Here is a 144,179-nt window from a genome sequence, read left to right as displayed (position 1 = left end):
GAGGATCAAGTCAAGAACTCATCCAAGTAAGTGTCGCAAACTCATCTCTTGCATTTACTTTGTTTGCCAGTTGCCTCTCGTTTTCCTCTCCCCCACTTCACAATTTGCCTTTTTCGTTTGCCTTTTCATTCGCCCTTTTTCTCGCTTGCTCTTTGTTCGCTTGTGTGCTTGCTTGCTTGCTGAAGTCACCGTGAATGAAAACACCAAACTTTGTGACTTCTCGAATACTAATAATAATGATTTTATTAGTACTCCGATTGCTCCCGTCACTAGTGCGGAGTCATACGAAATCAATGCCGCTTTGCTGAATCTTGTTATGAAAGAGCAATTCTCCGGCCTTCCTAGTGAAGATGCCGCATCCCATCTTAATACCTTCATTGAGCTTTGTGATATGCAAAAGAAGAAGGATGTGGATAATGATGTGGTTAAATTGAAGCTTTTTCCTTTCTAGTTGCGAGATCGCGCAAAAAACTTGGTTATTATCTTCTTTGCCCAAATATAGTATCGATTCTTCGGATAAGTGCAAAGATGCTTATATATCCAAGTATTTTCCGCCGGCTAAGATTATGTCTCTCCGTAATTATATCATGAATTTCAAGCAACTTGATCATGAACATGTTGCACAATCTTGGGGGAGAATGAAATTGATGATTAGAAATTATCGCGCTCATGGCTTGAGTCTTTGGATGATTATACAAATCTTTTACGCTGGCTTGAATTTCGCTTCTAGAAATATCTTGGACTCCGCCTCAGGTGGAACATTCATGGAAATTACGTTAGGAGAAGCTACAAAACTCTTAGACAATATCATGACGAACTACTCTCAGTGGCACACTGAAAGGTCACCTACTAGTAAGAAGGTACACGCTATAGAAGAAATTAACTCGTTGAGTGCTAAGATGGATGAGTTCATGAATTTGGTTGCTAGTAGAAGTGCTCCTTTAGATCCTAATGATATGCCCTTGTCTTCCTTGATTGAGAGTAGCAACGCTAGCTTGGACGTTAATTTTGTTGGTAGGAATAATTTTGGCAACAACAATGCTTTTAGAGGAAACTACGTTCCTAGGCCTTTTCTGTCACGCCCAAGATGCGACCATATCCTCAATTTGGCACGAAGGCCTCGTCAGGGATTGAAGTGCATCTCGTCGTGTCGCAAGAATGGATATAGTTACAAATACATGTACTGAAAAGAAGAGAGATATATATGGAATTGGCTTACACTGCCACAAGCTACATCAGAGTCACATCAGTACATTACATGATCATCAAGAGTAAGAGCAGGGTCCGACTACGGACGAAAAACAAACGAGTAAAATAAGAACGACGTCCATCCTTGCTATCCCAGGCTGCCGGCCTGGAACCCATCCTAGATCGATGAAGAAGAAGAAGAAGAAGCAACACCAAATGAACAATCAACGCGCTCGCGTCAAGTAACCTTTACCTATACCTGCAACTTGTGTTGTAGTAATCTGTGAGCCACAGGGGACTCAGCAATCTCAGTTCCAAAGGTATCAAGACTATCAAAGCTTAATGGGTGAGGCATGGTTAAGTGGTGAGGTTGCAGCAGCGGCTAAGCATATATTTGGTGGCTAAACTTACGAGTACCAGAAATAAGAGGGGGGTGAACTACGCATACCGGTCGTGAACTACTGATGACCAAATGAATGATCTTGAACACCTACCTACGTCAGACATAACCCCACCGTGTCCTCGATCGGAGAAGGAACTCACGAAAGAGACAGTCACGGTTACGCACACAGTTGGCAAGTTTTAATTAAGTTAACTTCAAGTTGTCTAGAACCAGTGTTAAAAAAAGTTTCCACGTTGCCACATAACCGCGGGCACGACTTTCCGGAAAGATTTAACCCTGCAGGGGTGCTCCAACTAGTCCATCACAAATTACCACAAGCCGCATAGAAATCCTCGATCACAACACTCGCAATCTCGTCGGCTTCCTTAGTGGAAAACCTCAACTCTGAGATTACCCAAAGCATCCCCGGAATCCCGATGCACAAGATATCTCGTCAAAGGTAAAACTAATCCAGCAAGGCTGCCCGGCGTGTCGACGATCCCGATAGGAGCCGCGTATCTCGTTCTCAGGACACGACGGATAAGCAAAGCGTACGAGTGCCAAACCTCGAGTTTCCTTGCGGTGGCCCCGCACGGTGCTCTATTTTGGACCAGCACCATCAGCACTGGCCCTCCCTGTATTATGTAGAATTACTCCTCGGGTAGCGCTAACTCCCTATGCATTTCAATTTAACAGAATTATTATGTTGGGCAAATGTAGTACCAATGTTGGGCCTTGCCAGATCAGCTTTAATCTAAAACGAATTATCAAGGGGGTCCCCATAACAACCCCAATCGTGTTAGGAGCGCTCAATTATGGAACATAACACCGGTAGCCGAAACTAAGGGGGCAAAGGTGGAACAAAATACCAGGCTAGAAAGGCCGAGCCTTCCACCTTTTACCAAGTATATAGGTGCATTAAATTAAATAGCATTAATATGGTGATATAACAAGGAACCCATGTTTTCACATGGAAGCAATGCACCTGCAACTAGCAACGCTAACAACAGGGTTAAGCAAGCGGTAACATAGCCAATCAGTGGTTTGCTAGGTTGAACAGGTTGAAGGTTTCATGGCATTGTTGAGAGGCTGATATTTAACATGTGGTAGGCAACGAGACATAATCGATAGAAACGGTAATCCAGCTTGGCAATGATAGTAATGGTATCTGGGGAAATGGTCATCTTGCCTGAGATCCCGCTTGGAAGAAGAATGCCTCGATGAAGCAGACGAACCGACGTAGTCGAACGGGTCCTCACTTTCCGACACGCTTGCGGAACTCTATCGAGACGGAGGAAACCAGAAACACAAATCAACACACGAAATTCACCACACGATGCAACAACACAAATTATGCACGAGCAGCTGAATACATGCAAGTCAGGGCATGGCAAATCACACAAACAAACACTACATATTAAGTGAAGTTCAATATGCAACGAGTTGCATATTGACGAAACTCCACATATGAATTATTTTGTTCACTCCTGGTTATTTACACGACAATATTAATGTTTTCAAACATGCAAGAGGTGAAGCGGAAATAAAACTACCTATCTAGACATTTTAAATGAGGTCGGAAAAGACATATAGCATCTCCGAGACGACCTCACATGTTAATTCACTCTTCTGTCCAGATCTGAACTAACATATTTAATTAGTTGTGAAACAGCAAAACAACTAGGTTCACGTGATTCTACGCGTCATTACAAGCAATTTACACATAGAGAACATCTCCAACGGAGCTATGGTTCAAAAGATACAAGCATCGCAAGATATGATGGCATGAATGCAATATGTGTGCAACGACGGTCATGAGCACTTCAAAACATACACCCAGAAAGAGAAAATGAAACTACACGACATTCTAAGAAAGTTTCATATAGGACACGATCAAATCGGAGCTACGGTTCAACAACTACGAGCAAAACAAGAAATCACTACAATCTGCCAAAATCAGGCACATAGCATATTCTACGCCCCACAACTTCGGCTACACAACTCCGATAAACTCAAGCAAGGCATGGCACGAAAGAGGGCAAGAAGCACTACTACAAACAACTAACAACAACTAGCATGGCATCATTGATCACTAGGGAAAGAAGACACAAAATGGCATCTCACACACTATTTCAGACTTAGTGAAAATAGCAGTTTTTGAAGCTGCAGTTTTCGATCTGAAGCCATATTGACAGCAGCAAAACCTATATCTACGGGACTCCAAATGGCATGAAAATTTACAGCATGCTAGAGAAATACAATGGCTACAACTAACTCCATTGGATCAACCTCAAAAGAGCTACTAATCACAAGATACAAGCAAGACAATACATCAACAAAATATAACAGATTCTTGACTTAGAAATATTTCAGCTCCTCCAAATCAGCACTATTTCTAGCAACTTTGGAGCAAGCAAACCACACCTAAACATGCATTTCTATTGCAACCAAAAATACCAGGGGCTAGACAAAACATCCAAGATCAACTCTCTAGTTGACAACTCCTCCAAACGAAGCACGGAATAAATCCTATGAATTAAAGAAAAGGGCAACTTGGTCAAATATCACGCGATCTAATTTACTCAAAATCTAAAACTAATTGCACAGAAAAATCCCATGGAGTTTTCTACCCCAATAACATATAAAATATGTGGGGTTGCACACCAAAAATAAAGCCACACATAAATGCAAGATAATAACCTATACACGGAAAAATAAACTAGCGCAACTCCCTACACGTAAAAATACCAATGACCGCTCTAAAATACATGGAAAATAGGTTCCTAAAACATGAACATTTTATCTAAGGCATTCGAGCAATCCGGACACGCACGAGAAAATAATTACGGGTCGAAACCAATAAAGACAGCACACGTTTCTAGGCATTAGGCACGCTAAACGACGTCAAACATTTCTGCATGTTTTATAATCGGATTCTACGCGAGAAACTACATGAAAAAGATATCTAATACGGGGATATTAAACTACGGGGATTTTACTAAATGTCTAATTCCTGGAATTTATCTAATTCGAATAAAAACCTTAAATGAGGAAACTACCGGGCCGGATCAGCTTCTGGGCCTAACACAATTTAACACAACAACAACGAAAAATGCTCAGCCGGAGGGGTGTGCTCACCCTGGCCACTTGGGCCGGCCAGGGTGGAGATGGGACTCGGCTCGGCTGGTTGCTGGGACTGGCCTGGCCTGGGCCGAGGTGGAGCTGGGCCAAGGAAGGCCGATGGGCCTTGGGGCGCTGCTCGCGCTGGCCGGCCCAGGCGCTGGCGATGCGGGACAAGCGACGCGGCTGACGGGTCGTCATCCTCCTCTGCCCCAATGCAGGGAGGCGATTCCCCATCCGCCGCCGCCGGTGGGAACTCCGACGACAAGGCGCGACAGGGACCACAGAGGTCGGGAATGGAGGGCTCTCGTCGGTGTGATCCGGATCCGGTGGTCTCGAGGGATGGGGAAGGTCAAGGGTGCCCCGGCGGAACTCCAACAAGGCTAGGCATCCATGGCGGTGTACACAGCGGGAGAGACACGAGAGGTTAGCGGGAGAGAAAAGGTAAGGGAGAAGGAGGAGTAGCGGCGCGGTACTCATCTCCAGCGAGGGGCGGCGAGGCTCTCCAGCGGGCGTTGTGGCAGGAGGCACGGGCGCGGGGCTGCGGCAAGCTCGGGCGAGCGAGAGAAGGGAGGCGCGTGCGGATCTCGGGCCTAGATGGGCTCGGCGGGCCTGACCCGGGCTCGGGCGGGCCCGGCGGCTAGAGGAGGGAGACAGGGAGATGGAGGCTAGGGTTTGGGGGTAGGCAGGGATTTCGAGGCAGGGGAGAGGGGGCTATCTAAAATAAGCACGGGGTCTATATATAGACAAACGGGGGGGGGGGGCTAGGTTAGCCGGAGTTTCGTTCTGGATCCAACTGTGCGGTCGGATTCGGACGATTCCGCATGCGGGAATGGGTACGTGGCCGTGTAGAGGGGATATCCGGAGATGAGAGGGGAAACGGGCGGCGCGGCAACAATTTTTAAAACACCGACGAACGTACTACGGTAGAACGAATACGGTGGCGCTACGGTCGACCGTTCGGGTACCAGACGGTCTCCGATCGCGACGAAATTCGACAGGCGGCCTGGCTATAACTAATTATGACCGCATGCCAAGTTTCACCCCAATCAGAGAAAGTTTTAAACGCACTTTTAAAACAGGGTTTGACGATGCCGCGGGCGCGTGCGTGTGCGGTCGGGCTCAGAACGGACAACGACGAGAACCGGTAACTAACAACGGATGCAAGTTTTGAAAACTGGCGGCATGAAGATGCCGATGCAATGTTGATGATGCGCATGATGCGATGATGATGGGACAAAAGAAAATAGACACATGACGAAAACGGAAAGAAGGGGGAGCCTTCTGGAATGTCGGCATTCGGCTGTCACAACTCTCCTACACTACAAGAGGATCTCGCCCCGAGATCCAAGAATGAAAGGGGGAGAGGATGAGAAAGAACAAGAGGTAAAACTTAGTCGCTTCTTTGACAAATGAGTGAAACCAACGATCCTTGAAGGTTGCAAAGAGATGAGGAATGATATGACAAAAAACTCGATAAGATGGAAGAAATAGACAATATTCACAACAAACAACTAATTAGAGTAAGGGAACACCATGATCTTGGTAGAACAACATAATAGACCCAAAAGAGCAACATCACAATGCCTACGGAACAATAGAACAGGGACTAGCTCATACGGAAGAAGAGAATGAAGAGAGAATGACAACTACTAACTCCAATGAACTTGGCAAGCATCCTTGCAAGAAGAATTGAACGGAGTTGTTGGAAAAACAACAACGAAAAGAACAAGGCAGTAGTGGGCTTATGGAAACCTTTCAAACTAATGAAGTGAAAACCAGCCACTAACAGAACAAGAATTGATTGGGAGAAACAAGATATGAACAATTTCTTACACCAAGAAGATCCATTGAGAACTTAGATTAAAGACAAGCACCATGATAGCAACAATCCATAGGAAAAGCTTTAGGTGAAGTCCAAACCAAGATAGCGCAATGAAGAAACCATGAGTTAAGAATAATCTCATGATCAAAGGATTGGTGGTTTTAATTATCTCATACTTGAAAGGAAAACTCTTCGAGGCTCCTACACTAACAAGAATGCTATAATACCACCTCAAAGGAAAAGGAAGACAATTGCACATAGAAATGCAAGAGAAAGGATACTTGAGGTTCTCCAATAAGAATCTTGAAGAACACTTGAGAATGGATTGAAACCTTGATGAAGCACCATGAAGGACCTCCGTATACAAAAGAATGATGCAAAGATATCAAGGAAGAAAAGAATAAGATTATGAGCTGACCAAGATTTAGATGAGGCCTCACCAAGTGATACTTAAAAGAACTTGACACTCCGGAAAAGAAAGATAAGCGCTTGAGAAAAGAATTGATATCATAAGGCACTCCGTAAGAAGAATTCAGATTAGTATGAACAAGAATAAGAATTATGTTATGCTCATCCTTCACCAAATTTAATTGATGACAAGCAACGGATTTAGCATACGACTTAATCTTCTTGAAAGAATCTTGAAGAGACAAAGAGATAAGCACCACTTGAAGCAAAATTGAAGGAAGCACCGGTAAGAATTCACAATTGAATGGGAATACCAAGAATTAATGGAGATGCAAGATAACGAAGAGATCATGAGCCACCTAAGAGAAAACTAGAATAGGCACTAGAATAATTGAGAGATGAACGAAGAGGCAACAATTGAGAAGAATTGAGGATGAAGCTGAACGCTGAGAACGAAGAATCTTCTGAAATGATGGCCTTCGGAGGAACAAGAATGAAAACAACTCAGAAAACCACCGGATAGCGAGAAATGGATTCTCATGATTGGAACAAATTCAAGATGATAACATGAAGCTGAAATGACGAATATCCAAGAGAATAGACCAAGATTGAGAGAAACACTCCTTCGAATTTGCAAGCTGAGAATGATGACGAGGAACAACACCAACAAAAATTAATGAGACACTCCGGGATAAAGAAGAATGAAAGGTTAAACCAATATGAGAATTAATTCAAATTGATCTTGACGAAGGCATACGACTGATGGAAATCATACTAATGTCATAGTTGAATAGATTTAGAGGTCTCTGGAAAAATAGAAGAGACATATAAGATCCTGGGAAAAACCTGTGGGTTATGGGCCCACTCGAAGAAACCACTATTGAAAAGATTGCTAGAAAGAGAGATATTGCACTAGTATAAAGAAAACTAGATGAGGATAGCACCTCAAAATAATTAAAAGGATTGGAAACAAAAACTCGTGGGATATCTTCAACGCTCCGGAAAGAATAGAGATAAATGCCAACAGAAGACTAGATGAGAATTTCCAACACAGGAAAGAATTACAAGGACGAAAGGAATATGATGAACACGGACAACTGAATTAAATCACCGGTAAGGATGACAAGAATGAACAAATATGACATGAACCTTCTGAGAATCTTCACAATGAATCACCGGAAACAAAATGAAAGACAAGAGAGCGGAGGCATTGATGAAAGGAAAAGCACTTGGATGAAATCCAAACACTCAAGAAAAGGGCGGGAGGGCGGGGAAAAACAAAGACAACTTGAGCTAGATGAGATGAACTCCGGAATAAGATGAGAGAATAATCTTGCAAAAGAATTGGAGAGGATTGAATCCACTTGGAGAGAAACACACCGGTTGAAAAGAATTGATACCACAACTCTGGTTGACAAGAATTGATAAGACAATCCGAATGAACAATAGAATTGCATTCTCACATGAAAATATGAGAACACCTCTTAGGAAAAATCTGAAATCACCATTTGACATCGAAGCAACACGAATTACCATATGCAACAAAACAAAGGGTGTGGCTTGCAATTAGCCAGAACAAACTCATGAGAAAGATTTCGTCCGATATTTTCGTGGACAGGAATCCACTAGATGTCGAACCCCAACCTAACATCATGCGTTTATTGGAAGATAGTCCTATAAGCAACTAGTTGAATTCCCACCTAAGAATTCCCAAAATATCTGGTCATGCAATCTGGTACATGGATACAAGGAGTAATATTCACACAACTCCTATACTGACCCGTCACTTGTATCACATCCGTCAACACATGACCAGAATCTTGGACCTTCATCTACAATAGACCCTCGTGATCACAACGATACAAAGTATGGCAGTACTCCCGAACAATCTGCTCCAGTACTAGGGACATCGGGGTTATCTCGCCACTACTAGTATTGAAGCAATTACGAACATCCTTCGTTCTGAGATACTAACAAATCTGAATGATAACGATGTGCTCAAGAATCCCCTGGAGCTCCACTCCCCTAAAACTCAAAGCAGATAGGAGGCACCAAGACATAACTCCGTCACATCGGCATCATATAGATTCCAAAAATATCCGCGTGATCCTAATTTTTTTTGAGTGAGAAGAGGAGTAGATTTAAAATATTATGTCAAGATTCCTCAAAGAGCATAGAAGAGGAGAAAAAAAGAATCCTACTCTCCGATATATAACTAGACTCAAAGCAGTTTTTCACTAGAATCGACTCGGCCAAGTTCGATCAATCAAGGGGGCTCCTAGGTCGGTACTGCTCTGATACCAACTTGTCACAACCAAGATTCGACCCTATCCTCAATTTAGCACGAAGGCCTCGTCAGGGATAGAAGCGCATCTCGTCGTGTCGCAAAAATGGATATCGTTACAAGTACATGTACTGAAAAGAAGAGAGATATATATTGAAAGTGCGTTATATCGAGTAGAGGGGGGGGGGGGTGAATAGGAGATTTTTAGAATTTCATCACTGAGGAAATTCCTTTTGAGGAAATTCCTCACTGATGACTAACTTACAGCGGAAACAGTAAAGGATCAGACGTGCAAACGTTCACACCAGCAGTATTTCAGAGTGAAGAATGTGAAACAGAATGCACAGTAAGCAGGCACGCAGAATACAGATGATGATTAACTATTGTGAAGAATTTGGGGTTGAGGAAATTCAGAGAAAGTCTTCAGCAAATTCTTCAAACAGTCACAGTGAAAGTCATCAACACATAATACAGAGAAAGTAAAGAGTTGAGGAAATAGAACCCGATTCTCAGAGAATACAGTCGTTGATGACCCAGTTCCAACTGCTGTGACAGTTGTACATCTGGTTTGGAGCGGCTTGGTATTGAAACCAAAAGACACCCAGTCCCGGGACACAGAGTCCCTACCGTATTCTCCTTGAGCTAAGGACACATAGTCCTCGCCCAACACTCGTGGTAAGTCTTCAGGGCAGACTTCCAAACCCTCACAAACTTGGTCACCCGGTGATCCACAATTGACTGCTGGATTGCTCTAGACCATGACGCCTAACCGTCTGGAGGATGCACAGTCCTCAAAGGTAAAATGCTTCAGTCCCACACAGGAACAACTTCTTCAGTGATGCTCAATCACTAGGTTTGGTTTGTGGTTTCGGTGGGTGGTGTATTTCCTCACTGATGAATTACTCTCGAAGACTCTAAGGAATTTGGGTTGCTCTTATGACAAGTGTCAGTTTCTAATGGAGCAGCCAACCAGCTAGTGGTTGTGGGGGGTGGCTATTTATAGCCTGGGAGCATCCCGACATGATTTGACACTAATGCCCTTAAATAATATGACCGTTGGAGTGGATAAGACCAGTGACTTGGCGTGGTTATCGAAATGGTTGAAACTCTCAACTGTGAGAGTCCTCATGTCACTCATATTCCTCACTTGAGGCTTTTGGTAGGATTAGGCTTGGGTTGAGCATCATGAGGAAATTCATTTCATAGTGTAACTTCGACCCCCTTTAACAGTACGGTGTACCTATTACTCAAATGCGAATAAAGTAAAACAGAAAGTGTAAATCTTCATGCTTCAAATTCTTCAGAATGATTTTCTTCAGGAACCACCGGACTTCTCAATATCAATATCTTCATGAGGAATATCAATCTCATCGCAGATTCCTCGTGATTCATTTCTTCAGCTTCAGACCAATTTCTTCAACTGAAGACATATATTTTTCGGGGTCGATATTCTTCAAATATCTCAAACTCCTCAATGACTTATAGATCCTGTGTACACTCACAAACACATTAGATACTTAACCTATAAGTCTTCAAACCACCAAAATCACTAAGGGGCACTAGATGCACTTACAATCTCCCCCTTTTGGTGGTTGATGATAATTAGGTTAAGTCTTCAACAGGGATTAAAATATGAAGTGTAAATACTCATTTGAGGAATTTTAAAACAAGATTCAGAGAGACTCTCCCTGAAGATGTGCATATCTTGAGGATTTTGCTTTTCACAGCAAATGCACATTGATGATTTATATCATGGAGATCTCCCCCTGAGTCTTGTAAATCATGCATACATATAGCATATCATATGAAGAAAATGAAGATGCATGATGGCAAATGGTATCTGACGAATTTCATCATGCGTGCATTAAAACTTGAGGAATAAGCATGCGAAGAAAAAACGTTCAAAAGCGTCAGAGTACAATCGGGCTTAAGCTACAACTCATTACATAAAAACTTCAGAAGAGACAAGAGTTTGTAACTTGAATATAGTTTATAAGCCCCAAAAATATCCCGCTTGAAGACTAACTCTCGAGTTTCTCCCCCTTTGTCATCAAGTGACAAAAAGGGACAAATTGAGGACTAACGCCCGTGAAGACTTCATTTCTTGGCGGTTGAGGAAGAGCCGCGATGCTTCTTGGGAGTAGTCTTCTTCCTTGGGCCGGTTGCTGTGTCGAGTTGTTCCTCATCGGATTCACCAGTGCGGAATGAAGAAAAGGAGCTGTCTTCAAGGTCTGGAACTGGAATGGGCCGGAACTTCCTCTTGGGAGGACACGACCAGTCAAAGTCCCGCTCAAAGTCCATTTCTTCAAGCTCAGTCTGAGTCTTCAGATATGCAAGTGTAGCCCAGGTGCGATCGAAAACCTCATGTAGATAGTGATGGTTAATCTTCACAGAATTCTGTGTTTCAGTGATGGTTTTCACAATGGCACCAAACTGGCGTTTGACCCATTTGTGGTTGCGATCCACCTTCTGGTGAAGACTGAGGAGGAGCTCTCTGGTGTTCAGTACGCGAGGAGGAAATGGGCTTGCTGGACGAGTCTCAGTATCGTCCCATGAAGAATATGCTTCTCGCTCTCTAAACTGGCCATCAAGGGGCCTCCTGCCTTCTTCAATCATAGATTTTCCTTTTCCTTCAATGGGCTCAAAAGTCTTCTTGTTGACCCGGATAGGAGGCATATAACCCACATGGTTTTGACAATCAGCGTGAAAGTTGATGCCTGTCCTTGTCCTGATGAATCTCATGATCCACGGGGCATAAATCTTGTGATCATAGGGGCACATGGCATTGTCGGCCAAAGTCCTCAAGAAGAAATCATGGATATTAATAGGAATACCGTGAATGATGTTGAAGATGATATTCTTCATGAGGCCTACAACATCTTCTTCATCGTCATGGCCTTTGATTGGCGCGAGCACACTGTAGAGGATTCTGTAGACAGACCGGGGTGTGTACTTGAGCTCGTGGACGAGGAATGTGGTTCTTGAGGGTTTGCCTGCAGCCAAAGGCTTCATGAGGACTTCCATCATAACATTTGGCAGCTCACGCTCACCATAAAGCTTCACTGCCCCATCTGAGGGAATTGGTACGGGCAGTTCTCTGAGGAGTTTAGAAGCAGGAGCCTTGTAGTGAGTGTTTTGGGTCATCCAATCAAACACCCAAGTGTTGATGTCTTCAGGGTTGCCAGATATATGAAGAGTGGCATAGAACTGAAGAATAAGCTCGCTGTTCCAGTCTGATATGTCTGAGCACATTGGGAGCAAACCTGCATCGTGGAGTGCACTGAGGACTGGTTCCATGCAAGGTATTGCTTCAAGCTCACCATGAGGAATGTGCCTGTGCTGGAATATCTTGTTGCGTCCACAGAGCACAGAGGAATAGTAGTTCATCTGAGTCCTTGTCCAAATCTTCAGATGCCTCATTTGAGGCTTGTCATAAGGGTTCTCTCCGATGAAGTACATGCGTTCTTCAAAGAAATTTTCTTTCTGAAACTTTGGATGTTTGGAGAAGGGCTGACGCTGAACTGGCTGAAGATTTTGCTGAGGAATAGGGGAGGAGACAACAATAGCAGTCTCTGGGTTGAGTACAATGAAGTCATTGTCTTGGGCGGGTACATTTTCTTCAGCATTTTCCTCAAGGTGAGGAATTTCATCAGCTGGTACTTCATGCTGAGGAGAGGATGCTTGCTCTGGCTGAGCTCCAGGCTGAGGAATTTCTGCTTCCTTCTCATTTGGAGGAGTTGCGTCAGCCTGTTCCTCATCTTGAGGAGTCTGCTCAGAATGTACATTTTCCCCAGCTTGTTTTTCCTCAGCTGGCTTTGTGGCAGAAGCAGTTTCATCAGCTGGTGCAGCTGATGCTTGAGCAGTCTCTTTCTGAGGAATAAGAGGTTGAGGACTGTTGTCAATCTGAATTTCCTCATCAGTGTGTTCCTCAGAGGCGACATCCTTCATTTCCTCATCTGCCCTTGTATCTAGGTCATCAATGACGACCATCTCATAGGAAGATGCGACATTGAGAGGCACTGGGTCCAGAGGAGCAGTTTCTTCAGTTTCTTTGAGGCGCTTTGTCTCTGTCTCTTCTACTGTTGAGGAGGCTTTTCTCTTCTTGTCTTCCTTTTCAGCAGCCCTTGTTTTCTTCACGTCTGATGCAGACGGAATTATCTTCTTCACCTTTGAAGCTTTTGGTGAAGGTGTTCGTTCTTCAGATTCTTCACCTGGTAGTGAGGAACCAGCTGGAACAGAGTCATCAGCCTGCTTTGATGAAGCAGCTGGATCAGGAGCATTCTCATTCGTGGCAGCAATTTCATCAGTTGCAGTTTCCGTGATGATTTCTTCAATGACCGGTTCATCAACACGGCGCTCTTGGTGTTTTTCCTCAGCTTGAGGAGTTTCCACCTCATAAGGAGATGCATCTGCTGGCTGCTCAACCAAGGGCTGAGGAGTTGGTGCTGGGGGTGCGGTTCTCTTGTTGTAGTCATCAACAGCACTAGTGGCTAGCTTGATGAAATTGCTCTTGATGCTTTTGCGATCTGACAGCTTGTCGTACTTGTCAGTCAATACTTGCAGCTCTGCCTGGGTTGACACGAGTGCATCAGGAGTCAGTTTGAGGAGATTCTGCCTGAGGAATTTATCCTTTTTGGCCTTTGCAACCTTTGCCTGCCTGGCCTGCTGTTCTTTCCACTTGGCTTCATTTATGAAGGTGGCCACCATGTGGCTGATGCCAGGAGGAAGTTTCAAATCATCAATGGGAGTGTCTGGGTCCTCATACCAGATATTGATGTAGTCAAGGAGGACCTTGGGGTCCATGGCCAGAGGAATAGCACTGCCTGATGCTTGAGCTACCCTTTCTTGCTTGTTTCTGATGATGGCTTGCAGGGTTTCATCATCATATTCATCACTTCCCTCTGATGCAGAAGGGACTGCAATGATTTTGCTGGGGCTGGGCAGAGGTGCATGTTCAGCAGTTGCCAAAGTCTTCGCAGGAGGTGTTGAAGACTTTGCCTCCGAGCTAGTTGCAGCTGGGAGTGAGGAGCTGGAGCTAGCGATCGTAGGCTTCACGACTTGCTTCTGTACTGCTCTCTCTTGAGGCTTTGGAGGTGGAGCTGAGGATTTTTGTGCTGAGGAGATTGGCGCTGAGGGTTTTGGCGCTGATGGTTTTGGTGTGGAAGGTTTTAGTAATGAGGGTTTTGGTGCTGAGGGTGTTGTGACAGAAGCTTGAGCAGATTTCTCATGAGGCTTTGGAGCCCTTTGCTTTGATGGCACAGACTGCGTGTGAGGAATTTCTGAGCCTGAGGTTTCTGCCGCTGAGGAATTAGCAGCACCGGAGGCAGCAGCCGAGGATTCATTAAATTTCCTCACTGCAGCTTCTGCTTGCTTCTTGAGCTTGGCCAGATGTTTTTCTTTCTCATCTGGGTAGTCATCAATTGTCATGAGACTTGAGGGCTGTGCTACTTGATTATACTCAAGTGGGGCCCTTTCTGCCAGGAGGCTTCAAAGCGAATTTCTTCGCATATTTGGGAGTCACAAACCTCTACTCCTTTCATTCCTTCGCCCATCGGCGTTCAATCTTCTGCAGCCTTATCTTTCTCTTGGCCATTCTCTCATGTTCATCAGGCGTACAATAGTCCAAGTATATGTCCTCAGGGATATCAACAGCTATGTTTTGCTCAAGTTTCTTTCCTCCCTTCTATTTTCTTTCTTCCTCCATTTTCTTCAGTTGAGGACTTTGCTGATGATTTTGAACTCTTGAGGATTCTGATGAGCCTTGAAGAGTTTCTTCCAGAAACGCTGCAAATGAGTTAATGTGATGAGAACCGAGAGATTCATCAGCTGACATGTGTGTACCTGTGAACAGAGTATAGTTTCGAGGAATTTGGAGAGGTCATATGCGTTCTCAGATTTGAAGAAAATGAAAAAGTTTGACAGTTTGAGGAATATAACCAGTGGTTGAGGAATTTGCCTAAGCATACTGTTCTTGGGTTCCAGAGTTGTACAGATCCAAAAATTCGCACAATTGAGGAATCTCATGAAAATCTTAGATGCTTAGCATAGTTCATCAATGATTGTGGTGATAGGTTGTGTTTGAGGAATCATGTGCGCATCGTATCTTGTGGAAAAACAGATTTCACATAGAAGATGTAAAATTTCAGATCTAATCTACAGTAAAAATGGGATATCTTTACCCTCGAAGGTGCGTACGAAGAACACAGAAAGTAGTGTTGGAGAGGCTCTTCGTTCGAGTGTCCAATGCACCCTAACTCCGCGACAGAGGACGTCTACGGCGGCGGCGGACGAAGATGGTCCGACTCCGGCGTGGTTCTGGCGACGGAGAAGTCGAGGCAGTGAAGCTCTTCCTCACCAGCGACAAGACTACCAGCGATGGCGCTAGGGTTCGGTGGAGTGTGCTGTGGCAGGAGAGCGATGAGGCGAGGAAGAGGATACCGAGGGGGATAAGGACATATTTATAGCCAAAAGTGACTGTTGGCGCAAAAATGTCGGACCAAATAGCCCCTGCCTCTACGTCTCCGCAGGACACGTGTAGCTCCCGTACGATGCGGTGGAGATAGTGGAGATCGTGGTTATCCGATCGTGGGAAGTGGTGGTTCAGTTACTGTGCCTTTAAAGAAAACAATTTTTGAACATTTGAGGATTTTCGTTACAAAATCATGAGCTGACAAGGATGCAGTGAGGATTTTGAACAAAGTTTCAAGTAGAACGCATATGAAGAATTGAATAGACTGGATAAGTATAGCAAAGAGGGAAAGTAGGGTCCGATCACATTCACTTAGCAGAAACATCAACTTGAAGAAATAGCAATAAGTGAATGCTGTTGAGGACTAGAATTCACAGTCTATCTAGGCAAATGAAAGTCATCAAGTGTTTTTGAAGATTTGTAATAGATCATCACAATGAAGAACAACTGTTTTGAAGAAAAATGCATTGTGAGGAAATTGATCATTTGAAGAAAATCAACTTGAGGAATTTCACATTGGGCGGTGGCGTTACCCACCATATAAGAATGTTGATTACAGACACCATGTACAATTGTCGTAGGGCCCTGAGAATCAATTTCTTCGTTAATTTCTTCACATTCAGAGTGACTTTCTTCATGAGTTGAAGAAAATCGTTTCATCATGTGTTGCACATCTAAGTCATCAACTTTGCATAAGTGTTAGGATGTGTGCATGTTTTTACAAAACATTTGAAGACTCTAAGATATTTAACTCACACCGCAACTTGCAAAACCTTTTCTCATCGAAGGGCTTAGTGAAGATATCTGCCAGTTGATCATCACTCGTCACATGGTCGATGAGGATATTGCCCTTGAGGACATGGTCCCGAAGAAAATGATGACGAATCTGGATGTGCTTGGCCTTCGAGTGCTGTACTGGGTTGTATGCAATCTTGATAGCACTCTCATTGTCACAGTAGGGAGGCACATTCTTCATGTTGATGCTATAGTCCTTGAGGGTTTGCTTCATCCACAACAATTGAGCACAGCAAGAACCAGCAGCAATGTACTCAGCTTCGGCAGTGGAGAGTGATACGCAGTTCTGCTTCTTTGAGGACCAGCAAACTAGTGATCTTCCGAGGAAATGGCATGTGCCAGAAGTTGACTTGCGATCCACACGATCATCGGCATAGTCTGAATCAGAATACCCTACCAGATGAAGACTCGAGCCCTTGGGATACCATAATCCTAGTGTTGGTGTGTGAGCTAAGTATCGAAGAATATGTTTCACAACCTTATGGTGTGATTCCTTCGGTTTTTCTTGAAAACGTGCACACATGCAAACACTAAGCATTATATCTGGCCTAGATGCACATAGATACAATAAGGAGCCAATCATAGAACGGTATACCTGCTGATCAAAATCTTTACCATTTTCATTAGTGCCGAGGTGGCCGTTGGTAGGCATTGGAGTCTTGGCACCTTTGCATTCGTGCATGTCGAATTTCCTCAGAACATCCTTGAGGTATTTCTCCTGTGATATGAAGATTCCATTGCTTTGTTGACGAATTTGAAGCCCTAGGATGAATTTCAGCTCCCCCATCATGGACATATGATATTCTTCACTCATCATGTAGGCAAATTCATCACTGTATCTTTTGTCAGTACAGCCAAATATGATATCATCAACATATATTTGACATACAAACAACTCATTATCATAGGATTTTGTGAAAAGAGTTGGATCGAGTGAACCAGGTTTGAAGCCTTTCTTCTTGAGGAATTCCTTCAATGTATCATACCATGCCCGAGGGGCTTGCTTGAGGCCATACAGAGCCTTTTTGAGTCTGAAGACTTTGTCTGGATTCTTTGGATCCTCAAAACCTGGGGGCTGAGCAACATATACTTCTTCCTCAAGCTTACCATTGAGGAATGCACTTTTCACATCCATTTGATATAAGGTGATGTTATGATGATTAGCATAAGCAAGTAGTATTCGAATAGCTTCAAGTCTGGCAACAGGTGCAAAAGTTTCATCGAAATCTATTCCTTCAACCTGGGTGTAGCTTTGGGCTACAAGTCGTGCCTTGTTCCTCACCACTTGACCGTCCTCATCTTGCTTGTTTCGGAAAATCCACTTGGTGCCGATGATGTTGTGCTTGCGAGGATCTGGTCGTTTGACGAGCTCCCATACGTCATTCAGCTTGAATTGAAGAAGTTTGTCTTGCATAGCTTGGATCCACTCCGGTTCCAGAACAGCCTCAGCAACTTTTGAGGGTTCTGTGATGGATACAAAGGAAAAGTGCCCACAAAAGTTAACTAAATGTGAAGCTTTTGAGCGAGTGAGAGGACCTGGCGCGTTGATGTCGTTGAGGATTTTGTCAAGTTCTACATCGTTTGCAATCCTCGGATGAGCTGGTTGAGGATTTTGTCTGGGCTGAGGAAGTGGTGCTGTTGCAATTTCCTCAGGAGCATCTTCTTGGTTTTTATCAGCGATGGGGATCGTTTCTTCACCAATTTCCTCAGTGGGGACAATGTCTTCAGTAGGCTTAAGCTTTATTGCTTCCTCCAGAGACAGCTTATCTCGATCAGAAGGCAATTGCTCTCTTTGCGAGCCATTAGTTTCATCGAACCGCACATCTACAGTCTCAACAACTTTGTTGTGATAGTTGTTGAAGACTCTGTAAGTGTGCGAGTCCTTTCCATAACCGAGCATAAAACCTTCATGTGCCTTAGGTGCAAATTTTGAGCTATGGTGAGGATCTCTAATCCAGCATGTTGCACCGAAGACTTTGAAATAAGTTACATTGGGTTTCTTGTCAGTGAGGAGTTCATATGAGGTTTTCTTGAGGAATTTGTGAAGATATACCCTGTTGATGATATGGCATGCAGTGTTGATTGCTTCAGGCCAAAAACGACGAGGAGTCTGATATTCTTCAAGCATAGTTCTTGCCATTTCAAACAGAGTCCTGTTCTTCCTTTCGACGACACCATTCTGCTGAGGAGTATAAGGAGCAGATAATTCGTGAGTAATACCAAGTTCATCAAGATAATCATCAAGACCAGTGTTTTTGAACTTGGTTCCATTATCACTCCTGATGTGTTTGATCTTGATGCCAAAGTTCGTCGAGGCCCTTGAAGAAAATCGTTTGAGATTTCCTGCACTTCAGTTTTATACACTATGATATGCACCCAAGTATATCTGGAATAATCATCAACTATGACGAAGCCATATAAAGATGCTGCATTGGTTAGTGTGGCATAGTGAGTAGGTCCAAATAGATCCATGTGAAGCAATTCGAATGGATGTGTAGTGGTCATGATGGTTTTAGAGGGATGCTTGGATCTGGTCATTTTCCCAGATTCACAAGCACCGCAGAGATGATCCTTGAGGAATTTGACTGATTCGATGCCGATGACATGCTTCTTCTTTGCAAGCGTGTGCAAGTTCCTCATGCCTGCATGACCTAGTCTTCGGTGCCACAACCATCCTTCTGAGGTTTTTGCTAGTAAGCAAGTGGCTGGTTGAGGACCTGTAGAGAAATCAACAATGTACAAATCCCCTCTTCTTACACCTTCAAAGACTTTGGACCTGTCAGATTCCATGATGACTACACATCTATATCTACCAAAGATAACAATCATATCAAGATCACAAAGCATCGAGACTGACATGAGGTTAAAACCAAGGGATTCAACATGCATCACTTTGTCCATATGCCTATCCTTGGAAATAGCCACTTTGCCAAGACCCAATACCTTGCTTTTACCTTTGTCAGCATATGTGATTTGCTTCAGAGGTGATGGAGTTAGTGGCATATTCATCAGTAAGCTTTTATCACCAGTCAGGTGATGTGTGCAGCCACTATCGAGAACCCACTCAGTATTTTTGGGTTTGTCATCCTGCAGATGAATTAGTACAACTTACCATCTCATATGCTCCAGATTTGAAGAATATGATACTAATTTCATCAGTTTAGTAATTCCATCATAACAGAAATGTAAGGATGTGTGAAATATTTCTATTTCATCAATCATTAGCTTGCGTCCTATCAAGCATTTCCTCAGGTCTCCAGCAAATTCTTCAGATGATGATTTTCATCTGGAGACCTGACCTGCAGAAGTGATTAGTTCGATTTCTTCACCACCCACATCTGAAGGGGTGGCAAAGCATGCATCATCCTACGAGCACCATATGAGAAAGGTGGCATTGAAGCTAATGCACTTCTCTTAACAGTAGGAGGATTAAAGTACTCATATGAATATGCAGAGAACTGGTTGGAGGATTTATGAACATAATGATTTGAGGAGTAACGCTCATATTCATATTCCTTGTAGTTTCCCTGCATGTTAGACGCATAAGCACGGGTACGAGCATAGTTTTGACCAGTTGAGGATTTTGATCCTCTTGAAGACTTTGGTCCTCCTGAGGAATTTGATCTGGAGTTCAGATTCTTCAGTGGTGGTGTCATGAGGACATTCACCTGAAGATTTTCAAGACAACTTTTGGGAACCCAGATTTTCTACAGAGGAGGGCCATTCCTGTAGTTAGTTCCAACATATCGAGCAAATACTTCACCAGATTGATTTTTGAACAGTTTATAGTTGGAATCAAATGACTCATCCGAGGAATAGGATAATTCACACGAAAAACTAGTTAGATTAGATGGATCAAAAGGAGGCCCAGTAGCAGCAACCCATGAGGTTTTTGGATACTGCTCGGGTTTCCAATAAGATCCATCAGCATTTAATTTCCTCTCAAAGGCAATTCCTTCTTTCCTCGGGTTCCTGTTCAAGATCTTCTTTTTGAGCACATCACAAAGGGTTTGATGTCCTTTGAGGCTGTTGTACATGCCTGTCACGTACAATTTCTTCAACCCTGCATTTTCATCAGTAACATTTGTGTTTTCCTCAAGTGAGGAAATAGACACAACAGGTGCAGTTGAAGAATTTGTAGCAATGGTAGCATTTGATGATTCTGGTGAGGAATTAGCAGTTTTGCGTTCAATGCATTTAAGACATGGAGGAATAAATTCAACTTGACTAGCGCTGATCTGTTGAGTTAGTAATGAATCATTTTCCATACGAAGATCATCATGAGACATCCTCAGCATTTCAAGATCAAGCTTTCTTTGAAGAAATTCACAGGAAAGCTTCTCATGATCAGTGAGGAGGGTATCATAACGATCCTGAAGATTATCAAATCTAGACTGAAGACTTTTCATGTCATCAGTGAGGATTTGGGTAAGGTTCATTTCATCATTCAACAGATCATCACTTTTGTCTAGCAGTTTCTGAAGCTTTTCCAGAGCAGTTTGTTGTTTAGTGGCAATGATAGCAAGTTTACTGTAACTGGGTTTCTTATAATCATTAGATTCACAGTCACTTGAATCAGAGGAGGAGACATTATTTGATACCTTTGAACCCTTTTCCATGAAGCAATAGGTTGGAGCGAAGTCATCAGCATAGTCATCAGTCTGGATGGTGCAATCATTTTCTTCAAGGTTGAAGATTGACTTGCTGACGAAAGTGGTTGCTAGTGCAAGACTAGCCTGTCCAGATTCTGAGTCTTCTCCAGAACCCTCTTCTTCATCACATTCCTCTGATTCTGCCTCGGAGTCCATTTCCTTGCCAATAAGTGCCCGAGTCTTTCTGAAACTAGTCTTCTTGTGTGATGAGGGCTTTGAAGATGAGGTTTTTGAAGATTTCTTCTTCTTCTTCGAGTCATCAGAACTGTCATCCTTGTATTTATTCTTCTTTGATTCCTTTCCCCAACGGGGACAATCAGCAATGTAATGACCTCATTTCTTGCACTTGTGACAGGTTCGTTTCTTGTCGTCCTCAGATGCACATTCTGATTTCCTCATGCTCTTCTTGAAGATTTACCGAATTGACCACGTCGTGTAAATCTCTGGAATTTCCTCACAAGCATTGCAAGCTCCTATCCAAATTCTTCAGGGTCACAAATGCTGTCGTCTGTGTCTTCTTCTTCAGATGAGGAAATTGCTCTAGCCTTCAGTGCACGTGGTCTGGAATAGCTTTGTCCATATAGATCTCTCTTTTCTTCTAGCTGGAATTCATGAGTATTTAGCCTTTCAAGTATATCAGCTGGATCCAGCATCTTGTAGTCTGGTCTTTCTTGAATCATCAGAACTAAAGTGTCAAATGAAGAATCCAAAGATCTCAGCAGTTTCTTCACAACTTCGTGATCAGTGATGTCTCGAGCTCCCAGTGCTTGCAGTTCATTTGATATGTCAGTGAGGCGATCAAAGGTGTCTTGGCAGCTTTCATTGTCATGTCTCTTGAAGCGATTGAAGAGATTGCGAAGAATATCAACACGAGAGTCACGTTGGGTTGATACTCCTTCATTTACCTTGTACAGTCTCTCCCAGATCAGTGTTGCAGAGACCAAAGCACTTACTCTTCCAAACTGGCCAGGGCTCAGATGACCACAGATGATGTTCTTCGCTTGAGAATCAAGTTGCTTGAATTTCTTCACATCAACTGCAGTGACACTGGTAGAAATGATGGGGACGCCATTTTCCATAATATACCAGATATCATTATCAATAGCTTGTAGATGCATTTGCATTTTGTTCTTCCAGAAGGGAAAGTTCTTCCCTTCGTAGGTAGGACATGCTGCAGTCACCTTAAACATGCCTGCAGTCGACATAACTAAAAATCCAGGTGGTTAAACCAAAATCACACAGAACAAGGGAGTACCTTGCTCTGATACCAATTGAAAGTGCGTTATATCGACTAGAGGGGGGTGAATAGGAGATTTTTAGAATTTCATCACTGAGGAAAATCCTTTTGAGGAAATTCCTCACTGATGACTAACTTACAGCGGAAACACTAAAGGATCAGACGTGCAAACATTCACACCAGCAGTATTTCAGAGTGAAGAATGTGAAAACAGATTGCACAGTAAGCAGGCACACACAATACAGATGATGATTAACTATTGTGAAGAATTTGGGGTTGAGGAAATTCAGAGAAAGTCTTCAGCAAATTCTTCAAACAGTCACAGTGAAAGTCATCAACACATAATACAGAGAAAGTAAAGAGTTGAGGAATTAGAACCCGATTCTCACAGAAGACAGTCGTTGATGACCCAGTTCCAACTGCTGTGACAGTTGTACATCTGGTTTGGAGCGGCTTGGTATTGAAACCAAAAGACACCCAGTCCCTATCGTATTCTCCTTGAGATAAGGACACAAAGTCCTCGCCCAACACTCATGGTAAGTCTTCAGGGCAGATTTCCAAACCCTCACAAACTTGGTCACCCGGCGATCCACAATTGACTGCTGGATTGCTCTAGACCATGATGCCTAACCGTCTGGAGGATGCACAGTCCTCAAAGGTAAAAGGCTTCAGTCCCACACAGGAACAACTTCTTCAGTGATGCTCAATCACTAGGTTTGGTTTGTGGTTTCGGTGGGTGGTGTATTTCCTCACTGATGAATTACTCTCGAAGACTCTGAGGAATTTGGGTTGCTCTTATGACAAGTGTCAGTTTCTAACGGAGCAGCCGACCAACTAGTGGTTGTGGGGGGTGGGTATTTATAGCCTGGGAGCATCTCGACATGATTTGACACTAATGCCCTTAAATAATATGACCGTTGGAGTGGATAAGACCAGTGACTTGGCGTGGTTATCGAAACGGTCGGAACTCTCAACTCTGAGAGTCCTCATGTCACTCATATTCCTCACTTGAGGCTTTTGGTAGAATTAGGCTTCGGTTGAGCATCATGAGGAAGTTCATTCCATAGTGTAACTTCGACCCCCTTTAACAGTACGGTGTTCCTATTACTGAAATGCGAAGAAAGTTAAACAGAAAGTAAATCTTCATGCTTCAAATTCTTCAGAATGATTTTCTTCAGGAACCACCGGACTTCTCAATATCAATATCTTCATGGGGAATATCAATTTCATCGCCGATTCCTCGCGATTCATTTGTTTAGCTTCAGACCAATTTCTTCAACTCAAGACATATATTTTTAGGGGTCGATATTTTTCAAATATCTCAAACTCCTCAATGACTTATAGATCCTGTGTACACTCACAAACACATTAGATACTTAACCTATAAGTCTTCAAACCACCAAAATCACTAAGGGGCACTAGATGCACTTACATATATAGAATTGGCTTACACTGCCACAAGCTACATCAGAGTCACATCAGTACATTACATGATCATCAAGAGTAAGAGCAGGGTCCGACTACGGACGAAAAACAAACGAGTAAAATAAGAACGACGTCCATCCTTGCTATCCCAGGCTGCCGGCCTGGAACCCATCCTAGATCGATGAAGAAGAAGAAGAAGCAACTCCAAATGAACAATCAACGCGCTCGCGTCAAGTAACCTTTACCTGTACCTGCAACTGGTGTTGTAGCAATCTATGAGCCACAGGGGACTCAACAATCTCATTTCCAAAGGTATCAAGACTAGCAAAGCTTAATGGGTGAGGCATGGTTAAGTGGTGAGGTTGCAGCAGCGGCTAAGCATATATTTGGTGGCTAAAATTACGAGTAAAAGAAATAAGAGGAGGTGAACTACGCATACCGGTCGTGAACTACTGATGACCAAATGAATGATCCTGAACACCTACCTACGTCAGACATAACCCCATCGTGTCCTCGATCGGAGAAGGAAATCACGAAAGAGAAAGTCACGGTTACGCACACAATTGGCAAGTTTTAATTAAGTTAACTTCAAGTTGTCTAGAACCAGTGTTAAACAAAGTTTCCACATCGGCACATAACCGCGGGCACGGCTTTCCGAAAATATTTAACCCCGCACGGGTGCTCCAACTAGTCCATCACAAATTACCACAAGCCGCATAGAAATCCTCGATCACGACACTCGCGATCTCGTCAGATTGCTTAGTGGAAAACCTCAACTCTGAGATTACCCAAAGCATCCCCGGAATCCCGATGCACAAGATATCTCGTCAAAGGTAAAACTAATCCAGCAAGGCCGCCCGGCGTGTCGACGATCCCGATAGGAGCCGCGTATCTCATTCTCAGGACACGAAGGATAAGCGAAGCGTACGAGTGCCAAACCTCGAGTTTCCTCGCGGTGGCCCCGCACGGTGCTCTGTTTTGGACCAGCACCATCAGCACTGGCCCTCCCTGTATTATGTAGAATTACTCCTCGGGTAGCGCTAACTCCCTATGCATTTCAATTTAACAGAATTATTATATTGGGAAAATGTAGTACAAATGTTGGGCCTTGCCAGACCAGCTTTAATCTAAAACGAATTATCAAGGGGGTCCCCATAACAACCCCGATCATGTTAGGAGCGCTCAATTATGGAACCTAACACCGGTAGCCGAAACTAAGGGGGCAAAGGTGGAACAAAACACCAGGCTAGAAAGGCTGAGCCTTCCACCTTTTACCAAGTATATAGGTGCATTAAATTAAATAGCATTAATTTGGTGATATAACAAGGAACCCATGTTTTCACATGGAAGCAATGCACCTGCAACTAACAACGCTAACAACAGGGTTAAGCAAGCGGTAACATAGCCAATCAGTGGTTTGCCATGTTGAACAGGTTGAAGGTTTCATGGCATTGTTGAGAGGCTGATATTTAACATGTGGTAGGCAACGAGACATAATCGATAGAAACGGTAATCCAGCATGGCAATGATAGTAATGGTATTTGGGGAAATGGTCATCTTGCCTGAGATCCCGCTTGGAAGAAGAATGCCTCCGTGAAGCAGACGAACCGACGTAGTCGAACGGGTCCTCACTTTCCGACACGCTTGCGGAACTCTATCGAGACGGAGGAAACCGGAAACACAAATCAACACACGAAATTCACCACACGATGCAACAACACAAATTATGCATGAGCAGCTGAATACATGCAAGTCACGGCATGGCAAATCACACAAACAAACACTACAAATTAAGTGAAGTTCAATATGCAACGAGTTGCATATTGACGAAACTCCACATATGAATTATTTAGTTCACTCCCGGTTATTTACACGGCAATATTAATGTTGTCAAACATGCAAGAGGTGAAGCGGAAATAAAACTACCTATCTAGACATTTTAAATGAGGCCGGAAAAGACATATAGCATCTCCGAGACGACCTCACATGTTAATTCACTATTTTGTCCAGCAACTGAGTTACTTCGTGTGGTCCGAGTTGGTATTTCCTCAGAAGGTGCAAGATGTATCTATGATGAACCTGAAATGTCAAATCATCTGATGCATGTGCTAATGAAGCCTTTGGGACTTAGCAAAGCTCCCAGAACCACCTTCCTAGTGAAAGGTTTGCTCTATGTGCCCAGAACGGTCTATCGCATCTTGACCAAAACCCTCAGTCCTATCAGGGGTCAGAATTCTGAAGAGAAGAAGACGTGGTTGGAATCATGCAGAATCTGCTCTTCAATATTATTCATGGGATTACCATGAGCCTTCTTGATTTCTTCATGAGGACTTTGTCCAACATTGCCTTGTCACCGTTTTAACTGACGCAATATGCTCCATGGATCATGAAGTTCATCAGATAAAGATCCTCAATCCCTTATCAAGCGGATTTTCAAAATCATTTCAGTTTTCTGCCTCCACTCGAAGTCATCAAGAAGACATTCCCCTCAATAAAAGGTAAGGCCCAAACTATCATTGATGAAAAATCATGCCCTCTGGATCGAAATTTTCGCCAAGCTTCTTCTTACTCCACCAATGATGACACGGTATCTCAAGATTCTGCAGCAAAAGCCTCAGATCAAGTTCTTCAAGAAACTGCCCCATGAGTGATGAACGATCGTGAGCTTCTTCTAAGTCTTCATTAGAAGGTCGATCGCAACCACAAGTGGGTAAAACATCGCTTTGGTGCAATTCTTTGTGACATGAATTTGTGAGGAAGAATCACTACTATCTGCGTGAAATCCTCAATCGTACATGGGCCATTCTGTCTCACCTTAAGACTCCTGAAGAATTTGCAGAGATAGAATTTTAGTAGGACTTTCACTGGTCTTATCCGCCAAAGAAGAAATTCAAGGAAGTTCAAGTTCCTAAGCTAGTCACCAGCTCATTTTCTTCATCACGCTCGATGGATGAAGCTGAGGACCATGACGACACTGTTACAGGCCCTTCATCGACAAGCAACCCCGACAACACTGGCACTCCTTGATAACCCACAAGTATAGGGGATCGCAACAGTTTTCGAGGGTAGAGTATTGAACCCAAATTTATTGATTCGACTCAAGGGGAAGCGAAAGAATATTCTCAAGTATTAGCAGTTGAGTTGTCAATTCAACGACACCTGAAAGATTTAGTATCTGCAGCAAAGTATGAGTAGCAAGGTAGTATGATAGCAGCAGTACCAATAGTAACCAGTAGCAGCATAGTAACAGTAACAGCGGTGACAACAGTTGCGGCAAAATAACATAGCAAGGACCAGTAGGAAAAGACTCGTAGGCATTGGATCGGTGATGCATGATTATGTCAGATGCTATTCATCATGTAACAGTTATAACACGGAGAGATAAGTAACTAGCTCCAGTTCATCAATCTAATGTAGGCATGTATTCCATATGTAGTCATACGTGCTTAGGGAAAAGAACTTGCATGACATCTACTGTCCACCCCTCCCGTGGCAGCGGGGTCCTAATGGAAACTACGTGATATTAAGGTTCTCCTTTTAATAAAGAACCGGACCAACGCATTAACACTTGGTGAATACATGAACTCCTCATACTATGGTCATCTCCGGGAGTGGTTCCGGCTATTGTCACTCCGGGGTTGCCGGGTCATAACACATAGTAGGTTACTACAACTTGCAAGATAGGATCTAAAACGCACATATATTGGCGACAACATAATAGGTTCAGATCTGAAATCATGGCACTCGGGCCCTAGTGACAAGCATTAAGCATGGCAAAGTAGTAGCAACGTCAATCTCAGAACATAGTGGATACTAGAGATCAATCCCCGTCAAAACTAACTCGATTACATGATAGATCTCATCCAACCCATCACCGTCCAGCAAGCCTACGATCAGATTACTCACGAACGGTGAAGAGCATCATGGAATTGGCGATGAAGGAAGGTTGATGACGATGATGGCGATGATCTCCCCTCTCTGGAGCCCAGAACAGACTCCAGATCTGCCCTCCAGATGAAGAACAGGAGGTGGCGGCGCCTCCGTATCGTAAAACGCGATGAACTCTTCTCCTTGATTTTTTTCCAGGCGATACTGACTAAATAGAGCTAAATTTTGGAGGCGGTGGAGCTTTGTGGGCCCCACAAGCCTGCCAGGCGCGGCTAAGGGGGGGGGGGGGCGCCTGGTGGGCTTGTGGGCTCAGGGCTCCACTTCCTCCGCTGATTCTTGCGCCAGTATTTCTCATAAATTCCAGAAAAATTCTCCTTAAATTTTTAGGTCATTCCGAGAACTTTTATTTCTGCGCAAAAACAACACCATGGCAAATTTGCTGAAAACAACGTTAGTGTGGGTTAGTTCCATTCAAATCATGCAAATTAGAGTCCAAAACAAGGGAAAAAGAATTCGGAAAAGTAGATACGACGGAGACGTATCAACTCCCCCAAGCTAAAAGCCTTGCTTGTCCTCAAGCAATTAAGTTGACAAACTGAAAGAGACAAAAGAAAAACTTGGACGAACTCTGTTTGATCTTGTTGTTGCAACTATGTCTAACTCATAACCAGAATTTCAGCAAGATCACAAGCAAACCACATAAGCAAATGACATCTAGGTCTCACGGTAAACTCATGTCAATGGCATAATCAACTAGCGAGCAAATAATAATAAGTCTCAAACGTCAACACTTCAATCAAAGAAATCATGAAGCAGTACGAACATATGGTATCTCGCTAGCACTTTCTGAGACCGCAAAACATAAATGCAAAGCACCTTCAAAGACCAAGGGCTGACTAAACATTGTAATTCATGGCAAAGAAGATCCAGTCACAATCATACTCAACACAGTTAAAAGCAAAGCATAAAAATGACAGAGGTGCTCTCTAATTGGTGCTTTTATAAGAGGAGGATGACTCAACAGGAACATAAATCACTACATGAATCAGCTTCTTTGCCGTCTGCATCACAGACGGCAAAGACTAAATCCTTGACGGCAAAGAGAATACCACAGACGGCAAAGAATCTCACGGCCGGCAAAATTTCTGCGTCAGCCTACGACGACATCGTACCTTCTTTGTCGTCTGTCCCCACAAAGCGGACGACAAAGCTCTTTGCCGTCAGCTTTCCATAGGAGCAGTCGGCAAAGTGCTCGAGATGGCAGCCGACAGGCGTTGCCTCCGTTAGGGGTTAACGGAGGCTTTGCCGTCTGCCTCCCCCTTATTCTTTGCCGTCTTCCTCCCCCTTATTCTTTGTCGTCTGCCTCCCCCTTATTCTTTGTCGTCTGCCTCCTCCTCCTCCCCCCTCCACTCTTTGCCATCTACCTCCTCCTCCCCGCTCCTCTGTGCCCTCTTCTTTGCCGTCTGCCCACCCTGGAGGTAGACGGCAAAGAGCCTATATGGACACCCCAGGATGCACAACTGGGTGCCATGTGGCAACTTTGCCATCTGCCAGCTGATGGCACAGGTCTTTGCCATCAGCTGGCAGACGGCAAAGAGGTCATATAGTACCTGTTTTTTTTGTTTTATATTATTTCACAGCATATATATATATATATATATATATATATTTGACAACACATTTATATAATTCACCACACATATCTGATATATAGTTCACCACACATATACTTGCCAACACATATATATAATTCACCACACATATATGATATACATATAAATCAATGTACATCCCCATATATCGAAAGAACCAACATACAAAGTATTGCACTTTTTATCCATATATACATATACATATGGTTCGACATTGTTCATCAACTCAAATGAAAACTAGATGATATACATATAAAGTTCATCCATCGACATTGTTCAACTCCATGAATGCGAGCTTCCATGCATGTAGTATATCCAATCTGCAAAAATGTGAATAAGAAAGTCAGAAGAAAAACAAAATATGATGTTTTTTAGCTAATTATGTCATTTTTAGCAGAAAACAAGCTAATAATATAATATTCATGAGCTAACCAAGGTTCTTATGCCATTTTTAGCTTATTATGGCATTTTGGAGCTAAATGGGTTAATTATGTCATTGTTGGGGAAATTAAAGCAAGGATAATATGAAAGAGGAGAAGAAAGAGGAGGAGGAGAAGAATAAGAAATCAAGAAGAAGGAGGAGAAGGAGGAGGAGGAGGAGGAGAAGGACTAGAAGGTCCTTGGCCTTCTCCTTCTCCTCCTCCTCCTTCTCCTTCTTCTCTTCTTCTTCTTCTTCTTCTTCTTCTTCTTCTTCTTTCTTTTCATTTTTCCTATTTCTTCTCCTCTTCTCCTCTTGTTGGAGCGAAATTACCTAATTATGTCTTTTTGGAGCTAAATGGGCTAATTATCCCATTTTAGAGGAAAACAAGCTAAGTATATAATATTCATGAGCTAACCAAGGTTCTTATGCCATTTTGAGCTTATTATGGCATTTTGGAGCGAAATGGGCTAATTATGTCATTGTTGGGGAAATTAAAGCAAGGATAATATGAAAGAGGAGAAGAAAGAGGAGGAGGAGGAGGAGAAGAAGAAGAAATCAAGAAGAAGGAGGAGAAGGAGGAGGAGGAGAAGGACTAGAAGGTCCTTGGCCTTCTCCTCCTCCTCCTCCTCCTTCTCCTTCTTCTCTTCTTCTTCTTCTTCTTCTTCTTCTTCTTTTTTCATTTTTCCTATTTCTTCTCCTCTTCAGCTCTTGTTGGAGCTAAATGATCTAATTATGTCTTTTTGGAGCTAAATGGGCTAATTATCCCATTTTAGAGGAAAACAAGCGAAGTATATAATATTCCTTCTCTTCTTATCTTCTTCTTTTCTTCTTCTCCTTATTATTGTCTCTTCTTCTTCTTCTTCTTCTTCTTCTTCTCCTCCTCCTCCTCCTCCTCTTCTCCTCTGCTCCTCCTCCTCCTCCTCTTCTTCTTCTTCCTCTTCTTTCTATTAAGCTAACTAACTAACTAACCTAACTAACCAAGCTAACTAAACCTATATAGCACTAAACAGCAAAAAAATAACAAAACAGAATCTATATCACTAAGTAACTAAAATATAGCTCCTTCTTTTCCTTTCTCCTCTTCTTTCTTCTCCTCCTCCTCCCCCTCTTCTTCTTCTTCTCCTCCTCCTCTCCTCTACTACTCTTCTTCTACTCTTCTCTTTTTCTTCTTCTTCTTCTTCTTTCTCTTCTTCTTCTTCTTCTTCTTCCTTTTATTCCTCCTCTTCTTCTTCTTCTTCTTCTTCTTCTTCTTCTTTTCTTCTTCTCCTCCTCCTCTTCTTCTTCATTTTCTTCTCATCTTGCACTAACCGAATTAATCTAAACTAGTAGTAACCTAATAAACTAAATATCTAAATTAACTATCTAATTTAAAAGAAAAAAACTGAAAAAATAGGGTAATGGAGGCACTCACCGAAGTTGGGGACGGCCGGTGAGGGGAGGGGCGTCGCCGGGAAACGGTGAGGGGAGGGGCCTGCGCAGGGAGCCGGTGAGGGGAGGGGGCGGCGCCGGGGTAGGTGAGGGGAGGGGGCGGCGCAGGGGGTGGCGCAGGGAGCCGGTGAGGGGAGTGTGCAGTGCCGGGGCAGGTGTGGGGAGGGGGCGACGCAGGGGGTGGCGCAGGGGTCGGCGTAGGGGGCGGCGCAGGGGTGGCCGGCCGCCGGTGGTGCAGGAGGGAGGCGCGCACGACGGTGGAGAGAGAGACAAAGTGGGGAGTGGGGTAGTGGAGCGAGGGGCTAGGGGGAGGACGGCCGTTATAGGGACGTCAGCTTTGCCGTCTGCCCCCGGATGGCAAAGGGCCCCACGGCGGATGGCAAAGGCGAGGAGGACGGCAAAGAGCCCGTCCGTTGGACCTGGCCAGGCCCAAGGTCTAGTGGGACCCATCTGCCCTCTTTGTCGTGTGCCCTAGGTCTCTTTGCCGTCCGCAGGCAGACGGCAAAGCCCTGGCCGATGGCAAACATTCTGTTTACCATTAGTGAGCCCTTTACCGTCCGCTTTAGGTCATATGACGGCAAAGATCTTCTTTGCCATCAGCCAGCAGACGGCAAAGAACTGGATGATGGCAAATTACTGGATTCCAGTAGTGAATAGACAGACCCTTCGCAGAGGGAAGCATTGATTTGCAGAGGTGCCAGAGCTCAAGCTTTGAAAACAGAGATAATAATTTTGGGTGGCATGCTTTCATTGTCAACGCAATGACTAACAGTTCTCACCATCTTCCATGCTACACATGCTGTAGGCGGTTCCCAAACAGAAAAGTAAAGTTTTGACTCCCCCACCACCGATCAATCACAGTCCACGACTAGCCGAATCCTCGGGTGCCATGCATACCAACATCAATCCAGGGGGAGTTTTGTTTGCAATTATCTTTTCGATTTGAGCATGGAACTGGTCATTCCAATTACCGGCCCCTTTTTCGTGAATGATAGTGAATAAACACATATCGAGGATAACACGCCTAGCATGGAAGATACTGATATCCCCCTGTCACCACATGAGCGGTTCACGCATGCAAAACAGATTATTTCTTGAAGGTTTTAGAGAGTGGCACATGCAAATTTACTTGGAACGGCAGGTAGATACCGCATATAGGTAGGTATGGTGGTCTCATATGGAACAACTTTGGGTTTATGGAGGTGGATGCACAAGCATTATTCCCGCTTAGTACAAGTGAAGGCTAGCAAAAGACTGGGAAGCGACCAACTTGAGAGCGATAACAGTCATCAAAATGCATTGAGATTAACTAACATTGAGTGCAAGCATGAGTAGGACATAAACACCATGCACATGAATATCATACAGGCTATGTTGATTTTGTTTCAACTACATGCGTGAACATGCGCCAAGTCAAGCCACTTGAATCATCCAAAGGAGGATACCATCCTATCATACTAGATCATAGTCATCTCAACATTCATGTTGGAATCCAAGGAAAACCATTATAAGCTCCTAGCTAATTAAGAATGGCATCAGAAACTGTGATCTCTAAGTTGTCATTGCAAACATGTTTCTCTCCCAACAAAGCTGAATCAGGCACGATGAGCTAGTCATATTTACGAAAACAAAATAGATCGAGTTCATACCAGCTTTTCCAGGCTCAGTCACTTCATCATATATCATCATTATTGCCTTTCACTTGCACGACCGAACGATGTGAACAATAATAAGAGTGCTCGTGCATTGGACTAAGCTGGAATCTGCAGGCAAACACAAAGGAGAAGACAAAGCAATATGGCTCTTGAACAGATAAACAGATATGCATGCGGGAGCCACTAAACATTGTAACCATGGTCTTCTACCTTGACCCAAAGAAAAATAAAACTATTTACACGGGAAAGCTCCCAACAAGCAAAAGAAGAACAAGAAAATATTTTTGGGTTTTCTCAAACTAGACAGACACACGAAAAGAAAACGAGAAAAATAAATAAACTAGCATGGATGATACAGTGGCAAAGTGTGAACACCGACGAATAAAGTGAAATCATAAGCAAGAATGTAAAGTCGGTGAACAACACGTACTCCCCCAAGCTTAGGCTTTTGGCCTAAGTTGGTCTACTCCCATGGATGGTCCGAGCGATACCCAAAATCATAATGGGGGTTATACGGGAGCGCTCCAACCACTGCCTGAATAGCTGCCTCACGGAGACGAGGAGCCTTTGCCTCCCTCTCATACTCCTCTGCCTCTTCTCTGGTTATGTAATATCTCTGTTTTACCTGAAAGTCAAAGAAGGCAGGAGCAGGAAGGGTAATATGGAAAACACGCTGCCGGTTAAATATCAAACGGTATAGGAGGGATTCATCATCCCTCTCAAGGAACTGATAGCGTGTCAAAGCGGTGCGATCAAGGAAAGTTGTATGGAGCGGGGGATCTCCTTCGCGGATGGGTACTCCAAGAAAATTTGCTATGCGAGTGGCATAGATCCCACCAAATAAATCCCCTTCATTAACATTATTATTCAGCCTCCTTGCTATAATAGCTCCCATGTTGAAACTTCTATCACCCATTACTGCGCTCTTAAGAATACTAAGGTCGGGTGCGCAGAGGTGACAATGCTCAATCTTGCCATTAATGCATCTGCCTATGAAGAGGGCAAAATAATTCAAGGCAGGAAAATGAACAAGGCTGCCTGTGTAATATCTCTAGTTTCTCCGACAGTTATACCAGAGAAAAAAATCTCTAACCAAAGATTTAGGAGGATCATTGAGACTACCCCAAATAGGGATCTTGCAAATTCTATTGAAATCCTCTAAATCCATTGTATACGATTTGTCATAGAGATCAAACAATACAGATGTATCACGACCAACTGAAAAATTGAATCTACGAACAAAAGGGGTACTGAGAGAAACATACTGTTCACATTTATCGGACATGAATTCTTCGAGTCCGACGTTGTGAACAAGTGTATCAAACTCGTCTTTGAAACCTGCCTCAATCATGAATTCATCAGAAGGCCATTCACATGGTTGTACCTATGCATCCCTCGGTTGGTAAGGATCGGGTTCACGAATCGCAAGACGGGGACCTCTCTTGCTTGAGGAACCACCATGATAGTTTCTCCTGAACATCTTCCTTTTCTGAAATTTTCAGTGACCCAAAGGAAAAATATATAAGGCTCAACTAAACTTGTAGCAACTACTCCCATAAGTGCCTAGAGGCCATATTACGCATCAAAACTACTTGGGACCACCTAAAATTAGCATGCAAAGCTCAAGAACATGGTCACCAAGGCAGCAAAAATAGGCGAAGTATGAGGCACTAGAGCAAAAACTAATTGAACCAATGGAGGAGTCACTTACCAAGGAGTATTTTCCCCAAAATAGTTTGGAGAATGGTGCTTTGAGCAAAGAGATGGAAAATCCCAGCAAGAGGAGGAAGAACACGGGTTTGAGCTGCGAAACAATTTTTTATGGAGGTAGGAGAAGCAGATGGGAGCTAGAATGAGTGGAGGGGGGGGGGGTGCACGTGGGCCCCACAAGCCTGGTAGGCGTGGCCCGGAGGGATGCCCGCGCCTCCAGGGCTTGTGGCCCACTGGTGCAGCCCCCAGACTAGCTCTTCGTCTCAGTATTTTTCAACAATTCCAGAAAAAATCATACTTGATTTTTAGGACGTTCAGAGAACTTTTATTTTCTGGGTACTTTTCAACAGGACGCTAAAACATAAAACAGGGAAAACCAAACTAAATATATCATTTTTCTTCTAAGCAACCGAAGGTGAAAGCTTGAAACAGAGGTTTGTGACTCCTCGATTCATCCATCTCATGGTCATCGAAAGAAATCCGTCAATGAGGTTGATCAATTCTCCTCGACAAACCTTTTCGAATCGCAAAAGAGAACAGAGAATTTTCGAATAGTCACTAGGTCGACTCAATGGGGATGTGTATCTCCCCAACAAGCAAATCATACTTCATCTTAACGGGAGGTATAGGGCATTCAAAGCTCCCAATAAGAATCGATGAAGTTTTTTCGATAGCATTGATGCAATGTACTCGATATTGTTTCTTCGGAAAGTGCACCGCATGCTCATTACCGTTGACATGGAAAGTGACATTGCCTTTGTTGCAATCTATAACAGCCCCTGCAGTGTTTAAAAAGGGTCTTCCAAGGATGAACGCCATGGCATCGTCCTCGGGAATATCCAGAATAACAAAGTGTGTTAAGATAGTGACATTAGCAACCACAACAGGCACATCCTCGCAAATATCGATAGGGAAAGGAGTTCATTTGTCGGCCATTTGCAGAGGGATTTTAGTGGGTGTCAACTTATCTAGTTCAAGCCTACGATAAAGAGAAAGAGGCATAACACTAACACCGGCTCCAAGGTCGCATAAAGCAGTTCTAACGTAGTTGCCTTTAATGGAGCAAGGTATAGTGGGCACACCGGGATCTCCTACTTTCTTAGGAGTTCCACCCTTGAAGGTATAATTAGCGAGCATGGTGGAAATCTCAACCTCAGGTATCCTCCTCTTATTAGTCACAATATCCTTCATGTACTTAGCATACAGAGACATTTTGAGCATATCTGTCAAACGCATTTGTAGAAAGACAGGTCTAATCATTTCAATGAATCACTCAAAATCCTCATCATCCTTTTTCTTGGATGGTTTGGGAGGAAAGGGCATGGGTTTCTGAACCCATGGTTCCCTTTCTTTACCATGTTTCCTAGCAGTGAAGTCTTTTTTATCATATCTCCTAGCCTTAGGTTGTGGGTTATCAAGATCAACAGGTTCAATCTCCACATCCTTATCATTGCTAGGTTGAGCATCTTCATGAACATCACTATTGATATTATCATTAGGCTCATGTTCATCACCAGATTGTGTTTCATCATCAGAGACAGAGACATCGTTTGGATTCTCAGGTGTAACAGGGTTGCTAGCGTGCAAGTTCCTATCATCTTTCTTCTTCTTTCTAGGATGACTAGGTGCATCAGTGCTAACTCCTTGAGAATCTTGTTCAGTTCTCTTCGGATGACCCTCAGGTTACAAAGGTTCCTGGGTCATTCTACCGCCTCTAATGACGACTCTAACAGAATTGTCATTCAACTCATTGAGAAAGTCATTCTGAGCCTTAAGTATTTGTTCTACCTGAGTAGTAACCATAGAGACATGTTTACTCAGAAGTTTAAGATCATTGACATTTCTGTCCACACAAGAACTTAAATGACTAAGCATACGAGCATCTTGTTTCAATTGTCTGCTAACATAATCATTGAAACTCTGTTGTTTGGCAACGAAGTTCTCAAATTCATCCAAGTATAAACTAGCAGGCTTATCAAAAGGAATATCACTCTCATCGAATCTATGAAGAGAATTTACTTCTACTACCTGTATCGGGTTATCAAGACCATGGATCTCTTCGATAGGTGGTAGATTTTTGACATCTTCAGATTTAACCTTCCATATCTTCAGGACTGAGGAATAGAATACCTCTTTTCTTCGGAGTTGGATTCGGAGGTGGTTCGAGAATAGTCCAAGCATACTCATTGCACAAGATATTATTCAATAGGATCTCAGCTTGTTCTATAGTTCGTTCCCTAAAAACACAACCAACACACCTATCTAGGTGGTCTCTAGAAGCATCGGTAAATACATTATAGAAGATACCAAGTATTTCATTCTTCTCAAGAGGGTGATCAGACAAAGCATTCAGCAGCTGGATAAGACTCCCCCAAGCTTGTGGGAGACTCTCTTCTTCAGCTTGAGCAAAGTTGTATATTTCCTGCAAGGCAGCTTGCTTCTTATGGGCAGGTAAATATTTTTTAGAGAAGTAGTAGACCATATCCTGGGGGCTACGCACACAACCAGGAGCAAGAGAAGTGAACCAAGTCTTAGCATCATCCTTTAGCGAGAAAGGAAATAGCTTGAGGATAAAGTAGTGGCGGATCTTTTCCTCACTAGTGAATAGGGTGGCTATATCGTGCAGTTTGGTAAGATGGGCTACAACCGTTTCAGACTCATAACCGTGAAAAGGATCAGATTCGACCAGAGTGATTAACTCAGGGTCGACAGAGAATTCATAATCCTTATCGGTCACAAAGATAGGCGAATTAGCAAACTTCGGGTCGTATTTCATCCTAGCGTTCAGAGATTTTTATTTCCACTTGAGCTATAATTTCTCAACATCATAGCTATCCTTACACGCAAGAAAATCCTCAGCTATCTCTCCCTCCATAACATAATGCTCAGGCATATCACGCAATTCAGGCATAATAGCAGGTTATACTTCAATAGTATCAGAAGTTTCAGAAGTATCATCACATCTAGCAGCAACTCTAGCAATTTGTGCATCAAGAAATGCACCTAGTGGCAAAGCAGTATCAAGCATAGCATCATCAGGCAAAGCAGTATCAAGCATAGCATCATCAGGCAAAGCAGTATCAAGCATAGCATCATCATGCACAACAGTATCAAGCATAGCATCATCATAAGCATCATGTGTAGCAGAAGTAGCATCATCAAGCACAGGCGACATATCAAGATTTCTAGCAGGAGGTGGTGTCGCAAACTTACTCGTAACTGAAGGTGAATCAAGTGCAGAGCGAGATGGCAGTTCCTTACCTGTCCTCGTAGTTGAGGGCAAGATTTTAGTTCTTGGATCTCTCAAATTCTTCATAGTGACCAGCAGGCGTAAATCCCAAGTGACTCAGAGAATATAGCTGTGCTTCCCCGGCAACGGCGCCGAAAAAGGTCTTGATAACCCACAAGTATAGGGGATCGCAACAGTTTTCGAGGGTAGAGTATTCAACCCAAATTTATTGATTCGACTCAAGGGGAAGCGAAAGAATATTCTCAAGTATTAGCAGTTGAGTTATCAATTCAACCATACTTCAAAGATTTAGTATCTGCAGCAAAGTATCAGTAGCAAGGTAGTATGATAGCAGCAGTAGCAACAGTAACCAGTAGCAGTAGAGTAACAGTAACAACAGTGACAGCAGTAGCGGCAGAGTAACGTACCAAGGACTAGTAGGAAAAGACTCGTAGGCATTGGATCGGTGATGGATGATTATGCCGGATGCTATTCATCATGTAACGGTTATAACACAAAGATATAAGTAACTAGCTCCAGTTCGTCAATCTAATGTAGCCATGTATTCCGTATGTAGTCATACGTGCTTAGGGAAAAGAACTTGCATGACATCTATTGTCCATCCCTCCCGTGGCAGCGGCGTCCTAATGGAAACTACGGGATATTAAGGTTCTCCTTTTAATAAAGAACCAGACCAACACATTAACACTTGGTGAATACATGAACTCCTCATACTATGGTCATCTCCGGGAATGGTTCCGGCTATTGTCACTCCGGGGTTGTCGGGTCATAACACATAGTAGGTGATTACAACTTGCAAGATAGGATCTAAAACACACATATATTGGCGAGAACATAATAGGTCCAGATCTGAAATCATGGCACTCGGGCCCTAGTGACAAGCATTAAGCATGGAAAAGTAGTAGCAACATCAATCTCAGAACATAGTGGATACTAGGGATCAATCCCCGTCAAAACTAACTCGATTACATGATAGATCTCATCCAACCCATCACCGTCCAGCAAGCCTACGATGATATTACTCACGAACGGTGAAGAGCGTCATGGAATTGGCGATGAAGGAAGGTTGATGATGACGATGGTGACGATCTCCCCTCTCCGGAGCCCAGAACGGACTCCAAATCTGCCCTCCAGATGAAGAACAAGAGGTGGCGGCGCCTTCGTATCGTAAAACGCGATGAACTCTTCTCCTTGATTTTTTTCCGAGCGAGACGGACTAAATAGAGCTGGATTTGGAGGCGGTGGAGCTTTGTGGGCCCCACAAGCCTGCCAGGCGCGGCCAGGGGGGCCCCGCGCCTGGTGGGCTTGTGGGCTCACGGCTCCACTTCCTCCGCTGAGTCTTGCGCGAGTATTTTTCATAAATTCCAGAAAAATTCTCCGTAAATTTTCAGGTCATTCCGAGAACTTTTATTTCTGTGCAAAAACAACACCATGGCAATTATGCTGAAAACAACGTTAGTCCGGGTTAGTTCCATTCAAATCATGCAAATTAGAGTCCAAAACAAGGGCAAAAGAGTTCGGAAAAGTAGATACGACGGAGACGTAGCACTCCTCCACCACCATCAAGATGATATTATTCATGGGCGTTAGTCCTTAGTTTCATCACTTGATGACAAAGGGGAAGAAATTTGAGTTAGTCTTCAAGCGGGTCTACCTATATGGGTTGTTTTTTGTTGAGTTGCAACTTTTGTTCTTCTGAGGTGTTTCCTTGTATGAGTTGTAAACTTAAGTCCGGTGGTGGTCTGACACTTTTGAACTGCTTCTCTTGCATGCTTATTCCTCATGTTGGTTCATGCATGCATGCTAAATATCATCAGACACCAGTTTGCATCATGCATTTCAATTTCCTCATGATATATGTTAAATGCATGTATCGATTACAAGATATAGGGGGGATCTCCATGATATTAACCTACAATGTGCATTTGCATTCCAAAGCAAATTCCTCAAATATGCACATCTTTAGGGGTAGTTTCACTATATATTTTAATCAAATTCCTCAACTTCTATACTTACACTTCATATATTTATCCCCTTCAAAAACTTAACCTATTTGTCATCAATCACAAAAAAGGGTGAGACTGTAAGTATATCTAGTGCCCCTTAGTGATTTTCGTGTATTGATGACTTATAGATTAAGGGACTAATATGTTTGTGAGTGTACACATGCTATATAAGTCGCTAAGTAGTTTTTATATATTCAAAGAATGTCGACCCCTAAAAATGAATGTCTTCAAGTGAAGTCATTGTTATTTTCCTGAAATCTTTGAAAGTGAGGAAATTGGTGTGTCCTTGAAGATACTGATGGGAGGACTTTGAAGCGTGAAGACTTTTGTTTTCGTAGTTTCATTTGGTTTATCTTGACTCATAGGAACACCGTACTATTAAAGGGGGTCGAGGTAATACTAAGGAAAAAATTCCAAGTGATGTCATCTCAAATCCTACACGTAACCAACCTTTCGAGTGAAGCCTTTGAAAATCTCTTGCAGCCCAGTCAGTTTCTTGAGTAACAAAGACGAAGATCTTCTACTATTTGTGAATATTGTTCTGGGTGAGGATTTAGGATTTCGCCAGTGCGAATTTCCTACAAGTGAGGAAGATGATAGATGTGAGGATTTTTATAGTTCAAATATTCTGACCATTGCTGTTCTTTGTGCCAACTAACACCAAAACCTTATCCACATAATGGTCATATCATTTGGGAGCATTAATGTCATATGTTGTGGGGATTTCTCCCTGGCTATAAATAGCTGCCCCCTACAACCACTAGATAGTTGGCTCCTTTGAGAGAGAACTTGACACTTGTCATTTGGGAGCATCCCATCCTCCGAGGACTTTGAGAGAAAATCATCAGTGAGGAAAAACCAAAAAATCCAAACCAAAACCAAAAACCCAAAGTGATTAATCATTAGTGAAGAGACTGTTCCTGTGTGGAACCAACACTTGTTACCTTTGAAGATCGTGTATCTTCCAGATGGTTAGGTGTCAAATGGTCTAGAACATCCAACATTAAGTGTGGATTGTCAGGTGACCGAGTTTGTGAGGGTTTGGAAGTCTTCCTTGAAGACTTACCTTGAGTGTTGGGCGAGGTCTGTGTGACCTTATCTCAAGGAGAATATGGTAAGGACTATGTGTCTTGGGACTGTGTGTCCTTTGCTTTAAATACCAAGCCGCTCTAAACCAGACGTATGACTGTTACAACAGTTGGAACTGGGCCATCACATCATTGTCTTCATCAAGCTCCTGGTTCTATTTCCTCAACTCTTTTATTTCCTCGAGTACTTGTGGATGAAATTGATCATTACAGTTTCAATACTTTGACTAAAGGCTTTCTCAATTTCTTCATCTCAATTTTTTCAGTCACCTTGTTCTTCGCCTGCTTATCCTATTTACACGCTACCTGTGTTATGTGTATGTTTCAGTTCATCATGATCAATATTCTACGATCTTGTTTCGCATGCAATTGAGTACCTATTCCGTTGCGAGTAATTCATCTCGTAGCAACTTCCTCAAGTATAAATTCATGTGTGGCAAATTCATAAAAATCGCCTATTCACCTCCCTCTAGTCAATATAATGCACTTACAAAGCCCATCACCATCCCGAGTACATGTTCTAGCTCAGGTCTTAGGACATAGAACATATGTTGTACTAGAGACTCCTAGATGACCTATCGCAGCGTCTTATAGTCACGTGTGTGCAACTCAGACCTTATCTCGACTCGGATCCGACTATGCCGAATTCGACTAGATTTTTCTGAGTCCATATATTGGGCTAGCATCCAATGCTACATGGTCGTGAGACCGGAAAATCCATCGTGTCATATGCTAGTCTAATTGGTGGGCCTCCTGATACGTCTCCATCGTATCTGCTTTTCCAAACTCTTTTGCCCTTGTTTTGGACTCTAATTTGCATGATTTGAATGGAACTAACCTGGAATGACGTTGTTTTCAGCAGAATTGCCTAGGTGTTGTTTTTGTGCAGAAATCAAAGTCCTCCAAACGTCCTAAAAATTTACTGGGAGCATTTTTGGAAAATATGAAAAATATCTGCGCCAAGATCCACCTAAGGGGGGTGGGCCAGTGGGCCACAGGCCCTGCCTCCGCCACCCCCTGGTGGCGGTGGGCAAGCTTGTGGGGCCCACACGGCTTTGCCGCCCCCAATCTCAGCTCTATAAGTTCACTTTCATCCCAGAAATAATAAAAAGAGAAGATTTCGTCGCGTTTGCGATACGGAGGCGCCGCCACATCCTGTTCTTCATCTGGAGGGCAGATCCGGAGTTCGTTTTGGGTTCCGAAGAGGGGAAATCATCGCCATCGTCATCATCAACCTTCTTCCCTCTCCAATTCCATGAAGCTCTTCGTCGTTCGTGACTAATCTATTCGTAGGCTCGCTGGGCGGTGATGAGTAGGATGAGATCTATCATGTAATCGAGTTAGTTTTGATGGGGATTGATCCCTAGTATCCACTATGTTCTAAGATTGATGTTGCTGCTACTTTGCCATGCTTAATGCTTGTAACTAGGGCCCGAGTGCCATGATTTCAGATCTGAAATTATTATGTTGTCACAAATATATGTGTGTTTTAGATCCAATCTTGCAAGTTGTAGTTACCTACTATGTGTAATGATCCGGCAACCCTGGAGTGACAATAACCGGAACCACTCCCAGTGATGACCATAGTTTGAGGAGTTCATGTGTTCACCAAGTGCTAATGCGTTGGACCGATTCTTTATTAAAAGGAGAACCTTGATATCCCATAGTTTCCTTTTGGACCCCGCTGCCACAGGAGGGATGGACAATAGATGTCATGCAAGTTCTTTTCCCTAAGCACGTATGACGACACACGGAATGCATGCCTACATCACATTGACGAACGAGAGCTAGCCACATATCTCTCCGTGTTATAGCTGTTGCATGATGAATATCATCCAAACAAATCATCGACCCATTGCCTACGAGTTTGTCCTACTGCTGCTATTACTTGTCTTGCTCTGCTGCTACTGTTGCTACTTCTGTCGCTTGCTACTGTTGCTACTTGCTACTGTTGTCACTACTGCTATTCCTTGCCGCTGCTATTACTCGTTACACTGCTCCTACCTGCTACAATACTTTTTCGCTCGACGTTGACGGGAACAGACAATTTTCGTCAACGGGCAACTTGGCGCCATTGATACAACAGTTAGGAATAGTCTGTCGTCAACAGATCGTTTCTGACACCGTTGTTATCATACTACTTTGTTGTTACTACTTTGCTTGCAGATGCTAATCTTTCAGGTGTGGTTGAATCTGATAAATTCAGCTGCTAATACTCGATAGTATTCTCTCACCTCCTGTTTGGCGAATCAACAAATTTGGGTCGAATACTCTACCCTCGAAAACTGCTATGATCCCACGCGCTGCTGGGCCGTCAACAACATTCTTCTAGTTTCGATTCCCGGAGAGTGCTAGCAGCATTCTTCTGGTGCCGTTGCAAGGGAAGGTTTGCTGTTACCGAGTCACCTCCACACAACCCTTTCGACTAGGGACCATTCATGACAGTCATCATCATACAATGCATAGTCTAACAAAAAAGTGATGTAGTTGTTAATACACATCACTCATAATGTCCAAGGACTAGATTTATTCATAAACACATAGGAAATATCATCATACATCATTGCCTCTAGGGCATATCTCCAACACCTCAGGCATCTATTCTTCCACGGTCCCATCTGAAGGCCTCCGCCTTACTGTGCCGAAGGGGGAATAGATCACGAAGGCCATCCTCATAAACCTTGTTTCCTACATGATGATATGTGAGTAGATCTCCTGGGACCTACGGGTCCATAACTGTAGATAGATGCTCTCTCTCTCTCTCTCTCTGCCTCCCTCCCTCCCTCTCTCTCTCTCCAATACAATGATCTCTTCATAGACCTATTAGATGTAATCTTTGCAGTACATTTGTTGGGATCCGATGAATTATAGGTTTATGATAATATTATTGATTGAAAGTAATTAGTCTATTTTGAGATCTATTATGTGTGATTTCATATAGCTATGTATGATTTTCAATATATAAGTTTACTCTGTCCAAGTTGATGATTAGATCCTCGAAGGAAGTGGTGCATAGTAGTAGTTCAATCTTGCTGTGTCCTCACTCTATTACATGAGGAGTAGAGAGGAACATATTTGTATTATTGCTACTAAGGGTAAAACGATATGGTTTTAACATATTGATTGGTCTTACTTTGTCTACGTTATGTCATCGTGCTCCAAGCATTACTCTGTTTGTTATGAACTCAATACCATAAATGGATGCTATATAGCGGTCGATGGGTTGAGTAATAGTAGTAGGTGCAGAATCATTTTGGTCTACCTGTCACAGATGTAATGCCTATATATTGATCATGCCATCAACAACATCATAATTATTCACTTTTCTATCAACTTCCCATTAGTAATTTGTTCACCCACCGCCACTATACTCATGAGAGAGATTTCTCTAGTGAACACTATGCCCCCTCAGATGCATTCACCAATTATATTTACCAAAAACAGAAAAATATTCTTCCTATCGTTTATTATCTTTTTATTTATAATTATCTGTCTAGGCTTCACTATAAGAATTAATCTTTGCAATTAACGAGTATAAGGGGAACACCAATCCTCTTGCCTGCGTTGGGTGCAAATATTTTTTGTGTGCAGGTATTGTCAACCATTTGTTTGCGTGATCTCCTATTGGTTTGATAAATCTTGGTTCTTTACCGAGAAAATTACTTATTGCTATGTTACCACATAACTATTCCTTTTCAGGAAAACCCCCTAACTCCATCACAAGTAGCAAGCGCGTATTTTAGTGAGACGAGGCTAGTAGAGAGAGGTAGAAATGGAAAAAGTTTACCTTTTTGTGAAACATTAGCGCAACACGAATCCAATGCAGAACTATTTCACAAAATGACCCACTTTTGCCTGACGCTCGGGTCTCGCCAGCCATGCTAGATATCATGATGCCTTGGATGAGGCGGCATGCTAGAAACATCTCGCATGGTGCCCCGGGCTAGGGTGTCATACTACATAGCATGGCAGCCTAGCCCGGGGTGTCGTGCAAAAGGGACGCTTTGTGATATTTTCTATATTGGGTCCATTTTGTGTTATAATTTCCGAAAAAGGTATTCATTCATTCTAGAGAGAGAGAGAGATTCAAAGATGGAGGCATAGTGATGGCAGCGTACCACTTGTGGCGTGTCCTCGGTCAGCCAGGTTTAAGTCAAGCGTTTGGTGGCAGCTAGTCATGCATTGAGTGGTGTGCACCGCATTGTGAATATTAGAAGTTTTTTGGTCTCTTGACTTGATTTTCATAATGATTTTGAAAATAATTTCAAATCAATCTGGAAAATCACAAAACTCAAATACATAATTTAGGGGCAAGAAAAACATTTAGAGCCATAATTAGCAAAATGACCTTTTGAAAATAAAGGTTATGTCTAAGCCTTTAAATTTTTATTTTTGGGTTTAAATGGTATTGTTAGACCATATTTCTCCATGTGTGGTTTTGGTAATTGATGACAATCCCTATGGAGTAATGGTTGGCTTGAGTTACATTCGAAGGATTTATCCATAGGCACTTCTTGAAGTCTATGTGCTGGTTTCAAGGAGTTTATATGGTGACCAAGGTGGTATTCAAGATTTTATCCAAAGATTGGTAGTAATGAAGATAAGATACAAGGTTGATCAATATTAAGTCAAAGAGTGAATCAAGTCAATCAACACATAAAGTGTACAACATGTACCGAGAGGGATCAATTGATCCCATGGTAGGGTAAGCATTGTCCACTATGCGTTGTGTACTAACCCATGGTTGACATAAGAGTTCTGTGTGGGGTTAGGTATGTATCCTTGGGCTTGCGTCAAGAGGAAGATCTCATACAACCCTTGGAGGATGACATCAAGTGTTCATCGTTGTCAAGATTGCATTGTGGAAGTTCAAGTGGGGCATCACGAAGAGATCATGCTTGAAGCTTGACGTCGATTGTGGTGACAATGGACTTTTAAAGATGTGCCGAAGAGTGTCTCACCCATATTAGAGTATGGGGGAGAAATCAACTAGTTTACATCGAGCCAACACAATCAACAAAGGTGGCCCATCTTGAGGAAGTCAAGACCATCATCTTCTAGCTCAAGTGGACTATGTGCAAGGTATAGGTGTGCCCTTTATAGGATACCGGGTTATAGGATAGATTGTCATACTATTAGGGGGGATCTCTCGAGTGAGTAGCTTGATAGTATTTTTAACTGAGAGATCAAATCATTTGCATCCTTGCATCATCTTTCTTTGTTCTTGTTTCTTATTGCTCTTTGTGACTTTTAGAGCTTATGGTCATCTTCATGACAAGCTCAAGTTCATCGAAAACGAAGTTCATATGCATGTTCTATCATGTTTCCCATGTTGCAGTTTTTGTCGGTTCTTCATTCATAGATATATCACATCTATATATCATTGACATTTTCATACTGCCTCTTCTTAAGATAACAAACAAGCTTGAGTTTGCTCAATTGGAGCTCATTTATAGAAGATACGACAGTTTTTGTCTTACCTGTTTTCATTTGTTCCCTTTATCCTGCCCTGAAAAGAACCAAGCGGTAGTACGGCTCCCAGGAGTGGTACTAAGTCTTATCTGAGGTAGTACCGCCCTGGTCAGCGGTAGTACCACTCATAGGAGGGGTTCGACACTTTTCGTGTCGTACTGAGCGGTTTCTCAAGTGGTACTTTTGAGCGGTAGTACCACTCACAAAGCGGTAGTACCGCTTATTACTACCGCGCGAGTTCCGCCCAGGTTTTCTTGTGATGCACTCCCAGCAGATCTTGAGCGGTTGTAGGAGGTACCGCCCTCCTCACAACGATAGTACCTCCCTGGTAGTACTACCTCCCTTTGCCTCCCTCCTAATCCACTTCTCCACAGCCACAACATAGTACCGCTCCCCATGAACGGTACTACCTATAATGGGCAGTAGTATCGCTCCCTCGAGTGGTAGTACAGCTTGTCGGTGGGCTGATGGGGTAACAGTTGGATTTTCCCCTTCCTATAAAAGGGGTTATTCTACCCCATTGAACCCTGTCCTTTCAGCTCGTGTTTGCCCCGCATTGTTGACCTTCTTTGAGCTTGCTAACTCTAAATCCCTCCAATGGTTCTTGCTAGTTTTTGACGGAAAATAGAGAGGAGATCTAGATCCACATTTCCACCAATCACTTTCTCCTCTTTGTGAGGGGAACCCCTTGGATCCAGATCATGGAGTTCTTCGTGTTGTTCTTCGTTCTTCCTCTCATTTTCTTTCATAGCATTAGTTCTTGTGGTGCAATTTGCGAGAGAAGGACTTGGGCACTCCGTGTGCCCTTGCCATTGCATTTGGTGCATAGGTTTGAGTTCTCCATGGTAATACGTGGAAGTGAAGTTTGAGAAGATTATTACTCTTCGGTGTTTGGTCACCCCGGAGCTCGTGCCTCTTGGGTGCTTTGGCGCCCTAGACGGTTGGTGATTCCTCGGAGCTCAATCATTGTGGTGTAAAGCTCCGCGCAAGTGTCAGGGTCTCCAATTATGTTGTGGAGATTTGCCCAAGAATTTGAGGTCATCTCGGAGCCACAATCCATTGTGGTGAAGCTTCGTGGTGTTGTTGGGAGCCTCCAGTTAAGTTGTAGAGATTGCCCCAACCTTGTTCGTACGGGTTCGGTGACCGCCCTCAAGGGTCCCTCAGTGGAATCACGACATCTTGCATTGTGCGAGGGTGTGAGGAGATTACGGTGTAATTGGTGGCTGCTTGGGGAGAATTGTGCCTCCACACCGCTCCAAAAAGAGATTAGCATCTGCAAGGGTGTAAACTTCGGGATACATCGTCGTCTTTGCATACCTCGGTTATCTCTTACCCGAGCCCTTTACTTATGCACTTTACTTTGTCATAGCCATATTGTTTCTTGTTATATATCTTGCTATCACTTAGTTGTTTATCTTGCTTAGTATAAGTTGTTGGTGCACATAGGTGAGCCTAGTTGTTTTAGGTTTTGTGCTTGACTAATTAAATGTTAGTTATATTTTGCATTTGTTCAAGCCTAAACCGTAATTATTATCTCCTCTCTCGTTATTTCTTTTGACTATCTAGGCAACATCCACGTCCTTTTAGGTACCAAAATACTTCTCAACTCCAATCCACGCAATTCAAATGATATTTAAAATATTTCAAAATCATGTTTTTATGGAGAAGTCATATTATCTCCTCTCTCGTTATTTCTTTTGACTATCTACTCCATATCTGTATCAGACTTAGGACAGAAGGTTGATGATAATTTGAAGCATGCAACTAACAGAGTACTTATTGGCTTGGGATTATTCATATTGAAATGACAAACAACTTTATCTATATAGCCCTTCTGACCAAGCGTGCAGCTAACAGAGTACTTCTCGATATTTCCATGCCAAGTATTTTCTTTATTGCACCTGAATCCTTCATCTCAAATTCATTACTCAATCACTTCTTTAGTTCATTAATCTCTCTCATGCTCTTTGCATCAATTAACATATCATCAACATAGAGGAGCAAAGAAATAGATGAACCATTAACAATTCTCAAATAAACACAACTAACATAATTAGACCTTTTGAAACCTTGAGAGAGCATAAAGGTGTCAAATCTCTTGTACCACTATCTAGGGGATTACTTCAATCCATTAAGAGATTTATTTAACTTACAAACAATACTTTCTTTTCCAGGAATAAAAAAACCTTCAGGTTGTTTCATATAAATATCCTCTTCTAATTCTCCATGTAAGAATGCAGTTTTCACATCCAATTGTTCAAGCTCAAAATCATTCATGGCAACAATAGTGAGTAAAGTGTGAATAAAGCTACGCTCCACAAAATGAGAAAAGACTTTGTTATAGTCAATACCTAGATTTTGGCTATAACATTTAGCAACTAACCTTGCTTTATATCTTGGCTCTTAATTAGGAGAAACACCTTCCTTTGTTTTGAAAACTCACTTGCAACTAATATGTTTCTTCTCTCTAGGCAATCTTACTAAATCCCAAGTGACATTCTTTTCAAGTGATTCCATCTCATCATGCACAGGGGTCATCCACTTATTACTATCACTAGAAGCAATAGCCTCGTAGTAGGAAGAAGTCTCAACAATACCTTCAATTTTCTCGCAATAGATAAAGCAAAAGAAACAATATTGCAATCCGCAGTAAACCTTTCACGTGCATTAGTACCCCTCCTAACTCTATCATGTGGAAACTCTTGCGAGAGAAAACCACGGACAGTGGAAGGTGCAAGAACTATGATGGTGGAGTCATACAAGCACGAGATGACAAACCATCTTTAGGTGTGACTTCATGGGGTATATATGAGGAGCAATACATGAGAGTCCTTGGAGGATAAAGGCCCACACCGTTTGTACTATGTCTAGTCCAACAAAGTATAATTTGGATCACAACTTAACAATCCCCACCTTGAGCCAAATTCCCTCCAGTAGTCGAAGAAAGTAAATAAGTCCATCCAAATCATTATAAACACCTTGTGCGTCAAAGTACATAGGACTAGTGAGAAATACCAACTAAGCCTAAGAAAAGCTCAAACTTATTGGCAGGAACTAGCATATCAGACGGATTATCATGATTACTTATCTTGCATACCTTCAAATCACCTTTAGCAACAACATCTTGAATATAGTGAAATATGACATCAATGTGCTTCGTTCTCTCATGATATGTTGGATTATTCTAAGATATCTAGCACTTTGACTATCACAAAATATGGTAGGGAAAGATGAGTCTCCACAAAGCTCAGGATATAAACCTCTCAACCAGATAGCTTCTTTGCATGCCTTAGAAATAGCCATATATTCGGCATCAGTAGTGAAAAAGCCACAATAGACTGCAAAGTTGCTCTCCAACTCATAGCACAACCATGAATTGTGAAAACATAACCTGTGGGTGATCTTCTCTTATCCAAATCACGAGCAAAATTAGATTCAAGAAAACTAACAAGTCCAGCTCTAGTTTTCCCAAAATGCAAATAAGCATTAGAAGTACCTCGCTAGTATCTGAAAATCCACTGAACTGTTTTCCAATGCTATTTTCAATGGATAGCCAGATTCATTAAACATAACATTTTTGCTTTAAGAATTCCACAATTTAAAACCTTTAACACCAGATTTATAACCAAGAAAGATGCAGTTAACATCCCTAGGCTCGAACTTTCCATTATCAACATGAGCATAAGCAGTGCTACCAAAAACTCTCAACCATGAATAATCAGTAGGTGAACCACATCATACCTCAATTGGAGTTTTCTTATTAAGAGAAATAGATGGCGAATGGTTAATGAGAAAAAAAGGAGTGGAAGCGGCCTTAGACCAAAAGCGCCGATGCAAACCTGCATTGGACAACATGCAAACGAATCTAGAAATAATGGTCATGTTCATACACCTAGCAACACCATTTTGTTGAGGAGTATAACAAATGGTGTAGTGTATGAGAATGCCTTCAGACTTGCAATAATTCGCAAATTGCTTAGAACAGAATTCCATACCATTATCAGTGCAAAGTATTTTTACCTTATTTTTAGTTTGCCTCTCAATCATAATCTTCCACTCCTTCAAAGCTGAGAATGCTTGCCATTTATGGTTCAAGAAATAAGGCGAAAATTTTCTCGAATAATCATCAATAATAGTCGACATGTTACTAGCACCACCTAGTGACTTTTTGCAAGATGCTCCCCAAAAATAAGAACGCACATAATCAAGAATACCTTCAGTTGTATAAGTGGAAGTGTTGAATGTCACCCTCTTGTGCTTGCCAAAGATACAATGCTCACAAAATTTGAAATTACCAGTTTCGTATCCTTTAAGAAGGCCTCTCTTATTTAACTCTGCCAAACCAAGTTCACTCATATGTTCGAGATGCATATGCCAAAGGTTAGCAGGATCACAGCTAGAATTCTTTGAAATAACTTGAGCAGCGTTACCTGAAATGCTAGAACCTCGAAGGAAATAAAGACCATTGGTGGAACTTAAGTCACCTTTCATCACAACAAGAGAACCTTTGGTGGCCTTCAGAATGCTATTTTCACCTAAAATACTGGTAGCCCTTTGCATCAAGGGCACTCACACAGATAATATTTATCTTCATCTTCAAAATGTACCAAACATCTGGCGAAGTTCTAATCGTGCCATAAACATATTGATTCAAACGAAACATATGCCTTCAATCTTGCATGGTGAATTATGAAAACCCAAAACGGAACCAACATCAGTAATAAAATCAAAAGTAGTAAACCAATCTCTATGTGGGCACATATGAAAAGTACATGCAGTGTCAAGTACCCACTGACCGTTGTTTAAGCACGTCCAGCAATAACAACAAGAGCATCATCGAAACTATCTTCACGAGCAACATTAGCAGAATTATTACCATGTTTGTTACCTTTCGATTTATATGTACCGTTCCTCTTTTTCTTGTTATGCAACTTGAAAAATTTAGAGATGTCATGCCCATGTCTCTTGCAATATCTACACGACTCTTTCTTGTCTCTAGACTGCGACCACCCCTTGTATCCGTTCTTACTTTTTCCACGGGTTGCATTATGTGAGTTCTTCTCCTTTGTCCTATCACGAACACATAATCCTTCGTCTTGGGATGAACTTGAACCATCATGAGGCACCATTAATTTCATCTTCTCCTTACATTTAAAAGCTTCATAAACTTCATTTAGTCTTAGAGTATCATGATTGTATAATATGGTGTCTTTAAAATTGGTGTAAGAACTTGGCACTGAATAAAGTAATAATAAATCAATGTCTTCTTCATCATACTTAACCTCCATTGTAGCTAGATCGAATATGATCTCTTTAAATTCTGAAATATGATTCAAAACATTACCTCCCTTAGGTAACATGTTCATGAATTTTTGCTTTAGACGCAACTTGCAAGTGAGATATTTTGTCATGCAAATCCCTTTCAACTTTAACCATAGAGCGGTAGCAGTTTTCTCGCTCAAAACTTTGTGCAAAATATTATTATGCAAATGGAGTTGAATTTGAGACAAAGCCTTACGGTCCCTTCTTTTCTCCTCGGCTGTCCAATCCACAATTTTGTTCTTTTCAAAACTATCTAGTGCATCATAGATACGTCCCAAACATATCTATAATTTCTGCTTGTTCCATGATCTTTTGGGTGACATTGTTATATGTTTTGCCACACTTTTATATCATTTTACACATATTTCGACTAACGTACTAATTCCGTGCACCCAGTGCCAGTTTCTGTCTGCTGATGACTTTTTTTTCACGGGTTTTACCCAATTTTCCGAAGCCCAAAAAAATCCAGAAAAATATATTAAAAAAATCAGCAAAACAGAAGCTTCGGGATCACCGAAGGAGGTCCAGAGGGGGGCCAGTGGCCTCCCATGCGGCCTGGCCCTAGGCCACGCCAGGAGGTCTCCTGGGTGGGCCCCACCTCCTTCGGTGCCCTCCTTTGGCGTATATTTAGTGTTCCATGAGGAAACCCTCGCAGACTTTTTGGAATCACGAATTTCTCCATCGTTCCGCCACCGCAACGCTTCCAAGATCGAGAGCGTTAGGAGACCTCTTCCCAGCACCCTATTGGAGGGAGGATTGACATCCGAGAGCTTCTCCACCGCCATGGACGCTTCCCGGATGTGCTGTGAGTATTTTCCCTTGGACCATGAGTCCATGACCAGTAGCTATTTGATTTCTTCTCTCCAATCTTGTGCTTCAATGGTTAGTCCTTGTGAGCTTCCCTACATGATCAAGGCATCAATGATCCGGATGTAGCGTTGCTTTGAGTTTGCACTTTGGGTGGGGCTCGCAACTTAATACCGGAGAGATATTCTGGATAGATATCTCAAGGTGGATGATTAGTAAGTAGATGCTGATGAATAAATGGTCTACTTGTCTTGGTGTATTGCCCATTACTATTGAACTTCTAACTATCAAGGAGCATAATTAGCATTGCGGTGCGATCATAATTCTGTCAATTGCCCAACTGTGATTTGTTTACCCTAGCATAGTTGTTTATAGTCTTTTGGGAGAGAGACATCACGAGTGAATGTCATGTGACTCCGGTCCATATCACCATCATTGCTTACACCTCCATCATTTACCGCTTTCATTTACTTTTTCGTTGCAATCACTATTACCTTCCCGCTTTTGTTTTGATCCTTTTCAAACTACAAGGCCGGAGAGATTGACAACCTCTCTGTACTCGTTGGGAGCAAAGTTATTTTTTGTGTGTGCAGGTCCACGTCTTCTGCTAGCGCCAGGGTGGAAGACACCTACTTGTTGAGCCTAGGAGTCCTCCTGGTTCGATAAACCCTTACAGTCTCCGTGTAAGGGAAATTTGCTGCTGACTACATCTCCACCTTCCACTTGGGGTACAACGAGGGGCGAGAAGCATATACATCACCTCGTCATCAATCATCATAGTCTGCTTATGCGAATAATGCCCGCATCTTGACTTGCCATAGGGTAAACCGTGTGTCACAGTCCAGGAGTGGAAGATCATACTTCATGGAAGCCATGGATTGATTAAATTTGTGTCCCAAAAGTAGTATAAGATGGAAGAATAATTCTTGACAAAATTATACAGATCAAACAAAATAAGATAAATAGCACCTGGTAGTCTTCGGGTAGATGTAGGGAATGAAGGAAAAATAAATTTGAACTAGCACCGAGCCTTGGCCTTCACGTGATGTAGCAGCAACGTAGCACTTCAAGTGGGATCGGAAGACTTTTGCAAATACACTAGTGAAGAACGTGGCTTTAGCCCGGTTGGCAATCACCTTTAGTCCCGGGTCGCCAACCGGGACTAAAGGGTCCTACCCTTTAGTCCCGGTTTGCCACAACCCCGAACTAAAGTCTCTCCACGTGGCCGCGAGCATGCGGCGGGGGCTGGAACACCTTTAGGCGTGGTTGGTGTCACCAACCGATACAGAAGATTTTGTGGTATTTTTGTTTGGGGTTTAGGGTTTTAGGGTTTCGGGTTTATAATTTATTTTTGATTTTCATTTTTTTTGTTTTCTATTCAATTCTTTTTCATTTCAAACATATTTTACGCTACTACATATAGTACATGTTGATGCATATATAGTATAATTTTTCGTATGACCATGCATATATATATAAATTGGTATATACAATTTCTCCTACAGTTTGGAGATCATTACATGTAATGGTATTCTTCGCTTTCAGGTATGACCTCATTAAGGAAAAATCGTGCAATTTCCTCTTGAATTGCTCGTATGCAGTTCTCTGGTAGGAGTGTCTGCCACATTTCTTCAATCTTTAAAGAAGGAGATCTATATAACTATATTTGTCGTATACATATTAGATCATCATAAAAAAAATTGTGAATAGTGTTTCCGTACCTCAACTGGTTTTGCATGTCTACACCATTTGGTTAGTATGCGAATGTTCTTGTAAACGAAGTATGCACATAAATTAGTACACTATTTCCGGCTCATGCACTTTGCGAGAATAGAATTAAAACAGGTAATAATAAAGTATGAGAATGGTATTGAAACTAGAATTAAAGAGATACACAGACCTAGCTAGTACTACTTAATTACCTTTACAAGTTTCCAACACAACTCCGGTTTCCATTCACCGACAACCTCTTTATGACCATTTCTAAACCCTGCCCAGCAAAGAAAACAAATAAAGGATTTATTAATTACTCGATATCAGGAAATGAACGAAAGAGGCCGATATAGTGCCGTAATGACTGAAATTTCCTGTGGATCATTTTAACCACGTTGGTGTATTCTTCAGGGTTTTTAACTAGTGAGTCTAGGACTTCAACAATTCCAGCATCAACTTTTATGATTAGCAGGATCCAGTGGAACCTACGGACGTTAATATAAGCACGCATCCATAACTCATCAACTACACTTAACATCGAGTAAGCAAAATAGAATTTTTAGTACAAATCAGTAACACTCACTTGAAGTTGTAAGGAAATAGTATTTCTGTTTTGGTATTTTATGCCTTTGAAAACCTTAGTAAGTTCCTCTTTGAGTCTTCAGGGTGGTCTTCTATCAATTTTTCAGTAAGGATATATGGGTGAATGAACCCAATGGCATAGATTCCCTCTCTTTTGCATTGGAGAATCTTCATTTTGCATAATAGCATACAAAAAGAATATAGTAAGGATAATTACAAACAATGAACGAGCTGAGCTAGAGACTTCAATTACAGAAAGAACGCACTTACACGCAATAACAATTGGCGATAGATTTGTCGATTGCGTCTTGATTGTTTAACTGAAACAATTCATAAAAATCAATGTAAAGCTCATTTTCATAGAAGTAATGCTCTTTCTTGACTTTCACCATGAGGTAAAATCGCCCGATGGCAAATTCCTTCATGTACCACTCATGCAATCTTCACATTTGTGTTGATAGCTACGGGACCTGCTCAGGTGTGACCAGAGATTGCCCGGCAACATATCGCCATGCATCTTCAGCCACATGGACTTACTTGGTGCCTAGGAGTTAATTAACACTTAAAATGATGTTTTTAGCAGCGTCACTCATCACCTTAAGCACGGGGATCGATTGCATTGCATGTTGTCCGAGCTGGGGAACTATTTCCCGCATTTTTACTATTAGTAGGTTCTACTCTTGCATTTGTTTTTTATATAGCATCCTAATAGCATGGTCATAGTATGATGGCTATTCTCCACATGTGACATGGGACCTCAACAAAATCCACAAAGTGGTCTATGGTTTTCTCTACTATTTTCTCCTTTGGCGATGGGGGCGGCTTCGGTGCCAAATGGGACTTCACTTCGGAAACCATGACCTCGTTGAGTTCCTCGTCAGTCATATCATAAGCTAACTTCTTTTTGGTAGGAGGCTCGCCTTTGGCTTTCTTATTTGTAGCTTTCTTCTAAATAGGATTATTCATCAACAGAGCGGTGGTCTTCCACTTTTGGCCTTGCACGAACATAGGGGAGGAGTCCGCTGACGTAGCGGAGATCGACATGGACTCGTGCTGGGCTCCCTGATCTCGACGTGGGGTGGAGTAGGCTTATGCGGCGGAGATCGACATGGACTCGCGTTGGGCTCCATGATCTCAACTTGGGGTGTACTTTGAGGTGTATTGCTACTTGGAGGAGTTGGTGTTCATGGCGCCGTGTTTGGAAACACAATGCATTCCTTTCTCCATACAGTGACACCATGTATGACTTCTCCCAGTGTCTCCTCCCCTTCAACTCCACGAATGTCAATATCTGATGACTCATAACCCGGTAGAACTTCATCCACCCCGACTTTACCATAGCGAGCTAGAACCGGATTGCCATGGACGGTTCCTTTGGGTGCATTAGGTATAGAAAAGCCGACCGCCACCTTTATGGATATGTTATCTCTTTGATATCATTCACGCGAAGCGAGCCATTTTCTGGTGTATCTCACAATCTGTCCTCTCTTTGATATCATTCACGGGAAGCGAGCCAGCAGTGCATCATCGGTACGGACACCCGTGGAACCCATGCTGCTTTTCCACATAGATTGGACAATACTATCCTCCAATGCTGGATCTGCTTGCTCCATCGCGGAGATGTCCTTTGCTAGCTAATTATGACCAGTTGCCAATGCTGCTGCTTTAATATGAAGTGCAACTCCTCATTACTTCTTTCTATCCTATGAATCCGGTCTGGATCCTACATTTTTCTCTACGACTTCTACAAGTGTCGTTCCACTTTGAAAACCCCTAAACCCACGGAATAACGCCTTTGCCTCTTGTTAGTCCTTCGTGTTCAAGATTTTGGAAATACCCGCTAGAGGCAATAATAAAGTGGTTATTATGATATTTCCTTTTTCATGATAATTGTTTATTATCCATGCTATAATTGTAGTGATTCGAAAGTAAAATACATGTGTTGGTACATACACAACAAACTGTCCCTAGTATGCTTCTACTCGACTAGCTCATTGATCATAGATGGCTAAGGATTCCTAGCCATAGACATGAGCTGTCATTTGATAACGGATCACATCATTAGGTGAATGATGTGATGGAGAAGACCCAAGCCTTAAGCATAGCATTTGATCATATGGAGTTATGTATCTGTTCCTATGACCATGAGATCATGCAACTCACTAACACCGGAGGAATGATTTGTGTGTATCAAACATTACAGTGTAACTGGGTGATTATAAAGATGCTCTACTTGTATCTCCAAGGGTGTCTCTTGAGTTGGCATGGATCAAGACTGGGATTTGTCACTCCGTATGATGGAGAGGTATCTCGAAGCCCACTCGTTAATGACACTCTGAATGTCATGGAGCGTATGAGATGTTCCAGGAGTTGAAGTTTATATTTGAAAAGAATGCACGGATCGAGAGGTATGAAACCTCCCATAAGTTCTATGCATGCAAAATGGAGGAGAACGGGTCTGTCAGTGAACACATACTTAGATTGTCTGGGTACTCTAACCATCTGGCTGAATTGGGAATTGTTCTCCCGCCAGAGGCAATCACTGACAGAGTTTTTCAATAACTGCCACCTAGACATAAAGGCTTTCTGTTGAACTACAACACGCAAGGGATGAATAAATCAGTCATCGAGTTGTTTGTGATACTGAAAGTCGCTCAATCAGAAATCCAGAAAGAACATCAAGTGTTGATGGTCAATAAAACCACCACTTTCAGGAAAAATGGCAAAGGCAAGAAGGGTAACTCCAAGAAGAGTGGCGAAATAGTCACCCCTCCCGTGAAGAAACCCAAGGATGGGACAAAGCCAGAAACTGAGTGCTATCATTGCTAGGGGACTGGCCACTTGAAGCGGCATTGCCCCAAGTATCTCGCAGACAAGAAGGCGACAACGGCAACCAAGGTATACTTGATATACATGTTATTGATGTGTACCTCACCAACTCTCGTTGTAGTGCGTGGGTATTTGATACTGGTTCGGTTGCTCACATTTGGAACTCAAAGCAGGAACTACGGAATAGATGGAGGTTGGCGAAGGACGAAGTGACGATGCACGTGGGAAATCGTTCCAAGGTTGATGCGATCGCCGTCAGCACGCTCTCCCTTCAATTACCATCAGGATTAGTGATGATCCTGAATAATTCTTATTTAGTTCCTGTGTTAAGCATGAACATTATATCTTGTTTATTGTGATACGGTTACTCATTTAAATCATAGAATATTGGTTGTTCTATTTATACGAGTAATATCTTTTATGGTCATGCACCCAATGTGAGGAGTTTGTTCTTATTGAATCTCGATAGTGATGACACACATGTTGCCAAAAGATGTAGAGTTGATAATGATAGTACCACTTTCTTGTGGCACTGCTGCTTAGGTCAAATTGGTATAAAACGCATGAAGAAACTCCATGCTGATGGACTTCTGGACTCACTTGATTTTGAATCACTTGACACATGTGAACCATGCTTCATGGGCAAGCTGACTAAGACTCCGTTCTCTCGAACAATGGAGCACGCAAGTGAATTATTAGAAATCATACATACTGATGTGTGTGGACCAATGAGCATACAAGCGCGCGGTGGTTATCGTTATTTTCTCACCTTACAAATGACTTAAGTAGATATGGATATATTTACTTAATGAAACACAAGTATGAACGTTTGAAAAGTTCAAGCAATTTCAGAGTGGAGTAGAGAATCATCATAACAAGAAGAGCAAATTCCTACGATCTGATCGAGGAGTTGAATATCTCAGTTATGAGTTTGACACTTACGTAAGACAATGTGGAAGTGTTTCATAGTTGAATCCGCCTGGAACACCACATCGCAATGGTGTGTCCGAACATCGTAATCATACTTTATTGAATATGGTGCGTTCTATGATGTCTCTTACCAATTTGCCGTTATCATTTTGGGGTTATGCATTAGAGACAGCTGCATTCACGTTAAATAGGGAAGCATCAAAATCCGTTGAGATGATGCCTTATGAATTGTGGTTTAGCAAGAAACCAAAGGTGTCACTTCTTAAAGTTTAGGAATGTGATGCTTATGTCAAAAAGCTTGAGCCTGAAAAACAAGAACCCAAAACGGAGAAATGCGTCTTCATAGGATACCCAAAAGAGACAGTTGGTATACCTTCTATCTCAGATTCGATGGCAAAGTGTTTGTCACTAAAAATGGAACTTTTCTTGAGAAAGAATTTCTCTCGAAAGAATTGAGTGGGAGGAAGATAGAACTTTATGAGGTTACAGAACCTTTACTTCAACCACAGAGTAGCGCAGCAGAGAAAGAGGTTTATGTGGAGCCTACATCAGTTGAAGAGGAAGCTGATGATGATCATCATATAGCTTCAGATCAAGTTGCTATCGAACCTGTAGGTCGACAAGGACACATACTGCTCCTCAATGGTACGGTAACCCTATCTTATTAGTCATGTTGTTGGAAAACGATGAACCTACGAGCTAGGGAGAAGCAATGGTGGGCCCGGATTCCAACAAATGGTTAGAGGCCATGAAATCCGAGATAGGATCCATTTATGAAAACAAAGTGTGGACTCTGGAAGGATTACTAGAAGGGCGAAAGTCCACTCAGAATAAATGGATCCTTAAGAAGAAGACGAACGCCGATGGTAATATCATCATCTATAAAGCTCAACTTGTGGCGAAGGGTTTTTCACAAGTTCAAGGAGTTGACTACGATGAGACTTTCTCACCCATAGTGATGCTTAAGTCCGTTAGAATCATGTTAGAAATAGCTGCATTTTTGGACTATGAAATTTGGCAGATGGATGTCAAAACAACGTTCCTTAATGGTTTCCTTAAGGAAGAGTTGCATATGATGCAACCAGAAGGTTTTGTCGATCCAGAGAATGCTAACAAAGTGTGCAAGCTCCAGTGATCCATTTATGGGCTGGTGCAAGCATCTCGGAGTTGGAATCAGTGTTCTGATGAGGTGATCAAGGCGTTTTGGTTTATACAAATTTATGGAGAAGCTTGTATTTACAAGGTAGTGAGTGGGAGATCTATAGAGTTTCTAATATTATATGTGGATGACATATTGCTGATTGGAAACAATATAGAATTTTTGGGAAGCGTGAAGGATTATTTGAACAAGAGTTTTTCAATGAAAGACCTAGGAGAAGCTGCTTACATATTAGGCATCAACATCTATAGAGATAGATCGAGACGCTTAATAGGACTTTCATGGAGCACATACCTTGATGAAGTTTTGAAGAAGTTCAAAATGGATCAGTCCAAGAAAGGGTTCTTGCCAGTATTGCAAGGTGTGAAGTTGAGTATGACTCAATGCCCAGTGACTGTAGAAGATAGAGAAAAGATGAGTGTCGTCCCCTATGCTTCAGCCATAGGCTCTATCATGTATGCAATGCTGTGCACAAGACCTAATGTCAGTCTTGCCATAACTATGGCGGGAAGATTTCAAAGTGATACTGGAATGGAACACTAGACAGCGGTCAAGAATATTCTAAAATACCTGAAAAGGACGAAGGAAATGTTTGCATATATGGAGGTGATCAAGAGATTGTTGTAAAAGGTTACAAAGATGGTCAAGGTTTCCTGACCATAGACATGTGTCGTCATTTGATAACGGGATCACATCATTGGGAGAATGATGTGATGGACAAGAACCAAACTATAAATGTAGCATATGATCATGTTAGTTTACTGCTATTGTTTTCTACATGTCAAGTATCTGTTCCTATGACAAAGAGATCTTGCAACTCCCGGACACCGAAGGAATGCCTTGTGTGTATCAAATGTCACAACGTAACTGGGTAACTATAAAGGTGCTTGATAACCCACAAGTATAGAGGATAGCAATAGATTTCGAGGGTAGAGTATTCAACCCAAATTTATTGATTCGACACAAAGGGAGCCAAAGAATATTCTCGAGTATTAGTAGCTCAGTTGTCAATTCAACCACACCTGAAAGACTTAATATCTCCAGCAAAGTAGTATGGAAGTAACGGTAACGGTGGCAGTAGCAGTTTTGTAGTGATTGTAACGGTATCAACGGAAAAGTAACTTAGCAAAGATCAATATGTCGAAAGCTCGTAGGCAATGGATTAGTGATGGATAATTATGTTAGATGGCATTCATCATGCAATAGTCAAAACATAGGGTGATACAAAACTAGCTCCAATTCGTCAATGTAATGTAGACATTTATTCCATATATAGTCATACGTGCTTATGGAAAAGAACTTGCAAGACATCTTTTGTCCTACCCTCCTGTGGCAGCGGGGTCCTAATGGAAACTAAGGGATATTAAGGCCTCCTTTTAATAGTGAACCATACGAAAGCATTAGCGCTTAGTGAATACATGAACTCCTCAAACTACGGTAATCACTAGAAAGAATCCCAGTTATTGTCACCCTCGGGGATGCGGATCATAACTCGTAATAGGTGTCTATAACTTGCAAGATAGGATCAAGAACACATATATATTGATGAAAACATAATAATTTCAGACCTGAAATCATGGCACTCGGGCCCTAGTGACAAGAATTAAGCATAGCAAAGTCATAGCAACATCAATCTCAGCACAAATCGATACTAGGGATCAAACCCTAACAAAACTAACTCGACTACATGATAGATATTATCCAACCCATCACCGTACAACAAGACTATGATGGAATTATTGACGCACGATGGCGAGCAGCATGAAATTGGTGATGAAGGATGGTTGGTGATGACGACGGCATCGATTTCCCCTCTCTGGAGCCCAAATTAGACTCCAGATCTGCCCCCTCGAGGAAGAACACGAGGTGGAGGTGGTTGTGTATCCTAAAACACGATGAACTCTTCTTTCTGATTTATTTTCTCTGTGGATGGGAATATATAGGAGTGGAAATGAGGTCGGTTGAGCCTCAGGGACCCCTCAAGCCATGGGGCGCGACCTAGGGGGTAGCGCTCTGCACGCTTATGGACTGGGGGTGGCCCCTCTCCCGTAGATTCTTTCACAAGTATTTTTTATTAAATCCAAAAATGATCTCCGTAAATTTCCAGGTTAATCTGAGAAATTTTATTTCTGCACAAAATAACGCCAAGGAAATTTTGCTGAAAACAGCATCAGTCCGAGTTAGTTCCATTCAAATCATACAAATTAGAGTCCAAAACAAGGGCAAAAGAGTTTGGAAAAGTAGATACGTTGGAGACGTATCAACTCCCCCAAGCTTAAACATTTTCTTGTCCTCAAGAAATTTAGTTCATAAACTGCAAGTCATAAAGACAAACTTTTACAAACTCTGTTTGATCTTGTTGTTGTAAATATGTCTAACTTATGTTCAGATTTTCCTCTCACATTATAGACTATCCACATTCACAATAATATTTAGGTCTCATGTTTACTTATATCAATGGCATAATCAACTAGCGAGAAATAATAATAAGTCTCGGATGACAACAATTTAATCAAAACAATCATAGTACAATATGATAAACTCGTATCTCTCTAGACCTTTCTAAGACCGCAAAACATAAATGAAGAGCACCTCCAAAGAACAAGGACTGACTAGACATTGTAATTCATGGTAAATAAGATCCAGTCATACTCATACTCAATATCAATTAATATAAAAGTATAGAGATGATGGGGGTGCTCTCTAGCTGGTGCCTTTTTATAAGAAGAGGATGACTCAATAGTAAAGTAAGATAGATAAGCGCTTCACAGAGGGAAGAATTGATTTGTAGAGGTGCCAGTGCTCGAGCTTTTAAAACAGGGATGAATCAATATTTTGGGTAGTATGCTTTCATTGTCAACATGACAACTAAGAGATCTCAATATCTTCCATGCTAAATACATTATAGGCGGTTCCGAAAGAGAATAGTAAAGTTTTTACTCCCCCTCCACCAATCAATCACATTCCACGGCGGGCCGAATCCATAGGTATCATCCATACAAACAACAGTTCTGGGGGAGTTTCGTTTCATTAAATTTGATTTGAGTTTTGAGTATGGAACTGGGCATCCCGATTACCAGCCACTTTCTCATGAATGATAGTGAATCAACACATACCTTGAGAATAACCCACCTAGCATGGAAGATACTGACAGCTCCTAGTCACTACATGAGCAATTCGGGCATACAGAATAGAATATTTATTTGAAGGTTTAGGGAATTGCACATGCAAATTTACTTGGGATGGCAGGTAAATACAGCATATAGGTAGGTATGGTGGACTCATATGGAACAACTTGGGGTTTATGGAAATGGATGCACAAGCAATAATCCCGCTTAGTACAAGTGGAGGCTAGCAAGGGACTCGGAAGCGACCACCTAGAGAGTGACAATAGTCATAAACATGCTTTGAGATTAACCAACATTGAGTGCAAGCATGAGTAGGATATAAATCACCTTGAACATAAAAATCGTAAAGGCTATGTTGGTTTTGTTTCAACTACATGCGTGAACATGTGCCAAGTCAAGCCACTCGAATCATTCGTACGAGGATACCATTCTATCATACTTCATCACAACCATTTTAATATGCATGTTGGCACTCAAGAAAAACCATTATTCACTCCTAGCTAATTAAGCATGGCATAAATAATATAATCTCTAATTGTCATTGCAAACATGTTCAATCCATAACGAGTTGAATCCAGAACGATGAGCTAATCATATTTACAAAAATAAAATAGGTCGAGTTCATACAAGCTTTTATCCATCTCCACTACTTCATCATATATTGTCATTATTGCCATTCACTTGCACCACCGAACAGTGCGAAGAATAATAATAAGAGTGCACGTGCATTAGACTAAGCTGGAATCTGCAAGCAATAAATCAAAGGAGAAGGCAAGGTAGTGTGGACTCTCTCATAGATAAAAGATAAGGAATATGAGAGCCACTCAGCATGTCATCGTGGTCTTCTCCTTACGACCCAAAGAAAAAGAAAACTATTTACAAAGGAAATCCCGCAACAAGCAAAAGAAGAACGAAACATATTTTTGGTTTTTCTTTTAACACTACAACTAAACAAACTAGAAGGTAAAGCTAGAACTAATTTTTTTTGGATTTTCTCAAGGTTAATGAAACACAAAAGAAGAAAACAAAAGGAAAAAAATAAACTACCATAGATGATACAAGGAAAAAGTATGAACACCGACAACTCGAATGAGTGTGTGAACATGATTGTTATGTCGGTGAGAAATACGTACTCCTCCAAGCTTAGGATTTTGTCCTAAGTTGGTCTAGGGCCATGGCTGGAAATAACCCTCTCTTGGATAATCTGAAGGATACTGAGGGTTCCATTGGTTTGCGAGCTCTTGTGGCTCCCATTGAAAGACTGGAACCTGATACGGATCGAGAGCTGGTATAGGCTCACATGCTGGGGGTTGCGATAGGCCACAATAATTGTAAATTTCCTTGGGCATGATAGTGTACCTGACTGAATGGATATTGAGCAAAGAAGCATCACTATAGGAATCAGCTTCTTTGCCGTCTGCCATCACAGACGGCAAAGACAAAATCCCTGACGGCAAAGACAAAACAGCGGACGACAAAATTCTCACGGCCGGCAAAATTTCTGCGTCAGCCTACGACGACATAGGACCTTCTTTGCCGTCTGCCCCCCCCCAAAGCGGACAGCAAAGCTCTTTGCCATCAGCTTTCCTTAGGAGCAGTCGGCAAAGTGCTCGAGACGGCAGCCGACAGGCGTTGCCTCCGTTAGGGGTTAACGGAGGCTTTGTCGTCTGCCTCTCCCTTTATCTTTGCCGTCTGCCTACCCCTTTATCTTTGTCGTCTGCCTCCTCCTCCTTCCCCCTCCACTCTTTGCCGTCTGCGTCTCCCCCCCCTCCACTCTTTGCCGCCTGCCTCCTCCTCCCCCCTCCTCTGTGCCCTCTTCTTTGTCGTCTGCCCACCCTGGAGGCTGACAGCAAAGAGCCTATATAGACACCCCAGGATGCACAGCTGGGTGCCATGTGGCACCTTTGCCATCTGCCAGCTGATGGCACAGGTCTTTGCCATCACCTGAGAGACGGCAAAGAGCCCATATAGTACCTGGTTTTTTTGTTTTATATTGTTTCACAGCACACACACACATATATATATATATATATATTTGACAGCACATTTATATAATTCACCACACATATATGATATATAGTTCACCACACATATACTTGCCAACACATATATATAATTCACCACACATATATGATATACATATAAATCAATGTACATCCCCATATATCGAAAGAACCAACATACAAAGTATTGCACTGTTTATCCATATATACATATACATATAGTTCGACATTGTTCATCAACTCAAATGAAAACTAGATGATATACATATAAAGTTCATCCATCGGCATTGTTCAACTCCATGAATGCCAGCTTCCATGCATGTAGTATATCCAATCTGCAAAAATGTGAATAAGAAAGTCAGAAGAAGAACAAAATATGATGTTTTTCAGCTAATTATGTCATTTTTAGCGGAAAACAAGCTAAGAATATAATATTCATGAGCTAACCAAGGTTCTTATGCCATTTTTAGCTTATTATGGCATTTTGGAGCTAAATGGGTTAATTAAAGCAAGGATAATATGAAAGAGGAGAAGAAATAGGAGGAGGAGGAGAAGAAAAAGAAATGAAGAAGAAGGAGGAGAAGGAGGAGAAGGACGAGGAGGAGAAGGACTAGAAGGTCCTTGGCCTTCTCGTCCTCCTCCTCCTCCTTCTCCTTCTTCTCTTCTTCTTCTTCTTCTTCTTCTTTCTTTTCATTTTGCCTATTTCTTCTCCTCTTCTCCTCTTGTTGGAGCTAAATTACCTAATCATGACTTTTTGGAGCTAAATGGGTTAATTATCCCATTTCAGAGGAAAACAAGCTAAGTATATAATATTCATGAGCTAACCAAGGTTCTTATGCCATTTTGAGCTTATTATGGTATTTTGGAGCTAAATGGGCTAATTATGTCATTATTGGGGCAATTAAAGCAAGGATAATATGAAAGAGGAGAAGAAAGAGGAGGAGGAGGAGAAGAAGAAGAAATCAAGAAGGAGGAGAAGGAGGAGGAGAAGGACTAGAAGGTCCTTGGCCTTCTCCTTCTCCTCCTCCTCCTCCTTCTCCTTCTTCTCTTCTTCTTCTTCTTTTTCTTCTTCTTCTTCTTCTTCTTTCTTTTCATTTTGCTTATTTCTTCTCCTCACTACTAGGAAAAGGGCTATAGATGATATAGATACTAATGGCACACCACACAAGCAGTGCGCCACTACTATATAGGAGTGGCGCAACATGTGCAGGTGTGCCATTAGTGTGATGGACACTAATGGCGCACCACACACTCGGTGCGCCACTACTATATTTTTTTTGCAAAACTACTAATGGCGCACCAGCAGCTGGTGCGCCATTAGTAACCAGGGTTACTAATGGCGCATCTGTTGGTAGTGCGCCACTACTATAAAAAAATTGGTTTTTTTTTGCAAATACTAATGGCGCACCGCAGCTAGTGCGCCATTAGTAACCAGTGTTACTAATGGCGCATCTGTTGGTGGTGCACCACTACTATTTTTTTTTTGCAGAACTACTAATGGCGTGCCACCAGCTGGTGCGCCATTAGTAACCAGGGTTACTAATGGCACATATGTAGGTGGTGCGCCATTAGTAACCTGGGACCAGCTAGATATTTTGGACAACCACCTACCACACTCACTTTCCCCACTTTCATTCTCTCCACGTCCTCCTCCAAGCTTGTCTCGGGTGCCTCCTCCTCCTCACCTCATTTGCATCATAGATTCACCCCAATTAAGTGGTTAAATTACCTTTTTTGATAGGTAAGTAAGGGGAAAGCTTTTATGTTGTAGATCTACTTTTTCTCCCTCCAACAACCTGCACATGCACTTTTTATGGCCTAGCTAGATCTACGTATGTTTGTGGTGTTGCATATGTTTGTGGTGTTGCATATATGTTTGTGTTTGCAGGTACCGGTATTTGAAATGCGATAGTTGCCAATATTTTCCCAGAATGTTGATTCATTTCCGTTTCGGCGAGAATTTGGCACTATGCATTCTTTTTTGTCCTATTTTAGGCAAAGTCATGCCAAATTTTTTTTGGTTCTGAAATATCATTTTGCTCTACCCCGCAGGCGACCATGGTCCACACGATGACCGAAGGCATCGTGAATAGGTTTTTGAGCTCCGCGAAGGCCGAGATGCTTCAAAAGAACGAGACGGAGATAAGATGTCCGTGTCGAAGATGCAAGCTGAAGAACCTTATGGACTCGGATTCCGTAAAGGTGCGGGACCACCTGCTCTTGCGTGGTTTCATAGATGGCTATCGGTGGCAAGGTGATGAAGATGATTATGAAGTCGTCCATGGGGGCCGGGAAAGAAATGAGGAAGGGCATGAGCAAGAAAACCGCGGCGAGGGCGGGCGAGAAGACGAAGAATCTCCAGGACACAGTCATCATGTAGAAGATGCCGGACATGATGATGAGGAAGATGCCGGAGTAGACGAAGGGCATGATCATGAAGATGAAGATGCCGGAGCAGACGATGATGGACCATCGATGGCCTGGGTGCAGGACCCTCATATTCAAGAGCTGCTTCTCAAGCAGACGGATAACGCAAGAGCTGCCGCCCGAGAGAAAGCCAAGCTGGATCAACCGGAGATAGACGCGGTTACTCCATTGTATGAAGGATGCAGGCCCAAGGATACCCGCCTAAAAGTAACGCTCATGGCTCTGGAGATGAAGGTAAAACACAAAATGACCGACGCATGCTTTGACGAGAACATGTCATTCTGGCAAGAACGTCTTCCCAAGGGGAACACGTGCCCGACCAGTTTCGAGGAGGCGAAGAAAATCGTGTGTCCTCTGGATTTACCGCACGTGAAGTACCATGTGTGCATGAACAATTGCATCATTTATCGGGACGAGCACGCGGAGTCTACCATATGGCCGGTGTGCGGCGTCAGTCGATACAAGAAGAGGAAGAAAGCTCCTTGAAAAGTGGTGTGGTACTTTCCGATCACTCCTCGTCTGCAACGGTATTTCGCGGACCCTAAGGTAGCAAAGCTCCTGCGTTGGCACGCGGATAGGGAGGAGAAAAAGCGAGAAGATGACGCAAATGATCCGGAGATAAATAAAAAAGACAAGATGCTGAGTCACCCTAAGGATGCAAGCCAGTGGCAAGCGTTGAACTACGAATACCCATAATTTGGGGACGATCCAAGGAACATCGTGCTGGGCGCGAGCACCGATGGAGTCAATCCGTTTGGCAGCCAGAGAAGCACACATAGCACCTGGCCTGTGTTTGTGTGGATGTACAACCTTCCCCCCTGGTTGTGCATGAAGAGGAAGTACATTCACATGAGTATGCTAATTGAAGGGCCGAAACAACCAGGGAACGACATCAATCTATATATGGGGCTGCTGAAAGAGGAGCTAGACACGTTGTGGAAAACGACAGCCAATACGTGGGACGCCGCAGAGAAAGAATATTTCCCTATGAGAGCCGCACTGCTCACGACGGTGCACGACTATCTCGGTTACGGATATGTCACGGGACAGGTGGTCCACGGATTTTCTGGATGCGTCAGGTGCATGGATGACACAATGTATCGCCAGCTAGATAGAGATCCCGGGTCTTCAAAAATCGTGTTCATGGGACATCGCAGGTGGCTTCGCGATGATGACTCATGGAGAAAACGCAAGGATCTGTTCGATGGTGAAACCGAACCCCAAAGACGCCCCCTTATGAGGAGCGGCGAGGAAATATACGAGCTGTTGAAAAATTGGAAAGAGTGCCCACCGCCGAGAAAGGCGCCAGAGCCGGGAAAGAAGCGAAAGGCGCCAGAGCCGCTGCTGAAGGTATGGAAAACGAGGTCTGTTTTCTAGGACTTGCCGTACTGGAAGATCTTCCGTGTGCCTCACAGCCTTGATGTCATGCATATCACGAAGAACGTGTGCGAGAGTCTGCTTGGTACCCTGCTCAACATGCCAGAGAGGACCAAAGATGGACCGAAAGCAAGGGCAGACTTTAAATCAATGGGCATCAGGGAGGAGCTTCACGCTAATAATGATGATGATGATGAAGCGAAGCAGGACACGGAAAGTTGTCACAAAGGCAAAAATTCCAAGAAGACCGGAAATGACTTCCCTCTCACGTGCTTCACTCGAAGTCAGGAGGAGATCGATCAGTTTTTCACTTGCCTCGTGGGAGTAAAACTTCCTTATGGTTACGCGGGGAAGATAAGCAGATACCTAGACTCAGCGAAGCAGAAGTTTAGCGGGATGAAGTATCACGACTGTCACGTGCTGATGACGCAGATACTTCCAGTTGCAATCCGTGGGATCATGGTCGCGCACGTCCATGAAACGCTATTTGGCCTATGCAACTTTTTCACGTCATCTCTCGGAAGTCGGTTGGCGTGAGGCAACTCAGAAGGCTACAAGAAGAGATCATGGTGATACTATGCGAGTTTGAGATGTACTTCTCGCCCGCATTCTTCGACGTTATGGTGCATCTGCTGGTCCATATCGTGGAGGATATCATCCAACTCGGGCCGACATTCCTGCACAGCATGATGCCGTTCGAAAGGATGAATGGTGTCATCAAAGGATACGTCACGTCCAGAGGGAAGCATAGCGAGGGGCTTTCTGACCGAAGAGTGCATCTCCTACTGCACGAATTATCTAGGCATCGAGAACCCCATTGGTCTGCCCGTCAACAGGCACCTCGGCAGGCTCGCAGGATGGGGTCACCGTGAGGGTCGCCGCGAAATGCATGTCGACCTCGAGGGTCGACTCGTCGACTTTGAAAGAGCAAACCTAGTCGCGCTACAACACATAGATGTGGTCGATCCTTGGGTCGTAGAGCACAAAACCTTTATTGAGAAGACGTACAATGACCGAGGCCAAGAGAGGACGGACGGAGATATAATCAAAGAGCACAACTCAAGTTTCACGCGTTGGTTCAAGCAGAAGCTTCTGTCGTACCCTTTACATGAGGATTCTACCGCGGAAGAACAACTCATATTCGCCTTGTCACAGGGCGCCAAGCACAACCTGATGACGTATGAGGCGTACGATATCAACGTCTACACATTCTACACCGAGGCAAAGGACATGAAGAGCGATGGTTATCAGAACTCCGGGGTAACGATGGAATCCTACACCGGTAACGAAAAGGATAGATACTACGGAAGGATCAAGGAGATCTGGGAGCTGAGCTATGCTGGAGAGAAGGTTCCGATGTTCCATGTCAGATGGGCCAAGATCGTCATAAATAAGACCGGTATTTCACCACCATGGTTATACCCGAAGCCAAATCCAAGACCGCGGGCGCAAACGTCACCGCGAAAAATGAGCCATGGGTACTGGCTTCCCAAGTGGACCAATGCTTCTTCATTACCGACCCGCCAAAGCCCAGTCGTGTTGTCGTGAGGAGAGGCAAAAGGAAGATCATCGGAATGGATGGAGTCGCCAATGAGCAAGACTTCGACAAGTACGGCGACCCGAAGATGGAACATGAGGACGATGATGAAGTACCAGCATACACCACAAGAAGAAGCAGGACCACCCTACCAAAAGGACGTCCGTTCAAGAGAAGAACTCCATTCACGAAAAATAAGGGCAAGAAGATTGTGAACAAATAGCTAGCTAAGACCGATTGTATTTAAATTGTAGCCTTCATTTCTCGATTGTATTTCGACATTTTGAAATCTGATGATATTTTTTCATATTCAATATGAAAAAATATTGAATATTCATGAGGACACTCGATCTCGATCCCCTCCATCTCGATCGCTATCACCCCTCGCAAGATCCCCCTCGCCGCCGAGCACCCCCCGCACCCTCCCCCGCTCCACCGCCGCCGCTGTCGGCATACTTACCACTAGAACACCTATTCACAAGATTCAACTCCTATTCATAGGCATCTACTTGCAAACATAAAAAAAAATACTAGGCACTAGATGTTGTTGTGAGGGAAGATAAATCACCCTCATTGTGTGATGCACACCACAGCATCAACTTCTCAAACCAAGGTGCAACCAGCACAAGAAAATAATGCATAGAAAAAAATAAAAGGAAAAAAATAAAAGGAGGGGGAAGAGTATTCGAACCCGCCACCTCCTGCTAGCAGGCAAAACCCACGCACCACTGCGCTACTACTTCGGAGATTAACAACGTAGAGAAGGCACACCTCATATACATGCGCCATTACTATATAAAAAAACATTCTAATGGCGCACCGCTCAGGGTGCGCCATTCCTAAGCCGGCTGCCCTCGCGCCCTCCTCTCTTCTCCTGCGGCCTCCCCCCTACCCCCTTTCCACCGCCGAGCAGCGCCCGCCGTCTCCCCAAACCCTAGCTCCGCCGCCGCGGAGGGCCACCACCTCCCCGACTTCACCGTCCTCGGCCGCCACCTCAAGTCCCCCTACAAGACCCACGCCGTCCTCCGCCCCTGCAGCACAGCACCAGTAAATAGCCGATCCTCTCGGTGCTGCTCGGCGGGGCCGTCGCCTTCATCTTCCTCGTCGGTTACCTGCGCCGCAAGCGCGCCGACATCGCGCACGTGCCCCCCTCCGCCGTTGCTGCCGCCCCGGACCTGCCCAAGCAGGTCCGCCCCGCTGCCCAGAACAAGAAGGGACAGCCCCAGCACCACCACGCCTCCGCCGCCGACAATGTCCACCTGTTGGGGAACGTTGCATGTAAACAAAAAATTTCCTACGCGCACGAAGACCTATCATGGTGATGTCCATCTACGAGAGGGGATTTCCGATCTACGTAGCCTTGTAGATCGCATAGCAGAAGCGTTAGTGAACGTGGTTGATGTAGTGGAATGTTCTCACGTCCCTTGATCCGCCCCGCGAACAATCCCACGAACCATCCCGCGATCCGTCCCACGATCCGCTCCGATCTAGTGCTGAACGGACGGCACCTCCGCGTTCAGCACACGTACAGCTCGATGATGATCTTGGCCTTCTTGATCTAGCAAGAGAGAAGGAGAGGTAGATGAGTTCTCCAGCAGCTTGACGGTGCTCCGGAGGTTGGTGGTGATCTAATCTCAGCAGGGCTCCGCCCGAGCTCCGCAGAAACACGACCTAGAGGAAAAACCGTGGAGGTATGTGGTCGGGCTGCCGTGGCAAAAGTTGTCTCAAATCAGCCCTAATACCTCAATATATATAGGAGGGAGGGAGGGGAGGGGGCAGCCTCAAACCCTCAAGGTTTGGCCGAAATTTGAGGTGGAGGAGTCCTACTCCAATCCTACTTGGAGTAGGATTCCACCTTCCCACTTGGAAACTCTTTCCACCTTTGTGTTTTTCCCTTCTCAAACCTTATGGGCCTTAGTGGGAACTTATTCCAGCCCACTAGGGGCTGGTTTATCTCTTCCCATAGCCCATGAGACCCCTTGGGGCGTGACACCCCTCTCGATGGTCCCCGTCACCCCTCCCGGCACTCCCGGTACACTACCGATGAGCCCGAAACTTTTCCGGTAATGCCCGGAAACTTTCCGGTAACCAAATGTGGTCATCCTATATATCAATCTTCATCTCCGGAACATTCCGGCAACCCTCGTGACGTCCGTGATCCCATCCGGGACTCCGAACAACATTCGGTAACCAACCATATAACTCAAATACGCATAAAACATCGTCGAACCTTAAGTGTGCAGACCCTGCGGGTTCGAGAACTATGTAGACATGACCCGAGTGACTCCTCGGTCAATATCCAATAGTGGGACCTGGATGCCCATATTGGATCCCACATATTCTACGAAGATCTTATCGTTTGAACCTCAGTGCCAGGGATTTATATAATCCTGTATGTCATTCCCTTTGTCCTTCGGTATGTTACTTGCCCGAGATTCGATCGTCAGTATCCGCATACCTATTTCAATCTCGTTTACCGGCAAGTCTCTTTACTCGTTCCGTAATACAAGATCCCACAACTTACACTAAGTCACATTGCTTGCAAGGCTTGTGTGTGATGTTGTATTACCGAGTGGGCCCCGAGATACCTCTCCGTCACACGGAGTGACAAATCCGAGTCTCGATCCATACTAACTCAACGAACACCTTCGGAGATACCTGTAGAGCATCTTTATAGTCACCCAGTTACGTTGCGACGTTTGATACACACAAAGCATTCCTCCGGTGTCAGTGAGTTATATGATCTCATGGTCATAGGAACAAATACTTGACACGCAGAAAACAGTAGCAACAAAATGACACGATCAACATGCTACATCTATTAGTTTGGGTCTAGTTCATCACATGATTCTCCTAATGATGTGATCCCGTTATCAAGTGACAACACTTGCCTATGGTCAGGAAACCTTGACCATCTTTGATCAACGAGCTAGTCAACTAGAGGCTTACTAGGGATAGTGTTTTGTCTATGTATCCACACATGCACTGTGTTTCCAATCAATACAATTATAACATGGATAATAAACGATTATCATGAACAAAGAAATATAATAATAAGTAATTTATTATTGCCTCTAGGGCATATTTCCAACACCACCCCCATCTCGCTCGCGCGCATACTGCACACTCGGATGGGATCCATGATTCCGCACACGTGCTAGCTACTACCGATCTCGCTCTCACACACAGGGATCAGTCAGTGGTGTCTCCGATTACAGTCCAATAGATTCGATTCGGAGTGTATCCTAGGAGAACATAATCTTCATAGTTCATCCATTCCTGCACTTTCTGTTGAAATGTAGACATTCATAGTTCCATATAAATATTGGACTGTGCGGTGAGTGTGGTCTCAGCTGAATTGTGTGTTTTCTTCCAGGAGGCGGCCAAGAAGCACCACCACCTCGACCTCAACACCCTCAGGGGACACACCTGTTTTCTTCCAGGAGGCGGCCAAGAAGCACCACCACCTCGACCTCAACACCCTCAGGGGACACACCGACTGCTTCACTGTGCTTAACTTCTCCAGCGACGCCTGCAACCTAACCACCGGTGAGCCTACCCTCAGCCTCCCATTCTATCAGGATCTATCATGCTTACGCACAGAAATGTTTTAATTTCCCCTCCTATGGGCTATTTATTTGTCTGGCTGATATGACAAGCCTCATTTATTTGTCTGGCTGATACGGCGCGCCTTAGTGATAAATTAAACAGTTTCCACCAGGGCACCAATCATCCAGTTTGCATAACGTCACACTTGGTCGACCAATCACAGCTGCTTCCCTGAATTTGTTGTTTCATATTTATATGTTTGCTGCTCTTCTCAAGGCAGTAGCATGTGCGGATGGAGCTGTAAGGATATCTATTTGTTTTGCGCCATAACTTTCTCAAATTTTCTCGCACGCTTCAGTTATTTGTCAAGCTCATACGGCTTGCTTGGTGATACTTATAGCTGAGTTGTCAACCAGCCTTCATCTGCAAGAGAACGACAGCAGTAGGTGGAGTCCATCTGTCAGTTTATTGCAGAACAGGGCAGGTGCTTTACCTTTTCCTTAAGAAAAAAATCAACATGAACTGTTGGCAATCTCTGTTTCCGTTATGTGTCGTCGAATGTTTTTGTCTACAATGTTTTCTATCCATCTGAATTTTAGTCTGCTGATTTGATTGTAGCAGTAATTTATGGTTGCAACTATATATACTCGGTTGGTAAAGAAAGAACTGTCAACATCATATTTCTGAATGATGTAGAATTTGTAGTAAGTTGTGTTTGCTAGGTACACCAGTAGCCATCGCTCGTCAGCCATACATGATGCAACAGCTGCTATGTACTGTTAAATAGGAAGATGCTTGCTAAAAAAATAGGAAAAGGGCATCACTTACTACATTCTATTACATAACTTTTCCTTTTTGGTTCTGAAATGATACAAATATATAGGTCTGGAAGGACTTGTATAGAGGGCTGATTTGAATGGCTATAAGTTTAGTTAACACATAATATCTGATGCACCATGCTGTCCTAAGGCTATATTCGAAATTGATTAAAAATATGTCAAGTACGCTACAGTTTATAGTTAGGAAAATGAAGTCATGATCTTACTTTTACTAGTTCAGGACAGGAAAATGGGGATTTTTTAAGATTGGATGACACAAGTTACAAATTAGCAGGCCTTGCTTTGCCAAGTTGCCAGGCCACTCGTAGGTTTGCTAGATACTGCTCCTGGTATAAAGTTTGCTAGCTGAATGATCATCTCGGTAGAAATGTAACAAGCAAGTACATCTAATATCAATACTAGAAAGAAGTGACCCAGTACCACCACTGACCAATGCACCAATGAATACTAAACGACTTTGGTAGATATACAGCAAATGCAATGGTCCGGACTAACAATACTGTAGGGCTCTATGTGCAGGAGCCAATGACGTTCAGTGCACTAACCTTAGGCAGATTTAGAAACAAGACCAGTGCACTAGCCTTCAAGGTAGTATAGAAGATTCATTATATTAGTATGACAGGGGACTAACCAAATGATACTAAACATGAAATGGAACAGAACTGAAAACTGGAGAAACAACACACCAAATAAGAGGACCATATAGTCTGTGTCCTTTTCACCCATATAAAGGTAGAGGCACATTGTGGTGCTAGTTTGCTGGGTTTTGTTTCCGACCATCGTGTCGTGATGATTTTGCAGGTACCCCGAGAGGCCCTTGAGTTTGCCGGAATGTCGATTAACTTCCGTTCCGACAAATTCGGGTACTCCATATGTCCTATTTTCAGCAAAGGTCATGCTGAAATTTTCCGTGAATTTTAGCATGACTTTGCTAAAAATAGGACATGTGGGGTACTTGCGACTAATGCATGGGCCTGGGTATCTTAGTACTTAATTAAGTAGGATCAACTAGCCCTTGATTCTTGCAGCATTAAACCATAGGTGGCAATAGAGCCAAGTGATTAGGCCCAACTTAGAATTCTCCTTCCCTTTTCTTGATAGGGTATATTATTAGAAGATACCCATATATATCAGTCAACCTAGGGTGCCTCGGCATTGATAAACCCTAAATGATGAAAACTTAACTTAGCATTTAGGGTGCCTCAGCATCGACAAACCGTAAATTATAAAAACTTGGCCTTTAGGGTGCCTCGGTGTCGATAAAAACCTAAATGATGAAAGCTTAGGCTTTTAGGGTGCCTCGGCGTCGACAAACCCTAAATGATAAAAGCTTAGCTTTTAGGATGCCTCGGTGTCGACAAACCCTAAATGATGAGACCATGATTTTGTTCCTTGACAATAACCAACTTTTTGATGAAACTTTTTTCCTATTTAGAGCGAAACATGGCCCACAACGATGAGGCCGGCGGTTCGGGCAAGCCATTCTGGGAGCTATCCTAGGAGATGGAGGAAGAACCTCACCGCTATGAGGACGCCGCGGAAGACACCGATCCCGAGTACACAACCCCTAGTGGCGTCGGGGATCACACCACTGATGGTGCCGCCGAGGATGCCACCACTGATGATGGCAGCGCACACACAGATGGCAGCCAATCGAAGAGGCAACGGAAGGACCGGCGCCCGAACGTGCTCAGCACCGTAACGGAGGAATTTACTGAAGTGAACTCCGACGGGTATCCAACGGCGCACAAAGAAATAGTCAAGGGGTACGCGGTTCAGCTCGGGTGCATTCTCCGGAGCACTGTCTCGATCAACACCGAGAGCCTAAGGCATAAGGACCGAGGGAATTTGCGCAACCTCCTCTCCACGAAGCTGCACGAACGATACAAGTTCCCTGGTGAGGTCGCAAACACACGCCTCTCAAGGAATAAAGTGAATAGTGTCGCCCTCATGAAGATGAGCAAGGCCCTGTCTACTTGGAGAAGCATGGTGAAGAGAATGATTGACAAAGGTGATAGTTATGAGAAGATCAAGGCGAAAAATCCTTCGATCAGCGAAGATGACTACAAGGAGTTCAAGATCAAGTGCGAGAACAAGGCAACCGCGGAATCAAGTCAATGGGGGAAAGAAATGCGGGAGTTGAACTTAGGTGTCCACCAACTCGGTCCCGGCGGTTACAGAGTGGCGGAACCTATATGGGACAAGGAGGACGCGGAGCGTGCCGAGCAAGGCCTACCACCCCGCTTCGAGAAATACGGTGACAAGCAGACCAGGAACTATGTCAGGGCCTGGTACAAGGTGGACCCAGTAACAAAGGAGCTTACCACGGATGCGAAGACCAGGGCGCTTGAGCGTGTTCTGGTAAGGAATACACCCCACGTAATTAGCTCCATATGGTTGCATTCTAATTAATGAAGCCAAATTTCTAAATGGTTCATTCCTTCCGCAGGACACTGAAAGCAGTAGCGCGGGGTCGTCTCAGAGCTCCCATTCGGACACCAATTTAAATAGGGCGTTTGACATAATGAAAAACAAGGATAAGTCCAGTAAGCCATCGTCAGCTGGTCGTGTGGCCGGCAAAGGCTTGTCCACGAAATGGTCGTCATACTATAACGCTGGTGGGCGAAATGAGAGAAATACCAACTTGGAAAGCCAGTCGCGCGAGGTTGAAGAACTCAAGGCAAAAGTGGCACGGATTCCGGAGATGGTCCAAGAGCTAGTGCAACACCCAGTGGGAGGGGTGATCACCGCCATTGTGCCTACTTTGATTGAGGGGCTGCAGGCATGGATTGCAGGCGGCCAACAAGGGGCGCCCTCGATTCCCAGCTTCACAGCCAGCAACTCGCACAACGCGCAAGCGACACCATTGGTGTCTCCGGCGCCGGCGCCATTGGTGTCTCCGGCGCCGGCCGGCACCTCGGCAGCAAGCGGCCCCTCCGTCACTTGCACGCCCACCGTTGTCGGTGCATCAACATTAGTTGAGGCCGACGCCATCACGGAAACTAAGCCTCTCTCGGCCGATGACTTCATCTCCTTGCCTTTGACTGGGCATCCCGTGATGCCCTACATGTTTTCGTAGGGCACTAGTGCCGATGTTCCATGCACTCTCCCACACTTCATGGGCGGCGAGTTGATCGATGTCGCCAAGGGCAGAATCGATCAACCAGGCAACCCCATGTTCCACGGTAAACCGATGCCACCCACCACGTATAGGGTTCAACTGGTTCGGGTGCTGCCAGGCTGCGATGACTTGTTACCTCCGTTCCACCCCTCTGGGGCCGACAAAGATGATGTGATGACCCTCAGCGCCTGCTTAAGCTGGCCCTTGCTTTGGCCGAAGAGCCAGATTCGTTTGGGGGCGGGGGACACCACCCCACAGACAACACTGCCAGTCGTGCCGGTGCCAAGCCATGGCAAGACCGCCGCAACGCTACCGGACATGCATATGGCACAGGATCCGAGCATGCATATGGCACAGGATCCGGACGACGACGATGACGACGATGGTACATTTACCAAGGTCGATAAGTACTTTGCCGAACATGGGTACGGGGAGGAATTCTTGGGGCCTGCTTCTCAAGAACCCAACCCTGCAAAAGACGACCGCGATCTAGGTTGTACCGCGGAGAAACCCAATTGCAACAGGCGTTGTCTGGCGTTTAGTTTTGAGGAGACGCCTCCAGCTGCCGCCTTCACCGAGCCTCAGATAGCCGAGGTGCGAAATATTATCAGCCCCAACACACTCAAGAAGGTGGTCTCTCAGCGGATGAACTCGATCCCATTACATCAGCAGAAGAAGGGACGGAAAAGAAAGACTAACAAGGGTGCGAGCCAGCCGACACTGAGTACGGTCCATGCTCTGGATGGGCCACCTTCACCTAAGGATATCTCGAGGAGGGTGCATGTGGCGGGTAGGCCGATGCTACCGACTAATCTTCTCAATGCTGCAACTGGTGCTATGCGGAGTCTATATGACAGTGTTCTTTGTTTGGAGAAGCGGCGTCTCTCCGAGAATAATGTGGCAAACCCGGTTTTCGTGGCCAAGGTGCTAGAGGGCAAGGGCTTTGTCGATAGCGCCATCGGGGGTACGATCGTCCTATGGTTTGCTGACATCTTCGCTATGTTTAACCTTCATCCGCTGCACTACACCTTCGTTCGACTATTTTCGCTGAGTATGGAGATGCAGATCATTAGAGACAAGACCCCGGACCTAGTGATAGTCGACCCCTTCTATATGCGTGCCAAGATCTTGGGCAGCGCTGGGGACCAGCAAGTCGTGAGTTCATACCTCGAAGGCATCATTCTGGCAAACTCAGAAAAGGATAACTTCCTCGTGCCTTACTTTCCCTAGTAAGTTATCCCCTCATCGCCCCGTAACATATGATTTCTTAGATTTTGATCATCCTTTTTTCTAACATTCCGTGTTTTGTGCAGTGACACACGTTGCACACTCATCCTCTTAAGCCTGAAATATTCCACGGCCACGTATTTCGACTCGGACCGTCAGTCAAAAAAAGACTACACAAATATCAAGAAAGTTCTTGATGAAGCTCTTCCCGGCTACGCCACATCTGGAGGCACCTTCAGCAGGACAAGTCTCAGGCACGGCAAGCACGTGTTCACCCACAATACGACGTTCGCCTGCGTCAAGCAGCCGCCTGGCAGTTAGAAGGATGCCTACTATGCCCTCCAACACATGCGGGCGATCATACGGGACAGTAATCACCTTCGGCTACCAAATAATCTCAAAGATTGGGCCGCACGCTTGTCGGCAATCGAGGATGCGGACATCAGACAGGAATTCTTTCACATCCAGTCGGAGTTTGCGGAAATCATCCATCAAGATGTCCTTCATACCTCGGGGCAGTTCTACCTCAGATCTCCGCTGTCCAATAGTGAGATAGATACAATGCTACAAATGCAGGCTGACAACGACCGCAATTTCATGACCATCACGAAAGACGGCGGCTTCATCCACGTTCCCGTGAATCGCTACTAATTCATGTTGCATTATTAAACTTTATTGAACTTGTATGTCTCTTTGGTTTGGACAGTCATTCAACTTATATGTAATCGATGCTATTTATTAGTAGGACCATGAATCATGCTGTTATAGTTGTAATATTAAACTTTAATGAACTTGTATGTCTCTATGAATTGCTACTAACTTTTTGTTTGGCTAGTGCATAGAGATGCCCTAGTATGTCGTGTACAAGGGTAAGGTTCCCAGAGTCTACGACGACTGGGAGGAGTGTCGGAGACAGGTTCACCGATTCAACGGTAATAGTTACAAAGGGTACACCACAAGGACGGAGGCGGAAGTTAGATACACGCGCTATCTAGCGGGGGAGAGGAGGGAGCGTTGGAGGAACCGGATGAAGACTAGTTTCATTGCGATTATGCTCATTGTTATGACCGCAGCTCTCTTCTATGTGATGGTAGTTTAGATGGTCAATATCGACTTGTAATGTGAAGACAAACTCGCTACTCGCGGTCTCAAGACTTGTAATGTTCTAACTTTGTTCGGTATTTTAAATTCGGAGACTAATATGATGAATTCTATTCGGAGACTAATCTTCTATTGTATTCGATAAATCTGCTGTTTATACGTTGTGCTATCTATATTCTGTGCAATAATATATTTTGTAATCTGTGCAAATATCAGAAAAAAAAATACCTAATATTCATACTAGTGGCGCATCACTCAGCACACTAGTGGCACACTTCAAAAGCACACTAGTGGCGCATCGTCAACTAGTGCGCCATTAGTAAACCAGAGCATATGGGTAAATATGGCCCTGGGAGGCATACTAATGGCGCACCATAAGCTATACTAATGGTGCACCAGGATCTATACTAATGGCGCACCAGGATCTATACTAATGGCGCACCGGGATCTATACTAATGGCGCACTACTTGGTGCGCCATTAGTATACCAGATACTAATGGCGCACCGTGAGCAATACTAATGGCGCACTGCCTGGTGCGCCATTAGTATACCAGATACTAATGGCGCACTTGTGGTGCGCCATTAGTAAAAAAATCTAATGGCGTGATGCTAGTGGCGCACCTATAGTGTGCCATTAGTTGCCAAAATAGGTGCGCCATTAGAAAGCCTTTTCCTAGTAATGCCTCTTCTCCTCTTGTTGGAGCTAAATTACCTAATTATGTCTTTTTGGAGCTAAATGGTCTAATTATCGCATTTTAGGGGAAAACAAGCTAAGTATATAATATTCATGAGCTAAGCAAGGTTCTTATGCCATTTTGAGCTTATTATGGTATTTTGGAGCTAAATGGGCTAATTATGTCATTGTTGGGTAAATTAAAGCAAGGATAATATGAAAGAGGAGAAGAAAGAGGAGGAGGAGGAGGAGAAGAAGAAATCAAGAAGAAAGAGGAGAAGGAGGAGAAGGAGGAGGGACTAGAAGGTCCTTGGCCTTCTCCTCCTCCTCCTCCTCCTTCTCCTCCTTCTCCTCCTTCTCCTTCTTCTCTTCTTCTTCTTATTCTTTCTTTTCATTTTGCCTATTTCTTCTCCTCTTCTCCTCTTGTTGCAGCTAAATTACCTAATTATGTCTTTTTGGAGCTAAATGGGCTAATTATCCCATTTTAGAGGAAAACAAGCTAAGTATATAATATTCATGAGCTAACCAAGGTTCTTATGCCATTTTGAGCTTATTATGGTATTTTGGAGCTAAATGGGCTAATTATGTCACTGTTGGGTTAATTAAAGCAAGGATAATATGAAAGAGGAGATGAAAGAGGAGGAGGAAGAGAAGAAGAAGAAATCAAGGAGAAGGAGGAGAAGGACTAGAAGGTCCTTTGCCTTCTCCTCCTCCTCCTCCTCCTCCTTCTCCTTCTTCTCTTCTTCTTCTTCTTCTTCTTCTTCTTCTTTCTTTTCATTTTGCCTATTTCTTCTCCTCTTCTCCTCTTGTTGGAGGTAAATTACCTAATTATGTCTTTTCGGAGCTAAATGGGCTAATTATCCCATTTTAGAGCAAAACAAGCTAAGTATATAATATTCATGAGCTAACCGAGGTTCTTATGCCATTTTGAGGTTATTATGGTATTTTGGAGCTAAATGGGCTAATTATGTCATTGTTGGGTTAATTAAAGCAAGGATAATATGAAAGAGGAGAAGAAAGAGGAGGAGGAGGAGAATAAGAAGAAATCAAGAATAAGGAGGAGAAGGAGGAGGAGGATAAGGACTAGAAGGTCCTTGGCCTTCTCCTCCTCCTCCTCCTCCTCCTCCTCCTTCTCCTTCTCTTCTTCTCCTTCTTCTTCTTCTTCTTCTTCTTCTTCTTTCTATTCATTTTGCCTATTTCTTCTCCTCTTCTCCTCTTGTTGGAGCTAAATTACCTAATTATGTCTTTTTGGAGCAAAATGGGCTAATTATCCAATTTTAGAGGAAAACAGGCTAAGTATATAAAATTCATGACCTAACCAAGGTTCTTATGCAATTTTGAGCTTATTATGGTATTTTGGAGCTAAATGGGCTAATTATGTCATTGTTGGGTTAATTAAAGCAAGGATAATATGAAAGAGAAGAAGAAAGAGGAGGAGGAGGAGAAGAAGAAGAAATCAAGAAGAAGGAGGAGAAGGAGAAGGACTAGAAGGTCCTTGGCCTTCTCCTCCTCCTCCTCCTCCTCCTCCTTCTCCTCCTTCTCCTTCTTCTCTTCTTCTTCTTATTTCTTTTAATTTTGCCTATTTCTTCTCCTCTTCTCCTCTTGTTGGAGCTAAATTACCTAATTATGTCTTTTTGGAGCTAAATGGGCTAATTATCCAATTTTAGAGGAAAACAAGCTAAGTATATAATATTCATGAGCTAACCAAGGTTCTTATGCCATTTTGAGCTTATTATGGTATTTTGGAGCTAAATGGGCTAATTATGTCATTGTTGGGTTAATTAAAGCAAGGATAATATGAAAGAGGAGAAGAAAGGGGAGGAGGAGGAGAAGAACAAGAAATCAAGAAGAAGGAGGAGAAGGAGGAGGAGGAGAAGGACTAGCAGGTCCTTGGCCTTCTCCTCCTCCTCCTCCTCCTTCTCCTCCTTCTCCTTCTTCTCTTCTTCTTCTTATTCTTTCTTTTCATTTTGCCTATTTCTTCTCCTCTTATGCTCTTGTTGGAGATAAATTACCTAATTATGTCTTTTTGGAGCTAAATGGGCTAATTATCCCATTTTATAGGAAAACAAGCTAAGTATATAATATTCATGAGGTAACCAAGGTTCTTACGCCATTTTGAGCTTATTATGGTATTTTGGAGCTAAATGGGCTAATTATGTTATTGTTGGGTTAATTAAAGCAAGGATAATATGAAAGAGGAGAATAAAGAGGAGGAGGAGGAGAAGAAGAATAAATCAAGAAAAAGGAGGAGAAGGAGGAGAAGGAGGAGGAGGAGAAGGACTAGAAGGTCCTTGGACTTCTCCTCCTCCTCCTTCTCCTTCTTCTCTTCTTCTTCTTCTTCTTTCTTTTCGTTTTGCCTATTTCTTGTCCTCTTCTCCTCTTGTTGGAGCTAAATTACCTAATTAATGCTTTTTGGAGCTAAATGGGCTAATTATCCCATTTTAGAGGAAAACAAGCTAAGTATATAATATTCATGAGCTAACCAAGGTTCTTATGCCATTTTGAGCTTATTATGGTATTTTGGTGCTAAATGGGCTAATTATGTCATTCTTGGGTTAATTAAAGCAAGGATAATATGAAAGAGGAGAAGAAAGAGGAGGAGGAGGAGAAGAAGAAGAAATCAAGAATAAGGAGGAGAAGGAGGAGAAGGAGGAGGAGGAGAAGGACTAGAAGGTCCTTGGCCTTCTCCTCCTCCTCCTCCTCCTCCTCCTCCTTCTCCTCCTTCTCCTTCTTCTCTTCTTCTTCTTCTTCTTTCTTTTCATTTTGCCTATTTATTCTCCTCTTCTCATCTTGTTGGAGCTAAATTACCTAATTATGTCTTTTTGGAGCTAAATGGGCTAATTATCCCATTTTAGAGGAAAACAAGCAAAGTATATAATATTCATGAGCTAACCAAGGTTCTTATGCCATTTTGTGCTTATTATGGTATTTTGGTGCTAAATGGGCTAATTATGTCATTGTTGGGTTAATTAAAGCAAGGATAATATGAAATAGGAGAATAAAGAGGAGGAGGAGGAGAACAAGAAGAAATCAAGAAGAAGGAGGAGAAGGAGGAGAAGGAGGAGGAGGAGAAGGACTAGAAGGTCCTTGGCCTTCTCCTCATCCTCCTCCTCCTCCTCCTCCTTCTCCTTCTTCTCTTCTTCTTCTTCTTCTTCTTCTTCTTCTTCTTTCTTTTCATTTTTCCTATTTCTTCTCCTCTTCTCCTCTTGTTGGAGCTAAATTACCTAATTATGTCTTTTTGGAGCTAAATGGGCTAATTATCCCATTTTAGAGGAAAACAAGCTAAGTATATAATATTCATGAGCAAACGAAGGTTCTTATGCCATTTTTAGCTTATTATGGTATTCTGGAGCTAAATGGCCTAATTATGTCATTGTTGGGGAAATTAAAGCAAGGATAATATGAAAGAGTAGAAGAAAGAGGAGGAGGAGGAGAAGAAGAAGAAATCAAGAAGGAGGAGAAGGAGGAGGAGGAGAAGGACTAGAAGGTCCTTGGCCTTCTCCTCCTTCTCCTCCTCCTCCTCCTCCTCCTCCTCCTCCTCCTTCTCTTCTTATTCTTCTTATTTCTTTTCATTTTTCCTATTTCTTCTCCTCTTGTTGGAGCTAAATTACCTAATTATGTCTTCTTGGAGCTAAATGGGCTAATTATCTCATTTTAGAGGAAAACAAGCTAAGTTTGGAGGAGAAACTTACCGTAGTGGTCATCAAGCAGGGGAAACACCATGGTTGCTCGCGGCGGCTTCGTTTGGAGATGGTTGCCCTGGAGAAGGGTCGTGCGATGCCGCTCGGGAGTTATTCTACAGAAAAGATATTTTGCAATGTCTCTATTAGCATGATGACACTCAATTATTAATACTAGTTTATAATGAAACTCACCGTGCCAATCGAAGAGAAGACGGGCATCGGCGGAGGGACTTGACTGCTCTTCTCGCACAGACCCTGAAGAGTGGGTCATATTAGTTAGTAATGAAACAGACATTACGCACATGATTTGGATAATGTGAAAAAAAATACCACAAAAAGCTCGTACAGGGCCCGTTGACCCGCCTCATTCCGGGCCCTCTCCTCCTCAAGCAATCGTGTCGTGGTCTGGTCCCTCTCATCAAGAGCAGCTTGAAGAGCAGCCTGGCTTGCCAATCTCTCTTTCTCTAGAGCAGCCTGGTTTTCCGCTCTCTCTTTCTGAGGAGCAGCCTGAAACACCATTCCTCGTTACCACAGTAATGATCTATGGTGACACACATAATGAAATGGATGAAAGTGTTCGTAGTCCGTACAACTAACCTCGATGGCAAGTTCGACTGGCCGTGGACGACGCGTTATCTCAGGACAACTGCTCGATTGGCGCGCCTTGATCTCCGGAAGAGTGAGTGGACAACGTATAATCCCATCTCCAATGGCTATCGTGCCATGGGGCCTCCCGCCACCAGATATCATCCCCAGCTCTGGATCCAAAGGTTCCTGGCTAGGGTTAAAGTCATCCCCTTTCGTAGCCTTCCCCGCGTCCCTTTATGCCACGAGCTTCTGGTGGGATGATATGTTGGTGAAGTTATTGGGATCATCCAGGTCAGACTCAGAGAATACCTTCGCCTTTTTGTACGAGGTTGTATGGGCCATGCCATAAAGGTCGTACAAGTGTGGCATCTCAGTCTTATTGTGATGCGCCTAAAAGAGAGGAACAAAATATTAGCATCAAGAATGAATTGCATGAATCATGAAGCAAATCACATACCCAGTTTCGTCCAAACTGAAGTAAGTTGGCGCTGCCTTGATGGTGTGGCACACCAACCATTTGGCTACGCCGATCCTTCGCATTCTCGTGGACGGCTCGCCAGCTGCCTATGCACCACGCATCAACCAACGCCTCCCAACAATCCATCTTATCCGCACACCATCTCGGGGGCACCTGTAAGTTATTAGAAGGAATTTTCAGCGCTACGCCTATGAATGAAATCAAGAAAACTACGTAGAAGGACTTAATAATAGGTAATTACCTTCATGTATTGCTCCTTCTTCAGAAACTTTCCGCGACAATCCTTCTTCTGCTTCTTAATACCACGCTTGGCGTAGTAATCTCGAATAGCCTGCGGCCGAGCCTCGTGGCGCAAGTTCTGTAGTAACTGCCTACACTCGGCCTCGAGAACACTGGCCGCCTCCTCCTCATATCCATCCTCACACCTATAGAAGGTCTGCAATCAAACGTGAAAACACCGATTAGTACAATAATTAGCTATATTGTTAATTTTAGATTCTATAAAAGGATAATTTACCCAAAAGCTCTTGATCACCATCTCGGCCCTCGTGTGGCACAAGACAACATCTATAATCTCCTCCGACGGGGCCTGCGCAGCCTGGTAGTGCTCCCAGGTAAATCCTAGTGTAGGAACCTGACCCTCACCAGGCAACGTGACAAACCCCGGGAAATTTGTCCGGCAAAGCACACCAAGGACGGAGTTCGGCCCGCGGACTCCAAGAGGGTGTACCCATCCCCTGCAGTATGATATGGTCAACGCATTAGATATTTGAACAACCTTGAAGGCAAAAGCTAAAAAAAGGGTAAATGTACTTACCTATCTCCTTCAGGTTTAATCACCGGCTTGTGCTTGCGGGTAGCCGGGGCGACCGGGAGACGTGTACTACCACGCTTGTACATGATGGCCCTGTCGACCTGCACATCGCCCTCACTATCCGTAAGCTCATCCCCGCCATCCACGCCCCCTGAGCCACCCGGACTCTCGGTCCAATCCGGCAACTCGGTACGATCCGGCTAGGTCTCCCATCCGGGCCTCTCCACGTCGGGTGAATCCTCCGGAACCGTAGTCTCCTCCGGCTGCTCCTGGGCCGAATGCACCTCGACCCGAGGCTGCTCCTGGACCGGAGTCTCATGGGACGAATGCCCGTCAACAACAGGCTCCTGGAACGGAGTCCCCGTAGCCTCCTCCCCAAACGGGTCGACCATACTAGTCCTATGCTCGGGTGAATGAGCTGGTGGTGGTGGCGAGGACGGCTCAACAGACCTCCTGGATCTTCCGCGGCCACCACCTCTCCCTATACCCTTCCCCTTCTTCCCTAGCCGACCAGCACCTCTCCAAGTGGGCAATGCCGCCGGCGAAGAAGAACCCACGGTTGGTGTCGACAGACTGTCTGCCAAGGCTCTACGGAGAGATAGGGGTGGAAGGGAAGTACCACCCCTCGTGCGGGGCGCCTGGGAAGAACCTGTCGAGCGATATGGACCAACGCCCACCATCTTTCCACACCTGTTGACCTGCCATGATAAAGATTAAAAGAAATTAGTACAACATAAAAAAATTGAATAACTGACATGAATAATAATATGTACATGAATAATAAAGATTAAAAAATATATATTTAAGTTGTGGATCTTACAAACTAATAATCATCATCAATAAATGCATCATCATCATCACTATCACACATGTCTTCATGAATGACGTGCTCGTCGGGTTCAACGGCGTGAAGTTGTGAAAGGCCTTCCTTTAATCGTTGAAGCATTGACAAGTCATCCGCATCAGTAACCTCTACGAGTTCCACGTCTTCTGGTTCCGGCTCAGGGCTGGAGTCGGATTTATTGTCGCTGTCTACTTCCATGTTCTTGGGTGAAGCACGGCGGTTCTTGAAAAGTTTCTTGGAAAGACGTGTTTCTTGGAAGAATTCTCCATCATATGTGTCTGGGTTAATGCGAGGTTCATAATCCTGTTCATTTGGGAGAGGTGGTCTCACATGTGGCGACACTTCAGAAACAACATACCAACCTTCCATATTCTTATCCGTTTGGCATGTCCACGGTAGATAGAAAACATGGGTCGCCTGTTGAGCCGTAATATAGACATCGGGAACATCTAAATGGGTGTTTGGATTGATTTCGACTAGTCCTATATGTTCACGAGTCCTTCTAGTCTTTTTCTGCTGGAACCAATAACATTGGAAGACTACGACGTTCGGTGTGGTTTCACCATAGAATTGAAGTTCATAAATTGCTTCAACTCTTCCATATACTCGATAACACCTTCGCCGATAGCAGAGACACCACAATTTGTAGATTTCCGGTTGGGCATAGATAGCTCTTTGCCAAAGGTACGAAAGAGATACCCGTTGATGTTGTATTTCTCAAATGAACGGACCTTATAGTCAAAACCACTAGCGACTTGTCTCAATTCGGCGCCATAGACTCTGAATTAGCGTACAAGTTTAATACGAAATGGTTGTTGCATTAGCCGCAAGTTAGACCAAGAATGAAATGGTCCATTATTGATAATTACCGTTTGTTTGAACCAAGAGATGAAACCGAGATAGCCGCCTCCTGTCTTTGACAGAAGCTCATACTCTTCGACGGAATCATTTTCGATCACCGCTCCATCTGAGAATTTGACGACGTAACGGCTGTTTGAAATATCCGGGAATAAGAATAGTTCAAATGAATTAGAAGTTACGGGAAAATGTGCCGAGAACTCACTCGATGTACGGCCGCACTTCTGTTAGGTTGTTGAAGATATACAACGAAATGTTCCGCCATTCTTCGACATCCAACGTTATTGGTTTCGAAGCAACGGCTGGTGCGAGCTTCCCTTTGAATAGGCTGAGGTTGGACCCACCTTTTTTAGGGTCTGCATCATTGTGTCGAGGCTTCGAATTATGCAAATGATGACTTTTGGCTGCGTAGTGTGCTGTCACAAAGTTTGCCACCTCCTCAGTAATGAATGCCACAGCCATCGATGCTTCAATTCTACGCTTATTTTTACATTTAGCTCGAAGGGTCTTCTGCATCCTCTCAGTTGCATAGCACCAACGATCTTGCACGGGCCCACCCAATCTTGCCTCTGTCGGTAGATGTAAAATCAAATGCTGCATTGGATTAAAGAAGCCCGGTGGAAAGATCTTCTCTAACTTGCACAACAACTCCGGCGCAAACTCCTCCATGTCTTCTACCACGCCAGGCGACAATTCTTTTGCACAAAGAACACGGAAGAAATAGCTCAGCTCCGCCAGTACTAGCCATTCATCCTCAGGAATAAAGCCACGTAACATCACCGACATTACCCGCTCTAGCCATATGTGCCAATCATGACTCTTGAGACCAAAGATTTTTAATTTTTCAAGACTCGCTCCCCTCTTTAGATTCGTTGCATACCTGTCGGGGAATATCAAGTGCATTTTGACCCACAAGATAATTTCCCTCATAGCTGGCCTTCCAAGATTGAACCAGGCCTTTGGCTTCGACCACTTCTTCTTTCCTTTGCCTTCTCGCATGTTTTGTAACGGTCTATGACATAGTGTCTCTTGATCGACTCTAGCCTTAATATTATCCTTTGTCTTCCCATCTATGTCGAACAATGTACCAAAAATAGCCTCTCCGATATTCTTTTTAGTGTGCATCATGTCGATATTGTGTGGAAGAAGGAGGTCTTTGAAGTAAGGCAGATCCCAGAAGCATGGCTTGTGAGTCTAGGCGTGTTTTGAATTATACCCCTTGAAATACCCTGGACGCTCTAGATCAGGCTCGAGGGCGTTTAAGTGATCCAGGATCTGTTGGCCCGTGAACGCAGGTGGTGCCAAGTTTTTGACAACTTTACCTTTGGTAAAGTTCTTCTTGTCTTTTCTGAACTGATGGTCAGGATCCAGGAACTGTCTATGCAAGTCAAAGCAAGAATACTTCCGACCCTCCTGCAACGAATGAAACTGAAGAGCTGCCTTGCATTGGGGGCATGGGAACCTTCCATGCACACACCATCCAGAGAATAGCGCATACGCTGGCAAGTCATGCATAGAGTACATGTACCACACATGCATTTTGAAGTTTTCGTTTCTAGCGGCATCGTATGTCTTGACCCCATTTTCCCAAGCTTCTTGCAATTCATCCTTAAGCGGTTGCAGGTACACATTCATATTCTTCCCTGGATAATTGGGCCCTGGAATTATCAACGTCAGAAATATGTTCTTTCTTTGCATAATCTGCCCCGGGGGGGGATTGAGTGGAATGACAAATACAGGCCAACAATTGTATTGGGTTGCCGTCATGCCGAAGGGATTAAAACCATACGTGGTAGTGCAGACTCGAGGATTCCTTGGATCTGCCGCTTTATCCTGATGCAATCCATCGAAATGTTTCCAGGCTTCCCCATCCGATGTGTGTACCATCATCTTATTCCCATCCGCATCTAGTTCGGTTCTTTTGCCCAATTTGTGCCATGTCATCTATCTGGTTGTCTCTTCGACCATGAAAAGGCATTGAAGTCTTGGTACGATTGGCATATACCGAAGAACACTAACTGCAATTTTGGTCTGCCTCTTCTCACCCATACCGTTGTCTACCACAAGATACGTGCAAGACTCGCAATTGGGACAATAGCCCAAGTGTGCATACTCCTTCCTAAATAAGACACATCCTTTCTCACATGCATCTTTCTTCTCATAGGGCATATTAAGTACACGAAGTATTTTGTCCGACTAGTACAGGTTTGCAGGCATGACATGGCCTTTGGGTAGGAAACATCCAAATAGTGTCATCATCGCGTCGTAGCATTCTCTTCCCAAGTTGAACTGAGCCTTCAGAGCCATTACTTGTGCAATTGCATCCAGCTGACAGAGCTCAGTTTGCTCATGGAGAGGACGTTTTGAAGACTCCAACATTTCATAAAAGGCCCTTGCAGATTCCTCCATCTCATCTTCCGAATCCCGAGCATCATCAAAGTCTTGCACCATGTCTTCGATCCCGGTACCATGCTCGTCCATGTCACGACGGACCACCTCAGCTCTTGTGCGTTGTATAGACTCACCATGAAATGTCCACACCGTATAATTAGGCTTAAAACCCCTCCTCTGTAGGTGTTTAATCATTATAGCCTCTGTCGTCTTTTTATAGTTGTCGCATCCAGGACACGGGCAATAGTTTCTTTCCTGGCCATTTGTGAATGCGGCTTTCACAAATTCCTTTGTTTTTACAAACCATTCTTTCGTCATCTCTTTTTGACTAGGGTGACCGGTATACATCCACGCACGATCACTCATCTTGCGTAGCTACTAAAGACAGAAGAAATATATTTATATATAATTTAGCATTTATATTCATCGGTTAATCAGGTTCGCCATTCTTATTACGTCCAGGCAACCTACACGCTAATAGGTAAAGATAGGTCCTAATCCCACCCGAGTATGTGTAGATTGGGTTCATTTTCCCAGTCTCTGCTCCGGATCCAACGCAAAATTTTGGCAGCACCTCCCCGTTGTTCTACTGATACACGTCTCCGCAATAAACAAAGAGGATGTGCATCCGGAGAACAACGGGGGAGGCACTGACGAAATTCCGCATCTGATCCAGAGCACAGCATACGAGAAAACGAACCCAATCTACACATACTCGGGCAGTCCATGGATAATGTTGGACAATTCGAAAGGATGGCGGTTATAAATATGCAAAGACATGCATATTTATAGATGTCACCCTTTCGAACAGGAGACACATACTGGTCACCCATACTGATAAATTAATTGAATTACCTAAATCTAGAAAGTTTCATCCGGAAACCGAGCCACAGTAACTGAAGGGGCGGGGAGGAGATGAAATTTGTACTGACCCACGAATGCAGGGTTGGAGCTCGTACAACGCACGGGCAGGTCTTCGCACAGCATACCTCACAGCGACGAGACAACTATCACATGTAAATCCACCCTATCAACACAAATATTCCAATTATGTCATTTTAGAGGAAAACAAGCTAAGTATATAATATTCATGAGCTAACCAAGGTTCTTATGCCATTTTGAGGTTATTATGGCATTTTGGAGCTAAATGGGCTAATTATGTCATTGTTGGGGAAATTAAAGCAAGGATAATATGAAAGAGGAGGAGGAGGAGAAGAAGAAGAAATCAAAAAGGAGGAGAAGGAGGAGGAGGAGCAAAAGGAGAAGGAGGAGAAGGTATTTTTCTTCTCTTTTTCTCTTCTTCTTCTTCTTCTTCTTCTTTCTTTCTTTTCATTTTTCCTATTTATTCTCCTCTTCTCCTCTTGTTGGAGCTAAATTATCTAATTATGTCTTTTTGGAGCTATATGGGCTAATTATCCCATTTTATAGGAAAACAAGCTAAGAATATAATATTCATAGCTAACCAAGGTTCTTATGCCATTTTGAGCTTATTATGGCATTTTGGAGCTAAATGGGCTAATTATGTCATTGTTGGGTTAATTAAAGCAAGGATAATATGAAAGAGGAGAAGAAAGAGTAGGAGGAGAAGAAGAAGAAATCAAGAAGAAGGAGGAGAAGGAGGAGAAGGAGGAGGAGGAGAAGGACTAGAAGGTCCTTGGCCTTCTCCTCCTCCTCCTCCTCCTCCTCCTCCTTCTCCTTCTTCTCTTCTTCTTCTTCTTCTTCTTCTTCTTCTTTCTTTTCATTTTGCCTATTTCTTCTCCTCTTCTCGTCTTGTTGGAGCTAAATTACCTAATTATGTCTTTTTGGAGCTAAATGGGTTAATTATCCCATTTTAGAGGAAAAAAAGCTAAGTATATAATATTCATGAGGTAACCAAGGTTCTTATGCCAATTTGAGCTTATTATGGTATTTTGGAGCTAAATGGGCTAATCATGTCATTGTTGGGGAAATTAAAGCAAGGATAATATGAATGAGGAGAAGAAAGAGGAGGAGGAGGTGAAGAAGAAGAAATCAAGAAGGAGGAGAAGGAGGAGAAGGAGGAGGAGGAGAAGGACTAGAAGGTCCTTGGCCTTCTCCTTCTCCTCCTCCTCCTTCTCCTTCTTCTCTTCTTCTTCTTCTTCTTCTTCTTCTTTCTTTTCATTTTGCCTATTTCTTCTCCTGTTGTTGGAGCTAAATTACCTAATTAAGTCTTTTTGGAGCTAAATGGGCTAATTATCCCATTTTAGAGGAAAACAAGCTAAGTATATAATATTCATGAGCTAACCAAGGTTCTTATGCCATTTTGAGCTTATTATGGTATTTTGGAGCTAAATGGGCTAATTATGTCATTGTTGGCGAAATTAAAGCAAGGATAATATGAAAGAGGAGAAGAAAGAGGAGGAGGAGGAGAAGAAGAAGAAATCAAGAAGAAGGAGGAGAAGGAGGAGAAGGAGGAGGAGGAGAAGGACTAGAAGGTCCTTGGCCTTCTCCTCCTCCTCCTCCTTCTCCTTCTTCTCTTCTTCTTCTTCTTCTTCTTTCTTTTCATTTTGCCTATTTCTTCTCCTCTTCTCCTCTTGTTGGAGCTAAATTACCTAATTCTGTCTTTTTGGAGCTAAATGGCTAATTATCCCATTTTAGAGTAAAACAAGCTAATTGTATAATATTCATGAGCTAACCAAGGTTCTTATGCCATTTTGAGCTTATTATGGTATTTTGGAGCTAAATGGCTAATTATGTCATTGTTGGGTTAATTAAAGCAAGGATAATATGAAAGAGGAGAAGAAAGAGGAGGAGGAGGAGAATAAGAAGAAATCAAGAAGGAGGAGAAGGAGGAGAAGGACTAGAAGGTCCTTGGCCTTCTCCTCCTCCTCCTCCTTCTCCTTCTTCTCTTCTTCTTCTTCTTCTTCTTCTTTCTTTTCATTTTGGATATTTCCTCTCCTCTTCCCCTCTTGTTGGAGCTAAATTACCTAATAATGTCTTTTTGGAGCTAAATGGGTTAATTATCCCATTTTTGAGGAAAACGAGCTAAGTATATTATATTCATGAGCTAACCAAGGTTCTTATGCCATTTTGATCTTATTATGGTATTTTGGAGCTAAATGGGCTAATTATGTCATTGTTGGGTTAATTAAAGCAAGGATAATATGAAAGAGGAGAAGAAAGAGGAGGAGGAGGAGAAGAAGAAGAAATCAAGAAGAAGGAGGAGAAGGAGGAGAAGGAGGAGGAGTAGAAGGACTAGAAGGTCCTTGGCCTTCCCCTCCTCCTTCTCCTTCTCTTCTTCTTCTTCTTCTTCTTCTTCTTATTTCTTTCAATTTTGCCTATTTCTTCTCCTCTTCTCCTCTTGTTGGAGCTAAATTACCTAATTATGTCTTTTTGGAGCTAAATGGGCTAATTATCCCATTTTAGAGGAAAACAAGCATAGTATATAATATTCATGAGCTAACCAAGGTTCTTATGCCATTTTGAGCTTATTATGGTATTTTGGAGCTAAATGGGCTAATTATGTCATTGTTGGGTTAATTAAAGCAAGGATAATATGGAAGAGGAGAAGAAAAAGGAGGAGTAGGAGAAGAAGAAGAAATCAAGAAGAAGGAGGAGAAGGAGGAGAAGGAGGAGGAGGAAAAGGACTAGAAGGTCCTTGGCCTTCTCCTCCTCATCCTCCTCCTCCTCCTCCTCTCCTCTCCTCCTCCTCCTCCTCCTCTCCTTTTCTCCTCCTCCTCCTCCTCTCCTCTTCTTCTCCTCCTCCTCCTCCTCCTCCTCCTCTCCTCTTCTCCTCCTCCTCCTCCTCTCCTTTTCTCCTCCTCCTCTCCTCTTCTTCTCCTTTCACGGGAAATTTCGGCATGACATGTCCCAATTCGAAATATCACGTGTCCAAATCACATGTCCACATATGACATGTCCACTTCAAATTTTCATATAATAGGAAGAACAATATAGAACTTGAAGCAAAATGCAAGAGTCTTTTTCTTCACAATATTTGGAACTAGTGGTAATCAATTCTGTTTTTTTTCTTTAAATAGCCTATATGAAACTTGAAGAAAAATTTGCAACCTTGTAAGAATTAACCTAAGTAACTTAACCTAAGAACCTAATAAAAATTAACCTAAGTACCTTAACTAAATAAACCTAAACAACTTAAAGTAAGAACCTAATAGCAACAAGAACCTAATAACAATAACCTAACTAAATTAACCTAAGTCACTAAACTTAACTAAATTACCCTTAGCAAAGAGGCAAAGAGAGGAAAGGAGGACCGGAGGACTTACAAGTGGCTAGGGGAGACGTCAGCGACAAGGTGGAGCTCGGGGGAAATGCCGGCGGCAAGGTGGACCAGGGGCACGGAGAGGAGGGGGTGGTGGTGGAGCAGGGGGTCGCAATGAAGAGGGGGCGCTGGTGGAGCAGGGGAACGAAGAGGAGGGGGCGGTGGTGGAGCAGGGGCACGATGGTGGAGGAGGGGGTCGCAGGGAGGAGGAGGGGCGAGCTCGGGCGGCGGGTCGCGGGGAGGAGGGAGGAAGGAGGACGAGCTCCGGCGATGGTGCAGGGAGAGAGTCGGGGGCGGTGGTGGAGCAGGGGAATGGAGAGGAGGGGGGCGGTGGTGGAGCAGGGGCACGATGGTGGAGGAGGGGGTCGCAGGGAGGAGGAGGGGCGAGCTCCGGCGGCGGGTCATGGGGAGGAGGGAGGAGGGAGGACGAGCTCCGGCGGTGGTGCAGGGAGAGAGTCAGGGGCTGTGGTGAGTCGTTACGGGGGGGAGAGAGGGGGTGGGGTGGGGGTTGACGATGTTAGGTCTAGTAGGCGCTTTGCCGTCTGCCCCTGACGGCAAAGGGGTAACAGGCTGACGACAAAGAGGTGGATCGTTATGGGTTAGAGGGCGGTGTGGGGTGGGTTCTTTGCCGTCTGCCTGCATGTGCTTTGCCGTCAGCTGGCAGACGGCAAAGAGGCAGCAGATGGCAAAGACACTCTTTGCCATCAGCCTACTCTTTGCCGTCAGGTTTTGGGTAGCAGACGGCAAAGAAGCAGCAGATGGCAAATTCTCTGATTCCAGTAGTGCATGAGGCAAACTAATAATCTCACAAGTACCCAGACTAAATACTAAGTTATAAAGCATCCTCTTATTATTGTCTTTCTTAATAAAATCATGTGCTACCTGCTACTGCAACAAAAGACTTTCCAACGGCGCCAGAAACAAGCGTGCTGACGGGAGACTATTCTTGTCTTGATACTCCTCAGCAACAGCACCAGGAATCCTTCTGCTACGGCTACGCCTTTAGGGACTTCCTTGGCAAATATGTAAAGGATTCCCCCGTGGCCTTGGAGCCTTGCGTTGGTGTTCCCTCGAAGCGGAAAGGGTGATGTAGCACAGCGGCGGTAAGTATTTCCCTCAGTTTTGAGAACCGGGGTATCGAACCAGTGAAGGATTGTCACAGGTACCTGCACAAACACAAAGAGCTTGCACCCAACGGTATGAAGGGGTTGTCAATCCCTTATAGATTGTTTGGAAAGTGAGAACTGAAAGCAAAAAGAAACAAAGCAAAGTAAAAGCGAAAGTGGAAACGATAGTTCTGAATAGACCCGGGGGCCGTAGTGTTCACTAGGGGCTTCTCTCATGAAAGCAAGTAGACGGTGGGTGAACGAATTACTGTCGAGCAATTGATAGAACCGCGCAAAGTCGTGACGTTATCTAAGGCAATGATTATATCCATAGGCATCACGTCCAAAACAAGTAGATCGATACTTTCTGCATCTACTACTATTACTCCACACGTCGGCCGCTATCCAGCATGCATCTAGTGTATTAAGTGCATGAGAACAGAGTAACGCCTTAAGGAAGATGGCATGATGTAGATGGACAATCTCATATCTACGATAAAAGCCCATCTTGTTACCCTTGATGGCAACAACATGATGCGTGCCTTGCTGCCCCTTCTGTCAATGGGAAAGGTCAACACACGGTATGAATCCAAAACCAAGCACTTCTCCCATTGCAAGAATCATAGATCTAGTTGGCCAAAAAAAACCCAAGACTCGGAGAGACCTACAAGGATATCAAATCATGCATATAAGAAATCAGCAAAGATTCAAATATGTATCATAGATAATCTGATCACAAATCCACAATTAATCAGATCTCGACAAACACACCGCCAAAGAGGATTACATCGGATAGATCTCCATGAAGATCATGGAGAACTTTGTATTGAAGATCCAAGAGAGAGAAAATCCATCTAGCTACTATCTACGGACCCATAGGTCTGAAGTGAACTACTCATGAGTCATTGGAGAGGTGATGATGTTGATGTAGAAGCCCTCCAACTCCAAATTCCCCTCCGGCAAGGCACCGGGAAGGGTCTCGAGATGAGATCTCGCGGAAACAGAAGCTTGCGGCGGCAGAAAAGTGTTTTCGTGGATGCCCTCATTTTTTCTGCATTTTAGGGAATATATAGGCGAAGGAGCTAGGTCAGGGGGGCGCCAGGGAAGCCACAAGCCTGGTAGCCGCCGCCCCCCCCCCCCCCCCCCGCTGGGGGCGGCTACAGGGCTTGTGGGCCCCCTGTGGCTCTCCTGCCTTTGCCCTCAAGTCCCCTGATCTTCTTCCGTTCTGGAAAAATTTATTTCGGGGATTTTATTCCGTTTGGACTCCGTTCCAAAATCAGATCTGAAAAGAGTCAAAAACACAGAAAAAACAGGAACTAGCACTTGGCACTGAATTAATAAGTTAGTCCCAAAAAATATATAAAAGGTACATAAAACATCCAAAGTTCACAAGATAACAGCATGAAACCATCAAAAATTATAGATACGTTTGAGACGTATCAAGCATCCCCAAGCTTAACTCCTGCTCGTCCTCGAGTAGGGAAGTGATAAAGAATGAATTTTTGATGCTTTCATGCTACCTAGCATAGATGTCCTTTGTAACTCCTCTTATGTGACGTGAATGTTCAGATCCATTAGATTCAAAACAATAGTTTGCTATGGATGTGGAGACAATAATAATTCAAGCAAACTAGCAAGGTAATCATGAACTTTCAAAACAACAAGGCCAAAAGAAAGTTATCCCTACAAAATCATATAGTCTGGCTATGCTCTATCATCCTTGCACAACGAATTTAAATCATGCACAACCCCGGTATTGGCCAAGTAATTGTTTTCACACCTTTACTTTCTCAAATGTTTTCAACTCTCACGCAATACATGAGAGTGAGCCATGGTTTTAGCACTATAAGTGATGTGGAGTGTGGTGGAGGTTGCAAGACAAACAAGGAGAAGATAGTCACATTAACTAGGCATATAAATGAGTTGTGGAGATGCTCATCAATAGATCTAAATGTGAATGAGTAGGGATTGCCATACAAATGATGCACTAGAGCTAAGAGTAAGTGAAAGCTCTTTAAAAAAACTAGTGGGTGTGCATCCAACTTGCTTGATCACGAAGACCTAAGGCAAATTTGAGGAAGCCTATCATTGGAATATACAAGCCAAGTAATATAATGAAAATTTCCCACTAGCTATATGGTGGTGACAAAACGAGAGACTCTCAATCATGAAGATCATGGTGCTTAATAAGCACAAGTGTGGAAGGATAGTAGCATTGTCCCTTCTCTCTTTTTCTCTCATTTTTTTGTGGGCTCTTTGGCCTCTTTTTTTTATTTTTTTTATTTTGGTGGGCATCTTTGGCCTTTTTTTGTACATGGGCTTCGCTGGCCTCTTTTATTTCCTCACATGGGACAATGCTCCATCAATTATGATCATCACAATTACAACTCAAAACTTAGAACAATGATGACTCTATATGGAATGCCTTCGATAGTGTACCATGACAATGATCTAGCATGGCATAGACATCAATGGGAACATCACGCTAGCTATCTTATAATCATGCAATGGCAATGTAGAAGTGGTGGCACATGTCATGGTGGTAGTTGCATGGCAATATATCTCGGAATGACTTTGAAAAAGCCATGGTAGGTAGGTATGGTGGCTGTTTTGAGGGAGGCTAATGCTGGGTTTTGTGCACCCGCGAAAGTTGCACGACACTAAGAAGATAGTGATGGTGGAAGGTGAAAGTGCATCTAAACCATGGACTCAACATTAGTCATGAAGAACTCATATACTTGTTGCAAAAGTTTTAGTAGTAATCGAAACAAAGCATTCAACGCATACTCCTAGGGGAAGGGTTGGTAGGTATAAACCATCGCACGATCCCAACCGCCACACAAAGGATGACAATCAATAGACTAATCATGCTCAGACTTCATCACATAGCGGTTCACCATACGTGCATGCTACGGGAATCACTGACTTCAACACAAGTATTTCTAGATCCACAACACCATACTAACATAACTTAAATATTACCGCAACCACAACTCAAAACTAATTGAGATGAATCAAACTTCTCTAACTATTCAATGCACATGAAGGTGGAAGTTTTCATATCCCTTTGGATAACTACCCCTTTTGAGACTAATTTCATAGCATAGATCAACTACCAAGCCACGCACCGCTGTGCTCTAAAAGATATAAGTGAAGCACATTGAGCAAAATCAACTAGCTCAAAAGATATAAGTGAAGCACATGTGAGCTGAATTGTCTACCAAAGGATATAAGTGAAGCACGACAAAATCACGGTGAGTGCATGTCTCTCTCTCTAGGTGTGCAGCAAGGATGATTGTGACACAACAAAAATAAAAGATTCCTACGATACAAGATGCTCCAAGCAAAACACATAACATGTGGTGAATAAAATATAGCCCCAAGTAACGTTACCGATGGATTGAAGACAAAAGAGGGGATGCCTTCCCAGGGCATCCCCAAGCTTAGGCTTTTACGGCATCCTTGAATCATCTCGGGGTGCCTTGGGCATCCCCAAGCTTGAGCTCTTGCCACTCTTTATCTTTTTGTCCATAAGAACTTCACCCAAAACTTGAAAACGTCACAACACGAAACTTAAACAGAAACTCGTGATATCATTAGTATAAGAAAGCAAACCACCACTTCCTTAGGTACTGTAGAAAACTTAAATTCTACTTATGTTGATGTTGGGTTACTGTATTTTCAATCTTCCATGGCTCATACCCCCCGATACTATCCATAGATTCATGAAAATAAGCAACCAACTCAACAAAAACAGAATCTGTTAACAACAGACCAGTCTGTAGCAATCTGTATACTTCGTATACTTATGGTACTTCAAAAAATCTGCAAAATTACGAAAGTCTGGAGAATTTGTGTAGCAATCAGCAGCAAAACGAATCAACTCAAAACCTTTTACATAAAAAAAACAAAAATTCTTTTCGTGAGCAGAAAGTTTCTGTCTTTTCCAGCATGACCAAACGATCATCCCCAAGACTAATCATAACGCTTTTACTTGGCACAAACACAAAAATAAACACAAAAAACACAATCATAACAGAATTATGAAAGTGTGGAAAACACAAAACAGAAAGAAAAAGGATAGATTCGTTGGGTTGCCTCCCAACAAGCGCTATTGTTTAACGCCCTTAGCCAGGCATTGATAATTCAATGATGCTCACACAAAAGACAAGAATTGAAGCACAACGAGAGCATCATAAAACATGTGAAAATCACATCTAAGTCTAACATACATCCTATGCATAGGCATTTTATAGGAAAACAGATTGTCAAGACAACCAATAGTTACCATATGCAAGGAAGAAGAAAGAGACAAGAGCAATCTCAACATAACGAGAGTTGATTTGGTAACATGAAAGTTTCTACCAAAATATTTTCCTCTCTCATAGCAATTACATGTGGGTTCATAATCAAATTCAACAATATAGCTATCACAAAGAATATTCTTTTCATGATCCACATGCATGCAAAGTTGACGGTCTTCAAAAATAGTGGGATTGTCATCAACTAAAGTCATGACTTCTCCAATCCCACTTTCAATATTGTTGCAGTATCATAATCATCATGAGGCTTGAACAAATTTTCAAGATCATAAGAAAGATCATCACCCCAATCATGATTATTGCAACTAGTAGGGGACATAGTAAAACTAGCATCCCCAAGCTTAGGGTTTTGCATATTTTTAGCATGATTGTCACCAATAGGATTTATAGTGAAACCATTGCACTCATGCTTTTCATTCAAGGAGCCCTCGTGAATCACTTCATAAGTTTCTTCATCACGATTTTCAGATTCACGCATCTCAAGCAAAACTCCAAAAAGATAGTCAAGTGCATTCAATTCACTAGCAATTGGTTCCACACAAGTGGATCTCTTAAAGAGATTAGCAAGTGGGTGATGATCCATATCACTAGATTTTCAGCAAGCGAAGATGCAAGCATATTGAGGGCACATAGCACACAAGAAAAGGAAAGGCAAACGAAAGAAAAGGGAGAACGAAAAAGGAAAACGAAGAAAGGCAAACGAAGAAAAGGGCAAATGAAAACGGCAAATGTGAAGTGGGGGAGAGGAAAACGAGAGGCAACTGGCAAAAAAGTAAATGCAAGAGATGAGTTTGTGACACCTACTTGGATATATCTCTCCTTCCCCGGAAACGGCGCCGAAAATACTTCTACTACTGCAACAAAAGACCTTCCACCGGCGCGAGAAACAAGCGTGCTAATGGGAGACTATTCTTGTCTTGATACTACTCAGCAACGGCACCAGGAATCCTTCTGCTACGGCTACGCCTTTAGGGACTACCTTGGCAAATATGCAAAGGATTCCCCCGTGGCCTTGGAGCCTTGCATTGGTGTTCCCTCGAAGCGGAAAGGGTGATGTACCACAGTGGCGGTAAGTATTTCCCTCAGTTTTGAGAACCAAGGTATCGAACCAGTGAAGGATTGTCACAAGTACCTGCACAAACACAAAGATCTTGCACCCAACGCTATGAAGGGGTTGTCAATCCCTTATAGATTGTTTGCAAAGTGAGAACTGAAAGCAAAAAGAAACAAAGCAAAATAAAAGCGAAAGTGAAAATGATAGTTCTGAATAGACCCGGGGGTCGAAGTGTTCACTAGTGGCTTCTCTCATGAAAGCAAGTAGACGGTGGGTGAACGAATTACTGTCGAGCAATTGATAGAACTGCGCAAAGTCGTGACGTTATCTAAGGCAATGATTATATCTATAAGCATCACGTCCAAAACAAGTAGACCGATACTTTCTGCATCTACTACTATTACTCCACACGTCGACCGCTATCCAGCATGCATCTAGTGTATTAAGTTCATGAGAACAGAGTAACGCCTTAAGCAAGATGACATGATGTAGATGGACAATCTCATATCTACGATAAAAGCCCATCTTGTTACCCTTGATGGCAACAACATGATGCGTGCCTTGCTGCCCCTTCTGTCACTTGGAAAGGTCACCACACAGTATGAACCCAAAACCAAGCACTTCTCCCATTGCAAGAATCATAGATCTAGTTGGCCAAACAAAACCCAAGACTCGGAGAGACTTACAAGGATATCAAATCATGCATATAAGAAATCAGCAAAGACTCAAATATATATCATAGATAATCTGATCACAAATCCACAATTCATCGGATCTCGACAAACACACCGCCAAAGAGCATTACATCGGATAAATCTCCATGAAGATCATGGAGAACTTTGTATTGAAGATCCAAGAGAGAGAAGAAACCATCTAGCTACTAACTACTGACCCATAGGTCTGAAGTGAACTACTCACGAGTCATTGGAGAGGCGATGATGTTGATGTAGAAGCACTCCAACTCCAAAGTCCCCTCTGGCAGGGCACCGGGAAGGGTCTCCAAATGAGATCTCGCGGAAACGGAAGCTTGCGGCGGCAGAAAAGTGTTTTCGTGGATGCCCTCATTTTTCTTTTGGTTTTACGGAATATATAGGCGAAGGAGCTAGGTCAAGGGGGCGCCAGGGAAGCCACAAGCCTGGTAGCCGCCGCCCCCTGGTGCCGGCTACAGGGCTTGTGGCCCCCCTGTGGCTCTCTTGCCTTGGCCCTCAAGTCACCTGATCTTCTTCCGTTCTGGAAAAATTTATTTCGGGGATTTTATTCCGTTTGGACTCCGTTCCAAAATCAGATCTGAAAAGAGTCAAAAACACAGAAAAAATAGGAACTCGCACTTGGCACTGAATTAATAAGTTAGTCCCAAAAAAGATATAAAAGGTACATAAAAATCCAAAGTTAACAAGATAACAGCATGAAACCATCAAAAATTATAGATACGTTTGAGACGTATCACTACCATCCTATCATAATCTAGGTATCTCATAAGCAGTAGCATTTCCTCTTCCTCGTCAAGGCTAATAGGTATCTCAAATGTTTGGCTAAACGAGATGCGTATATACCTCCCAATATAGGGCCCTTTGAACGGTTTAAGTTCAACCGTTGGGCCACTATGGCGCCTAGACTAAATGTTCTATCAGCAAATAAAGCATGGTGCAGAATATTGAGGTCGGGAGAACTGAGGATTCCACTCTCGCCGCGACCAACTAAACATCTCCCTGCAAATAATGAATAGTAACATAGAACAAGAAAGTATACGATGGCCGCTCTTGCCTTTGACTCCCCTCTCTCTTCCCCTACAGTGATTGCGGCAATAAAAGCATCCATGTCTCTAGGACGTGGTTCACTGATGCTTCCTTCAAAAGGTATTTTGCAAACATTGCAAAAAATGTAAAGTGACATTTCCATAGGCATATCATATAAATGAAATTGTACCATGGGAGGATTCTTCCTAGCATAAAAGTGAAAATTTTGCACGAAAGTACTAGTAAGTAGGAGGTACTCGTCACACTTACCGTTGAGGAAATCGGTGATGCCTGCATTTTCTGCTAGATGGTAGAAATCTTCATAAATTCTGGCCGCCCTTAAGAATGCCTCACTTGGCCATTCACATGGTCGAACTTCCGTTGTGCGAGGAATATTGTATCTAGGCTTCTCATTTCATTTCATTCAGAACCTCGGCTTGAAGAGCCTCTCAACAATCTCCTCATCTTTTCTTTCTCTGAAAAAATAAATCTGAAATTTTTAGTGACTCCACATAAAAATGAACATGACTCAATCAAAGCTTATAGCAACTACTCCCACAAGTGCCTAGAAGCTATATCATGCATCAAAACTACTTGGGACCCTACAAATTTGACATTCAAGCTCAAGAACAAGGTCACCACAGTAGCAAGATTTTGCAAAATATAAAGTACTAGAACAAAAACTAATTGGACCGTTGGAGGAGTCACATACCGATGAACAATCCCCTAAAATAGTTTTGCAAGTGAAGCTTTGAGCAAGGAGATCGAAAATGGTAGCAAGATGAGCTAAAACACGGGTTTGAGTAATGGTGGTGTTTTTTCTGGAGGAAGAAGGAGTGGATGGGTACTGGAATGAGTGAAGGGGCCCCACGTGGGACCCACAAGCCAGGGGCGCCCAGGGGGGTGGCCGCGCCCTGCAGGCTTGTGGCCCACAGGTGCAGTCCCCTCATGTATTCTTACTGCCAGAAATTCTTAAGTATTCCACAAAAAATCATACTAATTTTTCACGGTGTTCTAAGAACTTTTATTTTGAGGTCATTTTTCTATTGTACGGATAAAATGGAAAATAGAGAAATAATGACTATTTTACTAAATTGAAACTAAAAAAAGAAAATAAAGATTGGTTACATAAGTTCGAGCTTTCTAAATTCATCCATCTCATGCTTGTCAAAAAGAATCCATCAATAAGGTTGATCAAGTCTTATTGACAAGCTTTTTTCGAATGACATGGAACCGGAGAACTTTCGAATAACACTAGGTTACCTCAATGGGGATATGCATGTCCCCAACAATAAGTATATCATATTTCTTCTTGACTGTAGGAAGAGGGAATTCAAAGCCTCCAATAGTGAATAGTTGGTACTCCGGGATCTCCCAGTTTCTTTGGTATTCCACCCTTAAAAGTATAATTAGCAAGCATGGCGGAAATTTCAGCTTCGCGTATCTTTATTTTATTTGTAACAATATCTTGCATGTACTTAGCATAAGGAGACATTTTCAGAATATCATATAAGCACATACGTAAACAGAGACGTCTCAGCATTTCAGCAAAGCACTCAAAATCCTCGTCACCCTTTTTCTTGGATGGTTTAGGAGTAAAGGGCATGGGTTTATGAACCCATGGTTCTCTTTCTCTACCATGCTTCCTAGCAACAAAATATCTTTTATCATATCTCTTATTCTTAGGTTGTGGGTTATCAAGATCAACAACAGGTTGAATCTCCACATCATTGTCATTACTAGATTGAGCATCGACATGAACATCGGCATTAATATTATCACTATGTTCATGTTCATTACCAGATTGTGTCTCAGCATCAAAAATAGAGGTATCATTTGGGTTTTCATGTGACTCTATGACTGGTTCACTAGTAGCATGCAAAGTCATATCATCATTCTTTTTATTTTTCTTAGAAGGATCAGGTATGTTCATATTAACTCTGTGAGAATCTTGCCCAACTCTCTTAGGATCGCCCTCAGGATACAAAGGTTCCTGAGTCATTCTACCACCTCAAGTCACCAATCTAACAGATTGATCATTGTTCTTACTAGTCATCTCATTGAGCAAATCACTTTGTGCCTTAAGTACCTGTTCTACTTGAGTAGTTACCATGGAAGCATGTTTACTAATAATCCTAAGGTCATTAACAGTTCTACTCATATAATTACCCAAGTGATGAAGCATGTAAGCATTATGCTTCAATTGTCTACTAACATAAGCATTGAAATTTTCTAGTTTAACAACAAAGTTATCAAATCCATCCAAGCATTGGCTGGCAGACGTATTCTAAGGAATATCACCTTCATCAAATCTACGAAGAGAATTTACCTATACTACCTGTGTCAGGTTCTCAAGACCATGTATTTCTTCAATTGGTGGTAGATTCTTAACATCTTCAGCTTTAATACCTTTTTCTTTCATAGATTCCTTTGCCACTTGCATATCTTCAGGACCGAGTAATAGAATACCTCTTTTCTCCAGAGGTGGTTTTGGATGTGGTTCGGGAATAGTCCAATCATTATCATTGCTCAATATATTATTCGATAGTAGTTCAGCTTGTTCAAAAGTTCATTCCCTGAAAACACAACCAGCACAACTATCTAGGTGGTCCCTAGAAGCATTAGTTAGTCCATTATAAAAGATATCAAGTATTTCATTTTTCTTGAGAGAATGATCAGGCAAAGCATTAAGTAAATGGAGAAGCATCCCCCAAGCTTGTGGGAGACTCTCTTCTTAAATTTGCACAAAGTTAAATATTTCCTGCAAGGCAGCTTGCTTATTATGGGCAGAAAAATGTTTTTCACACAAGTAGTAAATCATATCTTGGGGACTACGCACACACCCAGGTGCAAGAGAATTAAACCATATCTTAGCATCACCCTTTAATGACAACGGAAACAGCTTGCGAATATAGTAATAACGATTTTTTTCCTCATGAGTAAATCGGGTGGCTATATCATTCAATTTAGTAAGGTGTGCCACAACAGTTTCAGATTCATAACCATGAAAAGGATCAGATTCTACCAAAGTAATTAACTCAGGATCGACACAAAACTCATAATCCTTATCCGCAACAGAGATAGGTGAAGTAGCAAACTTGGGATCATATTGCATTCTAGCATTCAAAGATTTTTTCCTTCCACTTGCATAGCAATTTCTTAGGATCATCTCTATCCTTACAAGCAAGAAATTCCCAAGCTAGTTATCCTTCCATAACATAACCCTCGGGTATATTAGGCAATTCATATCTAGGAGAGCTAGGTCTTGCACGTGAATCATAGTGTTCAGTTTTATCAGATTCAACAATATTATCAGTTTCAGCATTCACTCTAGCAATTTGTTCATCAGTAAATTCACCAAGTGGCATAGTAGTATCAAGCAAAGTATCATCATAAGTATCATGCATAGCAGAAGTAGCATCATCAATCACTTGCGACATATCAGATTCAGTAGCAGGTGGTGGTGTCGCAAATTTACTCATAACAGACGGTGAATCAAGTGCGGAGCTAGATGGCAGTTCCTTACCTGCCCTCCTAGTTGAGGGGTAGATCTTGGTTTCAGCGTCTTTGGGATTCTTCATTGTGATCAATAGATATAAATTCCAAGTGACTGAGAGAATAAAGCAATGCTCCCCGGCAGCGGTGCCAGAAAAAGGTCTTGATAACCCACAAGTATAGGGAATCGCAACAGTTTTCGAGGGTAGAGTATTCAACCCAAATTTATTGGTTCAACACAAGGGGGGCCAAAGAATATTCTCGAGTATCGGCAGCTGAGTGGTCAATTCAACCACACCTGAAAGACTTAATATCTACAGCAAAGAATTGAGTAGCAAAGTAGTATGGAAGTAACGGTAACGGTGGCAGTAGCAGTTTTGTAGTGATCGTAACGGCAGCAATGGAAAAGTAACTTTGCAAAGATCGATATGTGGAAAGCTCGTAGGCAATGGATCAGTGATGGATAATTGTGTCGGATGGCATTCATCATGCAACAGTCATAACATAGGGTGTATAAAACTAGCTCCAATTCCTCAATGTAATGTAGGCATGTATTCCATATATAGTCATACGTGCTTATGGAAAAGAACTTGCATGACACATTTTGTCCTACCATCCCGTGGCAGCGGGTTCGTTATAGAAACTAAGGGATATTAAGGCCTCCTTTGAATAGAGAACCGGACCAAAGCATTAGCACTTAGTGAATACATGAAGTCCTCAAACTACGGTAATCACCGGAAAGAATCCCAGTTATTATCACCCTGAGGATGCGGATCATAACTTGTAATAGGTGTCTATAACTTGCAAGATAGGATCAAGAACACATATATATTCATGAAAACATAATAGGTTCAGATCTGAAATCATGGCACTCGGGCACTAGTGACAAGCATTAAGCATAGCAAAGTCATAGCAACATCAATCTCAGAACAGAATGGATACTAGGGATCAAACCCCAACAAAACTAAGTCGATTACATGATAGATCTCATCCAACCCATAACCGTCCAGCAAGCCGATGATGGAATTACTCACGAACGATGGAGAGCATCATGAAATTGGTGATGAAGGATGGTTGGTGATGACGACGGCGTCGATTTCCCCTCTCCGGAGCCCAAGTGAGACTCTAGATATGCCCTCCCGAGGAAGAACAAGAGGTGGCGGCGGCTCCGTATCGTAAAACGCAATGAACTCTTCTTTATGATTTTTTTCTCCGTGGATGGGAATATATAGGAGTGGAAACGAGGTCGGTGAAGCCTCAGAAACCCCACAAGCCAGGGGGCGTGGCTTGGGGGTGGCCCCTCTCTAGTAGATTCTTTCGCCAATATTTTTTATTAAATCCAAAAACGATCTCCGTAAATTTTCAGGTCAATCAGAGAACTTCTATTTCTGCACAAAAATAACACGAGGGCAATTCTGATGAAAACAGCGTCAGTTCAAGTTAGTTCCATTCAAATCATGCAAATTAGAGTCCAAAACAAGGGCAAAAGAGTTTGGAAAAGTAGATACGTTGGAGACATATCAGCGCTCTACAGGTATCTTCGAGGGTGTCTATTGGGTTGGCGTGAATCGAGACTGGGGTTTGTCACTACATATGACGGAGAGGTATCTCTGGACCCACTCGGTAATACAACATCACAATGACCTTGCAACCATGTGACTAAGGAGTTGGTCACGGGGTATTGTATTATGGAACGAGTAAAGAGACTTGCCGGTAATGAGATTGAGATAGGTATATAGATACCAACGATCGAATAGCGGGCAAGTAACATACCGATGGACAAAGGGAATAGCATGCGACATTGATTCAATCCTTGACATTGAGGTTCAACTGATGAAAGATCTTCGTAGAATATTTAGGAACCAATATGGGCATCCAAGTCCCGCTATTGGTTATTGACCGGAGAGTGTATCGGTCATGTCTACATAGTTCTCGAACCCGCGGGGTCTACACATTTAAGGTTCGGTGACAATATAAGCATAATTGAGTCATAGTCTTTGTGACCGAAGGTTGTTTGGAGTCCCGGATGAGATCCCGGATGTGACGACGAAATCCGGAATAGTCCGGAGGTGAAGATTGATATATAGGATGAAGGTCATCGGAGTCCGGAAGTGTTCCGAGGTTTACCGAGGGATTCATAGAGTGCCGAAAGGGGTTTTGGGAGGCCCCGACAATTGTTGGGATCCTCATGGGCCAAGGAGAGGGGGCACGGCAGCCCGCCAGGAGGCTGGGCGCAGCCCCTCTCCCCAACCCACTTCGGTCGAAGGGGGGTGTCGGGAAAACGACACCTAAGGGAAACTCTAAGGATCCCTTGATCGTTCGACGGAGGGAGATAGGTGGCGCCAAGAGCAGAACTAGCGATCAGCACTGGCAAGGTCGTTTACCCAGGTTCGGGCCGCTTGGCGCGTAAAACCCTACTCCTACTTTGTTTGTATTGGGTGCTTACTGTAGGGTTATTTGCTACAGTAATTAGTTGGTGATCAAAGAGTCTAAACCCCAACAGTTCCAACCCCTGGAAATGAGATTTGGGCCTCCTCTTATAGGCAAAGGGGTCACCAACAGTGTGCTCACGGGCTGCATAGTGAACAGGGTTCACCGCTTATCTATCTACTGCGGTGTGAGGGGCAGTAAATGCCTTGTCAGACCCCCTGACCAGCATCAAGGTGGCTTCGACACGTACCCAGGTGTATTGACACCTGGGCCTTGTGCTGGCGCATGAGGAATGCACTGGAGCGGTGGCGGTTTGTGGCGAAGGGAGCCTGCCGGCCTGTCGTCCTTGCTAGTGGCCTTTCCTACATTCCTGGCAAGGAAGGGTTGCCAAGGCCTTGCAAGTCTTCCCAGCAAGGAAGGGTTGCCGGGCCTTGAAAGTCTTCCCGACAAGGAGGGCTTGTCAGGGCCTTGTGGGTCTTCCCGACAAGGAGGGCTTGCCAGGGCCTTGTAGCCTGGGCTAGTTCTTCACACCTTTGGTGGGGTGTGGCCTTGGTGAGCCTCGGGTTTAACTTCCCGTCAGCTCTCTTAGTGTACAGTCGCCAGGGGTGGTGCTGGTGCCCGTGCACAAGTTTGGGGCGCAGGAGACCCTAGTCTCTAGTGCACTGATAAGTCCATTTTGCATCATGATTTTATGTTGACATTTATCGCTTCTTGGGTTGTTATTTCACTTCACGGTACAATACTTATGCCTTTTCTCTCTTATTTTGCAAGGTTTACATGAAGAGGGAGAATGCCGGCAGCTGGAATTCTGGCCTGAAAAAGGAGCAAGTTTGAGATGCCTATTTTGCGCAACTCCGGAAGCCGTGAAAATTAACGTGGATTTTTTTGGGAATATATAAAAAATACTGGGCCGAAGAAGTGCGAGAGGAGCGCAACCAGGGGGCCACAAGCCTGATAGGTGCGACCACCCCCCTGGCCGCGCCTAGGGGGCTTGTGGGCTCCATGCTGGCCCACTGGCTCCCCTCTTTTGCTATATGAAGGGTTTCGTTCCGGAAAAAAATCAGCAGGAGACTTTTTCGTGGATTCGCCGCCGCCACGAGGGGGAAATCGGCAGGATGATCCTGCCGGGGAAACTTCCCTCTCGGAGTTGGAAATCGTCGCCATCATTATCACCAACACTCCTCTCATCGAAGGGGACTCATCACCATCAACATCTTCATCAGCACCATCTCATCTCCAAACCCTAGTTCATCTCTTGTAACCAATCTCCGTCTCGCGACTCCGATTGGTACTTGTAAGGTTGCTAGTAGTGTTAATTACTCCTTGTAGTTGATGCTTGTTGGTTTACTTGGTGGAAGAGTTTATGTTCAGATCCTGGATGCTACTCATTACCTCTCTGGTCATGAATATGATTATGCTTTGTGAGTAGTTACTTTTGTTCCTGAGGACATGGGATAAGTCATGCTAATAATAGTCATGTGAATTTGGTATTCGTTCGATATTTTGATGTGTTGTATCTTCTGTCCGACGATGTTGAGGGACATAATATTCACTTCTGTGAAGATGCTGCTAGAATTGCTAAAGCTCACGCTAGAGATAAACATAGGCTCGTTGTTGGCATGCCTATTGTTTCTGTTAAGATAGGAGATCATTGCTATCATGGTTTATGTGATGTGGGTGCTAGTGTTAGTGCAATACCTCAATCCTTATACGATGAAATCAAAGATGAGATTGCACCTGTTGAGATAGAGCCTATTGATGTCACTCTTCAGCTTGCCAATAGAGATACTATCTGCCCCGTGGGAATTGTTAGGGATGTTGAAATCTTGTGTGGTAAAACGAAGTATCCTGCTGATTTCCTCGTTCTTGCTACCGCACAAGATAGCTTTTGTCCCATCATATTTGGTAGACCTTTTCTCAATACCGTCAATGCTCATATTGACTATGAGAAGCAAACTGTCACTGTTGGCTTTGAAGGTGTGTCACATGAGTTCAATTCCTCCAAGTTTGGTAGACAACCTCATGAAAAAGAGTTGCCTAGTAAGAATGAAACTATTGCCTTAGCTTCTATTGCCGTGCCTCCTACTGATCCCTTAGAGCAATAGTTGCTTGAGCATGAAAATGATATGCATATGGATGAAAGGGATGAGATAGATAGAGTTGTCTTAGAACAATATCCTATCCTTAAGAACAACTTGCCTGTTGAATTGCTTGGGGATCCACCCCCACCAAAGGGTGATCCTGTGTTTGAGCTTAAACAGTTGCCTGATACTCTTAAGTATGCTTATCTTGATGAAAAGGAGATATATCCTGTTATTATTAGTGCTAGCCTCTCAGAGCATGAAGAAAAGAAGCTACTAAAAACTCTTAGGAAGCACCGTGATGCTATTGGATATACTCTTGATGATCTGAAGGGCATTAGTCCCACTCTATGCCAGCACAAGATCAAAACTGATCCTGATTCCAAACCAGTTGCTGATCATCAAAGGAGATTGAATCCTAAGATGAAAGAGGTAGTAAGAAAAGAAATACTAAAGCTTCTTGAAGCGGGTATCATCTATCATGTTGCTCATAGTTATTGGGTGAGTTCGGTGCATTGTGTCCCTAAGAAGGGAGGCATTACCGTTGTCCCTAATGATAAGGATGAATTGATCCCACAGAGGATTATTACTGGCTATAGGATGGTGATCGATTTTAGGAAATTGAATAAAGCCACTAGGAAAGATCATTACCCTTTGCCTTTTATCGACCAAATGCTAGAAAGACTGTCTAAACACACACACTTCTACTTTCTAGACGTTTATTCTGGTTTCTCCCAAATACCAGTTGCACAATCCGATTAGGAGAAAACCACTTTCACCTGCCCTTTCGGTACCTTTGCTTATAGACGTATGCCTTTTGGCTTATGTATTGCACCTGCCACCTTTCAAAGATGTATGATGGCTATATTCTCTGATTTTGTGAAAAGATTGTTGAGGTTTTCATGGATGACTTCTCCGTTTACGGGTCTTCCTTTGATTATTGCCTCGGCAACCTTGATCGAGTCTTGCAGAGATGTCAAGACATCTTGTCTTGAATTGGGAGAAGTGCCACTTTATGGTTAATGAAGGCATCGTCTTAGGACATAAAATTTCTGAAAGAGGTATTGAAGTCGATAAGGCTAAGGTTGATGCAATCGAGAAAATGCCATACCCCATAGATATCAAAGGTATAAGAAGTTTCCTTGGTCATGCTCGTTTCTATAGAAGGTTCATTAAAGACTTCTCTAAGATTTCTAGACCTCTTATCAATCTGTTGCAAAAGGATATTCCTTTTGTTTTTGACGATGATTGTGAGGAAGCCTTTGAAATACTTAATAAGGCTTTGATAACTGCACCTATTGTTCAACCACCTGATTCGAACCTACCATTTGAGATCAGGTGTGATGCTAGCGATTATGCTGTTGGTGTTGTCCTAGGGCAAAGAGTTGATAAGAAGTTGAATGTTATTCACCATGCTTGTAAGACTCTAGACGTGCCCAGAGGAACTATGCCACTAGGGAAAAGGAAGTTTTAGCAGTCGTGTTTGCATGTGAAAAGTTCAGGTCTTACATAGTTGATTCCAAAGTCACTATTCACACGGATCACGCTGCTATTAAGTACCTCATGAAGAAGAAGGACGCTAAACCTATGCTTATCAGATGGGTTCTTGATACGTCCATTTTGCATCATGCTTTCATGTTGATATTTATCGCTTTATGGACTGTTATTATACTTTGTGGTACCATACTTATGCCTTTTCTCTCTTATTTTGCAAGGTTTATTTGAAGAGGGAGAATACCGGCAGCTGGAATTCTGGACTGGAAAAGGAGCAAGTCTGAGTCCTCTATTTGCGCAACTCCAAATGCCCTGAAAATCAACGTGGAATTTTTTGGGAATATGTAAAAAATACTAGGCGAAAGAAGTGCCAGAGGGGAGCTGCCAGGGGCCCACAAGCCTGGTAGCCGCGGCCTACCCCCTGGCCACAGCTACAGGGCTTGTGGGCACCCTGGTGGCCCACTGGCCCCCCTCTTCTGCTGTATTAAGGGTTTCATCCGGAAAAAAATCAGGGCGGAGCTTTTTTGAGGAGGCGCTGCCGCCACGAGGTTGAACTTGAGCAGAACCAATCTAGAGCTCCGGCAGGACGATCCTGCCGGGGAAACTTCCCTCCCGGAGGGGGAAATCGTCGCCACCGTCATCACCAACACTCCTCTCATCGGAGGGGACTCGTCTCCATCAACATCTTCATCAGTACCATCTCATCTCCAATCCCTAGTTCATCACTTGTAACCAATCTCCGTCTCGCGACTCCGATTGGTACTTGTAAGGTTGCTAGTAGTGTTGATTACTCTTTGTAGTTGATGCTAGTTGGATTACTTGGTGGAAGAGTTTATGTTCAGATCCTTGATGCTACTCATTACCTCTCTAGTCATGAATATGATTATGCTTTGTGAGTAGTTACTTTTGTTCGTGAGGACATGGGATAAGTCATGCTAATAGTAGTCATCTAAATTTGGTATTCGTTCGGTAATTTGATATGTTGTATGTTGTTTTTCCTCTAGTGGTGTTATGTGAACATCGACTACATAACACTTCACCATTATTTGGTCCTAGAGGAAGGCATTGGGGAGTAGTAAGTAGATGATGGGTTGCTAGAGTGACAGAAGCTTAAACCCCAGTCTATGCGTTGCTTCGTAAGGGGCTGATTTGGATCCACTAGTTTAATGCTATGGTTAGACTTTGTCTTAATTCTTCTTTCGTAGTTGCGGATGCTTGCGAGAGCGGTTAATCATAAGTGGGATGCTTGTAAAAGTAAGGGCAGTACCCAAGCGCGGGTCCACCCACATATCAAACTATCAAAGTAACGAACACGAATCATATGAACATGATGAAAACTAGCATGACAGAAATACCCGTGTGTCCTCGGGAGCGTTTTTCCTCCTATAAGACTTTGTTCAGGCTTGTCCCTTGCTACAAAATGGATTAGGCCACTTTGTTGCACCGTTGCTACTACTTGTTACTTGTTACTTTTCACCTGCTACGTTTCACCTCACTACACCATCACTTGTTACCACTACTTTCAGTGCTTGCAGTTATTACCTTGCTGAAAACCGTTTATCAAAGCCTTCTGCTCCTCGTTGGGTTTGACACGCTTACTTATCGAAAGGACTACGATTGATCCCCTATACTTGTGGGCCATCACTTCTCTTCTACAAGAATTTGATTTGCACGTTGTCGACAGGAAGGGTGCTGATAACCCTGTAGCAGATAACTTGTCTAGGTTGGCGAACGTTCTTGATGACCCACAACCTATTGATGATAGCTTTCCCGATGCGCAATTAAATGTCATAAATGCTTCACGTAGTGCACCTTGGTATGCTGATTATACAAACTATATCGTTGCCAAATATATACCACCTAGTTTCACTTACCAGCAAAAGAAGAAATTCTTCTTTGACTGGAGACATTAGTTTTGGGATGATCCTCACCTTTATAAGGAAGGAGTAGATGGTGTTATTAGACGTTGTGTAGCTGAACATGAATAGGGACAGATCCTACAGAAGTGTCACTCCGAGGCCTACGGAGGACACCATGCGGGAGATAAAACTGCGCACAAGGTATTACAATCGGGTTTCTATTGGCCCACTCTCTTCAAGGATGCCCGTAAGTTTGTCTTGTCTTGTGATGAATGTCAAAGAGTAGGTAATATCGGTAAACGTCAGGAAATGCCTATGAACTATTCACTTGTCATTGAAGCATATGATGTTTGGGGCTTTGATTATATGGGACCTTTTCCAAAATCCAACGGGTATACTCACATCCTAGTTGTTGTTGATTACATCACTAAGTGGGTAGAAGCTATCCCCACTAGTAGTGCTGATCACAACACTTCTATTAGGATGCTTCAGGAAGTTATTTTCCCTAGATTTGGAGTCCCTAGATATCCAATGACCGCGGTGGTTCACATTTCATTCATGGTGCTTTTCGTAAAACACTTGCTAAGTATGATGTCAACCATAGAATTGCGTCCCCCTATCACCCTCAGTCCAGTGGTCAAGTAGAGCTAAGCAACAGAGAGATTAAACTAATTCTGCAAAAGACTGTCAATAGGTCTAGAAAGAATTGGTCTAAGAAGCTCGATGATGCACTGTGGGCTTATAGAACTGCCTATAAGAATCCGATGGGAATGTCTCCATACAAAATGGTATACGGTAAAGCATGTCATTTACCTGTTGAGCTAGAGCATAAAGCTTATTGGGCAATCAAAGAGCTCAACTTTGATTTCAAACTTGCTGGTGAGAAGAGGTTATTTGACATTAGCTCGCTTGATGAATGGAGAAATCAGGCATATGATAATGCCAAGTTGTTCAAAGAGAAGGTTAAGAGGTGGCATGATAAGAGGATACAAAAGCGTGAGTTCATTATAGGTGATTATGTCTTGCTATATAATTCTCATTTAAGATTTTTTGTAGGCAAGCTTCTCTCTGAATGGGAAGGTCCCTATATTGTTGAGGAAGTATATCGTTCCGGTGCTATCAAGATCAACAACATGGAAGGTAATTGTCCGAGAGTGGTAAATGGGCAGAGAATCAAGCATTATATCTCAGGTACTCCCACAAATGTTGAAAGCAATATTATCAATACCATAACTCCGGAAGAATACCTAAGGGATATTTATCAGCCTGTTTCAGACTCCGAAAACGAAGAGGTACGTGATTCCGTAAGAAAACAGACTCCAAAACTTTTCCAGTAGGAATTTTCCTCCGTTTTGGAATATTTGAAAAAATACAAAAAATGGAAGTAGTCCGGAAAGCGTGGGAGAAGGTGACAAGCCTGCCAGGCGCGGGCCCACCCCCTGGCCACGCATGCGGGGCTTGTGGGCACCTCGTGCGCTTCCCGGACTCCGTTTTCGTGCGGAGTACTCCTTCCGGTCTGGAAAAAATCAATATATATTCTCCCGTGAGGCGTGACCCCTGTATCACGCAGATTTCCTCTACTTTTCGTTTCGAGCTTGTTTCTATTGCAGATCTAGATCGCTATGACTTCGCCAAAAGCTCCGAAGGACAAGAACTTTGAGAAGGTCATCAATCCCTACCTCACGGGAGTGGTGCAACGCCCTCAATCTATCGAGATGCGTGAGGGGATGTTGCACATCCGTGATATTGAGGGGCCCAAGAAGACCGGAAGCATGGAGACAAGGCTCGAAGCAATGGAGCAACAAGTCTTCAAGCGCGAAGGGATGGTGGAGCGTTTACTCAACGCCAACCACATGATGATCACGGATTTCACCAACAAGCACATGATTGATGCCAATGACATTGGGAAGCACCTCTCCAGGCTCTGTGACAGGATTGATCAACTCCAAGCCCAGATCTATGACCTGCAAAACCAAAACTGTGAGTATGAGTATAGATTTAAATCAATAAGGTTGGCTGTAGATTTGAGGATTCCGGAGACTCGTTCATCTTTCCATGATGGATCACCTATGCCTTGGAAGACGGAGGATCAAACACATGTTGCAACAACTCCACCACCATCACCTCCAAAGGAAGACAACTAAACATGGGTATGGTCAATCCCCTTGGCTTGTGCCAAGCTTGGGGGAGTTGCCCCGGTATCGTATCACCATCATATCTTTTGCCTTTACCTTTGTTTTAGTTTTCCTTTTCAAATTTTCTCTTTATCTAGTAGATTAAAAGTCTTAGTGTTTTAGTCATGAGTTTTTCTTTGTGTCACCCCCGTTGTATTCGAGCTCGTGAGCCTTTTAATAAAGAGTGTCTTAGTTGAAGGGCTTTGCCTCATGCCATGATCAAAAGAGTGAGAAAAGAACAAAAGCATGAAAGATCATGTAATGATCTTATGGGAAGTGATGGCTTCACATATAAAAAAGAATGATGATTGAAACTTGTTGAGGGTAGACAAACGTAGACCTTGGTTCACATATAAATATATCATCTTTGACACCATCTATCATTGTGGATACTCACTAATCTATTGCATGCCTAGAAGTAGATGTTGGACAAGGAAGACAACATAATGAATTGTGTTTGCTTGATTCCGAACAATGTTAAATGATTAGAGATCCCTTAGCATGTGACAATTGCTTCCACCTCAGATTAGCCAAAACTCCCGCACCAAGTAGAGATACTACTTGTACATCCATAAACCTTAAACCCAGTTTTGCCATGAGTGTCCACCATACCTAACTATGGACTGAATAAGATCCCTCAAGTAAGTTATCATCGGTGCAAGCAACAAAAATTGCTCCCAAATATGTATGATCTATTAGTGTGTGGAAAATAAGCTTTGTACGAACCTATGATGAGGAAGACATAAAAGCGACAGACTGCATAATAAACTTGACACGCATCCAAACCTCAAAAGCGCATGACAACCTCTGCTTCCCTCTACGATGGGCCTATCTTGTACCTTTACTTTTTGCCCCTGAAAGAGTCATGGTGATCTTCACCAATTCCTTGTTTCGCCTTTATCTTGGCTAACGTCATATGCTTCGGAAAGATCTATATTCATATGTCAACTTGGAAGTAAGTATTCATGAATTATTATTGTTGATATTACCCTTGAGGTAAGCAGTTGGGAGGCAAAACTATAAGCCCCTATCTTTCTCTGTGTTCAGCTGAAACTTCGATCTCATGAGTACCACGTGAGTTGTAGCAACTGTAGAGAACGAAAGGATGATTGAGTATGTGGATTTGCTTTACAAGCTCTTATTTTACTCTTTCTGATGTTGTGAAAAATTGCAATTGCTTCAATGACTAAAGGCTATCGGTTGTTACTTCTCGGGAAGATTCTTGATCCATGCTTTACTTTGTGAAGGAATTGTCACTTTAGCATAAGAGATGATATTATGGTATTGTTGTTCTGATCATGATCATGATGCCTGCATGTCCGTATCTTGTTTTGTCGACACCTCTCTCTCTAAACATGTGGGCATGTTTATTGATCTAGGCTTTTGCTTGAGGACAAGCGAGGTCTAAGCTTGGGGGAGTTGATACGTCTATTTTGCATCATGCTTTTATGTTGATATTTATCGCTTCTTGGGCTTTTATTTCACTTCACGGTACAATACTTATGCCTTTTCTCTCTTATTTTGCAAGGTTTACATGAAGAGGGAGAATGCCGGCAGCTGGAATTTTGGCCTGAAAAAGGAGCAAGTTTGAGATGCCTATTCAGCGCAACTCCAAAAGCCGTGAAAATCAATGTGGATTATTTTGGTAATATAAAAAATACTGGGCCGAAGAAGTGCCAGAGGAGCGCAACCAGGGGGCCACAAGCCTGGTAGGCGCGGCCACCCCCCTGGCCGCGACTAGGGGGCTTGTGGGCTCCCTGCTGGCCCACTGGCTCCCCTCTTCTTCCATATGAAGTGTTTCCTTCCGAAAAAATCAGCAGGAGGCTTTTTCGTGGATTCTCCGCCGCCACGAGGCAGAACGTGAGCAGAACCAATCTAGAGCTCCGGCAGGATGATCCTGCCGGGGAAACTTCCCTCCCGGAGGGGGAAATCATCGCCATCGTCATCACCAACACTCCTCTCATCGGAGGGGACTCATCACCATCAACATCTTCATCAGCACCATCTCATCTCCAAACCCTAGTTCATCTCTTGTAACCATTCTCCGTCTCGCGACTCCGATTGGTACTTGTAAGGTTGCTAGTAGTGTTAATTACTCCTTGTAGTTGATGCTAGTTGGATTACTTGGTGGAAGAGTTTATGTTCAGATCCTTGATGCTACTCATTACCTCTCTGGTCATGAATATGATTATGCTTTGTGAGTAGTTACTTTTGTTCCTGAGGACATGGGATAAGTCATGCTAATAATACGCATGTGAATTTGGTATTCGTTCGATATTTTGATGTGTTGTATGTTGTTTTCTTCTAGTGGTGTTATGTGAACGTCGACTACATAACACTTCACCATTATTTGGGCCTAGAGGAAGGCATTGGGAAGTAGTAAGTAGATGATCGGTTGCTAGAGTGACAGAAACTTAAACCCTAGGTTATGCGTTGATTCGTAAGGGGCTTATTTGGATCCACTAGTTTAATGCTATGGTTAGACTTTGTCTTAATTCTTATTTCGTAGTTGGGGATGCTTGCGACAGGGGTTAATCATAAATGGTATGATTGTCCAAGTAAGGGCAGTACCCAAGTGCCGGTCCACCCACATATCAAACTATCAAAGTAACGAACACGAAGCATATGAACATGATCAAAACTAGCATGACAGAAATTCTCGTGTGTCCTCGGGAGCATTTTTCCTCCTATAAGACTTTGTCCACGCTTGTCCCTTGCTACAAAAGTGGTTCGGCCACTTTGCTGCACCGTTGCTACTTTTGTTACTTGTTGCTTGCTACGGATCATCTCACCACACAATCACTTGTTACCAATAATTTCAGTCCTTGCAGATATTTCCTTGCTGAAAACCACTTGTCAGATCCTTCTACTCCTCGTTGGGTTCGACACTCTGATACGTCTCCAATGCATCTATAATTTTTGATGGTTTCATGCTATTATCTTGTCAAACTTTGGATGTTTTGCATGCTTTCTATTTATTTTCTGGGACTAACTTATTAACTCAGTGCCAAGTCCCAGTTCCTGTTTTTTCCATGTTTTTGACCCCTTTTAGAGGAGATTTTGAAACGGAGTCCAAACAGAAGAAAATCCCCGAAAAGATTTTTTTGGAATGGAAGAAGATCGGAGAACTTGGGAGCCAAGCAAGAAGAGCCCCAGGGGCCCCACAAGCCCCCACCCCGCGGCCAGGGGGCGCGCCATTCAGGCTTGTGGGCCCCCTGGATGTACCCTAACTTAGATCTCGCGCCTATATATTCCCAAATATTCTCAAAAAAATCATGAGACGATCGCAATCGATTTTCCGCCGCCGCAAGCTTCTATCTCCGCAAGATCCCATCTGGGGCACGCCCTAGTGCCCTGTCGGAGGGGGGATTTGGACACGGAGGGCTTCTTCATCAACACCATGACCTCGCCGATGATGCATGAGTAGTTCACCATAGACCTACGGGTCCACAGCTAGTAACTAGATGGCTTCTTCTCTCTCTTGGATCTTCAATACAAAGTTCTCCATGATCTTCATGGAGATCTATCCAATGTAATCTTCTATTGCGGTGTGTTTGTCGAGATCCGATGAATTCTGGATTTATGATTAGATTATCTATGAATCTTATTTGAGTTTCTTCTGATATCTCTTATGCATGATTTCATATCCTTGTAATTCTCTTCGAGTTGTGGGTTTTGTCTGGCCAAGTAGATCTATGATTCTTGCAATGGGAGAAGTTCTTGGTTTTGGGTTCATACCGTGCGGTGACCTCACCCAGTGACAGAAGGGGTAGCGAGGCACGCATTGTGTTATTGCCATCAAGGGTAAAAAGATGGGGTTTTCATCATTGGTTTAAGATTATCACTCTACATCATGTCATCTTGCTTAAAGATTTACTCTGTTCGTCATGAACTCAATACACTAGATGCATGCTGGATAGCGGTCGATGTGTGGATTAATAGTAGTAGATGCAGAAAGTATCGGTCTACTTGTCTCGGACGTGATGCCTATATGCATGATCATTGCCTTAGATATCGTCATGACTTTGCACGGTTCTATCAATTGCTCGACCATAATTTGTTCACCCACCCTGATATTTGCTATTATGAGAGAAGTCTCTAGTGAACACTATGGCCCCCAGGGTCTACTCCACACCATATTTTCAGCCTTACGCTTTCACTTCGTTGCACTTTCCGCTTTCAGATCTCACTTTGCAAACAATCTTGAAGGGATTGACAACGCCTTTGAAGCATTGGGTGCAAGCTTGTTTGTGTTTGTGCAAGTACTTTGGACTTGACAAGGCCCTCCTTCTGGATCGACACTTGGTTCTCAAACTGAGGGAAATACTTATTGCTCCTATGCTGCATCACCCTTTCCTCTTCAAGGGAAAAACCGATGCAAACCAGAGAAGTAACAAGAAGAATTCCTAAGCGCCAGGGAAGGACTTTTGTTGCCGTAGCAGAAGAATTTCTGGCGGCGTTGCCGGGGAGGAAGTTCAAGTCAAGAACTCATCCAAGTAGGTGTCACAAACTCATCTCTTGCATTTACTTTGTTTGCCAGTTGCCTCTCGTTTTCCTCTCCCCCACTTCACCAATTTGCCTTTTTCGTTCGCCCTTTTCTCTCGCTTGCTTTCTTCTCGTCTGTGTGGGATAGTCTATCCTGATGTCTAGATCCTCCACTTCGAACGATACTCCCAAGAGCGAAGTTCTCAATTTCAAACAAATTGAGGGAGAAAACTTAAAGGACGCTTGGTATAGGATTTGCAATGCTTAGAGTAGATCTACTCATAAGCAATCCACTACCGTCTTGCTTCGCAGTTTTTTTGTGGGTATTTCTCCTTGGAATAGGTATATTCTTGACACCATCGTAGGTGGAAATTTCTTGGGTAGCCATACATTGATTCTTACGGAGCTGTGATAAATTTGGTAGGCTCACCCCCAGTCATGGTTAATGGAACTACCTTAACTCTGGAACATGTGATGCGTAGGCTGGACGCTATTGAAAATAAAGTTGCTACGATTGAACTCATTGAGAATTTGGATAAAAAGATCCACAATCAAATCACTCAGTACGGATCCAAGGTGGGAATGGTTTTGAAAATTATAAAGCAGAAGGAACCCACAGCTAGCGAAAAACTAGGTCATGATTCCCCTAGGATTGGCAAACTAGAGGACGTTATAACCAACTTGGGTTCTGCTTTTGCCGCTGTGCAGAATACTCCAAATTTTGCCCACAATAAAATCACCAAGTCTGTCTTTGTTCCTAAAAGTAGTGGTGAATTGTCTAGCAAGAAAGATGAAAACCTCAAGATGATAAGTGATCATGCCACTTATGGTTTGAGCACCAAAGACGACGATACGTGATTCTATTGCTTCTATGCCTAGCTAAGGGCGTTAAACAATAGCGCTTGTTGGGAGGGAACCCAATGAATTTGTCTTTTTTCCTTCTGTTTTGTTGCGTCCACACTTTCAAAATTCTGTTGTGATTGTGTTTTTTGTGTTTCTTTTTGTGTTTGAGCCAAGCAAACCTTTATGACTAGTCTTGCTAATGGTTGTTTGATTCTTGTGGAAAAAGACAGAAACTTTTCGCTCACGAGATGATTTTTCATTTTTATTCAGAAAGAGCTTTTGAGCTGATTCTTTTTTCTGCTGATTGATATGCTTTTTCCCCAGGCCGTCGTAATTGTTCAGATTTTTGAGGAAACAGAAGTATACAAAGTATACAGATTGCTACAGACTGGTCTATTTTTGACAGATTCTGTTTTTCTTGAGTTGGTTGCTTGTTTTGATGAAACTATGGTTAGTATAGGGGGGTACTAGCCATGAAAAAGTGAGAATACAGTATCCCATCATCAATATAGATAGAATTCAAGTTGCTACAGTACCAAAAGAAGTGGTAGTTTGTTTTCTTGTACTAATGTTATCACAAGTTTCTGTTTAAGTTTTGTGTTGTGAAGTTTTCAAGTTTTGGGTGTTGTTCTCATGGACAAAGAGATAAGGAGTGGAAAAAGCTCAAGCTTGGGGATGCCCAACGCATCCCAAGCCAAATTCAAGGACACCAAAAAGCCTAAGCTTGGGGATGCCCCGGGAAGGCATCCCCTCTTTCGTCTTCAATCCATCGGTAACACTACTTGGAGCTATATTTTTATTCACCACATGATATGTGTTTTGCTTGGAGCGTCTTGTATCTTAGGAGTTTTTTCTTTTTGTTGTGTCACAATCATCCTTGCTGCATGATAGGTCTCAAAAGTATCTATAATTTTTTATGGTTTCATGTTGTTATCTTGTCATCTTTGGATGCTTTATGTACCTTTTATATATTTTTTGGGACTAACCCAAGTGCTAGTTCCTGTTTTTTTGTGTTTTTCGCTCTTTTCATATCTGATTTTGGAACGGAGTCCAAACGGAATAAAATCCCCAAAATGATTTTTTCCCGAACGAAAGAAGATCAGGGGGCTTATGGGCCAAGCCAGGTGGGCTCCAGGGAGCCCACAAGCCCCCACTCCGCCACTAGGGGGGCGGCGGTGGGCAGGCTTGTGGCCTCCCTGGTGCCCCCCTGACCTAGATCTTGCACCTATATATTCCCTAAAAATAAGAAGAAAAAATCAAGGGAGCCACGAAAATACTTTTCCACCGTCGCAAGCTTTCGATTCCGCGAGATCTCATCTGGAGACCCTTCCCGACGCCCTGCCGGAGGGGACTTTGGAGTTGGAGGGCTTCTTCGTCATCATCATCGCCCCTCCAATGACTCGTGAGTAGTTCACTTCAGACCTACGGGTTGGTAGTTAGTAGCTAGATGGCTTCTTCTCTCTCTTGGATCTTGAATACAAAGTTCTCCATGATCTTCATGGAGATCTATCAAATGTAATCTTTTTTGGCGGTGTGTTTGTCAAGATCCAATGAATTGTAGATTTATGATCAGATTATCTATGATATATATGTGAGTCTTTGCTGATTTCTTATATGCATGATTTGATATCCTTTTAAGTCTCTCCGAGTCTTGGGTTTTGTTTGGCCAACTAGATCTATGATTTTTGCAATGGGAGAATTGCTTGGTTTTGGGTTCTTACCGTGTGGTCACCTTTCCCAGTGATAGTAGGGGCAGCAAGGCACACATCGTGTAGTTGCCATCAAGGGTAACAAGGTGGGCTCTTTCGTAGATATGAGATTGTCCATCTACATCATGTCATCTTGCTTAAGGCGTTACTCTGTTCTTTTGGACTTAATACACTAGATGCATGCTGGATAGCGGTCGACGTGTGGAGTAATAGTAGTAGATGCAGAAAGTGTCGGTCTACTTGTTTTGGACGTGATGCCTATAGATATAATCATTGCCATAGATGACGTCACAACTTTGCGCGGTTCTATCAATTGCTCGACAGTAATTTGTTCACCCACCGTCTACTTGCTTTCATGAGAGAAGCCAGTAGTAAACACTACGGCCCTGGGGTCTATTCACATCTATCGTTTCCACTTTCGTTTTTTACTTTGCTTTGTTACTTTGCTGCTTTCAGTTCTCACTTGGTGAACAATCTATAAGGGATTGACAACCCCTGCATAGCATTGGGAACAAGCTTTTTGTGTTTGTGCAGGCTCTTGACATACTCCTTCACTGGATCGATACCTTGGTTCTCAAACTGAGGAAAATACTTACCACCGATGTGCTACATCACCCTTTCCGCTTCGAGGGAACACCAACACAAGGCTCCAAGGCCATGGGGGAAATCCTTTCCATATTTGCCTAGGAAGTCCCTTAAGGCGTAGCCATAGCAGAAGGATTCCTGGTGCCGTTGCTGAGGAGTATCAAGCAACACTCCTATTTCTGGCGCCGTTGGAAGGTCATTTGTTCCAGTAGTAGAAGTATTTCTGGCGCCGTTCCTGGGGAGGAGAGATCTAGCCAAGTAGGTCTCACAAACTCATCTCTTGCATTTACTTTTTTTGCCAGTTGCCTCTCGTTTTCCTCTCCCCACTTCACATTTGCTGTATTCGTTTGCCTTTCTCCTTTGCCGTTTTCTTTTGATTTTTGCCTTCCCCTTTTGCTCGCCTGCTCTTAGGCTTGTTCGTGAGAGACCTTTCCTCATGGTCAAACCAAACTATTTCAGAAAATTGGAGGAGATTGAAACTAATGTCAAAGGTTTCATCTCTTCTCAGTTTGACCAAAACAGTTACTTCCGTAGGGAATTAAAAGAGAAAAAAAATCATTTTTGGTCTGTTTGAATAAAGAGGTTGATGATATGGCCAATGATTTCCTTGCACTTAATTCTCAGCTTTCTCACCTTGAGAAATTGGTGGGCCAAATTTCTGACAAGTAGGCTACCTTAGTCAATAAGATGGCAGCTAAACCTGAAATTTGTGATGCAAATCACGAAGATCTTAAAGTGCTTGGTGTGTCTCCTCTTGAATCTTTGTTTTCGCGTGTCAAACCTATTGATGGAGGGGTTGGATATGAATCCACTTTGGTTGAAAAACGCCCCAATGATTCGGAGTCCACCTATCTTGATGATAAAGTTGTGGAGAGTGGAGTAGAAGAAATTAAAATTTTGGGTAGTAATGAAACTCCCACTTTGGGTTTCAAGGAATTCCATTATGATAATTGCTCCTTGTTTGAATGCATTTCTTTGATGCAATCCATTGCAAACTCTCCACACGCTTATAGCCAAAGCAAAGTCTTTACCGCGCATATCGTAGATGCTATGATAAAATCTCTTGAAGAGAAGCTCGAATTAGAAGTCTCTATACCTAGAAAACTTCATGATGAGTGGGAACCTACTATCAAAATCAAGATAAAAAACTATGAGTGCAATGCTTTGTGTGATTTGGGTGCTAGTGTTTCCGCGATTCCAAAGTATTTATGTGATATTCTTGGTTTTCATGAGATTGAAGAGTGTTCTCTTAATTTGCATCTTGCGGATTCTACTGTCAAGAAACCCATGGGAAGGATTGATGATGTTCTTATTGTTGCAAATAAGAACTATGTACCCATGGATTTCATTGTACTTGACATAGATTGCAATCCTTCATGTCCCATTATTCTTGGTAGACCTTTCCTAAGGACTATTGGTGCTATCATCGATATGAAGGAAGGGAACATTAGATTTCAATTTCCTTTAAAGAAGGGCATGGAGCACTTTCCTAGAAAGAAAATAAGATTGCCTTATGAATCTATGATGAGGGCTACTTATGGTTTGAGCACTAAAGATGACTATACGTGATTCCATCACCTTTTGCCTAGCTAAGGGCGTTAAACAAAAGCGCTTGTTGGGAGGAAACCCAACGAATTTATCCTTTTTCTTTCTATTTTGTGTTTTCTACACTTTCATAATTCTTTTATGATTGTGTTTTTTGTGTTTCTTTTTGCATTTGTGCCAAGCAAAACCGTTATGATTAGTCTTGGGGATGATCGTTTGGTCATGGTGGAAAAGACATAAACTTTCTGCTCACAAAAAGAATTTTCATTTGTTTTCTGTCAGAGCTTTTGAGTTGATTTTCTATGCTGCTGATTGCTACTCAAAGTCTTCAGACTGTAGTAATTTTTCATAATTTTGGAAGTACCAGAAGTATACGAAATATACAGATTGCTACAGACTGGTCTGTTGTTAACAGATTCTGTTTTTGTTGTGTTGGTTGCTTATTTTGATGAAACCATGGATAGTATCGGGGGGTATTAGCCATGGAAGATTGAAAATACAGTAACCCAACATCAGCACAAGTAGAACTTAAGTTTTCTACAGTACCTAAGGAAGTGGTGGTATGCTTTCTCATACTAATGTTATCACGAGTTTCTGTTGAAGTTTCGTGTTGTGAAGTTTTCAAGTTTTGGGTGAAGTTCTTATGGACAAAAAGATAAAGAGTGGCAAGAGCTCAAGATTGGGGATGCCCAAGGCACCCCAAGAGATTCAAGGATGACGTAAAAGCCTAAGCTTGGGGATGCCCCGGGAAGGCATCCCCTCTCTCGTCTTCAATCCATCGGTAACGTTACTTGGGGCTATATTTTTATTCACCACATGTTATGTATTTTTTCTTGGAGCATCTTGTATCGTAGGAGTCTTTTATTTTTGTTGTGTCACAATCATCCTTGCTGCACACCTAGAGAGAGAGACATGCACTCACCGTTATTTTGTCAAGCTTCACTTATATCTTTTGAGCTAGATACTTTTGCTCTATGTGTTTCACTTATATCTTTTAGAGCACAGCGGTGCGTGGCTTGGTAGTTGATCTATGCTTTGAAAGTAGTCTCAAAAGGGGTGGTTATCCAAAGGGATACGAAAACTTCCACCTTCATGTGCATTGAATAGTTAGAGAAGTTTGATTCATCTCAATTAGTTTTGAGTTGTGGTTATGGTAATATTGAAGTTATGCTAATAAGGTGTTGTGGATCTAGAAATACTTGTGTTAAAGTTAGTGATTCCCGTAGCATGCACGTATGGTGAACCTCTATGTGATGAAGTCTGAGCATGATTAGACTTTTGATTGTCATCCTTTGAGTGGCGGTCAGGATCGCGCGATGGTTTATACCTACCAACCCTTCCCCTAGGAGTATGCGTTGAATGCTTTGTTTCGATTACTAATAAAACTTTTGCAACAAGTATATGAGTTCTTCATGACTAATGTTGAGTCCATGGTTTAGATGCACTTTCACCTTCCACCATCACTATCTTCTTAATGACGTTCAACTTTCGCCAATGCACAAAACCCACCATTAGCCTCCCTCAAAACAGCCACCATACCTACCTACTATGGCTTTTTCAAAGTCATTCCGAGATATTGCCATGCAACTAGCACCATGACATGTGCCATCACGTCTACATTGCCATTGCATGATCGTAATATAGCTAGCATGATGTTTCCATTAATGTCTATGCCATGCTAGATCATTGTCACGGTACACTACCGAAGGCATTCCATATAGAGTCATCGTTGCTCTAAGTTTTGAGTTGAAAGTGTGATGATCATCATCAATGGAGCATTGTCCCATGTGAGGAAATAAAAGAGGCCAAAGATGCCCACCAAAAAAAGAGGCCAAAGAGCCCACCAAAAAATAAAAAAATGAGAGAAAAAGAGAGAAGGGACAATGCTACCACTTTTCCACACTTGTGCATATTAAGCACCATGATCTTCATGATTGAGAGTTTCTGGTTTTGTCACCACCATATAGCTAGTGGGAAATTTTCATTATATAACTTGGCTTGTATATTCCAATAATAGGCTTCCTCAAAATTGCCTTAGGTCCTCGTGAGCAAGCAAGTTCGATGCACACCCACTAGTTTTCTTTAAGAGCTTTCACATACTCTTAGCTCTAGTGCATGATTTGTATGGCAATCCCTACTCATTCACATTGATATCTATTGATGAGCATCTCCACAGCTCATTGATATGCCTAGTTAATTGACCATCTTCTCCTTATTTTTCTCTTGCAACCTCCACCACACTCCACACCATCTATAGTGCTAAAACCATGGCTCACGCTCATGTATTGCATGAGAGTTGAAAAGGTTTGAGAAAGTAAAGGTGTGAAACAATTACTTGGCCAATACCGGGGTTGTGCATGATTTAAATTCGTTGTGCAATGATGATAGAGCATAGCCAGACTATATGCTTTTGTAGGGATAACTTTCTTTTGGCCTTGTTATTTTCAAAGTTCATGATTACCTTGCTAGTTTGCTTGAATTATTACTGTTTCCACGTCAATAGCAAACTATTGTTTTGAATCTAATGGATCTTAACATTCACGTCACATAAGAGGAGTTACAAAGGACATCTATGCTAGGTAGCATGAAAGCATCAAAAATTCATTATTTATCACTTGCCTACTCGAGGATGAGCAGGAGTTAAGCTTGGGGATGCTTGACACGTCTCAAACGTATCTATAATTTTTGATGGTTTCATGTTGTTATCTTGTCATCTTTGGATGTTTTATGTACCTTTTATATCTTTTTTGGGACTAACTTATTAATTCAGTGCCAAGTGCCAGTTCCTGTTTTTTGTGTGTTTTTGGCTCTTTTCAGATCTGATTTTGGAACAGAGTCCAAACGGAATAAAATCCCCGAAATGATTTTTTCCCGAACGAAACAAGATCACAAGGCTTGTGGGCCAAGCCAGGAGGGCTCCGGGGAGCCTACAAGCCCCCACTCCGCCACCAGGGGGCGGCGGTTGGCAGGCTTGTGCCCTCCCTGGCGCCCCCCTGACCTAGATCTTGCGCCTATATATTCCCTAAAAATCAGAAAAAATCAAGGGAGCCACGAAAATACTTTTCAGCCGCCGCAGGCTTCCGTTTCCGCGAGATCTCATCTGGAGACCCTTCCCGCCGCCATGCCATAGAGGACTTTGGAGTTGGAGGGCTTCTTCATCATCATCATCGCCCCTCCAGTGACTCGTGAGTAGTTCACTTCAGACCTACGGGTCCATAGTTAGTAGCTAGATGGCTTCTTCTCTCTCTTGGATCTTCAATACAAAGTTCTCCATGATCTTCATGGAGATCTATCCAATGTAATCTTCTGTGGCGGTTTGTTTGTCGAGATCCGATGAATTGTGGATTTGTGATCAGATTATTTATGATATATATTTGAGTCTTTGCTGATTTCTTATATGCATGATTTGATATCCTTGTAAGTCTCCCCGAGTCTTGGGTTTTGTTTGGCCAACTAGATCTATGATTATTGCAATGGGAGAAGTGCTTGGTTTTGGGTTCTTACCGTGTGGTGACCTTTCCCAGAGACAGTAGGGGCAGCAAGGCACGCATCGTGTAGTTGCCATCAAGGGTAACAAGGTGGGCTCTGTCGTAGATATGAGATTGTCCATCTACATCATGTCATCTTGCTTAAGGCGTTACTCTGTTCTTTTGGACTTAATAAACTAGATGCATGATGGATAGCGGTCGACGTGTGGAGTAATAGTAGTAGATGCAGAGAGTATTAGTCTACTTGTTTTGGACGTGATGCCTATAGATATAATCATTGCCATAGATGACGTCGCGACTTTGCGCGGTTCTATCAATTGCTCGACAGTAATTTGTTCACCCACCGTCTACTTGCTTTCATGAGAGAAGCCACTAGTGAATACTACGGCCCCCGGGTCTATTCACATCTATCGTTTTCACTTTCGTTTTTACTTTTCTTTGTTATTTTGCTGCTTTCAGTTCTCACTTGGCGAACAATCTATAAGGGATTGACAACCCCTTCATAGAGTTGGGAGCAAGCTTTTTGTGTTTGTGCAGGCTCTTGAGATACTCCTTCACTGGATCGATACCTTGGTTCTCAAACTGAGGGAAATATTTACCACCGCTGTCCTACATCACCCTTTCTGCTTCGAGGTAACACCAACGCAAGGCTCCAAGGCCACGGGGGAAATCCATTGCATATTTGCCTAGGAAGTCCCTTAAGGTGTAGCCGTAGCAGAAGGATTCCTGGTGCCGTTGCTGAGGAGTATCAAGCAACACTCCTATTTCTGGCGTCGTTGGAAGGTCTTTTGTTGCAGTAGCACTGCACACCTTTTTGAGAGAGAGAGAAACATGCACTCATCGTGATTTTGCTAGAATGCTCATAGTGCTTCACTTATATCTTTTGAGCTAGATACTTTTGCTCTAGTGCTTCACTTATATCCTTTGAGCTAGATACTTTTGCTCTTGTGCTTCACTTATATCTTTAGAGCACGGCGGTGCGTGATTTTGTAGTTGGCTTATGCTATGAAAGTAGTCCCAAATGTGCTAGGTACCCAAAGAGGATGCAAAAACCTCCATCTACATGTGCATTGAGTACAAAGAGAAGTTTCGATTCCTCTCAATTAGTTTTGAGATGTGGATTCGGTAATATTGAGAGTTATGTTAGTAGGGTGTTGTGAATCTAGAGATACTTGTGTTGGAGTTAGTGATTCCCGTAGCATGCCCGTATGGTGAACCGCTATGTTAGGAAGTCAGAGCATAATCGATCTATTGATTGTCATCCTTTCTGTTGAGGTCGGGATCACGCGATGGTTTATACCTACCAACCCTTCCCCTCGTAGTATGCGTTTAGCACTTTCTTTCGATTACTAATAAAAACTTTCGCAATAAGTATGTGAGTTCTTCATGACTAATGTGAGCCCATGGTATAGATGCACTTTCACCTTCCACCATTGCTAGCCTCTTTAGTGACGCGCAATTCTCGCCGGTGCACAAACCCACCAGATTTCTTCCTTAAAACAGCCACCATACCTACCTACTATGGCATTTTCATAGCCATTCCGAGATATATTGCCATGCAACTCCCACCGTTCCGTCTCATGACTTGTGCCGTCACTCTCATATTTCCATTGCATGATCGTAATATAGGTAGGGAGATGTTTCAACGTCATACGCCATGCTAGATCGTTGCACATCCTGGTACACTGTCGGAGGCATTTCCTATGGAGTCATCATCATTGTGATCTTTGAGCTGTGAGTAAATAAAAGTGTGATGATCATCATTATTAGAGCGTTGTCCGATGTGAGGAAATAAAAAAAAGAGGCCAAAGAGCCCAAAAACAAAACAAAAAAGAGAAAATAAAAGAAAATAAAAAAAGAGGCCTAAGAGCCCAAATAAAAAAAGAGAAATGAGAGAAAAAGAGAGAAGGGACAATGCTACTATCTTTTTCCACACTTGTGCTTCATGTTAGCACCAAGTTCTTCATGATTGAGAGCTTCTTGCTTTGTCACTGCCATATTCTAGTGGGAATCTTCATTATATAACTTGGCTTGTATATTCCAATGATGGGCTTCCTCAAAATTGCCCTAGGTCTTCAGGAGCAAGCAAGTTGGATGCACACCCACTAGTTTTCCTCTTGAGCTTTCACATACTTATAGCTCTAGTGCATCTCTTGTATGGCAATCCCTACTCATTCACATTGATATCTATTAATGGGCATTTTCATAGCCTATTGATACGCCGATTCAGTGTGACCATCTCCTCCTTTTTGTCTCACAACCACCACCACACTCTATTCCACCTATAGTGCTATGTCCATGGCTCGCGCTCATGTATTGCGTGATAGTTATAAAAGGTTTGAGAAAGTAAGAGTGAGAAAACAATTACTTGGCTAATTCCGGGGTTGTGCATGATTTACATTAGTTGTGTGAGGATGATGGGCATAGCTAGACTATATGATTTTGTAGGGATAACTTTCTTTGGCCTTGTTATTTTGAAAGTTCATGATTACTTTGCTAGTTTGCTCGAAGTATTACTATTTTCATGTCAATAGTAAACTATTGTTTTTAATCTTACGGATCTGAACATTCATGCCACCTGAAAGAAGTTGCAAAGGAAAACTATGCTAGGTAGCATTCCACATCAAAAATTCATTCTTTATCACTTTTCTACTCGAGGACGAGCAGGAGTTACACTCTTACTTATCGAAAGGACTACGATTGATCCCCTATACTTGTGGGTCATCATGCACCGACAAAGCCCCCGGGCCTGGGCCACACACGTGCGTGAGGCCTTGTTGCGCGAGGCGCAAAGTGGTGCACAAGCTTCTATGGTAGGGCTCTTCGCAGCTTGGAGCCATTGCAAGTGGCCCTTCCCCACTTCGCGCGTCGAGCGCGCGAGGTGGAGTGGCGTGCGCACGGTGGCCTTCCCACCTCCCGAAGCATTACTTCGAGGCGTGAGGCATGCGCAATAATGCACATGCAAGTGGTGTTCGTGGCGTTAAAGGTCGCAGTCGTGGCAGGGACCGCCCCTGCATGCATTGGTGCAGCAGGGCGGTTACCTGTTCGCCCGTGATCAGGCGTGATTGGGCGAGAGGGGCGGCGGTTTCTGGAGTGAGGAGAGCTAGCCCCCGTGTATCACCCTATAAATTAGGTGGTTTGCGAGGGGGTTTTGCTCATCCATCCAACTCCCGAAACACTCATCTTCCCCAGCTTGCTCCTGCAGTATCTTCCTTAGCTTCACGCGGCGTTCGGCCCTAACCATGGCTAGGGGACAAGGGCGGCCACCATCGGCCGCCAGGGTAGCGAGAGGATCCCGTTCGGATCATGCCACGGCTTCAGGGGCCGCAGCTGTGGAAGGTGGCCCGAGCGCTCGAGGTGGCAGAGGGGCGAGGGGCCGCGGTCGTCGTGCCCGGGGAAGGCGGGATGCTACTCCAGCACCCCCATCTTCTCCCAGGCTTGTTCCCGCAGGGACACATGTTGAAAGGACTATGTTAGAGTTCCTGGTCAAACTTCCAGGCCGCATCAGGACCCGGCTTCAACTCCCCATCGCCTTCGCCAAGGTGATGAGCGAACATAAGCTCTTGATGTTGTTGCTTAGGGTGCATGGTTGCGGCAACGGCGGCATACTCGTGGTCGTGGAGCAACTGGGACCTTGACTCATGTTCCTCGGCCGCGGGTGGAAGAGCTTCGCCCGTGCCCATAATCTCTGGGATGGGCACGTTCTTCGCTTCAAGATGATGGCGGACAACCTGCTCTCCGTCAAGATATACGGGAGCTCAGGTGTGCGCCTCACCTCGTGCGAACAGAGCTCAAGCGGGACTAAAATACCTTCCTCGCACGACGGCGACGAGGACGGGACAGACGGTAGCGACAGCGGGTACGGGTCAGACCCTCGGCAGGCTAAGCCTGGGTACGAGGATCAGAGCCCGGACTGACCGTCGGTCGCACCATCATCGTCAGTCCGCGGCTCTCCTCCTCCCGAGTTGGGACCGACGAGCCGGAAGAACCGACGCTGCCGCATATTACGGGAAGTGCTTGGTTCCCAGCTCCGCCGTCCCTCCTGGACCCGTTGTCCTCCGCGCAGTGCTGGTCCAGGAGGAGCTAGCCTGGGTTGCACCGGGCGCCTTGCCGCTTTTTGTCTTCTTGAACTTCTGTCCGGCAAGCATGTCGTGGTTTTTTCACGGCAGATGTCCTCGTAAAAGGACTTGATACTGGAGCCATCGCACCTTGGTGGCGACTCAAAGGGGTTAAGCGGGAGAGACACGACGATTTACCCAGGTTCGGCCCCTCGAGAGGAGGTAATAGCCTATGTCCTGCTTTTGTGTGTATTGATATGGATTCGATTACAAGGAAGGCGTAACTCGCCTAAACCTAGCACTCGATGATTTCTAACCCCCCCACTATCCCCTGGGACTTCGCCTTTATATATAGGTCGATTTCCTAGGGTTTACAAGGATTCCTTCCTTTCTACAACTCGTGACCATTGCGGTGTCTAAATCGCCATCTTCCAAAGCTGGGAGACCCGCCAAGAGCCATACTCGTCGTACGACCTTGATTCGGCGCAAACGAGGCCCAACTAAACATTTATATGAATCGCCCAATGGATAACCCGGCCCAACTAGGGCGGGTCATCCATTGGTTACATCCCCAACATTAGGCCCCAAATTGACTTGAACCTTTCTTCTTCATGCCAATACCTCTGCTTCATTGAAGGCGATTCATTCCCTACTTTTCTTCATTTGTCAAAAAATTGCACACCCGCCATCGCCTTTGGGCACTGACAATCCCTTAAGTCGCCAGATCATTACTAACTGGCCTTTTCTTATCCCTCTTTCTTCGGGAAGACCGCCACAACTCCAACGGATCTTTAGCGCATTGTTATCCCGAAATTTTCGGCGCACATTTATAGCGAATCTTTTATCTCCGGGCGTTTCCTGCTCATGGCGCCTCGATTCCAGCACCTGCCTTGATAAATAGGCCGGGGGGGACAGAACTGGCGCTTCCCACCTACCAGTCTTGTCACCTTCCTCCCCACCGGCGCAGCGAGAAAACCGCATCGCCCCGAGGACTCCGTCACCGATCGAGCTTTCGGCCTTCACGCGATGAGCTTTGGTGCCGCCTCTGGGCTTTCGCCTTCGTCCATTCTCGTGCCGCAACCAACACATCTGCCATCGTCATCGTCGACTGCATCACCGTCGGTCACCTTGCCATTCACCACGAACTTCGCCGCCGCCGGAAACCTCTTCGCTCGACGGGACGCCCGTGCTTCTCCAGCAAACCACATCACTGTCGGCTCCTCTCACCCGACAGCACCAGGTTAGGCTTCCACCTATCTTTAGGGGTAGATTTACTCTCCGCTTGAACTTCCGCCATTGCCGTATTCTTGAAGCTCCTTGCATATAGACGCCATCTGCTCTGAATCGATTAGCACGAGTCTTGGTAGGATAGCTAATGTTCCGAATACTTTTACTTATCCGCTGTTCTCGTGAATCTTTGAAAATAATGTTTTCACCAAGCGAAGGGCATCATCTGATAATAAACTGTCACGACCAGTCATTTTCTTTAGGTTTTCTCGTCTGTCTGGTAGATCCATTCCTTATTTACTATTTGCAAAAAGTTGTTTATAGTCTTCATCTCCTGGTACTTTAAGTGAAGCGCCTTTACCATCTTCAGAACGTAGCTCTTGGGAATAGCCACACCTCCATAAGTCGCCACAGTGACCCAACTCGGCCCTTTGATCTGGCGGGTCAAAGCCTTCCTTAATAAAATTACTCGGCGGGTTAAATGAACTGATTTCATCCCATACAGTAGGTGTCCAAGGCTTGTAATATCGTACTTTACTTATTTGTAGCATGGGCGCCGTCTTCAAATGTGACTGGCTTCCTACCAAGGTCGATGACTCCATATTAGCCGATTATGTGAAAACGGGAAGCTTGGATCCTCGGGATGTTATTGGCTGGCGCACCGGGTTCGGAGAAGATCTCCCTAACCACAAAGAAGGGGAAATAATCGTTTTTGTTGAACACCTGGAGCGAGGATTTAAGCCGCCTGGATCAAAGATTCTTAGGGACGCCTTGACTTTCATGAACGTCCGTCTCCAGGATCTTGGACCCAATTCCATAAGTAATTTGTGCCAATTCCAAGTTCTCTGTGAGGCTTATCTGCGAATCGAGCCTTCTGTCCCTTTATTCTGGCATTTCTTTCATCTGAATCGCCAAACGGAAATCCACAACGGCCCCAGCTTGGAACTTGGTGGCGTCAATGTCCAGCGCCGCAGGGATAGCCCATTCCCCTCACTCACCATGCCTAGCCATCCCAAAGGCTGGGGCGAGTCTTGGTTTTACTGTCAAGAGACGTCTCCTGCTGGCGAGAACAAGCTTCTGGGTTACAGGCCAACTCGCCCTCCGACCAACTTCAAGCTTCCAGACAATCTTACCGAGGAGGAGGAATCGGAATTCATCCCAATACTATCTGAATTAAGATCTCTGACGAATAACGGCCTTACCGGGGTCGACCTAATCCGCTGTTGGGTTGAATGGCGTATCCTCCCTCTGAGCCGCCGGGATGGTCTGATGTGTGAATTTGATGGCACCCTGGATCATCCTCAATGCTATTTCCGCACAGCTTTAACGAAAAAGGATATTTTTACCATTATCAAAAAGCTGACTGGCGAGCCTGCGGGAAAATGCGGCAAAATCGGCCTTAAGCCTTTCTGCAAAATTAACCCGGCGCCCGAGGTAAACAAACCTAACCCGCCTTTGGTCTTTATTCTTTATGCTTCATTTGTATTGTGGTTTCGTAATATATGCCATTTCAGAAAGGCGATAAGTTCTGGTCCAGGAAGCCCAAAAAGCAAGCCATGAAAAATGTCAAGCCGCCCTCAAAGAAAACCAAGGGTAAGGGCAAATATGCTGCAGCTGAACCATCCGAAGTTGACGAATCTCAAGTCGGCGATGCACTTTCGGAGGTAAAAATTCATCCTCTTTTCACTCGCCACCTATTACTGTTAGCCTTTGTATTTATATCTCTCGCTTTCCTTGAAATAGAATGAAGATAACGAAAGCCAAGAGGACTCTGTTGAGGTAATTTATGTTTACTCCAATTCATCTCCTTCTCCACCTAAGCCGGCCAGGCGAATTTGTGGGAAAGTTCCCTTCTCACATCCAGATGCTTATTTGGATCCAAATTTCCTATTGAAGAAAGCACAGCATGCCTCAACCCGGAAAACACGAAGTCACTCCGGCGATCTGGTATCTGGCTTACCAGCAACGAACAAAAGAAAACCAAGCGCGGTACTCTTATGAGTAACCATTCTTCATGTCTCTTTGGATCACGCTTGTAACCCACCTATATTATTGACGTATAATTCTTGCAGAACTCTCCTCCCACTTCCGGCGACTCAGTGATGTCGACACTTCCACCAATGATTCGAGTTCCGGGGTAAGTCTTTTGATAACCTTGCCTTGACTTTTGAGAATAACGAGCTTTTCAATTCCTTAACATGCTTAATCCCTTTTTTCAGGGCACAAGCCAAGAAGAGGAAAACCAGTGGATCAACTCCTGATGCAACTTCAGAACCCACGAAAGAATCAACTCCGACTCAAGACAATCCGGATCAATCTGAACCTGCGACTCAAGTGGATCTTCCTGAGTCGCCGAAGGAAACAATGGATGCCCCTAAGCCGCCGAGCCCATTGACGACAACAGAAGACCCAGATGATGTAGTTATTACTGGATCTGGCTTTTCTAAGCCGGCGGCGACAGTGTTGCCCAAACATGTAGCATCCTCCTCCCAAGCCATTCCCGAGTCTGGGCTCTCCAAGGCGAAACTTTTCGACTATGCAAATTTGGAGTTTAAGGAACTCTGCTCTGGCTTTGCAAGTCACCTGGAGGCGAGCTATGAGATGGAGAAAAACCTGTTGCGGATGTTAAACAACAAACATGAGGTAAATTTTGTTATACTATATTATTCCCATTAACCGCCAAGGGTTGGGTCATCAGTAAAAAGATGAGCCGGGTCTTGAAAATTTAGAAAAAAACTTCGCGACTAGTAACCCCCAAGGGACGGGTCATCAGTAAAAAGATGAGCCGGGTCTTGAAAAATTTAGAAAAAACTTCGCGACCAGTAACCCCCAAGGGCCGGGTCATCAGTAAAAAGATGAGCCGGGTCTTGATTTTTTTATAATTTCATCTGAAAAAATTATACATTAGCCCCCAAGTGTCAGGGATATTGCTTTACAGTAGTTCTAAGACTTGCCCTTATTTTAAACTTTCAATAGGAAAACCTTGCTCAGACCGAATCGGCGCTAGGCGACTTAAAGAAGAATTTAGCTGGTCAACAAGACGCCCGAGCTAAGTCGGAGGAGAAATGCCAATTGGCCTTGGCCGAACTGGTAAAACTCAAGGCCGAGTTGAAAGAAGCTCAGGCTGACCAAAATGCCGCCTTGAAGAGGGCAGAGAAAGCTGAAGCTAGGCTGGCCGTTGTACAACAGGAATTGTCTGGCTTAAAGCGTCATATCTCTAACATGACGCAAGCCGTCTTTGGTAAGCTTTACTTAAACCTTTGATCTCCTCCTCTCTTTTTTGTTTTAAAATAACACTTATGATAAGTCACTAATCATCATGATTCAGGTCCGAGAGCCGCCAACCTTCAACAAGACTGTGTGTTGATGCAGAAGGCGGTTTACACGCTGACACAGCAATTGTACACAGGCAGTGTCTTGACTGTTAAAGCTGTGATGGGTGCCAAAGAACCTATCACTTCCATCAAGAAGGTGCTTGGCTGCTTGTCCACACTTCCCCCTCAGATTGGCGAGTTAACATGGTCAGGCGCCCGGAGAGGTATTCTGACTGCCCTGAGTCGCTGTTTGGCGTATGCTCCAGAAATCAACTTAGAAGAAGTAGCCGCAGGCTTTCCTCAGCTCAAGGACGATGGGTCCAAATTTGTTGAAGAGGACTATCAGCGAGTCGTCAAGGACTCTCGGCTGGCTGCAACTCAACTTGCCGCAAGCCTTGATTTAACAAAATACCAGGTGGCTTACGATAGCAGAAACAAGAAGGTCAGCCCACTAACCTTCGTGACGACCAGTCTAACTCCTCGGCGACCCAAGAATCCGTTCGACTTGGAAGCAGACCTGGCATCAATTCTGACTGATGAAGATGACTTTGCTGCTTTGGCCAAGTGCAATTGGGTATTGGGCGACATGCAAATCGAAGTCGGCCAAAGCTCACATCAGGATGATCCCGAGGCGCCAGCAAAGTAAACTTTTTTTATTTTGGCCTGAGAGCCATGTAATAGGTCCTTTTTCCGTAAGTCAGTACTGTTTTTGATGATACCCTCTGCAAGAACCTTTATATCGCCCTTAAGGTGATTTGAAATATTTGACCCGCCTTTATAGGAGTCTTCTATAACGCTTAATTTGCCATGGATGAAACAATTCTTATCACCCTTCTATCTTAAGCTTTGAGAATAGCATATGTGAAAACAAACAAACTATAGATATTTTCAACAAGCATCAGAAAGAAAAGGCTTAAAACTTTCAGGGCTATGCCACGACGAAAAATAGCAACAGTAATTTCGTCGGCTCATAAGGTCGCGACAGGGGGAGGCGAGTCAGAAAGCTCGTGCACCCACCCTAAATGCAGGTTTCGTCGGCTCATAAGGTCGCGACAGGGGGAGGCGAGTCAGAAAGCTCGTGCACCCACCCTAAATGCGGGTTTCGTCAGCTCATAAGGTCACGACAGGGGGAGGCGAGTCAGAAAGCTCGTGCACCCACCCTAAATGCAGGTTTCGTTGGCTCATAAGGTCGTGACTGGGGGAGGCGAGTCAGAAAGCTCGTGCACCCACCCTAAATGCAGGTTTCGTCGGCTCATAAGGTCGCGACAGGGGGAGGCGAGTCAGAAAGCTCGTGCACCCACCCTAAATGCAGGTTTCGTCGGCTCATAAGGTCACGACAGGGGGAGGTGAGTCAGAAAGCTCATGCACCCACCCTAAATGCAGGTTTCGTCGGCTCATAAGGTCGCGACAGGGGGAGGCGAATCAGAAAGCTCGTGCACCCACCCTAAATGCAGGTTTCATCGTCTCATAAGGTCGCGACAGGGGGAGGCGAGTTAGAAAGCTCGTGCACCCACGCTAAATGCAGGTTTCGTCGGCTCATAAGGTCGCGACAGGGGGAGGCGAGTCAGAAAGCTCGTGCACCCACCCTAAATGCAGGTTTCGTCGGCTCATAAGGTCGCGACAGGGAGAGGCGAGTCAGAAAGCTCGTGCACCCACCCTAAATGCGGGTTTCGTCGGCTCATAAGGTCGCGACAGGGGGAGGCGAGTCAGAAAGCTCGTGCACCCACCCTAAATGCAGATTCTGTCGGCTCATACGGTCGCAACAGGATGACACAATTTGCTTTTTAATGAAGAAGCCTCCAAGGGCCGGGGAGTATTTTATTACTTCATAATGAAACTGAAAAACTTACAAAGTGTAGAGCTTAAGAACTCAACTGTAGTAAGGCCGCAAATGGGCAATATTCCAAGGGCGAGTTGACTCAGCCTCCGTGGTCGGTCGATTAGGCCGAAGATCCACCAAATAATAAGAGCCATTGCGGAGGTTCTTGCTGACGACGAACGGCCCTTCCCAAGGGGGTGACAACTTGTGCATGCCTGCTCGATCTTGTATTAGACGAAGCACTAAGTCGCCTTCCTGAAAGGTCCGACTCTTAACCCGGCGACTATGATAACGCCGCAGATCTTGCTGATAGATAGCCGAACGGGCCGCAACCAGGTCACGCGCCTCCTCCAAGGCATCCAAAGAATCTTGACGCGCCAGCTCATTATCTTGCTCCACATATGCGGCGACTCTAAGAGAGTCATGCCTTATGTCAGTAAGGAGAACAACCTCTGCTCCATAGACCAAAAAGAAAGGGGTGAATCCCGAGGACCGGTTCGGGGTGGTCCGAATACTCCACAGTACCGAAGGTAACTCTTCAACCCAACACCCTGGAGTCCTTTCCAGGGGAACCATGAGTCGGGGCTTGAACCCTCGCAAGACCTCCTGATTCGCCCGCTCTGCTTGCCCGTTGGATTGCGGGTGAGCGACTGCAGAAATATCAAGTCGGATATGTTCTCGACGACAAAAGTCCTGCATCGCCCCTTGGGACAAGTTAGTACCATTATGAGTAATAATACTGTGCGGATATCCAAACCGGAAAATCAGCTTCTTCAAAAATTTGACCGCTGTCTCCGCATCGCAAGCTCCAACAGGTTCCGCCTCAACCCACTTGGTGAATTTATCAACTGCCACCAATAGGTGGGTCTTCTTGTTGGAGGACATTTTAAAAGGACCAACCATGTCCAGCCCCCAAACTGCAAAACGCCAAGTAATGGGAATCATTCTTAATTCTTGAGCCGGCACATGAGCCTGCCTCCCATAACGTTGGCACCCCTCGCACCGACGAACTATGTCTTCTGCATCTGCATGAGCCGTCAGCCAAAAGAAACCATGACGAAAAGCCTTTGATACCAAAGAACGTGACCCGGCGTGATGTCCACAGTCTCCGGAATGAATGTCATTTAGGATCGCGCATCCTTCTTCGGGGGAAACACAACGCTGAAACACCCCAGAAGCGCTCCGTTTATATAACTCGCCATTAATGATGACCATGGATTTGCTGCGCCGAACGATCTGGCGAGCCAAAACTTCGTGGGTGGGTAACTTGCCGCGAGTGAGATAAGCCAGATAAGGGAGAACCCAATCCGGAGTGACACGGAGAGCCGCCACGAGCTGAGACTCGGGATCTAGTATCGCCAGTTCCTCCTCTGAGGGTAAAACCACGGATGGTTTATGCAAGATATCCAGAAAAACATTAGGGGGAACCAGTTTTCTCTGAGAGCCGAGTCGCGAGAGGGCATCAGCTGCCTCGTTGAGGCGCCGGTCAATATGGTCCACCTGATAGCCATGAAAATGACACAGCTCGTCTGTAAGCTGCCATCATGGGATCCCGAGAGTCCCAGGTACCCGAAACTTGTTGCGCCACCAAATCGGAGTCACCAAAACACCTGACTCGTGTTAGGTTCATCTCTTTTGCGAGTTGCAAGCCGTGAAGCAAAGCTTCATATTCCGCTGCATTATTAGTGCACGGAAACATGAGTCGGAGAACGTAATAGAACTTATCTCCTTGAGGGGATACTAACACCACACCAGCCCCCGAGCCTTCCAGCTGCCTGGATCCATCAAAGTAAATAGTCCAGTAGGTAAGGTCAGGCCGGTCTTCCGGAGCCTGTAGCTCTGTCCAGTCGTTAACGAAATCAACTAGTGCCTGGGACTTGATAGCTGTGCGGGGAGTATATTGTATGTGATGAGACCCAAGCTCTATCGCACATTTGGCGATTCGCCCTGTTGCCTCCCGATTCTGGATGATGTCACCAAGGGGAGCAGAACTAACCACTGTGATCGGGTGCTCCTGGAAATAATGCTTAAGTTTTCGACTCGCCATAAACACCCCATATACCAGTTTTTGCCAATGCGGGTATCGTTGTTTGGAAAGAGTTAACACCTCGCTGATAAAATATACTGGGCGTTGCACTGGGTATTCCTTCCCTTCTTCCTTTCTTTCAACGACCACTGCCACACTTACTGCCTTGGAATTTTCCGCGATATACAGGAGCATAGGCTCCTTTTCAGTTGGGGCTGCCAGGACCGGCGGGTTAACCAATTAGCGTTTCAGGGCCTCGAGCGCCTCGTCTGCCTCATTTGTCCACACGAATCGATCGGACTTCCTCAATAATTGATAAAGAGGAATCGCCATTTCCCCTAGGCGACTTACAAAACGACTTAAAGCCGCAATGCGACCCGCCAGTCGTTGAACTTGATTAACATTCCCGGCTTTCCGAGAGAGGTAACCGCTTCGATCTTCTCCGGGTTAGCTTCGATGTCGCGCTCCGATACCAAGAAACCCAGCAATTTCCCTGCAGGTACACCAAAAACGCACTTGGTAGGATTTAGCTTCATCTGATATACTCGTAGATTATCAAAAGTCTCCTTAAGGTCTTCTAATAGTGTCTCCCCTGGCGGGTCTTCATCACAATATCATCGACATAGGCATGGACGTTGCGACCAATTTGGTTACGAAGACAATTCTGGATGCAGCGTTGATAAGTCGCCCCCGCGCTTTTGAGTCCGAAAGGCATGGACACATAGCAAAAGGCCCCGAAGGGGGTTATGAAGGCCGTCTTCTCCTGATCCTCTACGGCCATTTTGATATGGTGATATCCTGAATAGGCGTCCAAAAAGCACAATCATTCGCATCCCGCCACCGAGTCAATGATTTGGTCGATGCAGGGAAGAGCAAAGGGATCTTTGGGACAAGCTCTGTTGAGATCTGTATAAACAATACACATACGGAAAGTACCATTCTTCTTGAGTACCAACACCGGGTTAGCGAGCCATTTGGGGTGAAAAACATCCACAATGAACCCGGCGGCTAAAAGACGGGCGACTTCTTCTCCAATCGCCTTGCGTCGTTCCTCGTTGAATCTGCGAAGGTACTGCTGGATAGGTTTGCATTTTGGGTCAATGTTAAGATGGTGCTCAGCGAATTCTCTCGGTACACCAGGCATGTCAGAAGGTTTCCATGCGAAGATGCCCCGATTCTCACGGATGAATTCGATGAGCGCGCTTTCCTATTTGGGGTCCAGACCCGTCCCAATGGTGAACTGCTTGGATGAATCGCCAGGCACGAAATCGATTGTCTTAATGTCATTCGTTGGTTTGAACTTGAGTGGCGACTTAGAATCTGTAGTTGGCTTCTTGAGCGGTGACATGTCCGCCGGGTCAACATTGGCCCGATGGTGTTTGAGCTCTTCCGCCGCACAGGCGACTTCCGCATAAGCCGCGTCCCCTTATTCACATTCTTTTGCGATCCTTCTATCTCCATCAACTGTGATGGGTCCTTTGGGACCAGGCATTTTGAGCTTGAGGTAGACATAGCACGGGCGGGCCATGAAGCGGGCGTAAGCCGGTCGCCCGAATAGTGCATGGTAGGGGCTTTTCAGCTTGACCACCTCAAAGATTAGAGACTCCGACCTGTAATTCTGCGCAGTTCCAAACGCCACTGTGAGCCTGACCCGGCCTATGGAATAAGCCGACTTGCCCGGGACAATTCCGTGGAAAACCGTGGTTGAAGGCATCAAGTCTTTCTCCAATAGATTCATCCTCTGGAAGGTGTCGAAGTATAGGATATTGATGCTGCTGCCACCATCCATTCATACCTTTGATAGGGTGTAACCCCCCCACTTGGGGAGCCACGACCAACGCCAGATCGCCCGGGTTATCTACTCTTGGCGGGTGATCCTCTCTGCTCCATGTTATGGTGTGCTCAGACCAATGGAGATATCTGGGAATCGCCGGCTCAGATACATTGTACGCCCGGTGCCTTACCTTTTTATCACGCCTGCAAGCATTAGTAGTGAACACGTGGTACTGTCCATTACTTAGCTGTTTGGGGTTGCTGCGGAAGCCCCCATTATCATCCTGGTCCTGTGGAGCCCCCTGTGGGGGCGGCTGCTGGAAAACTCCCGGCGGGTTGTACCGCCGCTCGTGGTGCACCGGGTACTGGCTGCCGCCTGGCTGCGGGCCTCCCTGAGCCCCCTGTTCGGGAAAGCCGCCGAAGGGGTTCTGTCTTTGGTTGGACGCGGCGAGGTGGTCCTCGCGTCGGTCTGGATCTTCGTTTTGACTCTTCTTGATCGCCTCCGCCCGAAACTCTCGCATCACGAAACAGTTTTCCCAAGAATGACTCGCCGGGCCGTCAGCCGTGGCGTGGTGCGGGCAAGGGCCCTTGAGTAACTCTTCATAGTTACGCGGCCTTTTCCCACTGAAACCTCGATTCTTCTTTTTGCCGTCATTGGCATTGGTGTTGGCGACCAAGTACGAGGGCTCCTCCTGCGGTCTACGCTTGCCATTGGTCCCCTGATTGTGACGGTTGCGCCCCTGGAAACGGGTATGATTTTTGGATGACTCGCCCTTTTTGGGCGAGTTAATCTTACCATCCTCGCCGGGATCCTTAGTATCATCGGCCTCGGCATATCTAGTGAGGGTGTCCATCAGTTCGCCCATGTCTTGGACCTTCCGTTTGAGTCGCCCAAACTTCTGCACTAAGGTCTCGTAATGACAATTGTGCTCGAGGATAAGCACAGCTTGAGCCGCCGTAATACCATCTGACAAATGAAT

Source organism: Hordeum vulgare, chromosome 5H, assembly GCF_904849725.1.
Source record: "Hordeum vulgare subsp. vulgare chromosome 5H, MorexV3_pseudomolecules_assembly, whole genome shotgun sequence".
Lineage (NCBI taxonomy): Eukaryota > Viridiplantae > Streptophyta > Magnoliopsida > Poales > Poaceae > Hordeum > Hordeum vulgare.
This window is presented reverse-complemented; position numbering follows the sequence as displayed.